This window comes from Myodes glareolus, chromosome X (assembly GCF_982192425.1).
Source record: "Myodes glareolus chromosome X, mMyoGla1.1, whole genome shotgun sequence".
Lineage (NCBI taxonomy): Eukaryota > Metazoa > Chordata > Mammalia > Rodentia > Cricetidae > Myodes > Myodes glareolus.
The window spans coordinates 74,928,705-75,072,883 of record NC_142053.1 but is presented as its reverse complement, the minus strand read 5'-3'; the positions used below and the strand labels follow the sequence as shown (position 1 = coordinate 75,072,883).

General features: G+C 37.5%; 1 protein-coding gene and 1 long non-coding RNA gene across 2 annotated transcripts; one reads left to right on the top strand and one right to left on the bottom strand.

Moving 5' to 3' along the window:
- Positions 1-24,811: 24,811 nt before the first annotated feature.
- On the bottom strand, positions 24,812-128,649 carry Brwd3 (bromodomain and WD repeat domain containing 3). Its single transcript, XM_087903162.1, has 41 exons — positions 128,424-128,649; positions 128,232-128,290; positions 127,999-128,028; positions 127,537-127,596; positions 119,542-119,692; positions 119,055-119,153; positions 92,151-92,311; positions 90,713-90,934; positions 85,644-85,744; positions 85,087-85,157; positions 83,608-83,708; positions 81,200-81,240; positions 76,968-77,072; positions 75,604-75,757; positions 72,302-72,436; positions 70,941-71,069; positions 68,219-68,444; positions 66,407-66,574; positions 63,572-63,755; positions 62,594-62,687; positions 59,581-59,730; positions 58,617-58,693; positions 57,792-57,960; positions 56,542-56,655; positions 51,932-52,039; positions 46,816-46,940; positions 45,978-46,060; positions 45,084-45,195; positions 44,650-44,711; positions 44,386-44,541; positions 43,617-43,737; positions 42,272-42,397; positions 42,104-42,182; positions 39,912-39,968; positions 38,985-39,125; positions 37,964-38,035; positions 36,561-36,713; positions 34,441-34,604; positions 33,965-34,062; positions 32,919-33,077; positions 24,812-29,129 (listed from the first exon to the last, which is right to left on the bottom strand). The coding sequence occupies exons 1-41, from the start codon at positions 128,452-128,454 to the stop codon at positions 28,375-28,377; spliced, it is 5,403 nt and encodes a 1,800-aa protein (XP_087759288.1). The 5' UTR covers positions 128,455-128,649; the 3' UTR covers positions 24,812-28,374.
- Positions 128,650-128,839: 190 nt separating this feature from the next.
- On the top strand, positions 128,840-142,441 carry LOC125389467 (uncharacterized). The gene is made up of 4 exons (XR_015000204.2): positions 128,840-128,989; positions 130,330-130,561; positions 133,476-133,575; positions 142,297-142,441. It is a non-coding gene; the product is annotated as an uncharacterized LOC125389467 (long non-coding RNA).
- The last annotated feature ends 1,738 nt before the right edge of the window (positions 142,442-144,179 follow it).

The following is a 144,179-nucleotide window of genomic DNA, read 5'->3' as shown; positions in this document are numbered from 1 at the left end:
TTCCTCTGCCAGCAGCTAACAATTACCAAGAGCCCCTCAACGAGGGATGGAACTCCATGCCCAACTCTCCTTTTTATTCTGGATTCGGTCTGGCTTGGACTTGCACAGGGATGGTCTGTTGTGCCACCGCCTCTGAGAATTCACATATGCAGCTGTCCTGCTGTGTCCATTGTAGCGTCCTTGTAGCCATTATCACTTCTGGAGCTTTCAGTCCCTCTTCCGCAATGATTCCTGAGCCTTGGGAGGAGCAGGTAGAATATATATGTCCACTTAGGGCTGACCATTCTGTGGAGTCTTGTTCTCTGTGCTTTGGCCAGTTGCGGGTCTCAGAAGCTTCTCTGATTGGGGTTGAGGGAATGCCTTAATCTACAAGGATAAGGATAAGTAATCAGGAGTCGGTTTAATACTGTGTCTACTTAGCAGTGTAACTGCAGTAGATTCTCCCTGACGCCCAGGAGTTGTCTATTCACAGATTCACGATTCAATATCGGTGGCAGGCACGGGGTGGGCCCTAAACACTGTCCGAAAGTTGTTAGTTACTGAGACAACACTCCCTGCTGGTAGGAGTGACAGCTCGTGTAGCCAGGATGGGAATCGGTGTGGAAGATTTTTCAGAAACTGAAAAGAGATCTACCTCATGAACTAGCTACTTTTCGGTTGCTGTGCAGCTCCATGACAAAGCCTGTCCCTAGGAACTTACTTCCGCAAGGCCACGCCTCCGAAGCTTTCTCAGGTGTTTAAAATGGTTGATCACATCCTCTCAATCACTTCATCTCAACCCTGGGACATGCCCTAAGGATAGAAGGTGTGACGCAAAGGCAGAAGCAGGCAAGTGAGAAAAAGGTCTCTAGGTGATTTTAGTGCGCAAGCCCCATCACAATCACTGTTGCAAACAATCAGTTCTTGTTCAAAAATGGCATGGCTTTCAAAGCACGGCAGCTCTGTCTAAAGCAGTTCTGTGCACAGCTCTATCAACTTAGTATCTCAGGGGAGATGAGGTAGATAGGTGCGCCTACCACTACCACTTACTTAGCATTACCTAGCACTAGACAACTTGGGGCCCCAATCCCAGAGTTAAGCCTCTGAATCATTCTCCCCTGTTTGTTTGAGGTCCCTCTATTCCTGATACCACCTCAGACCAGAAATTACAAAAATGCACTGTTCTTGCAAGAGGTGGGAGGCACTGAACCTTAGGTCAGAATTAGAAAATGTAGTCGAAAGCTCTTGGAGCACTTCAAGCACTAAGTACGCAGTTTCTGGAATGGAACTGACCAAATAGCCTTGAGGAAGTAGCAATGGGTTTGGACTGAAGGATTATGTACTTAACATTTATCTGTCTTAAATAACTGACAAAGGTAAAATAACTTAAAGGTTAGCAAAAATCCCTATTTTTCTCAAAGGCATAGAGATTCACAACAGGCAATGTCTTTGAGCGACTCCTGGGCTCTCTGAATATAAGGAGTAGCAGAAACACTACTACCTGACCCTCTAAGGAAGCATGAAGCATCCCAGTTTTCCATATAAGATCTAGATGACTTGGGCCCAGAGAAACAGCCTTCATTTCAATCAATACACCAACATTCAGATAAAATTCCATATGTAGATCATATTTTTTCAGAGAAACAGGATCATAAGGCAACTCTGAAGACTCCATCATATGGTGACCCCTTTACATAAGCTGTGGCCTATGAAAACGCTGCCTCACTGGCGTTTCACCTAAACAGTGCCCTCCTCGGAATTCTATAGTAGTTCTGGTGCTTTTCCTTTGATAAAACACTCTGTGATTCTTCCAGTGTCTGAATCCTTCTCATTTCAATGGGATAGTAAACCTAATTTTCTGAGACTACAGCCTTACAATAGATAGTTTGGGGCTAAAACATCATTCATCGCTATTTTTTTTTTCCATTGAAACGAGCAAATGAATGTTCTTCAACCTCTAAGGACACAAAGTGCATGGTTTCCTAGCTACAAAGTAGCACTAGTTTTCTATTATGGTCTAAATTACTGGAGGTCAAATTTAGCTCAGTCATACAGTGGAAATGCTGTTCACAATAATTAAATAAGAGATGCCGGTCTTCTGCAATCTAAACAGTTTAATAAATGTTAAATGGCTGTGTGTTGACAGAAAAAGCCAACACCTCAGTTACAGAGATTTGGGGACAGATATGAAGAAGAGTCCCAAGGAAAAACTTACTTGTGCTCTTTAACACTTTAGTGTGGAACCACAGGCATTCTAAAATTGTCTAACCCTGGATTCTGATTCTCAAACCCTCACCCTTCTGCCAATACTCAAAACTTCCCTCAAACCCTTCGTCTGTGACCCCTGATGTATTTAGAATGCACCAAAGCATTTACATCACAAATGTAATGTTCAGAACTTCTCCTTAAGAGTATAGGGACTTAAAATCTTGCTTCAAAGATTAGGGTAATAATACACATGGATCAAACAAGGTCCACTCTAAGCCCCCTCCCCCCATCTCTCACCAAACCCTGCTGCATCTCAGAAAACCCACCAAATGATGAGCCCTTCCCAAGAGATGCTCAAGACCACTCCCGCAGGGTATTTAAACTGTCCCCCAGAAAACAGACATCTGGTTTTCCGGTCTTCCTTTCTCATCTCCTATCTGTGGGACTGAAAAATCATCTAGAAGCATGGTATCCATTAAAACTGGGCTTTTTCTAATTCAGTTTAATATAGTCTGATTTGGGTTGTTGTGTCAGTGGAGAAGCCTATTGGGGTACAGAATCTTTTCCTTATGTTACTGAAGTTGTGCTGGTCAGAGCCTGATCCCTGGCAACCCTGACAAGCTAGGCCCCACTACCCTTCCTCAATCAGCCAATTAAAGAAACAAGTCAAACAGAAAATCAGAGCAAGAAGGTGTATTCAATGTGGCCACATCCAGTAATAAATAGACAGACGAAAGATAGATAGATAGATAGATAGATAGATAGATAGATAGATAGATAGACAGACAGACAGACAGATAGACAAATAAGTAAACATGTCCAGTGACCTCTGCCTCCACGTGTTTCTTTGGGATCCTGTTAGGACATTTAGATTTAAATAGAAGGCAAAAGTTATGCATAACTAAGCAGTCCAGACCAAGGTGTGGTCTCATTGTCTAACTAAGTTTCAATCTCTCAGGCAAGGTGATGAGACCAGCCGTCAGAACTATGTGAAATCTCTTTCTCTTTGTTTGGCACCAGGGTTCAGCCCTTTCCTTCTTCCACCATGAGACTTCTGGGAAAGTTCCAATCCCTTAGAATCTATTGTTTCAATAATCTGATAGTCAAAAGGATGGAGCCAAGTCTCTCTTTAGAATATCTTCATTCCTGTCAGATCAGTTAGTTACTTGACGTATCCAAAGATAGAAAGATAGTCTCTTAAACAGAAATGCCTTTGTACTTGCTCTTACCCTTTCTGTAACTCTGCTACTTCTTCAGTGAAATGCTTGTTAACACTCTCCATTTCCCTCTAGCAGAAACTGTACCTATCTTTTGTCATCTTCAGTAAGTGTGCGTGCCTTGAGAACTACTTATGTCATTTTTTATAACAGCATCTCAACATCTAAACACTGAACAAATGCTAGGAAGCATATGAAACAAAGCGAGCCAGCTACCAGAACTTTATTTGAAATAATACTATTACAACCAATACTGAGAGAAAGAAAAATGCTTGTGTGGGCATTTCAAATCCCTCTAGCCAACTACTAATTCAAATTCCAACTTATGTGTGTATTGCCATGGTATATATGCATCTTGGTACACTGATTCTTTATTGTATTATGGAGAGATAATTTATTTTTAAAATGCTAAAAATATTATGGATAACAGATTTTAATCTTATCAAGATGTTATCAATAGTAGGCAAATAGGAAAATCTCAGCAACTGCTCTTCTTAAGGACTGTGGCACTAACTAGATATCTTTTGCCACTAAGTGAAATTTCTATTGCCAGGAAAGGGCTACGTGTAATTGCGTTGTCGGGCAATGGAAGCCCATGGAGACCTCCAAACATTCTGAGCTATTGACAAAGCAATTGGTTGCTTTCCCCAACTTATGGGAAGGCTCTATTGCTTAAGACAACACCTACATAATTCATGGAATATAGGGAAGTCAAGCTGGTCCCTACCTAGTGTCTTCAACTCTACTGACTGGTGTTCATGGAAGGTACTCTGCCTGCTACCAAAGGAGAAAGGTAAACACCAGCCCAGCTAAACTCTTTGATTTATAATGGTGACCTGTAATAGTGGCTCATAAGAGTAACCAACCACTATCTGATTGAATTTAAGCTCCATTCCATGAGATGGACATTATCATCATGGTGGTATACAGACAGACTTGGTGCAGGAGATACAGCTGAGAGTCTTACATTCAGATTAGCAGGCAGCAGACAGAGAGAAAGAGCCAACTGCACTACCTTGAGCTTCTAAGTCCACCCCCAGTGACACACTTCCTCCAAATAACCCCTACTCTTGTCCTAATCCTTTCAAACAATTCCACTCCCTATGAGCCTGTGGAAACCATTTGCATTCAAACCACTACAGAACCCATATCTGACATTGCTTGGGTAAGAACCTGAGTTTAGGTAGGCCATGGACCTAAGAGAAAACCAAATCCTATTGTTCTGTTAAAAAAAAATGGTGCAATAAAATGATTCCAATGACATTTGGGCATACTCAAATCTTGCTCAGCTGTCATTATAGGAGCTTCCTCCCGCAGGATATGCGAGCCAATACAGAGACACACAGCTAGACAATGTGCAGAAAATGAGAGGCTTTGGAAATTCAATCCTAAATGGAACTTCACCATCAAGTCCCTCCCCTCAGGGCTCAGGGAAATCTGAGGAAGATGATCCTTAAGGTTGGAAGATAGCAAGGAAAGTGTCTTTCTGACACAGGAGGACGTATGCACATACGAACTCAGGGACTACGGCAGCATACACAGGGCCTGCACAGGTTTGAGCTAGAAGGATTCCCACATTGAGTGGGTGAAGTGGACACAAGTGATGGACGGGTTCTTAACTAAGAAACTATCTGCAATCGATCCCCACATTCGCTAGGTATACAAACCACATTTAATGGCAGATCCCAGGCCTAGCAGAAGATGGCCAACCCAAAACTAACTCAATGGTATTTTAGGGGATTTTTTTGGTTTCATATTGTTTTGTCGATACATCTATACATTTATCTTATTGGTCTTTTGTTTATATATTATGACTTTTGATTTTGTGTTTTTAATGGGGTTTGCTTTTGTGTCTGCATGTATATTGTTTTTAGTTGTTTTTTATTCTTTTTGTTTGTTTTCTAAAGAGAGAGAAACTAGATGTGGAGTCAGACAGATGGGGAGGTTGGGAGAATCTAGGAGGATATGGGGTATGGGAACCATGTTCAGAATATGTTGTATGAATTTTTCAATTAAAAAAATACAAGAATTGTGGAGCTACATTTCAGTGTCTACTTTCATTTATTTCTTCTAATTATTAAATAGGGAGGGGTTATTAGCACCACGTATGTATGATCTTTTTCAGATCTCAAAATTAAACTAACGAATCTTCTAATAATGAATATGGTTTTGTATGAAAAGAAATTGAGAACTTTGAATGAAGAAAAATGGTAGACAGGGCACCTGGCCCTCTTCTGCTTTTCAATGTGTTTCTACTGCTGCCACCTAGTGTTTAATCGCACTTGTTCATTTTTAGGATTAATTTGTAATACTCTGTAGGCCACTCTTGGAAGGAATTTGGATATTCTATTTTTTCCTGTTCAGTGATCTTCCTATTTCAACTTATTTAGGACCCAAGTGAACATAACCATAATGGCAACTTCCATTTGTGAGGATCTTTGCTGTTTGTTAACTTCTTCCACACATTTGCCATTCCCGAAAATCATTACTGACAGCAATGATCCTGTGACCAAAATTCTCTAAGTCAAATAATCACAGAATGTGAACGCCAGAAAGACCTATTAAAGCACACACAACAAACTACCACAGGTAAATGGAGAGCAATGGAAACAATCATTAGGATGAGGTAATCAGGCCTAGAAAGACAAATGTCTCATGTTTTCTCTGGTTTATTTATGAATGTTCCTTTTGAATCTTCAGGTATATGTGTTCCATTTGGACTAACCATAGAGGTCAGGAGATTAATAAGGAGTAGCGGAGGTGGCCTTCAAGGGAGGAGAAATAGACTGCAGTGCTATAAAGCTTGAAAGGGAATAATGGAATAGGAAGGGTTGAATCAGCTTGGGAATGGGAAAATTGGGTAGAGGAGGGAATATGGGAAAGGAGATCTGCCACTAAAGACCTTTAAAAAATCTTATGTGGAGACCTACTATCATAGAAGCTTTCTAGAATACACACACACACACACACACACACACACACACTGAATTAACCTACAATTGGACAACAATGCCTCTATTAGATACCACAGGCTAATAAACAAAAGGCCCAGAGTTTAAAAAAAAATGGGTTACCTCTTTTACATCTCCCCAAATATTACAAGCTATTGCCAATGTTATTGGTTACCCTACCAAACTTGATGGCAAGATCACTTTTGCCAAAAACATCACATACTTAAGTCAAAGAACATGAAGAAATAAATCTGGTACTCACCTGGAAACTTCTTTATTAATGACTGTGGTGGTTTGAATAGGTATGGCTCCCATGGACTCATGTGTTTCAATGCTTGGCCTATGAGGAGTGGCACTATTAGGAGGTGTGACCATGTTGGAGAAAGTATGTCACTGTGAGGATGGACTTTGAAGTCTCATATGCTCAAGCTATCTATACCAAGTGTGGTAGACTGTTCACTTCCTGTTGTCTAAAGATAAAGAGGTAGAACTCTCAGCTCCCTCCCTAGCACCATGTCTGCCTGTATGCTGTCAAGCTTCTCACCATGATGATAATGAACTAAAGTTCGGAAACTATAAGCCAGCATCAATGAAATGTTTTCCTTTATAAACGTTCCCATGGCCAGGGTATTTTTTCACAACAATAGAAACTCTAACTAAGACAATAGGTAGCTTTCATACAACTGGGAATTGTTAATGCATGCTATCAGAAGAGAAAAGTAATCAGTCTTACAAAGCTGTGAACTCCACAAACAATGGTAATATTCAGCCTGGCAAGATATAGCCACTGGTGCAAACATGACACCAATGTTACAGTAGTAACCAATCATTTTCTAATTGAATTTAAGGCCTGTTATATGAGATGGAACTCAAGCCTGACACCATTAATGGGGCCAAGAACATGAGGCTTGGTAGGTAATAGGCCCCAAGAAAGAACATATTATTCTGTTAAATGCACATAGTATTAATCCAACTCCTAAAAACTTAACTTTGTACCCATCGATAAATGCATTATCTCTGCACTAAGAGAAGCTTCTTTGTGCTGTATATGATGATGAACAAAGAGAGCCTTAACCAGTCAATGTGTAGAGAATAAGAGACTGCAGAGTGCTCATCTCTAATGGGACATGTATAACATATACCCTCTTCCCAAGGTCATTATTGAAAAGGGGGCAGAAAGAGTCTAAGAGCCAGACGTGTTGGATGATTACAAAACACTGTGTTTTTGGATAAAATAAGGCAGTTGCACATATAAACTCACAGCAATTGTGACAGTATGTCTAAGACCTGTGCAAACTCAAGCCCACCATAATTTCAGCATAGAAAGAGGAGTGTACACGAGGTCCCTCTCCTAGTGGAGGAACTATGGGAAATTCATCGCTACTGGAAAAGAGAGAGAGAGAGAGAGAGAGAGTTTTCTATAAGAATATGGCCCTGGTAAGCTGACCACACTCCATCCAGTGGAAGGCCGCACATCCAAGGGTATATTGGTAGTACAAGTTGGACTTGATTTTTTTAAGAGGACACAAATATTGGGTGCTGGAACCCCAAAAGAGCTTTAGATTTTTTTTTTCAGAACCCATGTGACTACTCCTGGAATGGCAGGATGAAAGCCCTCCCCCCACACATGTGCCTTCTTCTACTTCCCTGTGTCCCTGTTCTGAGTGTGAAGCCCTCTGTGGGCCTTGCAAAAAGAAACTGGCTTCTGAAGCTACTCAAGCTCACAAGGGAACAAGGAAGAAAATGAGAAAAATGCTGACTGCGGAGCTGCCGGTGGGGCTCGACAGTAGAGGGGTTGTCCAAACACACAAGGTCCATTCCAAAAGCTGTAACCGCAGCCATTGAGAAACAAATGAAGAGGACACTCTGCCTCTGCATCATCATTTCAAAGATGCTAGACAAGCTGCTTCCACTAGCAGGCAGAAGAAAGGACCGATGAGTCCGCATACGAGGGAGGAGAAGCCTGACAGCTATTCTGAGTCTTATCACCAGGTAATAATGCCTCCCGTTTCTGCCTGGCATCTCTCTCAGGACCTGCTTTCGGGTCCGCTTTTGTTTCTGCCCTAACCAGGCCCTGGGAACCCCTGCTTTTGTTTTCCCTTTCCAGTTAGTATGACAAAAGCAGGTTAAGGGAAAAGAGCATTCCATGTTCGCTAGACTATGGGTGCAAGTGGTAAATTATTTACTCTGAGCGCTTTTTGTGCTTGCTTACAGATTACACATTTGAGAATGAAGGGTCAAAGTTGCTTACTCCAGAGATTTCTTTGAATGGTGGATCTTGTACTGGAAAGATAAGATTAGGAATTCATTAAGGTTACATGGTATTCAAAAGTCACATTGGTAAGAGTAGATACTCCAAACGGGTTATCCCTTCTTATAGGTCCTTATTAGGAAGGAGAGGATACAGGAACCCATACTTATGATGGTAAAGAAGTGACTAAATCTTCAGAGGAAGCTCTGGAGAGGGAGACAAAGAGATCCAGAAGATGCTCCAATGTATCTGCTCTTGTCTTAATATGGGTAGTACAGCACAAAGGCTCCCTCAAGCTGTCCTTTCCCACTGGCATTCCTTTGATTCATGGGCCTTAAGAAGGAAGGCCTGGTATTTGTTTGCACATGTACCTTGCCAAAATATAAGCCGGTGAATAAAAAAAATGGCCATTAGTAGGAAATATATAAAATAATCTGACAGAGTAGAAAGTCTCCGCAGCTGTGAACAGACTCCGGCACGGCTTAAGAGCTAGAAGGACTGCTTTCTTGCTGGGAGAAGCTTATGAGGCCATGGCAGGTCCCTGCATTTTCTAAGCACTTCACAGTTTTTACTAAATGTGTCAATAAAGAAAACACTTCCAGAGTTGGAGAGATGATTCAGTGATTAAAGACTAGGTTCACAACCAAAGCATCAAGAAAACACTTCCAGAGAAGCCCCAGAAGCAACAGAGGGCATATTAGCTGGAGAAGACTGACATGTCCTGAGCATTTGGGGCGTTTCTCCTGCTTATAGATTCTCATTTCCCATTCAAAGGGGAGGTGTAGCATCTAGTTTCACTGCTCCTTGTCATGACACTGTTTTTATTGCCTCACATACCACCCCATTAGCCTGCCTTTCACATAGTTACTATGGCCAGAAAATCCCTGACTTTCAGAATACACTGTTATTCAAGGGGCCGAGAGTGACCTTGCAGATACCCACCAATTGCATGATGGTTCTTGAGATGGTGACCACATTACTGGCTATTGTCATTGCTCTTGGTTGCCATCCAGAACTTGATGGTAAGACACTATTGCCAAAGACACAAAATATTTGCACCATAGAACATAAAGAAAGCTTCATTCCCACTGGCTAGCTTCTGTAATACTGGAAGTTGCTATGCATGCCACCAGGAAAGAAAAGTTATCATCAATCTTACCCTGCAGTGAAGGCGGCAAGCTATGTTCCCTGGTGCAGTAGTGACACCACACCAATATTATGCTACTAACCAATGACTTTTTAATTAAATTTAAAGCCTGTTTTGTTGAGAGCTGTGGACCCCCAGATCCTGAATTTCTTGTAAACAACTTGTTTTCCCCTGATCTGAGCGCCTGCAGCTGCTCTGAGCACGAGATCCTCAGGAGGTCCTGATGGCAGGGGAATGTTTTCTGGTGCATTTGGCTGGGGCGTGGCTATCTCTATATAAGCTGTCCCTGAACACAATAAAGGGGGCATTCCTATTTCAAGGATGACCCGTGTCTCTGTCTGTGTGTCCTTGTGTGTTTAAATCTCCAGCACCTTGCCTGGTTTACGAACGGTATGGTGGCGCATAGAGCACAGATGGGCGTGATGCACAACATTGTTTCATGAGGTGGAACTCATGTCTGGTACCATTCGTGGGGCAAAGAACTGAAGGATATGTGGGTAATAGGCCCTAAGAGAACCCAGTACTATTATTCTGAAAACAACATAGTAGTCCCCTAAGGACTTGTGTTTATATCCATAGATGAATTCATTTCTCAACCTCAATCAGAAAAATCTTATTTTTGCAGTAGATGGCAATTAGCAAAGAGACTCACAATTGGTCAATGTGTAGAGAACAAGAGATGACAGAATGTTGATTACTAAATGGGACACACTCTCTTCCCAAAGCTCAGAGATCAGCTTAGAAGAGGGAACAGAAAAATTTTTTTTTTTCAAGACAGTGTTTCTCTATGTAGCCTTAGCTGTCTAGGAACTTACTCCTTAGACCTGGGTGACCTGAAACTCGGGTTCACTTACTTCTGCCTCCTGAGTGCTGGGATTAAAGGCACACACTACCATCACCTGACTTTGGAACAGAAATTTTCAGAGCCAGTGGCAGTGGATGAACACAGAGAAACACTGGGTTTTTTATCCAAAAAAAGCAGCTGCACACATGCACAAGACCTGCACAAAATCAAGGAAGACGAAATCCTGATATGGAAGGGGTGCTGGTTGGGGCGTCCCAACTCCTGCTATAGAGCTGTTGTCATTGATGGCCCCTGGAAGGGGAGCACCAGTCTTCTACAGAGATGCAGCTCTTGAGAAACTACTCATGCATACTTCAGTAAGTAGTTGGCTATATTGTCATGCACCTCTTGGCAGTAATAGGTAGACTTCATGGACTTGAGAAAAATACAAGAAATTTGGAGAGAATAATTGTGATGAGAATAGAGAAGGAGCTGAAGGGGAGGGATTTGGGGGATGAACTTGATGGAAATGTATTGTATGTATGTATAAGATTCTCAATTATTAAATTTTTAGAAGAGCAATGTTGGATATAGTGGTATATATTGGGGGACACTACCCCATCTAGTCCTCCATAATCTACAATCTACTTTCCATAAGCAACCCTAGTTTCTCACCCTGGACTACTGTGCCCTTGAGACCATAATTCATTTTAGCATCCCTAAGGACTTGCTGGGGATAGCTAGCATTGTTCAGTCATTCTCAGTTCTAAAATGTAGTCAGACCATATGGTAGACTGCTGTGCTCAATTCTGAAGCCAGAACCCTGGTTCCCCCACATTCCCATCCATCTTTGTGATTAATGCCTGTTGCCTGAGATTTCTGTCTTGACCGATTTCACAGCCTTTCAGTCCCAAAGAAACACACAGAGGTGTACATTAATTATAAACTGATTGGTCTAATAGTTCAGGCTTTCTTAATAACTAATTCTTACATCTTAAATTAGCCCATAATTCTTGTCTGTGCTAGCCACGTGGCTTGGGCTTGGTACCCTTTATCAGTGAGGCATTCTCATCTTGCTTCCTCTGTGTCTGAGTGATGCCTGCAGACTGACCCTTTCCTCTTCCTGGAATTCTCTTTTTCTGGTTGCCCCGCCTATATTTCCTGCCTGGTTGCCCTGCCTTTACTTCCTGCCTGGCTACTGATCAATCAGCATTTTCTTAAAATATTCAATTGACAGGGGACAAGACCATTGTCCCACAGCAATTGTCCCTCTGTCTGTCATACCTGGCCACTGAAAGGAGCCCCTGCAGAACAGATAATTTGTTCCCAGTATACTTTTTTTCAAGGTAAAAATGTACCTGGAATACTCTGGAGGATATTGGCCACCCATACAGCAGGTTTTTAAAAACATTTTCATCTGCTCTGTCTTATCATTTATGTCCTCTTTGAACTTTTGGTCTGGCTCCAAATTTCCAGACTCTTGTTAGTACAGCGTTTGCCTTTCTACTAATTTTTTCCCCTTGGAACAGCAGATTGGCATGAATCTTACTACATTTGCCTTTGGATGACCCAGATGCTCTTCCCTTCTTGATCAGTATTACACTTTATGAGCAAAATTTACATGCTGATCTAAACCATTTAGATGCACAAAAGCAACTCTTAAATCATACCCCAGGGTTCAGCAAAGCAACTAACACCAATTTTGAGATTCATACCTAGTTTGTGAATAGAACCCCCCATGTGACCCAAGAAATTGAACATCATAGCCTGTTTATGATCCCAGCCCTCACATGCACCAGTAATTACAATATGTTCTTTTGGCCATCAGCCCTTTGGGAAATATCTACATACTTGCATGGCAGCCCCTGTTCACCAGTGAGGCATTCTGTCCCGTACCACAAGGAATATGGCCACCCTAAGATTCCCTTGAATGACATTGCCATTTTGATAACAATGACATTGCATTTTAAGATGGCATGACCTTTGTTGCATATTTAATCATTCATCACAGGAGGCATTAACAACATCCTTCGGAAGGTTGGTTGCATCCACAGTAACTGTTGTTGAGGAGCTAAGACTCCCCAGTCAGTTGAGCTTCCTGAAAATTGTGCAAGGAGGAATGGTTTTATGGTCCCTGCCATTGATGATGAGACAGGAACTAATTTTGATCTGTGAGAGGTTGGAGTGTCTCTAGAACAATCCTGGTATGTTTCACTCCCTCCCCCCCCCGCCCCGGGGGAGGCAATGGTATTCCTCCTTGTTGTAGTGACACAGTTGGTCTCCCTGTGATGAATGATAAACATGGGACCACTTCTCCCCCCACCCCTGCTATTGACCTTTGGTCCCTGTTCATGTGCTAAATCTTCTGTGTGATTTTTGTCAGAAAGATGTGAACAAATGTGTATTCACCCCAGATAGCACCCCCAACAGACTAAAGGAGAAATTTCATTCAGGTCTAGCTTAGTCACCAGTGTTTTATTGAGGTTGCTTACCAGAGCCTGAGTGATCCAAATGCAGATGCATCCCTGACTAGCCCACCCCAGGGTGGATGTGGACTCATGAGAGCTGCATTCCTGAAGCTTCTTGCACAACTTGCAGGCAGCCCAGCTAATTCGAGTCTTGTCTCCTCACTATGTTGAAGGCTATGTTGGTGCTGACATAGCCTTCTGGATGTCTGTTGTTAATCAGAAGGGTCAGAAGCATCCTGAGCCTTATTTCATTTACTTCCTGAGGCTAATAAACCTCCTTCCTCCCTCCAGGAAGGAAGGTTTCAATTAAGAGGAAAGAGCTACACAACAAAGAACACAAGTTACATAGACAGATGCTTTTTTTTTTCTTTCCACATTGATACATTTTCCTTTTGTAAAACTAATTTTCCATGTTAAAACCTCCGGGACAATGTTTAATGGAGATACTGAGGGTTGAAATTCTACTTTAGGGGTTGCCTCCTTGTCAGAGCAAAGCACTCACAATTTCACAGCTGTATGGTGTTAGCTATGAGGTTTTCAAGTGCCAGCTATCAGCTTGCAGAACTTTCCTTCTAACCACCGTGTGTTGCAAGCTTTTAGCGTCCATGGCATTGCATTTCATCAAAAGCTTTTTTGGATGACTCTAATGACATGAACATGCCATTTTCATTTTACTTTATTAATATATTATATTGAGTTTTAGACTTACATAAACCTTTTGATGAAAATAGAGGAAATTTGTCAGGCAGTTAGACCTCTGTAACCGGCAGCTCTGCTTCTTGTCTTTGACAAGAGGTTCTAATCTAGCCAGAAGGGTCACTGGTCCTGTGTGCAGTTCTGTCCTGGCCAGAAGCCAGAAGTGCATCTGCTAGGTGCACTTATTTTCTTCCTTAGCATAGCAACCCAATGAGCACAGCCGCCTGGAAGCTGTGCATGATCAGATAGTCCACTGGGCCTCCGAGGTGTGCATCAGAGCCCTACTCCAGTCACTGGGATGGAGGGGTTGGTGGATGCTTCGTGGAGACTGGTGTTGGATCACCTGGACTAAGCAGCCCACCTCTCATCATTTCAGCTTAGTCATTTGAAATATCAATTTGCTTTCTTAATAAAAAGCCTTCTGATCCCCCCAGACAAAGCCCCTCAGAGGCAAGGCCTCCTGGGATGCCTCTCCTACAGTAGCTTGCTTGCTTTCCTTCTGCAATTAATCCTTTGTTTAAAAGGCTTTACTCCTTTTAAAACTGCTGTCAAGAATTCATTTCTCAAGTTTCCAAGACAAAGGGCTCAGAGACACTCAGTGGCATTTTGATGAGCACGGACATCTGGCACTTTAGCCTGAGTTTCGGACACCCGAGATGAGAAAATCTCCATTGTTCTCAAAGAAAACAGCTTCACCCCCATCACTCTGAGGACAAGTCTTACTTGTATATGGCTTTTAACATTATTAGATTTGGCTTGTCGGCACTTTGGAGGATTTTTGTATTTATATTTAAGAAGAATTTTATTTTCTAGTTTTCTTGTGATGTTTTATCAGACTCAGTTATCAGTGTAATACAGGTTTCACAGAATTAGTTGAACATTTAAAATCTCCTGCAACATTTTGCCAAAGATTAGTATTCATTTTCCTTTAAATATTCAATAAAATTTACCAGTGAGGATGACATATTGGACTGAGATTTTTGCTTCTGGAAACCAATGAAAGTGTGGATTCAGTCTTTTTTACTTGTATAGATCTATATACTTTGTCTACTTCTAGTTTTGTCAGTTTGAGCCTTCCTATGAACATGTTGTTCGTGAATGTTATCTAAACTAATGGCATACTGATTGCTTTAGCCTCAGTCTTGTCCTCCCCTAAATTTAAAGTCAATGTCTAGCTTCTAGTCTCCTATCTGTATCAGATGCTATAGTCTTTAGGAAACAAATTTTAAGTGATATCAAAAGGGTAGGCGATTAGTGTTGATGTGTCTACAAGAGACATCTGATCTCTGTCTCTGTGTCTCTCTCCAACTAGACATGCACATGTCCAACACAAGATTTCAGAGACAGTCATCTAGTCAGTTATTTTGATCTTTGACATTCAGTCTGTGGACAGTGAGAGAACTTATTTCCGTTGTTCGGGCTACTCAGTCTGTTCCTACTATCCCCTTTTGATTTCTGTGAGGTAGGCAGGTAATGATATTTTATTTTACATTCTTGATTTTAGTTTTCTTCTCTTATTTTTCTCACTGAGGTAGTGAGCGTTGGCTGAATTTTGCTGCTCTTTGTGGACTGTTTCTTATTTCAATGTATCCTCAGCAGTTTCCTGGTCTTCCTTTTATTTTAGCTTGTCTCTTTAACTGTCCTTTTCAGCTTTATCTCTTAATTTTTAGACCTTTTTTCTTCTTATATATTTCCAGTTTTAAAGATCTCTAATAAATAGTTTTGATCTTAAAGCCTCCATTTGCTACTTTGCTATACCCTGTTCGCCTTTGACTGCTGTTTTCATTCTCTTGTCATCTTTTTGCTTATTTATTTGCAGCTTTGGATTAAAAATTATCTTGTGTACATGGCACATAATTGAATTTTAAGTCCTCTTAGATTTATGTATATGAGTGTTTGGCCTGCATGTGTGTATTATGTTACATGTGTCCTTAGTGCCCATGGAAGTGCGAAGAGGGGATCGGATCCCAGAACTGGAGTTCCAGATGGTTGTGATCCCACCACGAGGCTGCTGGGAACCAAACCTCGGTGTCTGAAAGAGCAACAAGTGCTCTTAACTGCTGAGCCAGCTCTCTCGTCCTTGTGTGGTTTTGAAGAATTTGTTTATTGATTGGATTATTCGGTCTATTCACATTTGATATTATTATTTATACGTATTAATTTTCCTCTGCCATATTTGTTTTCATTGTCATAATTTGTATATAGTTTTTTGGAAGGTAACCGGCCTTTTAGAGAATATAGTGCAGCGACTCTAGGCAGTGACATCCCCTTTCTAGCCCTGAGGGCTAGACATTCGATATTGTTATTTACTTGGTTATATATTTAGCAACTAATTGGATTATTTTACTGAATTTTTTTTCTCTCCCGGTTGTTAAAAGAGACTCACTTTCCTCCTGAAGGCAGTTCAGCCTGTGGTATGCCCACAATCACTCCAGTAAATCGGTAGTTTGGGAGAAGTCTCTTTTATACCTCTGGCTACACTTTAAAATCCATTCATTGCAGGAAGAAATTACACTGAAAATGAATCCAATAAAAATTGTTTTCTCTCCCGCCCCCTTTCTCTGCCTAGCAATACATTCCCATTTCTCCACAATCTCTTTGAGAAACCACATATGGGTCAGCCCTTGACCACAGTGCCTAGCTCCAGACATAGGCCCGAGGTTCTGCTGTCCTTTAGACCACTTTTAGAATTCATGAAAGTCCCTACTGCATCCAGGATGAAATTAGAGTCTTTTACAGTTTCTCTCTGTTTTTCCCCCCAACCCCAGGCAAAAAAATCTGTGAGTCAAGGCTCTGGAATGTCAAACTTCTGAGTGAAAGACCCCCCACACACACTTTCTGGGAGCTGAACATTTAGCAGGGGCAGGGCAGTAGCTGAGGTTTTCTCATGGTATTTAAATATTTCATGAGCTAGGGCAAGGGTTATCGGGGTCTGGCATCTGAGCTGCAGCAGGAAGACAGAATTTCAGCTGCTGAGCAGAGCACAAGGCCAGGGATATGGACACATCCCCCAACCAGGAAGAAAGTGTGTGTAGGGGTTTAACTACTGGGTTTTCCTTTAATGAATTGTCATAGGTTTTTCTTGAAGAGTTTTGTCTATTTTCTCTTGCCCTTTGGACCTTTTCCAGCATTTCTTAGTGATTTCAAAAGCATTTCCCACACATTTCACTGAGAATGACGTCACTGGAGTCCATGTTGCTATGCCATTAGTCAATTCCCAACTACCATACATGTCCTAAACTGCATTTGATAAACTTTCCGTTAAGAAATGTGAAGTCTCCCAAACACATCAGGGAGGAGATTTGCCTTCAAACAAGCTACTTTAGCCAGGATATGGGGCTTACCAGACTCCTGAGAATGAGGAACCTTCAACAGCAATTCACTTTAGAGATTAAGAAGATACAAAAAGAACAAGCAAGAAAGTTCAAAGAGCAGAACAATGAGCACCTCAGAAGTTAATGTTCAATTTCAATCTTGCACAGAGAGCAACCAAGGAAAACAAGAGACTTGGCTAAAGTCACTCAGCAAATTTCTGACTAAACAAGTCCACAGCCTTGGTAAGATCCAAGTGGAAATCTTGCTTTTTAACCAGTGAGAACTTTAGAAACTTGGCTTTCCTATACAAATTCTTCATCTGTAAATGGGGCTAATGATAATGACTTCTTAAGTCACTATCACACTTATCACACATAAGTCACTTATGACACTTTGGGAAGCCTATTATAATACAACGATACTGACATTGAAATACTACAGATTGCTAAGAATAAATTTAAATACCCCCATTCCAACCTATTCCACAGCAAAAATACAAAGAAAACCCAGGCGTGTGCGTCCCTGTTCTTTCCAGTGATTTGAATCTCAGGCTGCTGTTTGGGAACACATGACGTCCACGCAACACTGATGTTTTCCACTCTATTATTCCTCCCCCAAACCTGCCAGCCTCTTTTCTGAGATGAAGCTTCAAGAGACCTTTGGGTGTCTCCTTACTTTTCCTACTCCCCTTACCTCTCCTAAGGTCAGGGGCACTCAGGGTTAGAATTTCTCCAAGAAATTCCATATCAGGGCTGAGGGATAGGCCACCCAAGGGAGAGGAACTTGCCACTCAGCCAAATCTACATATTCCTATACCCTAGCTTCATATTGTCTATATCACTAAGGACAAGGCAGAGGGAAATGAGAATTTTTTTTGCCCACTTCTGGTAAAAACTGTAAAATAACTATCTGTTCCCACCAATTTTTATCTCCTAATTGTTGAGAGAAAATCAAGCAAGAACCTTAGAATTTGGTAACATGGGCAGTTCCATCTAAAGACATACAAGGTGGAGCGCAGCATGGTATCTAATTACTGCCCAGAGCAGATTTCTAAACTCTATTCTATTAATGCAAGCAAATTTAAGTATTAGTATAAGTAGGCATAACAGAAATTGCCGTGTTCTACTTTGAGGGTGACAACAGACTGGAAATTACTTTCAGTAAAGGAGGCAGGGAGTCCTGAAAATCAACGTTATTTTCTATTCCCTTTCTGGTTTATTTTTGTTTTCTATTAGGATTTCATAAGCTATCTGTTGGAACCAACATGTATCCTCCTTGGATGGGCATCAGGACAGTAGGTATTTAGAAGGGAAACAATGGCACCATAAAATATGATCTATTATAACCACATGCAACTGAAGCTGCCCTGGAGGAGGGTTTTAAAACTCCATTGCCTTTCATCCTAGTACGGGGAAGGCAGAGGGAGAAGGAGCTCTGTTCAGCCAGCCTGTCTACACAGCAAGCTCCAGGATAGCCAGGGCTATGTAGAGAAATTCTATCTCAAAAATAAATAAATAAATAAAAATACATTGCACAACCTCATTACTTGAGAATGAAGTCAGCGAGCACGAGTCCTTAGCATAATTATTTGAAAATTTCCCATTTAGTTATGGAATTGTTATGGAATTTGGTGGTTCGATTTATCTATCTACAGACCTAATCAAACCCTTACCAGTTACCATCACTGTCCAGCATTAAGTAGAAAAAGAAACCCAAATTATTATAAATATTTCAATGTTAAGTATATAAAAAAGGAATGGTAGTTTTCTTAATGAAATAATCTTATTGTCTTAGACAGTCTGGATTTCACAACACAATTTAAAATATGAGGCTATAAAGAGAGAGGGGCATTAAATAATAAGAAAAAATCTGAGGTGGCCCAAGGGGGAAAATTCTAATTAAGTTCAAGGAGAAGTAAGTCAACCTTTTTTTTTGTATTTTCTAAGAATTTTTATATGAAATTCACATGACCTATTAGAAGAAAAATAAAAATTTTAAGAGTGTACTGGATGTGTAGTTTGGAAGGTAACAAGGACTGATATTTAGTCTAACATACTGGAAAAGCACACTTGTACACATAATCTTCATAATTCAATTAATTTCTCTATAAATTCTTACACTTTCTTATTTATTTTTGTATGAGTGCTCTGTCTGCATGTATACCTGCATGCCAAGAGACATCAGATCCCATTACAGATGAGACACCATGTGGTTGCTGGGAATTGAACTCCGGACCACTGGAAGAGCAGCCAGTGCTCTTAACCACTGAGCCATCTCTCCAGGCTCTAAGCATTTATTTTTATACACATCTGTTTTAATACTGACATTAAAAGTTCACTGATTTTTATACTTTAAATTTACTATCCCATGGACTAGTAAAAACTGTAAACTTTTTCATGATCATTACTTGCTTAGAAGTAAAAATCTCAAAGTGGAGAATTTTTAAAAATATTTTTGCCTTTAATGTGGTCAGCGAGATGGGATTGCGATAGCAAACGTATTTGACAGTCCCACTGACAAATATCCGAAGAAGAAAACTAGCTACAGTAAACTAGAGCCCCACTGTTGTGCATACTGCCAGTCTCGGGCTAGAGATACAGTACAGTGTTAGGATCCAATTTCCACGTTCATTCTTCAGTGTCAAACTCTAAGGCCATGGTTCCTAACCTGTGGGTTGCGACCTCTTTGGAGTTGTAGATCAGATATCCAGCATGTCAGATTTTACATTATGATTCAGTAACAGGAGCAAAATTACAGTTATGGAGTAGCGATGGAATAATTGTATGGCTGGGGGTCACCACAACATGAACTGTATTAAAGGGTCACAGCATTAGGAAGCTTGAGAACCACTGCTCTAAGGAAAAAAATGAAGGTCCTTTACAGGCGATTAATTCAGCTGTCATTTGGGCTGACATCGTATGTCAATTCATTCACCGGTTCTTTTTAAGTTATCCTGATTTCTCCTCATTTCGTGTTCTCTTCCCAAACCTATCTTTTACTAAAATGAATGTGCACTACTGCTGCTTTCAACCTGTCATTTAGAGTCCCACAGCCTTGTCACTGTACTCGACTGCTGTTCTCTCAATGAGCACTCTATTGCCCACAACTTCTTTGAATAAGTATCCAGACTGACCATATCTCCAAATAGGTCAGCCTTACCTATTTAGCTTTTCCCGTTTTACAGGGACTAAAAGCTTCTTCCTGAACCAGGGTGGGTTCTCTCTTTTGTTAGCGTTGTCAGAGCATCTTAGAGCAGAAGGAAATGACACTGGGCCAGGTACACTCCATCTAGTTACTGAGGAATGGAAGAGGAAGGGACCACCACACAGTAGGCCGTCGTGCCTGAGATCTCTCCGGTCACAGTAGTCCTCATCAGCTGGATGAGCAGTGTGGACACATTGGCATCAGAAACAGCAGTAACCATCCCGTGAATCAAATTACACGTGCCATCAGACCCTGTAGCCACCGTGTCCCCAAAGGAGGTAGAAGCTTTGAAGACACAACTCAGAAAACATCTTCAGTAAACATCTTCATGAAAAATCACAACCATATGCTTACTTTTACTTTGGTAGCACATACAGTAAAACTGGGAAGAGCAGCAGAAAGTTCCCATTAGGTTACACTTACATACAAGACATAGGATCTCTGTTTCATAGCAGTTAGGAAGGAAGCCAGTGGAATTTCTCTCTCTCTCTCTCTCTCTCTTTCTTGGGACAGGGTTTCTCTTTGTGACCCTGGGTGTCCTGGAACTTGCTCTGTAGACCAGGCCCATCTCAAACTCATGATTCCCCTGTCCCTGCATCCAGAGTGTTGGGATTAAAGGTGTGTGCCACCACCATCCACCAGGATGAATCAGGATTTTTGATTTACTTTTTGATTACTAGCTACATGGACCTAGGCAAATTACTTGGTTTTACCGAAACTCATTTTTTTTTCCTCCTTGGAAAAATAATGGGAGTCAACAGATGATCTTTCTGGTGATTGAGACTATATTTGAGGGATAAATTTTCTTTTTTTTTTAAATTATTTATTTATTTAATTATTTATTTATTTGTTATGTATACAATATTCTTTCTGTGTGTATGCCTGCAGGCCAGAAGAGGGCACCAGATCTCCTTACAGATGGTTGTGAGCCACCATGTGGTTGCTGGGAATTGAACTCAGGACCTTTGGAAGAGCAGGCAATGCTCTTAACCTCTGAGCCATCTCTCCAGCCCCCGAGGGATAAATTTTCTAAGCTCTAAAACTTTTTTTAAAAAAAAAGTACAGTGCTAAAAGCACAGAAGGCACAGACAAACAACCCTAGGAAAGAACAGCAGTCTTTCTGCCGCCATTTCTTGTCACCAATACAAAGACTAAAGGCTTCAAACTTCTGCTGGTAAATATTATATAGGAAGTAAACCACTATACAACTCCAGAGAAAGAATGTGACTCTGTCCCTGACAATTTTCAGTTGAAGAATTAGAAGTATGTGATAAAAGGGCAAGATACGTTATGAGGTCAGACAAGATCCACTAACAGTTATGCTTTGTATATAAGGGAACCTCCAGTTTATAGATTCAGCTTAACATATGGAAACAACCCAGAACAATCAGCGCTTCATTCCTGGCATTTTAAGTGAACAATACCCAAGGGTAACAAAATGCCCTGTTAAAATGTCTATTGTACAATTTGGGAGGCATATTTCATTCAAAATGACAAACTAGAAACTCTTATGACAAGCTTCTTCTATCCATGAAATACTTGACAGAGTACACAAAATTCCTGGTACAAATGAACTGACGACTATATAAATTCTACTTAGATTTCAACAGGACAAAAATGAATCACATAACACCTCTAAGAATGAATAAAATTCCTTGTCAATTAATATTAGTAACCTGTATTAAATGATTTGAAATGCATTTATTTCTTAAAATGTTTGCAAGAAAATTTATAAAATTGGAGACTTGGAGGGCACTGAGAAGGCAAGTTATTAAGTAGAACTTTACAAATTAATGCAATCATATTAGCATCACAGAGATTTGAAAGTCCTTAGGATATGTGAAAGATTAGTTTGCTAACAATTTTCCTAAAAGTAGCTACTAGATCCTTATGCTCTGCAAGTGAGAAGTAACTTTATTAAGTCAGTTACTACAGATGGCCAAGGAAAGGTCACTAAAAATCACAAAATGAGAAAAAACTGTTACTCCAATTTTTGGGGGGAAATGACACCATAAACATTTAATATTATATTTGGTCCACCAGCATTATGCATCATAAAAATGTCTTAAGTACTTATTATAAAAAAAAACTTGAAATAGTAAAGTACATGAGCTTACATATAGCACCAAATTTCCATTTAGTATTAAATCACAAGCTCAATGTATAAGTTTCAATTTATTTTGTGCATTTTTTGGAATGTAGCTTTAGGTAGGTGGTAAATATTATATAGGAAGGGCAAGGAACACATCTCCGCTTGATCTTCTCAACAAGGCAATCTTCTGAATACTTCAGCAAAGTTTTGTCATAAAAATTCTTTAAATTTTCTATTTAAGAAATCTAGCGAGTGAAGTAAGAAAATGCCAAAGTTTGCTAACAAAAAATGTTTGATGTAACATATTTACATTGTAAAAGAGGACTATTTTTAAGCAGTCAAACAGCTAAACAAAAATAACAAGTATCCCCAGACCTCAATCAGGGTATTGTGAAAACTAGGCTGTCAGTAAATGGATCCTATGCCAGAAAAGAGATGACCTATACCGAGTCATCTCACTTAATTCTAAAAACACAAAAGAGACAGCCTACATATGAAAGATGCAGAGCGGTCTTTAGTCAGCTTACTTATCTTGACCTCAGTAGAATTCTTGACATTGGGAGAAAACTTGTGAAGACAGATCAAAGGCCAAAAATGAGTATTCCTGGTAAAAGATTCAGATCCTGGCTCACCTCATTGCTCTCCCTCCTAGATTTACATCAAATTAAAGCACCATTTATAATGAATTCAAAGTTTATAGGCAAGTTAACCCCAAATAAAGGGTACTAGGTATCCATAGCTCGGTTGTTAAAATTCAACAATAAATATATTAGACATCTATCCATTTCCAGAAGCTCCACAGAACAATCAGCTGACTAGTGCTTTGGAGGCTGCTATTTAAGGCACCGAGCAGCTCACATTTTAAAGTGTTAACAGCATACTGATTCCCTAATGGTGATCCAAAGAATATCAGCAAGAATTAGAATACATCTTTTCTTTCATAGGAAGCAACTCAGTTTCTAAGATTAAAAAATGATAGTAATAAAATATGACAAAGGAGACCCAAGGATTACATGACACAGTCTCGAAAGCTGGGTAGTAGAAAGGTTAACTTCATATTTCTTATATTTCTATGTCTTGTTAATTTATCTCTAGGATGAGTTAAGGCATAAAGCAGCGAGAGTGCAACTGATTCCAAACAACTTGGAATTTTATTGTAAACATCCCATAAAGAATGGCAACAAATTAGTCCAGTATTTTTTTTTTGTCTTTGAAGGTAATTGCTTATAATGACCAACAACTGCCAAACAAAACATCTTTTATAAACCAAGCCAGTTTTGTTTACCTTTTTCCCCACTGAATTTTAGTTTAATGGACATTCTGCCCATATACAGCAACACATCAACTATTAAATGAATGTTTTTTTCCATCTTAAAATTTATGGACACTAAGAACAAACACGAAGTACAGCTTTGTTAATACTGTGTAAAGGATTACAAAAGACAGGGATGATAAGTTACAGAACAAAGAAATAAATTACTGATTGCCATCACCACAGCATTGTTTAAAAAATTAACATTTGTAGTACTGCCTAATGTATATTTGGTGACATATGCAACAAACACATTTTCCAACTGGGTTTCTAGGCATTTCAATATGGGATTTTTAAAAGTAAATTACTAAGGGCGATCTCAATATGTATCAATAATTTTATTTTTTTTAGAAAATAATTACCATGCTTTTATATGTCTATGTCCCATATTCTAGATTTAATTAAGATGGGTATAAGAATAAGAAACGGGCATACATATAAATAAACACACCTTAACTCTAAACCGCAGGGTCTTTCTATTGTACTTCCCTCAGAAATAAATCCGAAATTTCCAGTCTGACTGAAGTATGCTACATTAAGTGCAGTCTTCGTTGTAGAAAGAGAAGTGGAGATAGGAGCAAGTCCACGAGGAAAGGTGAGACAAGGAATACTCAAGGTGATAAGACTATACCAGGGAATAAATAGCAAGAAACCTGAGTGCTATCCATGTTCCACAAAATACAGCACCATGAAATCATTTAATTTTATATTGGATTTTAATCCAAACTTTTTAAATGTGATAAATTAACACTTGGTAAAGAATCTTTGCTAAGAGAGGCAAAATAAAAACAGCATGCAACTATTTTACCATTAATTTTTAAAAACGAGCTTTAAAATGATCTAATAATATTTTAATAAAACACTCATAAAGCCTTTCATACCACAAAGAGGTTGTGGAATGTGGTTAGCATTTAAAATAAAGGCCTTTAAATATCAAGTCTTATTCCTTCCCCCTGGAACTATTAATTTCAGATTATCAAATGTTATTGTAATTGCTTAAAAGGCTGGGCATCAAATAGCAGTGAAAAATCACATGTTTTAGGACCCCTTTTTAAGGGCATGAAAATTCATGAAAATTCAACTTTAAAGATAAGTACCAGTTGGCAAATGTGCATAAAATGGTTCCATATATATATACATATGGTGTATATCACTGCCACAAACTTAGAAAATTTGAAAAATGCTTAAAAAAGTTAGGAGTGCTATTCACCTCTTTCCCTTTTAATCACTGTATTGTCTGATGACAATCTACTTTAAAATATCTGAAATATAATTTAGATGTATGAGAACTCAATTGTGTAGACTGAAACTTGGGAATTTTATTCAGTTGCTTTGCCTCTGGGTGAAACAAAACACTATATGTAAGGAAGAATTATAGAATAAGCCTGATTTCCGGGCAGGGAAAGAGAAAGAGACAAGTAAAATGGCAAATTAAAAGAATAGAGGGCATAGTTATATGACAGAACCAGAACTGGTTATCGAAGAGACACAATGACATGGACGACCAAGCATTAATAAATGCACAAGCTGAGCTCTAAAGAGGCAAATAATTGGTAGACAGTGTCCTCCATATAAAATATTCTCTTTTTTAATGTCTGGGATAAGGTATGTCAAACTGGTAAAAGCTCCATACATACAAGTACACAAACACTTATACAGAAACAAATTTAGTTATTAGGCTAGTAGGTTTGCAAATGTTTCGGAGAGCATCCTATTGCTAGATGAGATACATACAGCAAGCCAGAGAAGAACACACGATTGAGTTTTATAAACATATACACATGCTAAGATCATAAACCTTGGAATCTGAACATTAGCATTTATGAGCGATATTATAGCTTAGTGGCTATTCAGATACAGCATAGGGTTAAGCTTATACATGTGTATGCTCTCATGGGCCTAAATAGAACAGTGGTCTTCATTTGCAGAATTCTTAACTCATTCCCTAATTTCTTTGCTATGGCTGAACCCAGATCTTACTTAGGTTTAAAAGATCTCTAGAAAACTGAAATGATGAAGTATTCAATATGATATAAATTATGACACATTTGTAGGAAGTGGTGTTAAAAAACCCAATATATAAATTTAGGAGAGGGGGAAGTCCAGATTAGAAAAGTAAAAATATTATTTCCCAGACTTTTATTTTCACACTTATGAAAATAATTTGCATGCAAACAGAAATAATCTGTTTGTTTTATAATAAATGATAACTATGTTCACCTAACATACCCTGGTGACTAACTCTTTAAATTCTAATAACTGAAATCAACATCACAGCAAAATGCTGCCCACTAGTATTTCACAGTATTTCACTACATAGAAAATATGCTTAAAAATGTCTTTAGCCTTATTCTTCTAATTCTGTAAGCCTAGAAAATCTTGACATTTGGGGAATAAATGTGGCATTTCATTTTTCAAAATAAATTATAAATAAAGCTCCCGACAGCTAGCATCATACAAATGGCGATTCTTCTACGTTTCAAGAGCTCAGCTCTTCATAGAAGAATTCCAACAAAAATCTCACACTAAAATGGTACACATGATACATATTTGGGTATATCCAGGAATTTAAGCAACTATATTATGTCGGTTGTTGTAGGACAAAACATTACTGACTCCAGGAAAACATAGGCACAATTTAGTCTAAACGCCCTAGAGATGAATAACTGAAATAGTATGTTTTAGTATAAATCAAACGTAGACTCTCAAAATGGGAACATGTTGAATCTATGCTATGGTTAAAATGGCAGCTGAGTTATAACCAGAAATCATTTTGGTATGGTGAAGAAAAACAACAACAACAAAAATATCAGCTTGGTCTGCTCCCTAGCAACAGACATTAGTGCCGTTAACAGTTCATTATACTTTCTTAAAGCCTGAACATCATTTCTACTGCAAGTGAAAATTGCTTAAGGGTATTAGTTCAAGAATAACCCCCCCCCAACCCCACCAAAAAGCAAAGTTATGTGTGCACTCCTTCCTCTGCACTTAACAGATTTTTCAGATGCGTGAAATGATTGAAAGCATGAGACAAACATGTCAGCTTAAGATATCTCCTGGACTACCAGGTGGACATTAAGAAAATGTTTCATCACACAAGTCTGATTTAAGTGCAACAAAATCGCTGTTACAAAAGCAGAGATCAATTATTATCCCTCCCACTTCAAGAATGGAAGTATCTGATGAAGTAGCGCAACTGTGATGTCAAATCTGAGGACCACAATTGATCTTGGAACTGAAGCACACTTATGGAACTCTATGTGCACTCTATTGCTGTAAACAGGACCATAAATGATTTTAAAGATTTTTTTTCTCAACTATAAAATAATGATTCAATATATCTGTTTGCAGTGCAACGAGGCTCTTTTCTGGAAGTTGAGAACAGAAGAACCCTTTGGAATGAGAACAGAAGAACCCATTAAAGTTGATTCCAAATATTAGCTAGCCCAAACAGGCCAGCTCAAGTTAGGTGCTGTGTTACCTTTCCAGATTCAAATGAAAAGCAGTAACTCAGAGCTGTTAAAGAGGAGGTGGTGGCAGAGATAGCCAAGCAGCGGAGTGAGTCTGCTTACATAAATAGGTTCTACAGAAGCCTAGAGCATAGAATACTTAGGAAAATTTGTCACACCTATGAATTTGAGAGCCAATATGATTACTGAAAATTCTCAGCTTATAACTTAGGAGTATTCATCCCTACCGAGCTTGTTCTATTTCTCCTTAGTAATGAGTAACAGCATCTACTTTCCTTAGCATTTCCAGTAGTTGTAGTTAATAGAGGTAGCTGAGCTACTGTTCAAAGAAATATTCTTTGTGGATGAGGATTTCTCAAATGTTTAAGTTACTATTAAGCTACACAAGTTTCTATTAATGCAATAAAATATAACAGGAAAAGAAAAATGGATGCAAGAAACTTTTGCATTTGGCACCTTGTCTAGATTGATACCTCAAGTATTCTCTTTTAATAAAGTTAATGCACACATCAGGACACACCACAAAGATTTGCTACATATTTACAAGGCACCAACCCTTTCTCACCTTAAACGTGAATTAAGCAAATCAATGAAAAGCATATCAAGATACCCCCCACCCACCCCAAAACTGCAGTATAAATATATACTTCAGTTCAGTACAGTTCATGAAAGTTTGGCCTGGGAAGAGTAAAATAATCCAGATCGTTCTTACAATATAGAAACTGTAAACATTTAATAGCTGCCTTTAGGATTGGTGTATTGTGCAAAAGTTATTATTACTGGGTATAGGAATCAAAATGGCAAAAACAAACTATATAAAACTCTGTAAGAAGGTGCTATACTTCTGTGATACAAAAGCAAAGAGGGCTATCTTATTGAGATAAAAATGTCATGCTACTCTCAAGAAGCAGAATGCTTCTTTAATGTAGTAAATCTGTAGTGTGTCTGTGGTGTGTGTGTGTGCATGTGTGTGTGTGTGTGTGTGTATGTATGTGTGTGCGCGCTTGTGTGCGCATGTCCACGCATGTGTATGTGCACACATGTATATGTGTGGGCAGAATTTGTTTTAATTTAAGGCCTAATGAGTAAGGCTTGTTTGAACAAATGAAGTGTGGAGATTAAAAGTCTTGAAACAAATGTATACTGGCATAATGGAAAAGCACCAATGTGAAAGGAAGCAGAAGTCCCCACACAACTTGCTTTGTAGATTTTCTGGTAAATTCCCTGCAGTAGAAGGCCATTGATTTTATTCTTAAAAATTACTCAAAATTCATTAACTGTTAATAATTCCATCCCATGAGATGGCTAACCCTGGCTTTTTCTGTCATTTTACGGACTCTGCCTGATCTGGATGTACCAAGATTCAGAGGATCCTCAGTGGACACAAAATTGTCATTATCCGAATCATCATTATACAAAACAGTCCTCCTGCCTTGGTTTCTCGTTTTGATTCGAGGAAGTCTACTGAAACGTCCTGAAAACATCGTATCAAATTCATCATCGGCAACACGTGCTCGCTTGGCTCTGGTGGCTCCTCTAGACGCACCTCTTCCTCCTCTCCCTCGCCCTCGCCCTCTCCCCCCACCTCCACCTCTCCCTCGCCCCCCTCGGCCCCTGCCACCTCTGCCTCTGCCTCCTCTACTCCATCTACCCCATCTTCCCCATCTGCCTCTTCCTCCTGTGCCTCTCATCTTCCAGTTTCTCTTTCCATTGGCATGTTGTTTTCTGAGTTTTCTTTTAGGTCTGGTTTGTATGAATTTGCTATAGTCATGATCGCCATCTACATAATCTTGGTCTGTTCTGGAAGTAGATTCCGAGTCAGAATCGGAGCCACAGGTGCTTTCTGAACTTAAACTGGAGCCTAACTCTCCACTCTCGGAGGAGGACAAATGCGCTTTCTCTTTTGTTTCTTTCATCTCCTTTTCTTCTCCTGCCATGCTTTCGTCCTCTTCTGATGCACTGAGTAGTTTCCTTTTGGCTCCTGTTCGGGGCTCTCTGCCATCACCATTTGTAAGAGGCCCATCAACGGAGTGATCTAAAGTAAAAATGAATGAGTTTTGAGAAATCAAGTCTTGACACTGTAAGATAGCCATTCAGACTCAAAATCAAAATAATCTACTAAAAATATCTAGTGCCCCAAACTGATTGGACAGAATCATCAAAGGTGTTGGAACAGATATTTAGATCTATCTGAAGGGACAGATAAAATTTTGATCGTTATTCTACACTTCTTTTGAATTAAAAAAAATAGGCTGAGGGATTTTGAGTTTATCTGGGCAGAAATTTTAGTATAAACTTAAGAATTATAAGGGAGCATACAAGTCTCATTTATCCAATTAATAAATCCTTAGCAATTATCTGGTATGAAACAGGTACTTGTAGGAGGTGGGAACTTGCTACCATACATCATAATTCATATACTACTGGGGACAGCTTGGATGACAACAAAGTGAATAAAAAACTAATGCAATTTTAAGTTGAGAAGAATGGTAAAGAATGAAAATAAGAGCACAAAAATATTTGACGGTGTTTGGGGTGCTCTCTAAAGATCTAAATTGATCTAAATCAATGGTATGTTTCTTAGAATCCCATATTTAAAGAAAGAATTAATGAAGTGACATGTGCGGGGAAGTTTGAGCAGCAGGAAAAGAACAAAGAAAACTCAGTCTAGCCAGGATGGAGCAGAAAAATGAAATGGGAGGAGATGATCAGAGAAACACAGCAACTGATTCACATTTAAAAATATTACTGGTGTTATACAGAGAACAGACTGTAGACGGTGGTTAAATAAATAGAACTGGAGAAAAGCCCCCTGAGTCAGTAGTCTAGGTATGGCGTAAGGAGGGGTCAAGAAGTGCCATCTAATCTGGGAGAACATTTCCTCCTCGAAGGCCCACCAGAATGATTTTTTCCAAAGGTGGAAACAATGGGACCTGCTCAAGGGTTTTGATGCCAAATATTGAGAATAAAACAGTGTATCCCCTAGGCTTTATAGGTTAAGAAATGGGTAATGGGCAGAAATACTGGCTAAGTTGGGAAACACTGAAAACTGAACAAGTTTGGGTAGCATGCTGAGAAAAAGTCAAGTTTTCTAGTTTTAGATGCCAGTAGAAATCTAAAAAAGACATGAAAAAACCAACAGGGATTAAGAGGATGGCTCAGCGGTGATCTGCTTAGCATGCATGAAACCCTGGGTTTAGCTTACATATACATGTGCATTTGTACGTACAGAAGCACAGCCAAAAAGAAATGAAATATCATGCATGTATACAAGCTGGATCTCATAAGATTATGAAGCTAGGGAGAAAGTTCCGGACATTTTCAGTCTGTGAAGAGAAATAAAGGAAAAGAAAATCGATGAGGAAAGCAAACTATGTTATCGTAACATTTAAAGGTAGAATTCCTAGGCTGAGGCCCTAACTCCCTAAGTAACTTCATTTGGAGACTGGAGTCTTCTACATAGTAAAGAAAGTAAATCAAGGTCTCAAGTATTATGGAAAAATAAAAAGACTAGGAACTTTCTAAGTTTCCCTCATCTCTCTCTCTCTACCCCCCTCACATACACATGGTTGGGAGTGAGGGCAGAGACAGAGGAACACACAGCAGAACAGAAATATAGAGACAGACAAAAGGCCACAGGGATACAACTTAAATGTGGTCTTCTCCAAGCCTGAGGAAAAGAAAGTTCCTGTCAGATAATAATCTCCATGTACCTTGATTCCTCAGACTTAGAGGCTCCAGAACTGTGGGAAAATGAAAGTCCTTGATTAAGGTCCTCGCTCTGGTATCTTGTTATGGTTGTCTGAAAGTAACTAAGACACTCAGCTAGAGACTAATTTGATGTCACAAAAAACCAGGAGATAAGCTATTTCCGTAGTATTTACTAGTTATAGAGGGGCTGGAGAGACGGTGAAGAGGACTCGCTGTTCTTGCAGAGTTTGGTTTCCATGCGCCCACACGGGCAGCTCGAAACTGCCTCTGTCTCCAGCTCCAGGGCAATCTGATACTGTCTTCTGGCCTCTGTGCACTAATGAGCGCAAACCCACACCCAGACACAAACATTTACACAAAATCACGAGTGCAAATTTAAAAAGATAGAACTAACAAGGCCTTACAACTATGTGGACGCCAGAGGAAAATGGAGAGTTGAAAATTACTGAGTAGGCCATGGTGATATGAGCTTCAAAGTCCCCTACTCTGGAGGCTAAGTTAGAAAGATAGAGAATCTGAGGTGCGCTTAGACTACATAGTGAGGGCAGATTTTTAAAGGGAGATTTAAGTTGAATGAAAAGGATGATCGTGAGACACAAAGGTGATGCACAGGAATGAAGCTTGGTTTTAGGAAGCGCCTAGAAATGAGACTGGTAGAATGAACAGATGTTTGGGTTGGTCCATTACCAGAGGCCCTAGCATTGGGAAGATTAATTTAAACTGGAAATGGTGGCACATGCCGTTAATTCCAGCACTCAGGAGGCAGAGGCAGGCACAACTCTGAGTCTGTGGCCAACCTGGTGTACATCGTGAGTTCCAGGCCATCTAAGAGCTACATAGAACCACTCTGGCCTATAAAAAATATGACGACTGGTTTAGTCAACAGATTTATTAGAGTTCTTTATTTGCAGAAGCCAAAGATCAAGAGAGCTAAAAATAGCAGAAAACTGCCAATAAAGCTCAGCACAAGCAAAGCAAAGACAAAGCACTGTATAGGAATATCAGCAGAGTCTAGAAAGCAGGAAAAACGAGTTTAGAGAAGAGGCGTGAAGCAGTGTCCAGGGACACCGAGATCAGGAAATTATATGCTGAGAAAGGAACGCTGCGTGGGCAGTCTGCATTACTGGTGATTTGGGGAGAAGAGCTTTTTGGAGAGTGCCTGGCACACAAACTAGGCTAGGAAGGATAAAGGGTCCTGGATGAACGAAGAGGCAGGAAATGTAGGCTACTCTGCCTATAAGCTTTCCCATAAAGAACAAGTATGAACAATGCAACAGAATCAGGGTGAAAAAGATTTCAAAATGGGAACTATAAAAATAATAAGTTTCAATTGCTTGTCAGTCTTTTACTGCAGATCAACTACAATGTGTTCCAATACTTTTCATATAACCAAGAATATATTTATAGTCTATTTTAGGTCATCTGGTGATTATAAAACAATGCATAAGAAAAATTAATATCCACTAAAATGCATATAAAGTTAAAATGATATTCCAAGAAACCTATTTGTATAAACCAAATTAAATATTTTTACAAACTTCAAATAATTGAACATGGAAGTATCTTTGAGCATGTTCACGGTGTGTACAGGACCCTTTATAAGAGCTTCTGGGTAGCAGTAAACTTTAAATACTTTTAAAACCAATTCCCTTGGCACACAAGATAGGTAAACACACTCATGAATTAAGACGATGATTTTTGTGATCACTAAATTTTTTCTTCAAATATCAAGTTATTGAACCAGCCTGTAAGAATGAGTGCTTTTGAAATATTTGAAACCTGTTCATTTCTTATTGACATGGTCTAATATATAAAAAAATCCTGAATGTTTCCTGACAGTCTGGTTCTTATGCACTTGGGGAAAGAACTCTTCATCTAGTTTCTTTCTCTTATTCATTTCATTTTACATTCTGTTCAAAAGTAGTTAGTTACCAGACATCTGCTCCTAACTGTGCTTATAAAATCCTTCTGACTTAAATTTGGCTATTCTAATTCTTCTTAGGTACCAAGACATAGTAGTTGTACTACCCTAACCCATCAGCTTTGTAAATGACTCATCAGCCATTATACGAAAACAGAAAGCAAGTTACCTCTGCAATACTCAATTTCCTACCTTGTTTAACGGGTAAAACTCTATTACGAAATGATTTGGCTTTTCCTGGGTCATGGCTGTTTCCACTTCGGCTATACCCACTGAAACTCGATGGAGAAAATGGCCCATCTCCTTCATCATCAAGTAGATACGGTGAAACACCTTCAGCAGCATCTGAAACTTACGTTTCAAGAGATTATAATGTTAACATAATTTCATTTTTCAGAAAATTTTAATACAGGCTGCTTTTAAAACTACCTTCACTACTTCACTTTATGATAAAATTAAGCATTGTTTTACAACTGGTATCCCACATATATTCCCAGCTTTTTGGAAAGTCAGCTAGGAGCTTGAAACAGTGAGTTTGAAATCTATCTTGGGTACTTAGCAAGACCCTAGAGCCCACCCCCCAAAGTAAATATGAGTATGTGACAACAGGAAAACAAACGATTTATCCTCACTAAAAACTTTCAAATACAAAATGTAGAAAAAAATCCAAGGAAAAACCTCCATCACATACTAATCTCCAAGTCTTACACTGACAAATATATTGCACACATTCTTTGAGATATTATAGATAATAAAAATCATACAGCTATAGAACTTTCAAAGGGACATTTAATTTAGATTCATACAGTTAGGTGTTAGAGAGAGATGGCTCAGCATTTAAAAGTATTGGCTGCTCTTCCATAGGATCCAAGGAAGATTCCCAGCACCCACATGGCAGCTCACAACCATCTGTAATTCCAGTTTCAGGGGATCTGACACCCTCTTCTGGCCTCAACGGCAGAATGCACATGGAGTAAAAACGTACATGTAGGCAAAAGATTCATAAATACACAACAATTTTTTAAAAGTGATTTTGAAAAATCACCTAATTAAAGAAACCAAATCACTTTACCTAATGTCTTCCAGGAGGGCCATACAGCTAGCAGGTAGAATAATGATTAAAATGTAATTTTTCTAAATCCAAATCTATTGCTCTTTGTACTATAAACAGTGATACCAATTCTATATCCTTTAATTAGCACCAAAATTATAGAACACAAAACCAAAGCTATATTTACCAGGAGAAGAGAAAGGAGAACTAGTCCTGGCATAAGACACTGAGGTATTCTGGTCATTTTTAGGCTGTAACTTCATTTGCTTCTGCTTCCCTTTCGGACTGTAAATAAATATAAACACACGTATATACACACAATTATGAACATTGTTTTCTGTTAGTAATTCAATATGATGAACAATATGACACAAAATTCTGAAGGTGACCAAAATAGAAACTACCTAGAACTTCAAGTGAAATACCTAAAGTAGGTGAGCTGACAAAGTGAACCTTTGATCACGTAACAAAATAAAAAAATAAAAATTTAAAGGCACAGTAAAATCACCATAATCAATACTTTGGGTTACAAACTCCAGCTTTGCACAGGAACAGGGCTTCTTGAGTCCCTTGAGACGTCCTAAGTTTATTCGCCAACTTTCCAGATGAGCTACCACATACAAAGTGCTTTACCACCTAACCTGCCACATCAGTGTAATGTACCTAGGAGCTCTGCTGCTGGACAACGAGCTGCTGCTGCTTCTCAGGCGTTTCCTGTACCGTGGCCTTCTCCTCTTCTGACTTTGGATTGCTGACTTATATTCAGAGATGATATTTTTAATGTGATTTTCAAATAAGGCAGACAATCTCAGCGTCATGCTATAGATCTGGAAAGGTGGAAAGCACAGCCTTGTTTTAGCAATCACAGAAGACAATGAACATCATCCCTGACGGAAAACACACACTAGCTATTTGAAATTCTGCAGGAATTAAGATGTCATTTTCATTTATTAAAAGTAACAAAAACTTTAAAAGAGAATATTTAGTGCTGTGAATGACAGGAAAATCCTCATATATTATAAGGGAATTTTCACTGAGACAATATTCCAAAAGATAATTTAAAATATGTATCATAAAACATTAAAGGTACACCTATCATTTTGGTTAATAATTTGACCTCTGGGAATCTATTGTAAGGAACAATCAGGAGATTATACACACATGATAAAAATGCTAAATGATATTAAAGACTTTAGCTACAGTCATTATTCGTGTAAAGTGGGAAATTATTTTTTAAAATCACTAAATTTCTAGCAACAGAATACTAGTAAAAAATGAAATAAACAAAACCCCAATAAACCATTAAATAATCAGATAAAAGAGTATCATCAAAAACCTCATTTTAAACAGTCATCATACAGATCAGATCATCTCTTAACCCTCATCAGAGAAACTTGCCCCTTCTGGCAGATGGCACTTAACGTCAAGACCCACAATTGATCAGTGTGCAGAAAGCAAATGTGTAAAGTGCTCAGCCCCAATCAGACTTTCATATTTCACCCCAAGGCTCAGGGATCTTCACAGAAGAGAGGGTAGAAAGGCAGTTAAGAGCCAGAAGTGGGGGATGACTTCAAGAGAGCAGGACAGATAAACATTGGAACCCAGACAGCATATGAAAGCATGTACAAGTCCTGCATAAGGTCCAGACAGACAAAATCCCAACTTAGAGGGCAGGAAGGTTGATCATGTAATCCTATCACTAGATGAGGGGCTATGGCATGTAATGGATGCTGAGAGCAAGAAAGCAATTTACTTTTAATGAGGTGACCCCTCCCACCATGGTTGGCTAACCAGAATAAGAGATTCCAAGACTATCTGGGCAACAAAAATTGGTTTGATGAGAAACGAATTAAAAGAAAAATGTATGCTTGAAGTTGGGTGGGAAGGGATGGGAAGTTTGACAGGGTAATAAGTGATTATGTTCAAAATACATTGCATGAAATGCTCAAATAATTAATAAAAAATTATTTTTAAAGTCAAAATACATATATAACAATGACTTTAAATATAAAATCTTTCATAAGCATCTGAATGTTAAGTATTAATATAGATAGGACTAGAAGTAAGTGCATTAAATATTAACTATAAATAAAAATGTGATAGTTTGATTTTTAAAATATTTTTCCATATCATTCAAACTTTCCAGAGACTCTATTACTCTAAAAGTTATGATGAAAGGGGAAAAGCAAAAGCAAAAAAATTACACCTAGAGAAACTGGTGAAAATTTACTGTATATTAAAGAAGTTGAAGCATTTAGACATATGCCTACCACGTAACTAATTTGACAGCTAGGCACTAGTGGCTCCAAAAGATAAATATTACTGTTTCTATTTCTTGTTCTCAGGATATTTAGCGTGAATATGAATAAAGTTGTAACTTCCCATAGGGATCAATATTTGTGATAGTAATGAGAATATCCATATTGAGAGCTAATTAAAACATTTCATATAAACTAATATTGTCAACTACCTTTATATTTATCAGTTCATTTAATGGAGATTTGAGTATTTAAAAATTATTAACTTTCCTTTCTTTGTCTTTCCTTATTAAAGAATAAAGAAAAGTAAGATAAGAGAAAGAAAAAAACTGCTTAATTTCAGAATTATTCTAAAAGTATATTTACATATGCCTTGAAAAAAATCCAGAATGCAGAAAAGATACTGAGAATGAAACTTCAGTAACTGAGTCAAAATAGTAGAATATACTTGTTTACAAATCTTGAAAACTGTGGAAGGAAAACTGCCTGAAATACATAACTGCCCATTTAATATTTGTTTCATACCCTTGACTTTTTATTAGAAGTATAAGCTTTGGAGTTGCTGAATATTTGGCGAACATCTTTATAAAATTCCAGAGGACTATCATAATTTCCTGATTCCAAAGTTTCTTTCACAGTGCTGAAGTCCATAGGTGTGTCTATACCATCTTGATAATCCTACAAATGATAATGTGTTACATTTAAATACTCAAGTTGCAAAACAATCCTAAATAATATAGCACTGAGAATTACATTACCCACTGGAGCAAGCACAAACGCTACCTTTATTCTACCAACTACTTATTCCTGCTCCCAACCCAAATCCTTTTTAGGTTTCTGAAAATAACATGAGTTTAAAGGCTTAGAAGAGAAAAGCCAAAGTCGCTGGCTTGAGCTGCTGACACCGTGTCAAAGTTATCTAATGACAGATTATGGGATTTTCAGGTAGAATTGCAGAGTTCCACTCCACAAACATATTTCCACGATTCTGAGTTATGACATTTCACATAAGTTGTCACTAGTTGAGTTAGGAGTTTGTACCCACTGCCCCTGTTCTCTGTCTCTATATGCAGTGGAGGCTGGCTTTAAACTCCTGCTTCTCCCATCTCAGCCCCCCAAGGACCACGGTTATAATTCTGCACCCTCACATTTGGCTGCCTTTTGGATCTTTAACCAATGTGATTTGTTATTTCATCTAACGTTCTCAGTCTCACTGATTCAGAACCTAGTTTGATTGCAATTAGAAGAAAGAAAAAAACATTTTAACTTAAATCTTTCAAGTCCACTTAAGTTTTTCCAAGGGCTATCATATAGGATAATATCTGAAACCAACTTATATTTCCCACTACCCTGAATACCTTTCAGTAAAACACATATGTATTCAGTTACTTATACTACTTACAATGTTAAGAAGTAAAACCACCACATTTTTATCTACCAAAGAAGCGAAAAGAGCAAAAAGTGGCAGAGAAAAGGTATTAAAATAGATTTCCTTAAGTTATAAAAACACCAAAAGTATATTCCAACAGCTTATGCCTTCTAAAGCAGTGAAATTTTCATAAGGAATAATGTTGGAACATGTAGAGTAAGACAAGAACTCAAATTCCTCAGCTGACTATTTAGGGAAAGCCGTGCAGGAAACATCATCTGTGACACAGACATAATACAGTCCACTGAATGTTCTCTGCTTTGCTGCATGGCTTTCTAGCCATGTCTCCAAATAAACAACTATATGATGTCATGAAGAACAACTCTGAACACATACTGATTCAAAAACCAAAATTAAAAAATTAAAATGACCAAAAATTTAAACAAAGGTATAAAAAGAAACTAAGTTCAATTGAAAGGCAAATTGAGCAAAGTGCACAAAAAATGTGTTCAGTGTGAAAAGTTTCAAAGGGAACACCACAAAACCAGCCTAAGCCTACCTCAGACTGAGATGGATCCTGACTATCTGGAAGAGCTGAGGCTGAGGGTTCTCCTTCTTGCTGTTGTTGAGCCTGTCAGGATAAAGAACACAGATCATTTTCACATCACCACTCCACAGTATCAAGACTTGCAATGAAGTTGTGACTCTAGGCTAAAAATCTACAAACAAAAATAATATTTTACTTGAAAGAATTCTGTATTCACCATATTCTGCTTTGAAAAATATAAGCCTAATGTGTCCTCCTCAAACTTCCTACAAACAAGTCAAACTTACTTGATTGCAATATTGTTACTATTTTTATTCCAAAACATACACAGGATGTTCCCAACTATCTACAGTATATGGAACTGTCACATATTTATTAAAGAAATCCTAGTCATAGGGCAAAGTAGTGCACGCTTTTAATCCTAGCCGTGGGGCACACAGTGTCAGCTTAGGACACAGTAGTGCCATACCAGCCTGGAGAATACAGTTAGACCCTGTCTTGAAAGTAAAAAAGGAATTCTATAATCTAAATTGTCATAATGTTAGCTTGTTGAAAAGTAATGTTGGTATATGGATAATTATTAAGTAGGCATATTGATAACAAATTTACTAAAAATTAAACAGGTCTGACATATATTGTTATTAAGTCTACAGTGTGTAAAGGTGTCATTAGAAATTAGTAGACTATAACAAACAAATTAAAGCATGAAATAAAAGAAAAGGGCTTTTCACTTTTTTTTTCTTTTAGACAGTATCTCATTGTGCAATCCCGGCTCGCCTGGATCTCTGTGAAGACCAGACTGCCCTAAAACTCCCCGTTCTCCAGCTGCTTCTGCCTGTGATTAAAGGCATGTGCCGCCACATCCAGGTGATTCCAGTCTCTTCTAGCAACTGTATCATTTCCATTCTATATCCATGGCAACTATTTTAAAGAGTTATAACTAAAAGGAAAGAATTGTTCAGACATAGATACTAGCTTGGATAAGTAACGGAAATCATCCTGTCAGCAATTATGTCAACAATGGGATGCTTACTGGGTGAGAAAGAGGATCTGCAGGCTGTCGAAATGGCTCTGAGTCTTCACGTTCATAAATGAGGCTCAGTAGTTCTTTGCATTGTTTTTTCCAAGCATCAGGATTACACTTGAAAGACTGTCTTCTGCCTCGGCATTTGGCCTACAAAGCAAACAGAATTCATCTTTCCAGAACTATTCCTTGATTTTCTCAGAAAAGCCTGGCATTACCCAAGTCCAACTCTAAGCAGCCATGGTAACGCATCCATCATCCCAATGGCAGTCATCTGCATAAGGCGCACCAGCTACTGCTTCTGTGTCTTAGCTTAAAGCGTCATTCTGTTTGGCAAAAAAATAAACCAAAAGCAATGCCAACAATTCTAGTATTTTGCATTTCCTTTTAAGAAAATCTATACTGCAAATAAAGTACAGACAAATATCTCCCCATTCCCCTTGACTTAAAGTGTTGACCTGTGGTCAGTACTTGGGGGCCTGAACTGTCTCTTGAATTGTAAAGACTGTTTATTTAAACAGTGTAAGCAACTTCATCTGTACAGACGGCCTGCTTGTAGGAATCTGGGATGAAGATATGCCTTAGTCAGAAGGTGCCTACATACCCAGTCACTAGTAAAATTCTTGATAACTGAGTCACTGAATCACATATATTTTTCTGTTTTCATCTCTGCAAGAAGAGTGTGCTGTATAGTCCCTCATAAGAGAGAGAAAACCTATGGGAACCTGTATGGTTCCACCCAGCCCTTGCTGTCTTTTTCCTGCATTTGGTCTGTATATTGTGGCCCGCTGATGTAATAAACACAAATCATGTGTAAGCTATATATTTGTTTCCAAGAGTCCCAGCTACTCTCAAAAAATTGGGATAAGATTTTGGGATCTCTTGACTCAGAAAACCTAGAAATGTTTGATGTCAGAAAGTTACTCATTTCCTCACCCTTCTCCCAGATGAAGTTCCAGGACCATCTGAATCTAAATCGACCATTTCAGTATCCTATATTAAAAGTGGAAAGTGAGACACACTAAGTCACATTAGAAGTTTACAGATTAAATGCATATTCACAAGTAAATAGCAAAAATAATGACAGTTAACTTTCCTTCATTGGGGCAGGCAGCAGAGCAAATGTAGGAGGGAAATTCACTTCAAACTGTGATAATACACTGTGTGCAGGTTAGAAAATATACCGGGAGGAAAATGAAAAGGCTTTCTCTTTAAGTTAGAAAAAGAAATGAGGGAAAAGGTAAACTTTGTAGTCTGATGTAGGAGGGTCATCTGTCTATGTGTTACTTTCATTGGCTAATAAAGAAACTGCTTTGGCTTTTGATAGGACAGCAGTTTAGATAGGTGGAGTAGACAGAACAGAATGCTGGGAAGAAGGGAAGTGAGGCAGATGCCATGGAACCAGCTGCCAGGTCAGACATGCTGAATCTTTCCCGGTAAGTCACCTCATGGTGAGATACAGATTATTAGAAATGGGTTGAATCAATATGTGAGAGTTAGTCAATAAGAGGCTGGAGGTAATGGGCCAGGCAGTGTTTAAAAGAATACAGTTTCCATGTAATTATTTTGGGTAAAGCTAGCCAGGAACTAGGCAGGACAAAAAGCAGCCCGCCGCTCCTTTTACAGTAGTCAAGTAAGTATGAGTATAGAAAAATCTTATTCTATGTGACTGAGTCATCTGATATACCATAATCATGAATTATTCCCAATCAAACATTGCTAGTTCAATAATTAGTATATTTTCCCTAGGGAAATACAAATTTGTCCTAATTCAGTTAAGTATGTCTCAGAGTGATAAGTTTATCAATATAAAGTTCAGACCTAGGCACCACTGATGAAGGGCACAACAACTCCATAATGCATAGGAGAAATGAGATCAGGCCTTACTGATATTCCTTCCCAATAAAATCAAGTTGTTAAAACTTTACATTTCTTTTCTATTCTAAGCAAAACAGTGTGAGTTTGTGGAGGAAGTCTTATTACATCAAAATCCTAAATTGAAATATATTAATGTTAAGGGCTAGGAAAAATATAAGAAAAAATGAACAATTTTGATGGATTTTTAATTGGTTAGCATCTAACTGCTGTATTACATTTTCTATATTACTTGACTAAATAGCATTTAGGTATATTAAAATACATTATTTGATAGTCACATAAACTTATACCAGGAAAGTGTCACTTGAGATCACAATTTTAAAGATTAAAGATGCATACAAAATGTTGTGGGATAATCTTTTTTTGTATACCGTAAAGATGTGCCTAAGGCTCCTTCTGATTGGTTTAATAAAGAACTGAATGGCCAATAGCTAGGCAGGAGAAAATATGTGGGACTTCTGGGCAGAGAGAGGAACTCAGGGTTAGAAACAGGTTAAGTTATAAGAGCTAGTTAGAAACTAGTCTAAAATTAGCATCAACTAAACAGTTTTTTTCTTTTTGATTTTTCAAGACAGCATTTCTCTGTGTATCCCTGGCTGTCCTGGACCTCACTCTGTAAATCAGGCTGGCCATGGACCTCAGAGATCCTTTTGCCTCTGCCTCCTAAGTGCTGGGATCATAGGCATGCACTACTGCTGCCTAGTTTGAACTAAACATTCCTTTAAAATACTGACTGCAAAGAAAAAGACAAAAAACACACAAGAAACTAACCAAATAAAAGAAAATGATGAGTGTTTTGTCTTATTTTTTCAGGGCAAGAAATCAGTTGTTCATTATATGAATATATCAGGTTTCAAGGGGTGACCAGTTGCCTGTCTCTGACAACACCTGCTATATAGCACATCATTCCATTTTTCATACACACCACTGCAATACAGGTCAATAGAGCTGGGCCATGGTGGCGCACGCCATTAATCCCAGCACTTGGGAGGCAGAGGCAGGTGGATCTCTGTGAGTTCGAGGCCAGCCTGGTCTACAAGAGTTAATTCCAGGATAGCTCCAAAGCTACAGAGAAACCCTGTCCTGAACAACCCCCCCCACACACACACAAGAAGAAGTTAATAGAAAAGATTCAGATCTTCAGCTACCTTCCTAAAATGTTCACCATTCATAACCAATTATAGTACACATTAACACTGCACCCCAAAGCAGAAAAGAGATAGTCATAATCATTAAGCTGCAATCCTTACCTCCTCTGCATCACTGCTATTCAGTTCTTCTGCTTTAACTTTATTGTAAGTATCCAAAATATCAGTACAGCTTTGATCCCTAAGAAACAAGATAAGTAAGGCTAAATATATTCCAATACTTAAAAACAGTAGAATTTAGTCTCTGTGCGCAATAACACGACTTCTTACCCAATAAATCGAAGTAAGACATCAGTCACAATCTTCGCCGCTTTAACTATAGGACTATCTGGCTCATTGAAAGTCCTAGCATTATGCTCAATATAGCGTACCTCCCACATTAATGCTGATATTCTCCTATGAAATTAAAAAATTTCTGTTATTTTTGGTCTTATATATTTGAATTATATGCCTAGAACATGCATTGTTAGGCACTCTATCATGGTATGTCAAAGGTACTTCAATACATGTATCTGACACATATATATTGTGTGACTTATGGATTTGCGACATACGTTAGCACGGACCAGTGGATAACTTAACATCCTGAGCCATACACTCAGAATTCCACAGTAGAAGGAGAGAACCAACTCCTGAAAGTTGTCCTTTGACCTCTGTATGTGTGCAGTGCTACAGGCATGACCCCCTACCCACCCACACGCACATAAAAATAAACAAAAACTAACCAAAAAGTATATTTGGTAAATCAAACATCATGTTTAGTTTAAGGAAAAAAACAAAGGAACGAGGAAAGGAAAGGAGGGAGGGAGGGAGGGAAGGAGGGAGGGAGGGAAAAGAGACTATAGTATGGAAAATAACACATTTTCATCTAGTTCTGTTTGACACATGTGATCAAATGAAATGATACCTATTTTATAAAATATACCCATTTCTCAAGTACCAGAGGCAGACTAGCTCTCAGAATACTGCAATTAGTGTAAAGTGGGCATGGCTGAACAAAGCACTAAGAACTGACTTCCAAAACCCTTCTATAATAATTTCTCTCATAAGATAAACAACAAATACCTTGGTCTATTTATACATCTAGCAATTAAATTTAGCTGTTGTTTAATTCCCCAAGGAGAATTTTAAATATACTGCTTTATCTTTGTAGCATCGTTTTAAAAATATTTATTTATTTATTATGTATACCGTGTTCTGCCTGCATGTATGCCTGCAGGCCAGAAGAGGGCACCAGACCTCATTACAGATGGTTGTGAGGCACCATGTGGTTGCTGGGAATTGAACTCAGGACCTTTGGAAGAGCAGGCAATGCTCTTAACCTCTGAGCCATCTCTCCAGCCCCTCTTTGTAGCATCTTGATCCTGATACATTGGATTACTACTTAATCTGCCTTAGTGAACAAGATTTACAGTAGTTTGTGTTTCACACAATTGCGCTACTCATGTTCTCCACTCTGCCTTTTTTCCAATATCGATATTTATCTGAAAGAGTAATAAAATGGAAGGGAGTTTGGAGCATGGTTTTGGATAACTATATCAGACATCAAAAAACAGATCTTAAGAAAGCACAGGAAACATAACACTACAATTTCTGTAATAAATTATAAACAAACCTGTAAAAGCGATTTTCAAGTCTTTGTCTGATGGTATTGAGGTCGGTTGGATAAGCAACTACAGTACAATACAAGGGGTAGGCACTGAGATCCACTGGAACAGCAAAAGGGCTGGCAAAATCTACAAAAATCACCCAAAATTTAAAAAAAAACCCAGCTATTAAGAGATTAATATATTTTGTTAGTGAATATTCACATATAAACAAGGAGGGACAATATACCTAATTTTTAAGATAATAATGTTTCAGTTATATAAATTAATGTCACCTTTTCTTTGGACATAGTATCTTTGAATCATGCATGACATTTTGGTGCAAATTAGATAAAATGGAACAAAATTAAATGAGGAATATGCCAAATTTCAGGCTCTTATGTCTTTCCTGAATAAAGGCCAAGTTTCTCACTGAAATATTTTAGAAAATACAGCTACATATGTGGGTAAAATCCATTCCTCACCCACTGTCTTTACCAAGGAACCCCTCCAAAGTCAGGCTGAGGAAATAGCTCCGAGCCAGAATGACTCAAGAAAGAAACAGAGACTTATGCTTGTCGTCACTATTATCCCCAGAGCAATGAAAAGTTGATTAGTAATTACTTTAGGCAAACATATAAAAATATTAACATTAAACTAAAATCATTCTGCCTGTTGAATTACATGTCACGTATGCTTTGATAAACTATATTTCTTTGTTCAGAACTTTCTGAACAAATTCCACTGGCTTTGCAAATTCCTCATTCTTTTCCTAGTTTTTTTGCACATTCACCATACCCAGGGAAAGAAGGTGGTTGATGCCCTGAATAACTCGTTCACATTCCTCATCTCTGGAATGAGCCCCCCACTCTCCTTCCTGGGGTTTGTACAGCAAAGCAGTCAGTTCTTCCTGGGACACGGGAACACCAGCACCAACTTCATCTGGAAAAGCAGCTGGACACAAAATTTTAAAAAAAAAATCAAAACCAATTATTTTTCCAGCATCAGACCACTATCCTTTTGCTTTCACAAGAAGTAGAATTAATTTTGAAAGGTATTTACTTCCTTCTGGAATTGGCTCCATATCCCAGGGGCTCATCTTTTCTCTTTCATTATTGTCCCAGCTATCAAGAAAAGAAGAAGATGCAAATCAGATTCCCAAGCATTTCTTTGCGTGTGCTAACATCATTTGCATGATTTGAGGGTGAAATTTAGAAAAAAGCAGTGTGGTATTCATGAAAGGATAACTCTGCTCATATAAAGAGAGTAATAAACCACTGATGGAGAATACATGCTGCACCAATATAAAGTTAAGGCAGAAGCACACTCCTTAATAGTTTTATTTCTTTGCTGACGGTGCAATCAAGAATATATCTAAAATTAATCCATAGGAAAGAATACAATGATCTATTTGGAAAACCAAATTTTAGGTGAAAAAAAAGTTAATCTAATAGAGCACTTAGGATTTCTCAGAGTCATAAATGAGCTATACTTACTGAACACTGTAACACTGGAAAGAGCTATCGGGATATTCTGGCTGAAAAGGCTGCTGACTTTCCACAGTTCCAAACCACCAGGCATCATCTATTATACTGCGGAATCTATCACCTATAATGAATTTAAAACATTAAATCAGAATGAGCTCTGTTCCCACTCAAAGCCTTACATAGTTTTGAATACAGAAGTAGCTTGTATTTATCATTATCACACACAACTATGGCAAATTTAATAAATCTGGCATAGTAAGTGATTATAAGTTGTATACTATAATAAAACAAAAATTAGAATGTAATATTACAATATAATAAAAGTTTGTGATATAGCTTCTCTTACAGTATTCTACTGTATTACGTTCATTCTTTCTTTTTGTAATTATGTGAGCTGGTGCCGTGAGATAAAGTGAGGTGAAGAATGGAGGCATTGGCACATATTAGGCTACTACATAATAGGCCCTTGAATTTAAGCACTCTAATACCCCGAGCATTTGGAAGAAACAGCTGAGAATAAAAGGGAGGGTCAGCATGTTTGCTGGAAAAACTGACGTCCCAGGTAAGAAGGAATGTGACTGTGTGAGGATCCATTAAAGTATTCACAAAGAGGAACTTGAAAATTATGAGTTACTATATTTGATATTTTCCATTGTATATGTTCAAACTCCAACTGGACATAAGCAAGTAAGACCATATAACATGAAATGAGGTACAAAGGTGAGCCGCTTGTAAATAGTACACAATGAACATAAAGTTACTTAACATTATGTTTCATTTTTTTGGATGCCTTATAAATTTGACTTCTTTGTTCAGTTCAAACTTCAGCTAATTTCCTGTGGTTAAATCAGGGTTAATGTTGTACTTCAAGGCTAGGAATTAGAAGAAACAACTTCTCCTTACCAATCTGCCAGTTCCTTTCTTTGGCTTCATTATAAAACTGATGTAACACAAGGAAATCAATGACATCTGGCATGTCATGATACCTACACAGAAAACAAAGCACAGTGCCATCTAATGTAATATAATCGTAGTTATCACTTGCTCCATTTCCAAGGATAAATATTTATCATAGAGGTCATCAAGCAAATTTTTGTAAATTCCATGGTCTCCAGACATGCTTTTATTTAAATAATATCAAGATCAATAAAGACTTTAAAAATTTAATCTGAAGATCTTCATCAAAATTTAAAAAAAATGGATCACTAGGTGTGGTGGCACACCCATTGATCTTGGCACTTGGGAAGCAGAGGCAGGTGAATCTCTTTCAAGGCTAGCCAGGGTTACAAAGTGAGATCCTGTCACAAATATATGGATTGATATTTTATGCATTCCCTTCAATTTTAAATTTAAATCCCACAAATAGTCATTTACTTATTGTATCTATTATTATTATTATTAAAAATAACACCAAGCACCATGTTTCAAGCATACTGTATAAATGACCGTCTTTGATTCCTTACAGCTCTCAGGAAAGGAGCAGCATTTAAGAAGGTCCATTTTCTAGGAGCAGATTAAGTAACTAGCTTTGTTCATGGATCAGTTCACTCCTTCCCAACACATATTATACAGAGCAACAGAGCAAACACAAAACAGACCCTTATAATTCTAAAGCAGGGAGAAGTGCTGCAGTATCTCCTCTCCCATTGTTTTTGAGCTCTGAATTGAATATTAAATACATTAGTAACAATGGGCATTAAAATTCATATAAGCAAACAAAGAATCAGAAATAGTTACTTACTTAATAGAAAAAGACTCTCCAGTCATTTTGCCTGAAATGGGGTCCAAAAATGCAAGTTTCAAGCAGCATAGAGTAGGTGGTCCAACCTCATATTTGATTCCTACAATCTTAACAAATTCTTGCTCCTATTCATAGAAACACCAAAACATTATTTTTCTATACATGACTATCTCTTATTAATGTATTTCATTATCATCTGAATAACTTAAGAATTATCTGAATACTAAAGAGTTATTTAGTGTCTAAAATTGCAGTAATCATAAACTTTTATTTTTATTTTTCATTTAAAGATGTTTACTTCTAATTTTCATTTTTAATTACATTTTAATTATACCACTTCCCCACTTCTTCTCCCTCCCTGAGCCTCTCCAAGTCCCTCCCACTCTCAAACTGCTGCCCTTTTTCTTGATTAATGTTAAATATATTCAAGTATATTTATGTATATATATATGCATATATACACACAAATACAAAACTATAACTTGTTGAATCAAAAAACCACGTGACTATTCATCAAATGATGACAACTACATTAAGGTGAAGGTAGTCTCTTGAACCTTAATGGTTAAGGCTAAGGTCAGGGAGACGGCTTAATGGGTAAGACTGCTCGCTGTGCAAGTCTGACAACTTCAGCTAATCCCCAGAAATAATAGTGTGTGTGGAAACCAACTTTCAACAGCAGCCCTGTAACGTCCACGTGTGTACCATAGCAGATGAATATCTGTGTGTGTGCGCGCGCACACGCACGCACGCACACAGGAAACTTCATACAAATAATAACAAAAAAGGCGGGTGATGGTGGTGCACACTTTTAATCCCAGAACTCAGGAGGCAGAGGCAGGCTGATCTCTGAGTTTATGGCCTACCTGGTCTACAGTGCAAGTTCTTGGACAGCCAGGGTTACACAGACAAACCCTGTCTTGACTGAAATAAAACCAAAAAGGATGTTCAACAGGTTGACACTTGAGGCGGGACAGTAAATAAGCCCAATTAGCAAAGTCTCTAAGGACAGATGTGTAAGTTCTGGAAAGCAAACTTCTGACATTTCTAGGAGATGCAATCTCACAGTAAATCCCCTGTTCCTCTGCCTCTTAGACTCTTTCTGCCCTCCTTTTTCTCAATGATTTGATTTGTGCAAGAATTGTGTTACAGATATATCAGTTACAGATATACCAGGCTCCACAACTTTGCATTTTAGACAACAGACATGGTAACTTGGAAAGAGGAAAGCTCAACAGGCCTCAACCCTGGAAAAAGAACTATGGGCAATTAAGAGTTGGAGAAACAGTCTCTTCCAGGGAAGAGTTCACCAATTATGTATACACACAGCCTTGAAATATGCATATAAGTAACATACAAACTAAACAGTTTGTATATACATATATTACATATATACATGTAGATATATTATAAATATATTCACAGAAATTCTACAAATAGGGGTCATGAATTCAGAAGAGAGCAAGGGCCACACAGCAGGGTTTGACAGGAAGAGAAGGGAAAATGATGTAATTCCTTTATAATCTCAAAAATAAAAATTATTAAAATAAAACAAACTTCTAAGGAAATTGTGATACTGTCAAGTTAAAAAACACCCCCCAAACACCCACCCTATTATCAAAATTAATAAATAATCATACAGATTTATATGCACATGTGTTTGAGATGACAGATTTTTTTTTTTTTAGACAGAGTGTTGCGTTACAATCTTACAGTTGATTAATCACATTTAAGAAATAAAAAACCCTACTCTTCCTGGATCCAGTAACTTGATTAAAGTTATTCAACAGTGGTGTGAGAGAATTGTCAATATTCTGTCAATAATGTTTTAAATAAACGCTGATTGGCCAGGCAGGAGGTATAGGTGGGAAAACCAGACAGGAAGTGGAAATGATACAAGGAGAGCAGGAGAACTCTGGGGAGGAGAAAGTTGATTCCTCCCACTCCTTCCCAGACCACGGAAGCAGCAGCATGTGAGTTGCCCCACTGAAAAAGGTACTGAGCCACATGGCTAAAATATATCAGAAAAATGGGTTAATCAGGATGTGAGAGTTAGCCAGTAAGAGGCTAGACCTAATGGGCCAATCAGTATTATAACTTATAGAGATCTCCTGTGTGATTGATTTTTTCTTTGGGGCTAAACAGCTGGGGGAACTGGGCAGAACAAAAACCCCAACAAGCAGGCCCGACCTTTTCATGTTACAGAATGGCATCCATGTGGATAACTGCATCCACAGAAAGCCTGAGAAAACTTGGAAAAGACTAGAGTAAAGCATTTCAGTTTTCAGCTGTAGCAGGAAAAAAGCTGTGCTGTTTTAAAATGCCAGCTTTCTGGGCTGTCCTGCCAGGGAAGACTCTGACTCTTTCAAGCAGGTGGTCCCAATGGATAAAATGTTGCAGCTGGCTTCCTGGAAAGGGCCTTGAAATGCCATAGGAGCTTTTCAGTGTTGTCTTCTCCATATTCCTTAGCAAATTAAAGATCCATGTGGTCACAAAAAGAGAGGTATACAGTAAGGAGAGATTCAAAGAGTAAGAAAACCTCTAAATGGTTTACATTGTGTTAAAAATATATACAGGCTTTAAAAAAAGGTTTAAAGCCTTAAAATAAAGAAAGAGAGTAGTTGGGTGTGGTGGAACACACCTTTAATCCCAGCACTGGGGAGGCAGAGACAGACAGATCTCTGGGAGTTTGAGGATAGCCTGGTCTACAGAGGGAGTTCCAGGACAAAGATATGCAGAGAACCTGTCTCAAAAAGCCAAAAGTTAAAAGTAAAAATTAAAAAAAAAGAGGTTAAAATAAAGCCACATAAAGATGGAAAATACACAGAGAATCTTGATACTGTTTGCTATTGTGCTCTCTTTGAATTGTTTAAATGCTGAGGAAGGAGCAACAGCTGCTAAAAGATATTTGCTTATAAATGCTGCAGAATTAATCCAAGATAGGTATTTTGAATATACCTTGGCTTCAAAATTGAAGTCAAAAGGTATGTTACTTTGGAGAAGAGATTTTGCTTTTGTTTCCACAGAAAATGAGAGGCTCTGGATTTATTCTGAGTTAAGAAAAATTCCATTTGACCAAGGGAGGCCACCTGAAAAATCTCCGACAGGAATAGATGGCCCAGATTTCAGAGTTCTTCATCCAGAACAAGTTCAAGACTGCTGCCTTAGATGATCAAGACTCACAGGATACTTCAGTCAGGACTTGATCATAACTCTAAACTTCCTTTAGGTCCCCATAAGATTATCAGCGCCTCCAACCAGCTGGAAGTAGCCTGGAGTACTATGCCCACATTCCCAAAAAATGGACTATGGATATTTTCCTTTGTTTCTTTTTTTAAAAAAAGAGGGGGAAGTGGTGCACGAGAATTGTCTATATTCTGTCAATCATGTTTTAAATAAACGCTGATTAGCCAGGCAGGAGGTGTAGGTGGGAAAACCAGACAGGAAGTGGAAATGATGCAAGGAGAGCAGGAAAACTCTGGGGAGGAGGAAGTTGATTCCTCTCACTCCTGCCCAGACCACGGAAGCAGCAGCATGTGAGCTGCCCCACTGAAAAAGGTACTGAGCCACATGGCTAAAATAGATCAGAAAAATAGTTTAATCAAGATGTGAGAGTTAGCCAGTAAGAGGCTAGATCCAATGGGCCAATCAGCATTATAACTTATAGAGATTTCTGTGTGATTTTCCTTTGAGACTAAACAGCTGGGGGTCCGGGCGAGACAGAAAACACAAACAAGCCAGCCCCCTCATGTTACACAACACCATATAGAAGACCTAGGGATGAAATCAAGTCTTACTCCAAAGTCCATGCTCTTATATCTGATACATACTACCTATGAATAATTTTCTACACCACAGTGCTGTGACTAGAAATAAGACATTATATTTATACAATTCCTTGGTTCGAGAAGAGTACTCAATTCTCATTTGATTCTAAATAGATGAGCAGGCAGTAGAGATGATCATATGAAGATGACTGGATAAGATATTTTAACACCTTAAAACATTATTTGGTCTGCAAATATTTAAATATCTAGATTTTTCTCCTTTATCTTCAAGATAAAGCAAACAGCAACTCTTCATTTTCCATACAAAATCATCATAAAACTGCCGTTTATTTTTCTCTAAGTCAGGAAAAAAAACAGAAATAAAACTCAAATAGGGATACATTCTTATGCCTGACTATACACATTTCATGTATGAGAAAGAATAAATTCGTATTAACTGACATAAAATTCTTCAACAGAAACAACTGTATCTACTTTACTTGATTTTACAAAGAAATGTGGGTATTACATCTGAAGAGATACAAGTGTCTAAGCTTTATTAACCTATCTCAACACTACCAGAAACTTGAGAATGTCTATAGCACACAGTTTACTCGGGAATGCACACAATTGCTGATAGGGAAAACATTCAAACCAGGGAATGTCTGCTTTTCTGTAGTTGAGGAATGGTAAAAACACAAGGACCCAAAGCTTACAGGAAACTAGGGCAAATAAGATAACGTGAAGGTTAAAAATTGTTTAATGGTTTATTTTATGTATATGACTGCCTTGCTTGCCTGTATGTACATATACCATGTGAGGGCTGGTGTCTACAGAGGCCAGAAGAGAACACCAGATCCCCTGGAACTGTAGTTACAGAAGCCACCATGTGGGTGCTGGGACCCGAATCCAGGTCCTCAGCAAGTGCTCTTAACCACTGAGTCATCTCTCTAGCCCCATTTTTTTTTAACGATTTTAAAGACTTTTTTAAAAAAGATTGTTCCGGTTTGTTTTCTTTGATACTGAGTCTCACACTATGGCCTAGGCGAGTTTGGAATTCACCTGTAGTCCATGCTGGCTTCACTCTCTAGCATTTCTGCTTCAGCTTTCCAGGAACTGGGATTATAGATATGAATCACTATATCCTAGCATCAAAATTTTAAGATATATATATATATATATATATATATATATATATATATATATATATTCCATTCTACAAAATATCATATATCAATTAATTCTGGAAATATAACATCACCAAAATATCCATAAAATCAAGAAAAAAGCTTAAAGCAACTCAGTTCCCCAAACCCATGATTGTATTCATGCCCATCAGGCAAACTCACCCTGAGATCCATTTTGTTCCATGGCTGTTTTTGTAAATTAACACTATATATTTTTGATTTTCTCACAGCTCTCACATATGCTTCATGTCCTTGCCTAAAATAAATAAGCTAAAACAGAAAACAATGTATTACACAGTCATACTTATTTTAACTCTACACTTCCCAGTACATATTGTCTGAACCGTCTCTTCCCCTTACATAAAATGATTACAGTTTTTAAAACCTTTTCCCTGGTCAAAAGATGCTCATTCAACACTCATGTCTCTCTAACGCTGTGCCAAATTTCACAGTGCTTAAATAATGAATGCAGTTGTTGTCTCCCAAGCAGCTGCAAAAGTCAGCTGAAGAAAAGAGAGGTCTAGGAGAGGGGAAAGTCGGCTTCAAGGAAGGGGGAGGGGAGGGCAACAGAACACCTGTGACATTAAAGTAGAAAGGACTAGAAGTGGCAGGCCACAAGGGGACAAGTAGGGCAGGAAGATGTAGGTGATGGGAGCGGGAGAATCAAGCAAAGCAAAGCCTTCATGAAAGGCCATAAGGAAAGCTGCCACTCTCAGCAACAATTTAAACGCACATTTTTAGAATGCTACTTATAAGCTTAAACAATTCTTTGAAATGCAACTGGTTTTGTGTCCATTCACGGAGGGTTTTTTTCCTTCAGTGTGAAGCTGCCCGGGCAAATGACTGCATACAGTATGCAAATGAAGTCGTTTTTTAGACAAATTGAAAACTGTTCTGTCGCTAGAGTTCATGTCAGCACTAGCTGAGCACAGAAGAAAAGGAATTGAAGTGTTTGGTAAGACACTTCGAATTTTGAAAGATAATATTTACTACTATTTTCTATACTTATTGAGGAAAGTTTCTTTTCCTCGGTGGTTTCAGAATGCTGACAGAAATAAGCATAAGCAGACTAAGGTATCATAAAGTACCATATTAGCAGAGTTTATAATACACAATGAGGTATGAGGAAGATTACTCTCCTCCTATACCCCAAGGAATTGAATTTCTCATCTTTAGCTGAGTCCTGTAGATGAGTTCTCATAAAAGCATGAGAGGCTGTGGTTTTGAAAGTTGTGTACCAGTATGCTGTGATTCTAACACCTAATTATATGCAAATTTGGCCAACTTGCTTACCTTTCTAATTCTGTCATCTCATCTGTAAATAGGACACATGGTAACATGACTCAAATACTTCATACCATGTAGCATTGGCCAAAATGTAGTAACAGCTACACTTCCTATTCGTTCTTGTGTGAGAGACTATTCTTCACAGACAATATACTAACCAATGCTCACAGCATTCCTTCCTGTGAGACAGAACTACTACTATAAGTTCAGCTTTATAAATACACATAATGATTGAAGTTTATGGAGAAGACAAAAATGTGTTTCCCAATCACAAATACTATCAGGTATGCACATAAAGGAGGCATCAGGCTGTGGACACAGCATTGTGGATAATTTAGGTACATTGCTGGCGTTACTATTTGAGAATAACAGAGCCCTAAGTCCCCTCTGGGCCCCTTGGTCTTCCTGCCACAGTGGCAGCACTTATGTAAGGCAAATCCCCTTCTCCTTGTCTTCAATGAAATGCTCCTGAGCTTCCAGTGCTCTCTTCTCAAATGCAGGGCTTGGTTTTGCACTAACAGTGTACCCAAAGACACACACACACACACACACACACACACACACACACACACGACTCTGACCTTACTCGGAAAACACTACCTTTGTAGACCTAATCAATTTAAGAGTCCTTGAGCTCATAGCAGATGTATGTACACCCTAAACGGCTGTCCAGATAAGAAGATGGGAAGTGAATACAGAGAGAATGGGAGGGAAGACTGCCACATGAAGGAAGGACAGAAACTGAAGTAATGTTGCCACATGTGATGAACACCACGGATTCTGAGAATGACCAGAAGCTAGGTGAAGTGGGAAGGATTCAGTATTAGAGATTTGGAAGAGAACACAGATCTGCCAGTGCCACATTAAAATACTTTCACCTTTCAAAATGGTTTGAGAGAACAAATTCCTATTATATAAAGCCAAAAAAAAAACACATAAGCATACTCTATGAATAAAAAAACCTACATAAAGACCTGGGTAGTGGTGGCGTACACCTTTAATTCCAGCACTCAGGAGGTAGGTAAATGGATCTCTGTGAGTTCGAGGTCAATCTGGTCTACACAGTTGCGTTCCAGGACAGCCAGGGCTACACAGAGAAACCCTACCTCATAACAAACAACAAACAAAAAAAATAAAAAACAAGGAAATAAAAAACCTACATAGAAAGTGAAAATATTGAAATATTAGTAAATAAAAATTATAGAAGTTAAAATCCAAACTAAGGAAATCGTTATATATTTATTTTAATACTCAATATTAACAAAATGTCTAGATGTAATCATAAGGTATTAAAATGTAGTATTTTCCTTTAAGGGAAAGTAGTATAACACACACACAGTGTGGGTATGAAAATTCATATAGAATTAGTTATGGGCAAAACAGGATTTGGCATTTGAGTTAGACCTTTAAGAAGGAGCATTCTGAGGAGCAATCATTTATTAGTAGGGTTATTCTAAGCAAAACAACAAGGGCTTAATAGCGAGACAAAGTAGTAAGTAATGCTGTAATTAAGAAACTAATTACATGAACAGTACATTTGTTCCTTTATGAGCTCTTAATAAAAACATTCTCAAATTGCTATTCAACTGTTGGATTCACTACAATACTTTCTCTATTCCCCCAAACAACTGCCATAGCCTAATACATAATCTTGAAGCATATGATACAATCAGTTTAATAAAATAAAATCAGTTTAAGTGATTCCATGAAGACATGAACTGACAGAAGTTGTCATGAAGTGTAGAGAAGAGATTCATCAGACTTTAAAAGGAAACAGAGGCTTATTTTGTTTCGTAAAGTCCTCTAAAATTAATTCAACTTTACCACAGATCTCAAATGTCTTAAGAATAGGCATTAAGTAGAATAAATTATAATTTCAGATCTGTCAAAAATTATAAGACTTTTTAAGTTGTCATCAGAAGCTTACTAGCATAGTGATTAATGTAAACAAACACTAACCAAAAGTCCAACATACACCAAAAAGAAACATTTTAATAACTCCTAAACAAAATAAACAAAAGATAGCTTACTCATGTTATTTGACAGCTGAATCTGCTACAAGATCTCTTTAAGAAAAAAATAGGCCACATTTGTACTTGGTCTCATTTCAAACCTATTCACTTGTCCTTTTTAAAACTGTTATTGAGATGACAACTCTACATTTCTACTATTAATTTTGAATTCAAAATGATGTGCAAAGGCTGAGAGTGCAACATAGTGGTACAACTGACTAGCTTGTATCAACCCGGGGTTCAACCCCCAACACACACAAAAGGTTTCAATATTTGACAAAACAGTCTACCTAAAGGAATAATATTCCAAGGTAACCATAATTTCACTAACATATTCAAAGTTTCTACTGGGTAATATTTTATTAGATTTTTTATGCCTAATTATAAATGAGTATCTACATTTATTCAGAGACTCAGTAATTATCCTTTAGCACAGGTGTCGAACTTTTTGACCTTGGAACATAATATAAACAAATGGGTTGGGCCACATTCCTAGGTATTCTGGATGACATACCTGCTTTAGCATATTCTCTAACATACTGAATTTTTAAAACAATATTAGTTATTGATTGAATGAGGACTCAAAGTACCACTCAATTCTACAAGCTCACAATTAAAAACCAACTGTTTTTATAACTTTAGAAATCATAAATAACCTAGCATCTACTATATTGACTACATTATTCCAGACCTCTACAAAGGAAGCAAAATTAATTATATACACAATTGAATAAAGAAACAAAGATAGCACACACATAATTAGTACAGAATTACAATATGAAGGATCGGTCATTAAAGGCAATTGCTGTGCAAGTTTTGTGACCTGAGTTTAGTTCCTGGAACCCATGTACCAGGTAGAAAGAGGCATGATTCCACAGAGCTGCCCTCTGACCTCTACGCGTGCTCTGTAGTATATGTGTTCCCCTCAATTATGCACATATGCTCAATAATAAATAAAGTTATAAAATCAAACCAATATAAAATACCAGGATTGAATAGTGTTAATTGTTCTTTTGTTTGGTTGGTTTGGTTTTTTTGAGACAAGGTTTCAGTATAGTTAGTCCTCGCTGTCCTGGAACTTGCTCTGTAGAACAGGGTTTCCTTGAACTCACAGAGATCCACCTGTTTCTGCTTCCCAAGTGCTGGGATTTAAGATGTGCGCCACCACCGCCCAACAATGCTAATTGATTCTTTTTTATAACAAAGGAAATATTCTGTTACTGTTGATTTATATTACTTTATGTGCCTGAATGAATGTCTGTGCACCATGTGTATGCCTCGTGACCACAAAGGCCAGAAGAGGGCATTAGATACTGTGTAACTGGTGTCACAGACAGTTTGTGAGCTGCCATGTGGTGCTGGGAACTGAACCTAGGTCCTCTGGGAGAACAGTTAGTGCTCTTAACTGCTGAGCCATCTCTCAAGCCCAATGGTGTTCTTGAATCAAAAGGGTTTTTATTGGACAACAAGTACCTCATCTCCCATCTGTGGAACGAATGGAGAACGCCGTGGTATAGTATCCAAGATCCACTGAGGGGCAAACCATTCTTCATTGGGTTCGCCTGCCATAGAAACAAGTCCCCCTTTCTAAAACAAAACAAATCAAATAACAATTACAGTATTTGTAACAATGGTTCATAAGTGCAGACTCATGAATAGTAGTATGAAAAAGACAGGAAAAATTATGTAAAATAGCAGGTTTCATGCACACTGAAAATATTTAAGTTTTAAACATATCCAATAGAAATTATACATTTATTTTATATCAAAATATGAAGCAGTTCAATTTTGGATCACAGATAATAGCTTGACATTATATTATCATCTAATAAAAGCACATTTTTTCTTCATGTTTCTAGACGGTATCAACTCAAATAATAATACAATAGTGACTATTAAGAAAAAAAGGTGGACCAGATGCTGCAGGTCTGTAATCCCAGATATTCAGGAAGTTGGGACAGAAGAATTGAAAGTTCAAGGCCAGTCTGGGGAACTTGAGATTCTGTCTGAAAATGGAAAAGTACATAAAAGAGCTGGTATATAGCTCAGTGGCAGTGTGCGAAGCAGTAGGTTCATCCCCTAGTATTTGTATGTACTAATACAACAGGATTACGGCAATAGTGCATTAATATCTTTTATATTTCGTACAAGAAGAACGTGCAGAGCTCATTTAATGGAATCAGCCATTTTCCATTTAGATACATAGATTCTTTTTTTTTGGTATTTTAGAGAACAGCAATCCTTTTAAAATAGAAAGTATAAAAACAGTATAATGTTATTACAAAATTAACAGGTAAACTATGAAATTCAGAGAAGTATGTAAAGTATTATGTCCCTTAAATTAAATTATACTGGTGGAAAGAATAATGGGGTAAAATAAAATATAAATTCATCAAACTCTTCTATCCTATGAGTAAAATGTTTATAGGAATACAAATTTATAATTAGGTAATGACAAGAATAATTTTATTATATTACAATGGCTTATTCTTGTAGAACTTTGCTACATTTTTACAAGCAATTGTCAATGTTCTGGCTTAATAATATAATGATGGCAATTAACTGTACCTTTGATAACAAGAAATTAGGAATAATTCTTTCAAGTCAATTAAAAATTTTAATTGACATTTTTAGAGGAAAAGCAAATGTCACTATAAAATATTCAAATACTGGAGGCAAAAAAAGAAAACCAAGGCAAAACGAAGCGATTTTCATATACAAACCTTCTTTCTCGTCTGCTTAGGCTTCTTTTTCCTCTCTTCTAAGGGCTTCACCTTTTCATCCTCAGAGCTGCTGGAGATCTTCTGCGCAGCCTGCCTCGTTTGTCTCTTGGGAGGCTGCAAATTTATCCCAGCATCTGCTGTCCAGTCAGAATATTCACTTGATGAATCACTGGCAAGAAATCAAAATTACGACGGAAAAGTCATCATTTTGTTATAAAACAGCACTTACAAGACAAGGACTGAAAAAGTAGTATGATAAATACAAAATTTTTAGCACTATTTAACTTTAATGAAATGCTTCCAGAATAAAAATGCTGAATTTGCTATGACAGGATTTAAAAATCCCTGTTGGAAACACAAAACTGCCTAAAAAGAAACATGAATCTTATCACTGAAGCGGAGATATAGTTTTAAAACTGAAATAAAGTTTTAAATAAGGTGCACACCTTTAATAACAGAGGCCGGCAGATCTGTGAGAGTTTAAACCCAGCTTGGTCTACATAGTGAGTTCTAGGACAGCCAGAGTTACATAATAATCTGCTATATCAAAAGACCAAAACCTGAAATAATTATATAAAATTGCAAAAAAGTAGAATCACAAATTTAAAATGAAGCCTACTTCACAAATTAAAAAAAAACACACCTCTATAGTTACATTCACAGAAAGTATTGGGAGTCATGAATAAATACTTGGTACATGGGCTTCAAACCCAGAATTTTTTGTATTACATGACACTATTTTATCTATGGTTTTATCAAATTCCTACAAAATCATAATTTCATATCAAATTAAATTTTGAATCATTTGGGGTCAGTTAGAACTACCTGGAAGAGCTTTCACTTTGCCACTCAATAACAGGGTCTTCCACAGAAGCATCACTTGTGCCAATAGTTTCATCTTCCTATAGTAAAGAGAGGGAAATTCAAATATATTTAGTATTAGCTAGTCTAATATAGAAAAAACCTAGTTGATGCCCAGCACTTCATTACTTCATCAAACATCCTAGCTAAAATGTACATAATTATTTTTTTACATAGATCTCAAATTTATAAACAAACCTAGTGGGTATTTTATGATGTCTGGTATTATATTGTTTATTGATATAAAACATTTTTGGTTCTTTAGAAAACTGTTTAAATCTCAAAATACTTATAGTCTTCTTATATGCTAAAAATAGCTTTAAAAATATTGTGAGTATTATTTTAAGGTCAAGATATTCATGGAGGAAAAGGGAACTATTACTTTAAAAACCATGAATAGTAGAAGAAAGAAAGTACTCTATAATGTTAATTTCAATAAAACTCTCATTATGAAACTAAAAAAATAGAGTTGTTAAAAGAACAGGAGGATTGGGGAACAGAGGAACAAGAGAAAAAGAGCAGCTATACACTCTGCTCACTGTCATAATGAAGATATGTCTTAGGTAAATCAACACACAGTGACTTCTGGAATAGGTAGTCAGTAATAACATAAACAAAATGGATATGCAAGCTAATTATAGAGGGAATCAGCCCTGGGACTGTTCACCTTATTTCTATTGCATATGTTTCATGTCTAGGAAGATTTCCTGTCACTGTCTTGTCTCACTGTCACAAAGACAAACTTTGGATAGCATATGCTATATATACCCTTGCCAAGCTAGTATCTTAGGTAGAAATCAGGAAAGACAATCTGAAGTGTTAAATGGAACACGCAAATCTGTGTAAGCACTTATTAATGAGTAAACCTCTGAATGAATGGCACAAAACAACAAAAAAGTAACTTTGAATAAATAACAGCAGATCTAACCTCCGAGGAGCTGTCTGAATCTTCTTGTACACCTGAATTTTGAGATGACGCCTGTGAATTATGCTCTATGTTGGACCGTGTTAGATAAGTATGCTGACGCTTGCGCTGTGTCCTCCGTAAAGACCGCCCACAGCTAGGCTGATGATCATTCTGGAAAAGAGAAGGGAAACGTATTTTAAAAGAAGAAATAGTACAAAACTGAACACTGAATACCTAGGCTGCAAGAATTTGCCCATTCAGAGTTTACACATAACACATTATTCACAATTATCATAGCAGGAAGAAACGTCCATATTATATTTAATGTAATCTTTAAATGAACTTTTTTTTTTTCAGAATCTAAGTTTTATTAATATTTTGAGGGGAGATATTACAAAATTGTGTCAGTTATCATAGTTATCATAGTAGACATTCTTAAATGAACTTTTAAAAAGAAATATAAGAAAGTCTGTTAAAGCATTGGCATGACTAATTAGATTTAATCATTTATATTTCTTTCATTCCAGATTAGCAGTCTTAAGATTCTTAAGGTTTATTAAAGATCTTTAGAATCAATCTAGCATGGCTTTACACGCTTGTTCACACGTGTATTTCAAGAACTCGGGAAACTGAAGCAGAAGGACTACAGAAAGTTCAAGGACAGCCTGGGCTACAGAGTGAGACCCTGGCTCAAAACGAACAAACAAAACAAAATGGTTTGAATTATTTTTCTTATTTTATGTCTATGGCTGTTTGGCCTCTGCACATATTTGTATATGACATGCCTGCCTTGTACCAGTGGAGGCCAGAGCGCATCGATTGCCCTCAAACTGGAGTTACAGATGATTGTGAGTCACTGGGATTAGCTACAAGGAATCAAATCTGGGCACTCTGTAAAAGCAGCAGTCAGTGCTCTGAACTATTGAGCCATATCCCTGGCCCCAGAAAAATAATTTTAAGAATCAATTTAACAAAAATGCCAGGAGAGAATCGATAGACATAAATAAACGTTGGATTACATAAGAATAGAAGATTTAAGACTTGAAGTAATACACATATAAAAAGCAACATTCAAATCAGATATTGTGGCACATACTTATAATCCCCAAACCTGTGACTAGAGGCAGGAGTTGGAAGTAAGGAGATGTGGAGTTCAGGAGTACCAGGTCAACTTCAACTACACACTGTGTTCAAGGTAAGCCTGGGCTATATGAGACACAGTCTCAAAAACCGTAACAAGGAAAACCAGGAAGATTCCAGCCAGTTGCAGAGCCCTGCATCGTATGCTGTCATCCTTAACCTTGAGCATAAACCCCCGATAAAGCATTGCCAGGTCTGGCCTGGCAGGATGGCGCACGCCTGTATTTCCAGCATTCAAGAGACAACAGGCAGAAGGAGCACTGTGTGCAAGATTAGCACAGTCTACATAGTAAGTTCCAGGCCAGCAGGGGCTATAGAGAAAGATCCATTCTCAGAAACCAATGCCAAAACTAAAAAATTCAAATTTTCGAGCACAGAAGTGTGCAATCAGATAACAAGCAAGAAACTATGCCGTGCTTAACTTCTGTCTCACTAGAATTCAGTCCCGCTACTTGTGAACAATGGAAACAGACAATTTTAGTAATAACACGGAATTCAACCGATGTCCCATGTTAGTCACGGCTTCCAGGCTAGCTGGAGATACAGCAGGAGACTATTAGGAAAAGATACTTCATTTTAACAAGTAAAATTTAGAGTAATAGCTCCCTTTCTACAATATCTAATATCTATAAGTAAAAATCATTATGGTTGATACTATCACAAGCAAAGCTACAGCCTTAATATGTCATTGGGAGTAATTTTAAAACTCTTATAAACTAGTCTTGAAGGGTCAGTTTCTTTTTCTTATATGTAAATATTACTCTGTTGTCTATAGTGACCTCAAACTTTTATTACCTTTCTACCTCAGTCCCCCAAATTTTGGGATTACATATACACACTACCATGTCTGGCTTCTATGATCTTCAAATGTATATGAAAACATCTAAATTCCAGCCTAAATACCTATTTGCTTATATACCTACTCTAAACCCTAGCATTTCCAGATAAACTAATTATTGGCAAATAAGCAAAACAAAAGAAACCATTAATTAGATTATACTAGAGATGGAATAAGCTTAAAATATTCACAATATAAAAATTTAAAGCAGATATCAGAATCATGTACAAATATTTTGAGGTTATTTATGATAATTACCCCTAATTTTGTTCATTGACAGAAAAAATTAATTAAAATTCAGGATACACTGCTTAGCTTTTCTTTAAACACTGAAAATCATCCAATTACCTATATTCTACAGAGGGGTTATAACTCAGGGAGAAATAGTTTACATCCTGATTCCTTTTGACTGGTGAATGAGAAGAATTCATAAGCTTATTAGTTAGGCCAAAAGCAGTACAGGTATCTCATCCATTGCATAGCATGGTCTACTGGGAAATGAACCTAGTACATCCCAACATATAGTTAGGTTTTGCTTATGTGATTAGATAGGTTATACGAGGGTCGGCAAACTATTTGTAGAGGGTCAGAATGTCTGGCTTTCTAGGTCAGATCATTTTTGTTCCAACTACTCAACTCTCTTTACGTATAACATAAAAATAACTAAAGGCAAGCTATAATTGAGTATTTGTCTGTACTTCAATAAAATATAATTAACTAAAGCAAAGGATTTCATACATAAGCGTGTCAACCTCTCACCTAATGGATCTAGCATTTGTTCCACATTATGATTGATAACCAAATAAAAAGTCACGATTGTATTTAAAAATATGAAAATAATATTTTATACATATACATTAAAACACAACCTTTTATTTAAATTTTTTCTGTTACTAACCATTCACATGCATGTATGGATATAGATTTGAGGTTGAAAAATTAAGATCCCTGTAAGTAGATGCCAACTTATATATCCTCTTGATAGATAACTGTTGTCTTTCAAATAATTATTATTTGCAAACATTGGATTTGAAAGCACTGAAGAAGCAAACTTACTCTTTGGCTAGTAGAAGATGGCTTTTTCTTCTTTTCGACTGTATAAAGACTAATTTCTAGGTCACCTTTCGCAGTGCGACATTCCTCTTGCACCCTAATAAAATAAGAAAAAGAATTCAAGAGTTTAAACATCAACTCTGAAAATTAAACAATTTCAAAATAGAAAATGTAGCTCTGTAATCATGTTAGCGATACACAATATTTGTCCTTTTGTGTTATGTCTTCTTTTACCTGGCAAGACAGCTTCAAATTTTATTCATGTTCAGCAGTTATCAGAATGGTTTCTTTATGGACTAATAAAATACCATTGTATGCTAAATCATATTTGATAATCTATTTACTGATTGATATTTAATTTGTTCACTTGAATAACACTGCAATGAATATTAGCACACAAATATCTAATTCCCTGCTTCCTTGTTTACTTTTGAGTAAGGAATTCTTTGAATTTTCTCTATGCTAGCAGTTGCAACTCATAAAATTAGCTGTCTTTTTTCTTGATTCCTACTTACACTAGAAAGCAGAAGGGGAAAATAGGATTTAATATATTTTGCTACTTTGGGGTTATCTGCTAATAATACTTGGTTAGATGGTATGGTTAAAATATATGCTCTCTGTAATAGTTCATAGATATATTGTACATAATATATACATATATAACCTATCTCTACTTGTGATTATACAGTTGTTATTATAAGAAAGGTAGTTTTACAAGTAAGAATCATGATTCTAGATTTGAAATTATGTCAAGGAAATCCTTTCACCAGTGAAGACTATTTGAATGGCATTTTAAAGCACATTTACACTGCTTATTCATACTGCTCCAATACTTAGCTGGTGACCTTTTTCTTGGATCACTGTTAATACATAGTCAATATACCACTCAGGTTCACATATGCTCTAATATGAATTCTGCCTTAGGATATGTATTCTTACCCTTAGACGATAAGCCCACACACTGGCAAGAACTCAACTCACCTACTGACTCCATTATTTAGTTCGTTTACCACCACTCTTCTGCTCCAGGCCATGAGATCTCGTTCAGTGGCCATCTGGCTCCTAGGAGCATTGTTATGCATCTGCCGAACACCTTCAATTTGACCACTACGCCGAAGCCCAATATTTGGGGAAGAGGGTATGTCCATATTTGGACTACTCAGAGCTAAAGCAAAAGCAAGGAAAACCACAATATTCTGAACAAATTATACCAGTGATGGAGACTAGAGCGCCAAATAAGATCTAAGTGACAAAGACTGGATGTTTGGGGCTGCTACTCTAAACAAATTTCTTGCCTAGGATGAGAAAAGCCCTAGATTTGATCCCTAGCACCAAAAATAACAGAGACTTCTGGAAATATCAAAGTAAATATTACCCCTGTTCTACATTTTTTCTGTGCCATCTTCATGTTTCTATATTATTATAAAGAAATCAAGTACCCCCAAAATGCTGAAATTTTGTATAATTCTTTTTGTTTTTAAAGCACCACTTATCAGACATCTACTAAATACAGAATACACAACCATGTCCAAATATGATCTGAAAGATTCATTCATATATATATTAATAATTCAAGTTACATCCTTGTAAAATCTAAATTCTATCTTTGCTTACTTAAGTAGGACAACTGTCAGTAAACTAAGTGTAGAGATGTACACCTGTAATTCTAAGTCTCGGGAGACTGAAGTGGATTACGAGTTGTAGGCTAGCCTAGGCTACAGAGTATAACACTTGCTAAAAATGTTTCAGAGTAAAACTTACAAAACTTTGAAAACAAAAAATTGAAAAGTATAAGCAGACACTGGGGAGATAGCTGAGTCGGGAAAGTGCTTGTCAGGGAGGCATGAGGACCTGAGTGTGAATTCCTAGCACCCAGCTCCAGTGTCATGTGCTCTGCCTATAATGCCAGCAGCCGAGAAGCAGAGGCTTGGTGAGCAGTAGGTTCAGAGAGAGAGAGAGAGAGAGAGAGAGAGAGAGAGAGAGAGAGAGAGAGAGAGAGAAACCAAAACCAAAACCCACAACAACCAGGGTCTCACTCTGTAACCCAGGCTGTTCAGAAACTCACTATGCATCTCAGGCTGATTAGCTGCCTTTATGACAGAATTTAAAGCATGAGCCATAACATCCAGCTAGCAAAACATTTCTAATTTTAAAATTCACTTTAAAAATTAATAAGCAATGTAAGAAAAATGTTAGTAAGTTTCTTATTTATTTTTTCATATTTGCAAATAAAGCACAAATAGAAAATTGCAAATTACAGCTGTCGAAATCAACACTCAAAAACAATCCAAACAAAATGAGCATTGCAAACAGAAGTGAGTGGGGTTCGCTTAGTTAATGGAATTTCCAGTCCACAACAACTTAGTGTTGGAAGTAGAGCTCAATATTGATTGCACTAATGAAGATCTAAATTGGGGACCTAATAACTCTGCAATACAGGATTGCCACTCTACTTCTAACCGTGTCCAAGACTCAGGAAAACATAACTGAGTTAGATGCCCCAAGGGACCCAAATGAAAAACTGTTTTTATTTTAATTTTGTGAAACAACTCAAGAAATAAGCAAAATACTCTGTATATTGCTTCAATTTTAAATAATGTTTACTTCTGTGCAACCCTACATGTGATTTTACCCAAAAAAGTACAGTAATTATGTAAGTATAAAAAGAAACAAGCAGGCATAGTGTCGATCCTTGGAATCTGGTCCTTGGGAGGGCAAGGCATGATGGCCACAGCTTCAAGGCCACCATGGGCAACACAGCAAGACTTAATCACAAACAAAAATAATGGGCTCAAAGCGTAGCTGAGTGGTGGAGACTTTGCTACATAAGATATTGAGTTCAATCTCTATCACTAAGAAAAAAAAAACTTGCCAGGTAAAGATGGCTCATGTCTTTAATCACAGCACTAAGTAGGCAGAGGTAGGTGGAACTCGGCGAGTTTGAGGCCAGGGTGGTCTACAGAGTGAGTTCTAGGACAGCCCGTCCTACATAGAGAAACCCTGTCTCAAAACACTCACATTTCTTGGAAAATTAGAATTGAGACAATTCAATATATATATATATATATACACGTATATACATACACACACATACACACACACATATATCAGGTACAGAGGTACATTTCATGGTAAGTGAAGGAAGATGTATATTAGATAATAATAATGATAATACTCATGTTAGAGGTAACAAAATAGTTCAGCAGATAAATGTGCTTGTTCTCACGTCTGGTAACCTGAGTTCTAGCCCATGGTCATACCCATACTCACATATACACATACTTACATGCAAAGTAAATAGGGAAAGAATAATTAATTATATAACTTCTACTGGTATTAAGATGAAGCTGTTGTGTAAACCTGGTCAGGAGTCATATCTGTATTATCTAAGAGAAGACCAGACCTTATTCTAATGGACTATTTTGTTCATTCAGGAGCAAAGAGTGATACGCTGCTCTCCTTTCAACAAGTGGCACTTTCCAAACTTAAGGTGGTTTAAGTTTAAAACCTTCATAGGTTGGGCCTCTAATAAAAGGGCCAGACTTATTCCAAGACTTTATTTCCAGAAACAAAAGTAAAAATTTCAAAATAAACTGAGTCAGAAGGAATATTATATTTAAATACACTACCTACATTTGTTAGAGAGTGAACGTTAGTCATGAATGATAATAATTAGACCATGCTACTTTGGAATACCTGCTATTAGAAGTTAGAAATTAATAAAAATGTTTGCATTTATAAACATGAAATGTTTTCACATTATAACTTATACATGGTATACGTTTTTATACTTTCTACAAATATACAATTACTTACCACCATTAACAGAATATGATCTATTAATTGGAAAATGTGGAACATTTCCTTCGTTATTTAGTCGGAGGTCTTGTTCTCTCTGTAACTCCCTGATTATCCCGTCAAGAATGCTTTCTTCTTGGTCATTGGTTTGCTGCCCAATTACCTGTTCTACCACCTCGCCATCACCTTAATGAGACCAAAGATACAAAGTCAGATAAATTTATTACATTTTTAGTATACCTTAATAAGGTAAAAGAAAAGAAAAGTTAGCTTAACTAATAAACTGTGAAAGTAATGAGAAATAATTTAAGATGAAAATAAAGTATACATGAAATAACATTTTATGGGAATTTTAAAAAAATACACTTAATGATTCAACATTTATATTTGATTTAACCAACAGACCTAAATTAGACATTAACAAGGCATTTTAAAGAATAACTATAATGTTAAAGTTAAATAATCCACTTGAAAAACAAGTTTTCTATATGCTATATTCTAAAGCTAAAATCAAGAATTAGAGATGTGAGCAAGATTTTTTTTTACATTGGGTCTTACTCTGTAACCCACCTTGGCATGGAACTCACTATATAGTCCCGCATGGCCTTGAGCTCATGGGAATCCTTCTGCCTCAACCTTCTGAGTGCTGGGATTACAGGTATGAGCCACCATGCCTAGCCTGAGTCATTTATAAACAAGTTTAGTCACAGTTACCTAGAATGTTCTGCACCTTCCTTTCACGAAATTTCATTCTAAAACAAGTTAAAAGTATGCGCTTTTAAATAAATATTTTCTTTTTATAAGACCAGCATTTTAATAAGTAGAAAATTATTTTTATGATAAATTCAAATTCAAAAATTTACTTCTGAATGAACACTTTTATCTTTCTTAAAAGCATCATGCCCTGCTTTTTCATCTTGCCCTGTAATTAGATCAAATGTGATTTGATAAAGTAACAAAGTAATTAATTCTTGTAATAAATTAAGTATGCTAAATGAAGTTTTATTTAGATAGTTTCAATTTGATATTCTATTTATTACTCACATTTTTCTCCCTGGTTCATAAATATTAAATCAGAGTAACCAATACTACTACATTGCTCTACAAATGTTTACTTAATTTTATTCTATGAAGGCCAATCACCAATTTCCTAGTAAAGAAAGAAAATTCCAAAGCCAGATATGGTGGCAAATGCTTGTAATACCAACAGTAAGAAGGCTAATCCCGGAGAAATGAGAATTCTGAGCTAGTTCAGAAAACATAGTGAGATCCTATTTTTTAAAAACAAAATTAAGGAGGAAGGAAATCTATTTGCGAATCCAAAACTTACTCCTCTATAATTTCAATAAAAACTGTGAAAAACCAAACCAATACAAAGGCATCCCATGGATGATGAAGCAGAAAAGACAGGACACACAGCTCGCACATCTACCTAAAGAAACCCAGTCTCATTTTGGGGCGTTCATTAACTAGTAGTTTTCAAAATGAAGTATCCATACTCTAATCAATATAATTTTACCAATTAAGCTTAATATAGTAAAGTTAGTAAGTTTAATCATTACCAGAAGTCACTAAGCAGAACAAGGTCAAACATATGGCAATGGTTTCCACTGTGGTAGGTCAACAAATTACCTCTTGGGCACGTTACTATGTCCTAAACCAGTTACTTTGCACAGCAGAGCTAAACAATAAAAAAACTACCCTGGTAAGCTGAAAGCTACAAGTAAAAATGAATACAAATAGTATATAATGCATGTTATGACCCATTCCAGGGTATAGTAAGAACTATCCATCTGCAACATTTTAAATTTGCTTTAGGAGATAGCATACCATTAGCCACATAGCCCAGCTGAGGAATAAGCTGCTCATCTTTACAATTTTCCCGTCCTGGTACCAGTCGCTGAAATTTTGTAGGATGAGGATTCCCATCGACATCCACCAAGAATGGGGGAGGCATAAGGTGAGGAGCTTGCTGAGTTTGCTCATCTAATACATAGTTATTCGCATCTCGGATAAGTGGTCGATAATCAGTGTGGAAGAACATCTGATCTGGAATCTTTGTGACAGACATTTTGTTAGTGTTGAACATAGCAGAGAATGTATAGTCCAGGCTCTTATTTTCATTCCTATAGCACATATTTTGAATCATACAGCCTTTATATTCTTTCATAGTTCTGTGTTGCCATATGTTCCTCTAGGAAGAAACAAATGACCTAAATAGTTTTCTTATCTCTAATTCCTGATTTGCATTACTTTGGGAACCTCATATTTCCCTAATTAGGATAAGAAGTAAGGCAACAATCTATCAGAAGCTGTGTATTTTGATTTGACTTATAACAAACACACAAACCTATATAACTTGAGTTATTTTTATTCAAGTGAGAATAAATGAAATATAACATTCATGATGAGCACAATAAACCTCAACAAATCAACAACATGAAAAGCTATTGAGCTAACCTAAATGATGATGATGTCTCTTCCCACTAAAGGATTCCACACTGTCCCCAGACTCATAGCTAAGAAAATACAAAGAACCAGCTGGGTGTGGTACAGCACACCTATACTCCTAGCACAGTCTCCCAAGACAGAGGAGAGAGTTGCAGTAAGTTTGATGCCAGCTTTGTAGCAGAAAAACTATGGATGGCTATACATATGATGCAACAAAAGTAGATGGAAATGAGATAAACAATTTACAGATTTATAACAAGAAGCAAGATTAAAACCATCAGAGAAAAAATCTCGCAAATTAAACAAAAAAAAAAACTTCTGAATTCAAGCAGCCCATTAAAGAAGGATGAACACCAAGGCTTCTCATGTAACTACATAAAACAGAAAAGGAAAGAATACTACCAGTTTCTATTTACAAAGACATTATTACCCTGATAAAAAAATATAAAGACAAAACAAAAATAAAATTATACACTAGTATTCCTAATGAACATAAAAGTAAAAATAAGATACTTGCAAACCAAACTCTAGAACACATCAACAATGTCACTCAACATGATCGAGCTGGCTTCAATTCAGAAGAGATAATTTCACATAAATCAATAAATCTATCACATAAATAGACCCAAAGACAGAAAACATACGATCATCCATTTAATTCGGAAAGGCTTCTGACAAATCATAGTTTGACAAAAGTGCTAAAGAAATTGAGAATAGAAGCAACCTATCTTGGGGGCCTAAGAAATAGCACAGCACTTAAGAGCACACTCCTGCTCCGGAGGACTGAAGTCCATTTCCTGGACCGCACGTCAGACAGTTCACAACTGCCAGCAACTTCAACTCCAGGGAGATCCAAAGCCGGGCATTCATGTTAGCATACCCACCCTCCCCCCACCCAAGTATATACATAAAAATAAAACTTTTTTTAAAAGTATGGGCTGGACAGGTAGTTCAGCAGTTAGGAGCACCAACTGCCCTTCAAGAGGACAGCAGTTCAATTACTAGCACCCACAACCATTTGTAACTTCAGTTCCAGGGGATGACACATTTTTCTTGTCTCCACTGGCAACGGGCATGCATGTGACGTAGAAACATACAAAATATCCATACATATAAAACATACAAAAATTCAAAAAGTATAACATATCTAAACATAAGAAAGATAAATATGAAAAAACTACAGTCAGCACCAAACTAAATGGGTAAAACTCCGAGTATTTTCTCCAGCATCCAGAACAAGCAGGCCTATTTTCTTCACTTTCATTCAATACAGTGCCTGAAGTCTTAGAAGACTAAGGCAAGATGAAGGGAATGCAAACAGGAAAGGAAGAAATCAAAGTTCCTTTCTTTTTAGAGAATATGATTCCACACACAAGAGACTCTAAATTCAGCACGCAGGGCTAGAGGGATGGGCCAGTAGTTAATAACCCCTGTTTGCGGAGGACTGGATTCAATTCCCAGCTCCCACAGGCAGCTCACAACCATCTGTAGCTGCAGCTCCTGGGCACCCTCTTCTGACTCCCGAGGCACCAGGCATGCATATGGTGCACATAAATATATGCAAGCAAAACATCCATACACATAAAATAAATCAATCTAAAAAAACCTTTTAAAACTCAAGAGCTGATAAAGCTGACAGAGCAAAGAACGTGGCAGGATTCAAAATTAATGTAAAACAATCTATAGCCTTTTTTTATACTGGTGGCAAACACACTAATAACGAAATCAAGAAAACAACCACACACATATTAGCCTCAGAAAAAAACCTAAAATATCTTTTGATAAACCTAACCAAGGAAGGTAAGAAATTTGTCCACTGAAAATTTTAACGCACTGAAGAAAAAAACCATGATGTTTTCTCTCATACATGGGCCCCAGAATTCACATAAATACAAAAAACAATCTATATATATGACATGAATGAAGAAGTGAAACTATCTGGGGGGACTAACGTGGGGGCAGAGAAAAGGGAAGGACATATGCTCAATATACAATATACACTTGTTATACCATGTTTCATGAATACGTAGAGTGAAAAAAAATCAATTCTGAATGGTACAATCCCAAATTATTCTCTGCAACAAAAATGATATATACTAACCTTTTCATAGTATTTACTGCAGCCAAAGCCAAATAGTAACAAATGACCATGAGAATCTGTGCAGGCAAAATGGTTTCCATCTGGTGAAAATTTACAATCGAACACTGCCCCATGACCTTGGCCTTCAATCTGAAATTCAGAGGAATCTTGTAAGTCATTTTAAGAGTCCTTCTCAAACATTAAGTAAGCAATAGCTTCTCCTGGCTACTTTTCTCTTGAATTCTGTGATGAATCAACATTCCAATGTACTCTCTGGCATCTGTAGCCAGAGTCCTAGAGTAAACAGTAAATCTCTGAAACATAATTATAGAGGATAAAATTGAGTTGGATGCGATGAACAGCTGCACCTCACATAGTAACTCATGAAATAATGAATGGATGAAAGAGCAAAGTTAAAAGGATCTATATGCAAGCAAATTAACATAGGTGTTATTCAACAAGGTGAAGATATTTTTATATCTTAAGCTCTAAGACATGCCTTTAAATAACTATCTTAAAATTAAACCATGTAAATAAACTAACCAAAGACATACTATTATTAATGATCTGGGATCTACATAAAGTCTTTAGAAGTGAACTCAAAGGTCCATGCACAGTTTACTGTTGTTTAGTCCTAACTATTCTTAGAAAAAGGACCCTAAACGTGCAAGATATGAGTATGTACATCGTGAAAGAATGGGGTTTTACTGAGAGACCTGATGACTAATCAATGTTTTACATAACTTGTATGAGATTCTTATTATAATCATCTATATCAGTACAAAAGATCGTGTTTCAAATAAATAAGTCACAGCCAGGTATGGCAGTGCATACCTGTAATTCAAGCGCTCAGGAGGTAGTGCAGGGGGATCACGAGTTAAAGGTCATTTCTGGTTTACTGACAATTTCAGGCACACTTGGGCTATATGAGACACTGTTTCCTCCAACAATAACAGAACATGCATACATATTAATATATATATTTCCAAATCAGTTTCGAACAATGAAACTCATATATCAGAGGTTTATATCAGAGATAGAGTCATGATTTAGGATTTTCTTTGTATTCATAAGTTGAAATTATAGTTTACAACTTGGCCTTTAGGTATTTTAGCTTACATTTTAAATACAATTGTAAAAAATCAGATTGAATGATTCAGTTTAGATGTACATATCAAAATTTGAAAACTGCTAACCCCAAGATAAATAGCCATGCTGAAAGATCTAACCCTAATCCCTTGAATCATTTTCTAAATGATTTCACTGATTTAAACATAGAAGACAAGCTGTTCCTTTTGCTTGGCAACTGGGTTATCAAAACAAAAAACAAAAAAAAAGCAAAGTGAGATTTAATACTAACTTTATAAACAGAGATTTCTTACCATATTAAAATAATTTCGAATTTTGGTCCCTCGGTCAAGGTCCCAAATAAAAATGTTCCCATCATGACCCGCTGAAAGTATTATTCTTTGATCAAATGGATGTGCTTCTAGAACAAACACTTCATCATCGTGCCCCTACAATGAAAATCAATGTTAGAAATGAAGAGCAACACCAGATGTCTGGTCTATTTGTCCAAAGGATCTTGAGCACTCGAAGTCCAATTGAGATGAATTAATACATACCAACTGAATAGCATCTATGCATGGGTACTTCATAAATAAATATTTTAGAGGTTCTAAGTGCACAACTGCTGGTTTTTATAAACCTGATGTCTTAGATAAAAGACACAGAAAGATAATTAATGCTCATTGACCACTGAAATGTAATTTGGAGATGTAGAACTTGGATAATTTTTTAAAAGCCACAGAAAATACAACAAGCAGGATGTGATGGCATATGTACTTCCAGTAGGCAAGGCATGGGTGGGGGCAATCAAAGGTCACCCTTGACTACAAAGTGAGTTTGCCACACTCAGAACTACACAAGATAGGATCGCAAAGTAAAATAAGGCTTGGAGAACAAAGAAAGGAATAAAGAAAATTCACCAGAATCTTTCACTACCACCACAATAAAAGGCCTGGACTGGTTTTTACCTAACATTCTCATCACGGTGCCTAAAGTCTCAGAACTCACAGGTTCAATCTAAACTATATAGTGAAATGCAAGGTCATCAATGGCTAAATAGAAAATTTAAGGCTAGCCTGGGCTACATAAAACAAAGAAAAGACAAAGAAAATTAAGTAGCTTTGTCTGTTACCAAGACGAATTCAGTCAGTAAAATCCAGTGAAAACAGATGATCTATGAGTGAGTCCATACTAAGAGTGTCACTGAACAAGACTTTAACGTAACTATGAAGATGGAATTCTACATAGATTTAGTAAATTAACAGCTTTACTTCCTAAAGCTGGGAATGTAGAGATATGTATGTTCCATATCTGACTCAGTAACTCCCAGCCATCTGCGGCTATTAAGCATTTGGAATATGGGTACTAGAAATTGAGATGTTTTACATGAAGATTTTGCATGAAAAAGTGATGTTTCATTAGCAATTCCTGTATTAGTTCCATGTTGAAATGATAGTATTTTGGATATATTCAGTGTATTACTGAAATTAGTTGGTTCTTTTAAATTTTAGCTGCTAGAAAAATGATTATATATATTGTAATCTGCATAACTTATAAAGATATAGCTTATATTTTTTGTTTGGAGTATTGATCCAAACCAACACTTTCAGTTTAAGAGTCAAGGAAAGAATAGGTTAGCATTTTTGCTTGCTTTTATTTATTAACTAGTTGACTGGTGTTGCGGCATGATTTTCCTATGCAGCCCAGGTTGTCATAATATTCAATATGTAGCCCAGGCTAGACTCAAACCTGTGGCATTTCTCACCTCAGTATGTTACATGCTGTAATTACAGAGGTTGAAAATTACCAGAATTAGTAGTTAGCAAGGTAAAGGAGTAAGATAGTGAATTGAGTTTCTTGTCTAAACCCTGCCATTTAATACTATATTATATCCAAAAGACATTCACTTGGATTTGCCGCAGTAAAATGCTTATGAATTGGTAACTAAAGCAGAGAAGGGAAACAGGCATCCACTCATAACACGATGAACCAACCAAGAACCCCACCCACATGATATTCCGCTTAATTCTACAGACCTAAGAGCCTTTTACTATGAGAAATATATTTGAAATCAAAAAGCACTAGATTTTCTTCTCCTTCTTCCTCTTCTACTTCTTATATAAACTGATCATTGAAGATAGAAAATGAAGGATATACCTGCAACATATAATAAAAAAATCCAGGGGCTGGAGAGATGGCTCAGTAATTAAGAGCACTGGCTGTTCTCCCAAAGGACCCAGGATCAATTACCAGCACCCACATGGCAGCTTGGAACTGTATAATGCTAGTCCCATGGATTTGGACACTCTCACACAGCCATATATGCAAGCAAAACACCAATAAAATAAATATTTTAAAAAAAGAAAAAAATATAAAAAAGGAAAAATAATAATAATAAATCCTAGTCCTTGCCACAAACCAATTCCTGGATACTTGAAGATATATTAACATTCAGAAATAGATAAATACTAGACTTAGAAATAATCTTTAAAAAATAATTCCTAGCTGTGGGTCCGGTGTATGTGAGATCCTATAAGCGCAGGTTAGTTGCTTTTGTGGGTTCCCCTGTCATGACCTTAACCCCCTGGCTTGTAAAATCCTTCCTTCCTCTCTTCAGTGAGATTCTGGGTGCTCAGCCCAGTGCTTGGCTACGGGTCTCTGCATCTGCTTCCGTCAGTTACTGGATAAAGGCCCTCTGATGAAAATTAGGGTGGTCATCAATCTGATTCCAGGAGATGGCCAGTTCGGGCTACCTGTCCACTGTTGATAGGAGTCTTCTCTGGGGTCATCCTTGTGACTTTCTGGGAGTTTTCCTGGCACCAGGTTTCTACCTGACCCCCAAATGCACGCCGCCCCCATCCCACGCCAATCAAGACATCTCTTTCAATACTCTCCCCTCCATCCACTCCCCTAAGCCAATTCCTCATGTTCCCATCCCCAGCGGCCCCCAGTCTACCCAGGAGATCTCTTATATTTCCCCTTCCGAGAGCAATCCATGTGTCTCTGTCCCACTTTGCACCCTCCTTGTTACCTAGCCTCTCTGGGGCTATGCATTGTAGCGTGGCTATCCTTAACATATGTGTGACAGTTGTGCGGCTTGACCTACTCATGGGACTCCTACCTATTCCCCATGCGGGGTTACCTAGCCCAGCTTAATACAAAGGCAAGTGCTTAGTGCTTTGTTGACACCCATGGGAGACCTGCCCTTTCGGAACAGAAACTGAGGAGGTGTTGGGGGAGGGGAGAGATTAAGATGTGAAATGAAGGAATAAATGTAATTAATAACAAAAAATCATTCCTGTTTTCAGTGGATCATGATAGGACTATCATGTATTAGTCCTATCTGGCAGATGTACCAAAAGATCCCCCAAATAGTCTCCAAAAGCTAATAAGTCACATAAAGGAAAGTAAAACTTAAATGTCTTATTCTAGAATAATGCACTTTGACCTTTTTCATTCTTTTTGGGGATAAGGTCTCATTACACGGCTCACACTGGTCTCAAACTCCTCGGTTCAAGTATTCTTCATAGCTCCGTCTTCTAAGTGTTGGACCTACAACGCGCCAGTGCATTAGGCTTAAATAGTTTCTTCTCCTACAGAAAAGTATAATACTTACAGACAAAGTATGAAGAAGTTGCCCTGTGACAGAATTCCAAACTTTCAAGAGGAAATTGTTCACTGCAGTAATAACCGTGGTGTCATAACGATCCCAAGCCACCATCGTCACCTTCAGCTTAGTGACTTTGTCTTCTGCGGAGGTCAAATTATTCCTGAAACAGAAATTTGAAGTATGTGGATCTTGCATATTTTAACAAAGGTAAACACAAAGCAGCAAACTATGACAAAACTTTCTAGAAGATGCAAATGATTAGATAAAATAATCTAAAGAGTATTCATGAAAGAACCTGTACCCCATCATAGAATACTACCCATCAACTGACGGCAGTGAGGGCTAATAACTATTGTAGGTTAACAGCAGCGGTTAGCTTTCTGTCAACTGGACACAAGCTTGAGTCACATGGGAAAATGAAATCTCAATTAGGAAAATGCCTCCATTAGGTCTTTAGGTAAGATTGTAGGGCATTTTCTTGACTAACCATTGACATGGGAGGCCCCAACCTCCCATGCACAAGTGCGGCCCTGAGTAAGAAAGCAGGCTGAGCAAGCTATGGAGAGCAAGTCTAAGTAAGTAGTGTTTGACATGGCTTCTGCTTCAGTTCCTGCCTTCAGGTATCTTGCCTTGAGTTCTTCAGTGATGGAGTATGACTTGGCAGTTATAGGAAGAAATAAGGCACTTTCCTCCCCAAGTTCCTTTTGGCTATGATGTTTAATCACAGCAATAAAAACCAAATGAATGTAATAGTTACTTGGAAGCGCACAAAATTAAGAACAGAAAGAACTCTATATCTTAAAATGTAAAATTCACAATATGATCGTGTTGGCTGCCAGAAAATAAAAATGTACAATGATTATATTAGCCCTTTAAATATTACTTTTAAAAATAAAAGGCTTTGCAAATAAGTATCAGGAAATTTGTTTACTTAAATGACCATGACATTAATACCTGTCTGTGACTATAAAGTCAATTTAGTTTAATAAGGTAGTCAATGTAAAGGTCAAACATGAATAAATCAAATTATTTTAAAGAGAGTGGCATATCTTCTAATAAGCAGTAAGCTGATGAAAGCAGATACTGATTAATTGCATATAAAATGCTGAGTATAAATGCTAACAATATAAGGGAGTCCTTAGTAATTAGAGTAAAAGGTAAACTTATTATATAGTATTCTGCAAAGTTCTAGCCAATCAACAGCAAAGGAACAGTTGCTAAGAGACTGAATCGAGGTATAAATTTCATACCTAGTGATTAATTTCAAACTATTTACAAACACGAAAATTATATTCATTATTAACTATAGGGCAATGCAAAAGATGGTATGCCATGGGAGACCCCCTGAAATATCTAATATCCATTCTTACCCACTCATTTTAGTAGCCATATCTAGCACTATACTCTTCCATTCCTGTTGTTGATATTGCCATATTCTTGCTGTTCCGTCTCTACTTCCACTAACAAATCTTAAACTGGAAAAAAAGAAGTTAAAATAGCTTTGTTATTTTTCTGAAACTCGTCACATTTTCCTAATTATAAAATGAATAACCTTCATACACTGCTGGAATATGTAAAACAGTACACTGATTTTAGAAAACAGTTTGGCAATTCCTAAAATGCTAAACATAAAGTTACCTTTCCACCTAGCATTCCTATTCCAGGTACATATCCACCAAAATAAATAAAAACAATAGTCCATATAAAACCTAGATATGAAGACTCAGAAAGCACTCAGTAATTCCAAAACCAGAAACAAAGGAAATGTTTACCAGTGGATAAAGAAAATATGACATTCATATAACAGACTATTGCTCAATAATGAAAACCGATGCATTTTGTAATGTGGGTGAATACTGAATATACAAGTTTGTTTACTAACAAAGAGAAGAACAGTTGCCCAGTGCTGGGGAAGAGTGATGATGGGCTTGAGGATTCACAGCTAATGGGAAGGAGCATCTATAAGGATAAAGAACATGCTTGTTCGAAGATTAGCACTGAAGGTTGTACAACACTATAAATATACAATAAGTTTCATTATGAGCTACCTTTAACAGTATATGCGTTCACCCACAAGTTTGATACTGTATTTGTTCTAATCTTTCAGAGACGCATTTAAACCAAACATGTTTGCATGCCTGTCGCACTCAAGATGAGGAAGGAAGATCACATGTTCAAGGCCAGCATGAGCTACATACAAAGAGACTGTATAAAAAAATAAAAACCCATTGAAACATATATATTGACCCATTTCCCCCTTAGGAAACAGAATACTACCATATATAATATTGTTCTCATAGCTATATTTTGTAGATCTTAACCTATATTTACAAGTATAAAATATATCAATTTCAATAAGTATTCAACTACATGGATGATATCAAAATTTACTTAATGAAGCTCATAACGATAATTACATTATGTGGTAGTTGAAAGAAAATGGCCCTCAAAGGGAATGGCAATATTAGGAGATGTGGCTTTGTTAGAGTAGGTGTCTTGCTGGAGGAAGGGCGTCACTGTGGAGGTGAGTTTGAGGTCTTATATATGCTCAAGATACTGCCCAGTGGCACAGACTACTTCCTGCTGCCTGCAAGATGCAGGACTCTCAGTCTACTTCTTGTTGCCTGCATGTCAGTATGCAGCAGCTCTTTCTGCAGCCTGTACACTTCCATGTCTGTCCACACCACCATGTTGCCTGCCATGATGGTAAAGGACTGCAGCTATGGAACTGTAAGCTGCCAGCTCAATTCAAAGTTTCTAAGAGTTGCCAAGGTCAGCGTGTTTCTTCACAGGAATAGAAACCCTAACTAAGGCATATTATTTTTATAGTACAGCTCTAAACTTAATGCTATGAAGAACATCTCTAACGATCTTTGTACAATCTTATATATTGTACTGAGTTAAAACAGGTGCATTTTTAAGAGCTCTTAATGTGTACTGCCAAATTGTTTCCCAGTTTGAAAAAAAAATAGTTGCAAGAATCAATTTATAATCCTCAACATATTGAATATAAAATTTTTAATTATCTTGTAACTTTTAAAGAAAATTTTGTGAGTGTTTTTAATTTATATTTTCTTATTGGTGAAATTGGATATTTTAAATAAGAGCTGTTTATTTTTATATAATTAAGAAAATGAGTACCAAGAATTTCAAGAATGAGCAAAGATTCACCTATGATCCTTCCTTAGAAAAAGCAAATGTCAGTATTTTGATATTTCAGACATTCATCCATTCATATTTTACATGTTCTGTATACTTTTACATTTTTAGATTTATAAAAGATTTTTTATGTATTGACTGCATTTATTTTTTAAGACTTAGTAACAATGTATTTGAAATACACATTTACAAATAGACAGGAATTAACATTGCAGGTTCTTTCAGAAGGAAAAAATAGTAATATGGGTTCTGGAGAGATGGCTCAGTGGTTAAGAAGGCCTATAACTCCAAATGCACGAGATCTGATGAGATCTGATCCTCTATGTGGACACTGTACTCAGATCCGCATACCCTCATTTAGAACACACAAACAGAGAGAGGGGGAGGGGGAGGGAGGGAGTGGGGGAGGGAGGATTAAAAGTAAAAATAAGTGCTAGAGAGATGTCTCAGTAGTTAAGAGCATACATTGCTCTTCTAGAAGACCCAAGTTCAAGCATCATGTCAGGAGGCTCACAACTTCCAGTTAACTCCAGCTCCAGAGGACCTGATCTCTGTAGCCTCCTCAGGCACCCACACAAATATGGATACTGATTCATGCATGCATAAACCCACACACACAATTAAAAATAAAACTAAATCTTAAAATATCACTAACTTATAGGAGCCTGAAGAGGAGGCTCAGCAGTTAAGAGTAATGCTGCTCTTCTAGAGGACCCGGAATTGGCTCTCAGTACCCATGTCATATGACCTACGTCTGCTTAGAACTCCAGCTCTGGGATCCAAGCTCTCTTCTGGTCTATGCAGGCACCCACATATGTGAACACACACACACACACACACACACACACACACACAGACAGAGAGAGAGAGAGAGAGAGAGAAACATATACACACCAATAAATAAAAATAGATTTAAAAGTCATTTAAAAATGGTAATATGGTTAAATGTTATTTTAAGGTTTTGTCATTCTTAATATAGATAAACCGTAGACCATAATTATTTGCTTTTATAGTTCACAAAGACGGTCAAAATTCATCTTTGTAACTACTCATTGTTCCAAAGTACTTAGAAATATAATAGACACCCACAGAGTTGTCATGTGGGCATATAAATCCAAATGTATGCTAACTTGTGATCTATTTTCTATCAAATTTTAGACCAGAATAGACTATTACATTTAGGGGTCAGATATTTTAGAGGGTTCACAACTATTTGTGTATAAGGTCTAATATTACAGAGATATGAAATGTATCTTCTAATTAGTAGAGATCAGTGATAAAAACGTTGAGAGGATGTCAAAATAAATATAAAATCTGGAGTCCTTAGGAAAGGCTCCAAGTAAGACATGTACCTTCAAGGCCGGATGAAGCACAGATAAAACAGAATCGGGAGGGAAAGAAAGGAAACAAAGAGAGAAAAGAAAGGAAAGAAGAGACAAGAAGAAGGGAGATAGGACGTGAAGGAGGGAAAAGAAGATAAGGTAGAAAGTAGGGAACGGCATTTCCCACTAGGAATTATGTGAGGAAAAGCATAAGAAAAGTAACGGGTGAGATAATAGGAAAACATGGAACACAAGCAATACACAAAGCAACGAGAGAACATACACTTACAGGTTCACATGAGAAGAAATGTAGTTGTCTAAGTCAGCTGTACAGAATTTGGAAATGTCATGTTGACATTTAAATTTGATTTCAGAGCAATAGAAGAGAAAATGCTTTACAATTTCTGAACAGAACAAATATTTACTCGTCAGGGATATAGTAATCAAATGCCAGAATCCTTCCCAAAGTTAGGTGGTGAAGAAAACAGAAAACACCAAGTAAACACAGAAGAACTCGGGAAGATGAGGAGCCGACAGTCTATGGTCACTCCTGGGTTCAAAACTTCAATGAGAGATGAAGATATCAAGGAAGACAGACATGGACTTTGAGCCTAAGTGACTGAGCAAAATAGTTGTTTTCTGCCTCCTGCGTGTGTCTGTAAAGTGAGAAGGAACTGTGAGTTACGGTGTCTAAAGTTATCTCCCAAACAGCAGACGGCATCAGTACTGCCTGCTTCTGTTGCCAAGGACGATACAAAAGAATCTCACTGCCCACAAATACATCTTTTAGGTTTTATCTTTAAAACTAGCAAAACAATTCAAGTCACCAAGATTATCTAAACAAACCTTTAGCCCTTAGTGAAACCGGGGTACAATAAGGAATCCCCAGAACTGCAGAAGTTGGATTAGGATACAAACTCATTTCTAGGAACGAGTGCAGTGACTGCAAACCGTAGCTTAAGTCTGAGGAAGGTGACGTGAAGACAGATGCTTAGCCTAGAAAAGGGTTTCTAAGGGAGTTTCCTGAGAAGCGAATGTTTGCATAGCAACCATATTGCTTTGGATCGAATAATAAAAAAACATCAAATATTTCTTTATAGAAATAAGTACTCCATATTTACCTGTCTCCGTTGTTACAGAACTGAACAGCAACAACTTTGTCCTAAAACACAGAACAGACTTTTGATTAAAATGAACTTACATGAAAAATAGTGTCCTTCCCTTAAATTTATACCCAACAGCTTAGCATCATAAACTCTATTTAAATGATTTTCAATTCTAAAAAAAAAATCATTTTTCTTAAAAAGATAAATTGCCAAAGCCTCTACCAAAGTTCAAACTAAGTAGGTTGGTGGTATTCTGAAACCAACTACATATAAACAAATCTGCCTGTAAACCATATCAAGATGCACAGCTCTGAATATGACATCCTCCCTAAGACAACACAGTAATAGAAGTCACCTTAAGACAACTGAGCTCAATGAAAGTTCCCAATTTTATTTGTATTTACTTCTGTTTGGCCATGTGTCCTTTTAAACATTAAGCTGAAACTGTAACTCTTCACACTTTGACAACAAAGCTTAAAGCATCCTTCTCACACTGAGTAATCTTTTCACTATCTCCAGCTGTCAAACTGCACTTGAACCTAACTTTTAAGAAAACAATAGCAAATCCTTCATACTTTATTATTCTCATTTTTATAAATTATTAAGCTATCTGTATATCCACACATTTCTAGTTTATATTGTTTTGTGCTGTCAATGCTGCTATTTACTGATAGATCCGAATCCTCACTAACAGTCGACATCTCTGATTTTAGATGTCCTGAAGAAATAATATAACCGTAACAACTAACATGAGTGCTAAATCACTCCTTCCAATAGGGATTTTTTTTTTTACTTGCTAATACTACTTTGGTGTTACAAATCAAATTTTCTTCATTCCCCCCTTAATTTTCTCCTGCACATGCGTTCTTTCCTCTCCCACTGCTCTGTGAACTAGACCATACTTGTACACACAGTGCAGAGGAATTGCCTCGTCGTGCTTAGCTCAAATGGATTCCTTACACTTAGTGCTCTCAGAATAAGATCTTTGAATATTTCTAAGATTTTCTCAGGCAAAATTGAAATACAGTTCCAACAGTTAGCATCTGGAATATGAAGCAGAAAGGCGAGAGCAAGCAGCATTTGGTATGTCTAAAACTGTACAGTTCTCAAAGGAAGAAATGCAAATGATCGATAAATATTTGAAAAGGTACTCGACATTCTTATCCATCAGGGACATGCAGACTCAAACTGCATTAGGATTCTGTCTCACTTCAGAATAGTCAGGATGACTAAGACAGAGAAAACAAACAAACTACAAAAATGAAAGCCAGGATATGAAGAAAAAGGAACCCCTATGCTGCCAATGGGAATGTATAGTGTTATAGGCACTGTGAAAACAAGTATAGATGTTTCTCAAAAATTTAAAAAGTAATACTATAATATGACCCATGTATACTACTCTTGCACATTCATAGAAATGATTCTAAATCCACCTATCACAGACACACTTGGATGTTCATATCCATTGTGATATTACTCATGCAAACTAGTAAGTGGAACTATCCTACATGTCCACCAGCAGATAAATGGATAAAAAATGTAATACACATATATAATGTGATTCTGTCTATACATAAAACAGAGTTAAATCTTGACATTTGCAGGAAATTGAATGTAACTGAGATCACTAACCAGGCATAGACTGTCAAATGTATTTTCTCTGATACATGAAATCTAAACACACATATGTATGGATGTGTATGATATGAAGTAGAAAGAAGATCGTGAGAGAGGAGAAAGAGATTTAAGTAGATGAGAGGAAGGAGAGAGGGTAATGGAAGATATGTAAAATTAAATGAAAAGAGAGGAAGGAAGGTATAGAAATGAGTTTTAACAAGAACAAAGTACAAGATCTGTGTATGAAAATGACATTGAAGCTGATTTCTTTGTATGCTAAATAAAACATTAATAACAAAAATAAATGAAGACTGCTATTGCTAAGGAAGATTAGATTCAATTGAGCCTTTGATGACACTGTGAAAAACATACAGACATCAACAAGCTCAATTCATGAAAGTATTTTTCATATGAATATACTTAAAATGTCTTTTTTAAGTATATGAATCTTTTATGTACAGTCGAATAGGGCTCATCTTATGGATAAAATTATTAATTCCAAAACTCACATTTATTCTTATTACTAAAGAGACATCTTGGCTGGGTGGTGGAGGTGCACAACCTTAATCCCAGCACTTGGGAGGCAGAGGCAGGCAGATCTCTGAGTTTTAGGCCAGCCTGGTCTACAGATCAAGTTCCAGGACAACAAGGACTGTTACACAGAGAAATCCTGTTGTGAAAAACCATAAAGAAAAAAGAGATATCTTAAGTTAAAGGTTTTAATATTCATCTACACTAAAGTATGGTACAGATCAGAAAAGACAAGGGAGAGAGATTAAAGAATAAGTTTCTTATTTTGCTCTTACCGTATGTGATTCTAATTCCGCAATTTTCTCTGGTATCTCAGAACCCAAATAGTATATTCTAATAACATGGTCAGTGCTACCTGTTGTAATGAACATACCACCTGGAAGATTCAAAACAAAACACATAGTACCAAGAAGCTTCTTTTAGTTCCATTAAATTCTTCACCTTGTATTAGTAACAAGCATTCAAGAAACACAAAACTGTCTTACAAATACTGATGTCATGCTAATATTTCAAAGAAAAGAAAATTCAAGAAAAACAGGAGAATTATATCAATTAACACAACTGTAATTCTAGCTACTAGGGAGGCTAAGGCCGAAAGACCATAAGCTAAAAGTTGGCCAGAACTTCAGCATAACATTAAGGCCAGCCTCAGCAATTGAGTGAGGTCTTGCATCCAAATAAGAAAGTAAGAGCCAATAAGACAGCTCAGTGCATTAAGGTGCTTGCTGCCAAGCCCCATGGATCAAGCAAAGTTCAGTCATCCAAACCCACATGGTAGAGGGAGAAAACTAACTCACAAATGCTGTACTCAAACCTACCCAAATGTTCCATGGCACACACACACCCTCACATGCACACACACACACACACACACACACCCTCACACACACACACACCCTCACACACACACACCCTCACACACACACACACACATACAATAAAAAGAATAAATGGTAAAAATTAAAGATCTCTGGCTGAATGTGGTGGCATATGCCTTTAATTCTAGCACTTAGGAGACAGAAGCAGGCAGATCTCTGTGAGTTCAAGGCCAGCCTGGTCTACAAAGGGAGTTCTAGGACAGCCAGGGCTGTTACACAGTGAAACCCTGTCTCAGGGAAGAAACAAAGACCTCAAAGTTTAAAAAGTTAAAAATGAACAAGTGAAAAAGTAGACAATTGTGGATATAGTTCAGTGTTTGAGGGCTTGCCTAGCACGTTCAAGGCTGTAGGTCCAATTCTCATTGCCATAAGAGACAAAGACAGAGAAAATGAAAAAAAGAGAGACTAAGACAAATAAATCTTTCACCTAAGAAAATGTACCAATTATACAGTAAACATAGGCTTATTGATTAAAAACAATAAGTCAACGCTTTTTAAGAATAACTATGTTTTATACAGAAATACTATGCCAAAACTCTAAGAATATTTCTTACAATTATCTTACATCTTATATATGAAGCCACAATTATGTACACATTCTGTAAAGTTAGGAACTTTGGTTAATGGATATTTGACCTGGTGACTTTATTCTTTGCCAAATAAAACAAGCATTATATAAAAATGTATTAAATTAAATTAAGAAAAGCTGTTACTAGGTGCTAATTAATCAAACAGGTTCATGTAGCATATAACAGATGGTTTACAACATTGGTACAGTTAATTTGCAAGCACGCATTTTTTTTCACAAAAAAATTTAAATCAATCTATTATACATAGACGATTTTGAGTACTCAAAGCTTAAATTTTGATACATACCAGAACTGAAAGATGAACAAGATATCTGAACTCCAGGTCTGGATCTCTCAGTAAATTTTACTGGGCGATCCCTAAAGAATAAAGGAAATGTTTTTAATCCTATCAGGCTCATCTAATGGGCAAAAATCTTAGCGCCCTGATGAATATTGATCTACCCAATATCAGTATTACTTTTAAAAGCTAAAGGAAAGAAGCCAATAACGACTAGAATGATAGTTTCAGCTAAAAGTTTTAAACCTTATAAATATAATTTATAATGCCAGATGTTGACAATTAGTTTTGCAAACATATTGCTTTTATTTAATGCTATTATCACCAAATGTTCAAATACATCTTACCACACTTTTTCATATGAATTTCATAGCCTCAATACTGAGACTTTATAAAAATATTTATTCTAAAATCTCTAAACATAAAAATAAACATGGATATAAATACATACTGGAAGCATATTTGCATGTGCAGACTTCAACACTTGAACTATTATTGTATCATCAAGGTAATGAAGATATACAAATCGATTTTTCAAAAATTTCCTAAAATGTATTTCAACTTACCTAAACTTCATTGTTTTTACATGCCATTGCCAGAAACATATTGTTCCATCAGCACCAGTAGAAGTGAGGTATCTAGTTGTGCCTTTAGTTGATGGACAAAACTGAAAAAGAATTCAGATCAAATATAAAGTTTCCCTGCTCAGACTATTTTTGTACAAATATAACATATAAATAAAACATTTAAGAATTTCAGCATCAGTCCAGTGAGATGGCTGGGTGAGTAAATGTGTTTGCCAAAATGCCCGAGGTTCTGAGATTGAGTCACAGGGTCCGGACAGTAGATGGAGAGAACCAACACCTGCAAGTTTCTCTGCCTTTCACACATGTGCTATACCACATGTGTGCCTGAAGCCTATATGCACACGCAAATAACACACACAAAACGAAAAGAATTTCTGTATCAGGATTTTTGTTGCTTACATTCCCTAGATAAATGGACACTTATCAAAGAATTTTAAATACCCAAGCCCACAGAAAACAGTAACTGAGGGGCTGGAGAGATAATGGCTTAGCAGTTAATGCTTGCTGCTCTAGTTTTGGTTCTCAGCACCCACACTGGGTGCTTCACAACCTCTTAAAACTCCAGCTCCGGAGGATCCAATGCCTCCTTTTGGAAGCCACAGGCACTCTACACATATACACAGCACCCTTCCTCCTGCTCATATACACATAATAAAACTAAAACTAAACTCTTAAAAGTGAAAGTCAAAATTGAAACTGATATAAAATATTTCAGTACTTACTACTGTTCTAAATAATTTAAAATAATGCTTTAAGATATTTTAATGGAGAATTCATTCAGAAACATGTTACTAAGTTAAATCACAAGTGTAGAAAATATACATTCCTAAGAACTATGGATTTTTTTTTTAGATAAAATTTTGCTATGTGACCCTAGCTGTTTTCCATCTCACTATGTAGATTGATTAACTGGCCCTACCTCTGCCTACAGAATGCTGAGATTATCACCATACCCAGTTGGTTTTATCTTTTGAAAATTTAAATCATTCGTGCTGGGCAGTGGGGCGCACATTTTCATTACCAGCACTCAGGAGGGCAGTCTTTATAAAAGTATACTTCTCAGACTCTGACTCTTGGTATTCTATATCTCCTCAAAAGAGAATCATAGAGAAGGGAAGAACCATCAGTCTCCAAGATGGCTGAGACATAGGAAAAAGTTTAAAAGCAGATCATATTTTCCAGTATGGGTACAAATTTTAAAATCGAAACTCAGTGGGAGAACACTTGCCTAACATGCACAAGGCTCTGCGTTCAATCCCTAATACCAGAATTAACATCTCAAATGGAGAAAATAATTTCCACTGAAATAATAATTAAGGATGAATATATCTGAGATTGATAAATATTTTGAACTCAAATCAAAATAAATCAATCATTATACATATTAAAATTAATTAGTTCAATCTAAAGACTTAAATTTGAAATAAATATTGTCTACTAATATCATCTATTAGTACCCAATAGATAAGCTAGAGAAAACCAGGATTCAGGTAGCATGCTTTTTACACTATTTCAATCCTCAGATAAATAAACTGTTATTACAAAGCTTAATTGACAGTTTAAAGCAAGAGTCAGCAAATTATGGCCCACATATGATAGCCAGCTTGCTGACTATCTGTACAAATAAGATTTCAGGAACCACAGTAACTTTATACTGTCTACAGCTATTTTATCAATTGTAAGAAAAAAGTGAGTGATTTGACAAAGACTGCATACTCTGCAAAATCTAAAATATTTACCAACTAACTAGTCTGTGAATTTGCTGCTGATCTCTGATCCATAGGAATGAAAACATAACCAAGGAGAATTTCATTGTCAAGAAATTCTGAAATCTTTATTATGCCCATTAAATTTAAATTGCCTTATCACATGTTGAAATGTTGTTATATATAAATTATATTATTCTATTTGGTAAATAATGGTAGATATTGTTGAAAGAAAACACATGTATTTCTTTTTTTTTTTTTTTTGAGACACGATCTCCCTATTTAGTTCTGGCTGTCCTGGAATTCACTATGTAGACCAGGCTGGCCTCAAACTTGCTGAGATTCTCTGGCCTCTACTCCCTAGGAATAAAGGCATGTGCCACCGTGACTGGCATGAAAGACAATCCATGTATTTCAAACATATAAACTGATACACAACTCTTATTAAAAATTGAGCAAAAGTAAATTGCATAAAAGGAACCTGAAATTCTATCATTCAGTAGGAACTATTATTAATATATCATTTTATCTTGATGTTATTTATAAGAGAATTAAATTGGAAGGATAATATATTGTGAATGAAAGGAATTAGTAAATTGTAGTAAATAATATAGAATGCAAAGTGAAATTTTTGCTGTGGACAAAATGACATGCCAATATGAATGGATAAAATTTCACAAGTCCTCACCCTTAGATGAAGAGCTATTGAGAGGGGAAGAATCAATTTTCTCTAAGGATAAGTATCCTGTTATTTTTAGCCAATACTAAGTGGTTAGGCTTAAATACATAAGCAACACTAAGAATATTCAGCAGGTTTTTCACATGCGCGCGCGCATACACACACACACACACACACACACAGAGAGAGAGAGAGAGAGAGAGACAGAGAGAGAGAGACAGGGGGAGAGAGAGAGAGAGAGAACAATAATTAAAGAAGAGGTCTGATAATCAAACAATAATTAAAGAGAGGGTGGCACAAGAAGGGGTTGGAGGGAAGGGTGAAAACGATGTAAATACAGTATTCCTGTGTGAGATTTTTTTTTATTGATTTTTATCGAGTTCTACATCCTGTGCGAAATTCTAAAAAAGTGAATTAAATTAAAAAAATACAGCAAGAAGACACAGACTGTTAGACTGATAAAATGGTAAAGTCAGAGATGGTCTTCTAGAGAAGATCTGCATAGAGTACTTACAAAGTGGAGGGAGAAATTATGTGAGTCTTTAGGGAAGACTGCTTCAGGGATACAAAAGAGTAGGAAAATATCAGGGATTTCAGTCTGGCATAAGTATGTGGGAGGCTGAGATAGGAGGAGGGGATAAGGAATAAGAAGAGGAAAAGAAGAAGAATGAAGTGGAGGAGGAGACGGAACAAAGGGAATAAAAGGAGAAGAAAGGAATTTACCAGCAGCTAAAACAGAGTGAAAATGCAAAGCAGGTAATGGTAGATGAGGGCAGAAAAGCCTAGAGGCTGAGGCTACCTAAGCCTAGCGCTGATACAGTCCTGCTGCCTCTCACCTGCACAACAGAAGCCAGCCAACTGCTGAGTACTAGTGACGTGACATAACCTCTAGTTTACAATCATCTAGTTACCAGGGAGAGTCGAAACTAGGAAAAGGGAGACTTCAGAGCAGGAAGATCAATGAGAAGCCTGTTTCAATAATCTAGGGCCACAGATGTTAGTGGCTTCAAGCAGCATATTCAGATGTAATTCAAAAGAATGTTCCAGACTCTGAGTATATTTTGAAGAGCAGAACAAAATGATTGGGTGACAGATTCGATAAAGGGAACAGGAAGAAGATAAACATTAATTAAGATCATGAAATCACCATGTTTGGATGATACTATAAGGATGCTGTACGTCACCACAAAGGCCCACATATGAAAGGGTTGCTCTACAAAGTAGGTTATTAAAGATGATGGGACCTTTCTGAGGAGGGACATCAGGGGAAATCTAGAGATTATTGAGGGTATGCTTTCAAGAGATCGTATCTACCTCAATGTGTTTATGGGACTTCCTGCAGAGTGATTTAAGCTTTTATGCCCACATGCCTCCACAATGATTCATTGTTTTTATTCCAAAGCATATTTCTGCCTTTATTATTTAGAGCACGAATTCATATAGACAAGAGGTAGTCGCAGAGCTTGTATTTAGTCATTCCAATTTGTATCTGATACTGGGAGCTAAATAAACCCTCCTTACTTTGCAAAAAAATGCTTCAGGTATTTTATTTGTGGAAAAAAATTTACTTAAACAGACGAGGGAAGAAGCTTCAGTGGGATTAAATTTAAGGGAGGAAAACAATTCAATTTTGAGTTTGAAACTTTCATTCAATGATGCTAAGAACACAGTTGAAAGGCAAAGCCATAGCTATGAGTTGGGGCCAAGATGAGGATATTTGAGTTATTAGTTCAATCAATGTACAGACAAAATGCAAACCCACAAGATCAAATATATCAAGGGTAGGTGTGAGAAATTTCAAAGTCAAAGGATAGATAGATAGATAGACAGACAGACATAGATATATAGATATATAAAACAATCCACATAATAATCCCAACTAATCAGAATACAGAAATGCACTTTCTGTTAGATCCCTACAAATAAGTGACGTGTTATTTAAAAAGCACACAAGAAATGTAAGTAAAGGCCTCGTACAAAACTATTATCTTCATGTAAAAGTTTAAATTCTTTGGTTTCTCTTGACAAAAACAGAATGGAAAAACTTCAGCTTAGTGTTGTTAAGCACACCAGCTTTTGAGATATCAAGGACTCACACTAACAACATCTGGTCAAAGGATTGCATGAACAACCTATTTTATATCAAGTAACACATGGAAGCAAAAAAAATCACTGGAACTAAAAATAAAAAGGTTTCTTCCTAATATTAAAACTTTATAATATAAAACTACACATATTAAATCTGGCACACATCTTGAACTAAATACTAAGAGAGTATGACATACTCGTGTTGGATCCTGCTTAGATCCTGATGAACAGGTATTCACTAGAGGGCAGGCAGGCAGGCATTTGCAAGTATATTCCCCTCTTCACAGAGACACATAAGATAATAAACATGTTGTCTCATGCTGGATTTGAAGAACCGGCTCAATTTTGCTTTTTTAAATTTATTTCTGAAGGCACAGGTTTATATAATAAGGAAAACTAATAAAAATAAAAATATTTCTCTGCAGATGAGAAGCAAATCTCTATGAGCATTTTTCTGTTGCTCTTTGTGCTATTATCCATATAATATATATCATGTAATACATAGTATATTCATAATACAAATGAGAAAATCCTCGGATTTATGAACATGTGAAAGATCATATCATTGTTCTCACCTGTATGGAAGTAATAGAAGCTGAATGTCCCTGAAGGACAGCAACTGGTGCGCAAGTTCGAAGACACCATACTCTCACAACTTTATCACAGCTGCCTGCAGCAATGAGAGTATTTTCGTAGTTAACGGCCATGTCAGAGATTTCAGCAGAGTGCCCGCGCAGTGTAGCAAGGAGGCGTCCATCATCTGTAGCCCAGATTTTCACCAAGCAGTCATCTGAACCCTACAGTAACACAAAAGACACAAGATTTATAATGAAACAGAAACTTGACATTAAGAGCCAGAAGGAAAGCAACATAACAAAGCAAAGACTTTACTAAGGGAAAATATGTGGACCCAGTAGCAAATATAAACATTGTTTAAATGATAGAACTAAGTATTGTTCAAACTAACAGTGCATTTGTGACAAAGTCTTCAAAACTAATAACCCTAAAAGCATTTTAAATATTTTAAGCATATACTTAAGTGATTAGTTATTAAGCATTTCTGCCATTGCTTCTTTCTACGTGCCTAGCAGTCTTTGGCTTAATTGCCTTAATAATTTTTTCTGCAAATATTTCAAAATTTATGTTCATAATCTACATTGATTTCTCTGGAAAGCCAAGGGCATTAATAATCCCTAGTAAAAATCTTTATGTTGCACTTTCCTTTAAAAATTCCAAATGAGTTTTAAATATAGTAAAATGAATTCCATTCTAATACAGGAAAGTAATTACCTATTTATTAAAAAATGACATGCACCATTATTATATCATCATAGTTAGAGGCATAAGTCATCAGCAGGAGAGTCTGTCCTACAATATACGGAGTTATAATTTCCCAAAATCTAAGGCATTTCCTTTGCTGTAGGATATAAATAGAAATCTGAAATCCAGCTACTTCTCTCGGCTCTACGTTAAGTGTAATGAAGCAATTACATCAATGGGTTTAGACATATTATTATGTTATAATTTTTACTCAAAAGCAAAGAACATGACTTAGTAAAACTTTAAATTAAGTTTTTAAAAATAAGCAACACTAAAATCAAAGAAATATATATAATGTAAGTTCAATTCTCATTATAGTTCAACTATTTAATCTTGGAGGTGATATAATTATTAAAACCAAACTTGCAGCGATTACACATTAAAAAGGCCTTTTAATAAATGCCTGTTAAATGAAATTACACAGAGTTTACTTGTTTCACAAAAATTAACCATCTTGATTTATATAGACTTCTGAAGACAATTTTTAAATAAATTTCCCAAAAGATAGTGGATATCATAGCTCACCCTTCATTTATATAAAATAAGAAATTATTTACAATTTCAACACAACTTTTCTTACATTAATAAGTCTAAATAGAATAAATTACTTATACAGTATAATACAATGGATGGCATGGAGTCTTGCTGCAGTTGTAAGTGTATAAAGTTACATATCATAAATTTTTAACTCACTGTAAAGATTCGCCTCCCGCTTCGATCAAATGCTACACAGTAGACAGAAGATAAGTGCCCCAGAATTCTCTTATGCATCTTAATATGCTGGTAAGCAGATGAGGGGAAAACATGGCTGAAGCGACTACATCCGGTTAATTGCCTGGCTGAGGTGATATTCACTGCAAATAAAATGAAATAGGAAAATGTAACTTAAAATCTAAAAGTGAAACTTATTTTATAAAATTATGGTATTAAAAATATGACAAAATAGGGCCCACCTGCCATACCAATTCTACAATGATGAGGTCTAAATTCCCATTATGTATTTCATTATTTCTTAAACTCAATAGTATTAACAATACTGCTCTGTTAGGCCTCGGGAGTCTGATACTCTACTTGGCTTTCTGTAGCTTCTCAATAACCTTATCTTTCTCTTTCTATGATACGACATAAGTGTTAAGCAGCAAAATATATAAATGGATAAATGAAGAAATAAATAAATAAGATATAAAGAAAAGAAAATCTCTTTTAGGATGGTCTATCAGTTCTCACCTTTTGGATTCTAACTATAGAGTTTCTTCCACTAGTTTATTATCAATGAACTTTTGAAGCTTTCTCTCTCACAACACATATACACACATACACAAAATAATAATAAAAAACAAATATGTGTAATTTAAAATATTTCCAAGACTCTAACATAACCTGAACAATTCAACAAATACCACCTAGATTCTGCTCACTTCTAAAACAGAGATCTTGCTTTTAATGTAAGGATTTACAACCTATTTTTCTTGTGAAATCTTTCCAATCTTGTCTTACACACTGAAAATATTAAGTAACCCACATGTATTTTAATCATGACATAGACTCTCTGATATATTCAAAGTCATCCTGAGGCAAAAGGGCATCTATTTTTAAGCACAGCAAACTTAAGTCAAGAGTTCAATTCTTCCTAGACAACAATGAGGACCCTAAGAGAGACATACATGGGAAGTAGAGAAAGACAAGATCTCCTGAGTAAATTGAGAGCATGGGGACCATGGGAATAAGTTTAAGGGGAGGGGAGAGGTAGGGAGGGGAGCAGAGAAAAATGTATAGCTAATTCACAATCCCAGAGAACCTAGACAACAATGAGGACCCTAAGAGAGACATACATGGATCTAATTTACAATAGAAGTAGAAAAAGACAAGATCTTGGGAGCATGGGGACCATGGCAGAGGGTTAAAGGGGTAGGAAGAGGCAGGGAGGGGAGCAGAGAAAAATATATAGCTCAATAAAATCAATTAAAAATTAAAATAACAGCATTACCAGCACTGAGCACGACAAGCAAACATAGCTCCCAACAGTGCTTCATACGATTTGGGGGTGGGCAATCGTATTGACTGCAAAATCACTTCTTGCAGGATAAAAATAAGTAACAAAACACTAAGAACAGGAAGATATCTTTTCAGTTATTTATTCAGTCTTTAGTTAGAGCATCAGTATCGCAGCTTTGTTTTTGATTTTTTTGTTTTGCGGGGGTTAGAACGGGGTTTTTCTGTTTTGGAGCCTGTCCTGGAGCTCGTTTTGTAGCTCAAGCTGGTCTCAAACTCACAGAGCTTCGCCTGCCTCTGTCCCCAGAGTGCTAGGGTTGAAGGCTTGCGCCACCACTGCCTGGCAAGTGGCGCACTTTTTAATCATAGAGACCTCTCATTTTCTTAGTTAAGTTTATATATATTCTATTACTTAATACTGTAAATGGGAATGTATTCACATTTTCTCTTTCAACTAGTTCATCATTAGGGCACAGAAACCCCACAGATTTTCATGTGGTGCTTTTCTAGCTTGAAAGCTTGACTGAAATTCCACTCAGTTTCAAATGCTTTTCAGTGCAGTCTTTTGGGTTTTTCCTGTATAACATTATGTCATCAACAACTACATCATTTTTCTTTCATAATCAGATGTGTTATATCCTTTTTTCCTTTTCCAATTGATTTGGCAAGAATACCCAGTAGATCGGAAAGGCATCCTTGGTTAGTTCCTGACCCTAGATGAAAAACCACACTTATCACTGAAAAGTATGTTAACTGTGGGCTTACAGTATACTACACTGTGGTATATATTTTTTCATACTTATTAGTTATCTTATCACCATTGAATGGTAAATTTTGTCAAATGCTTTTCTGTATTGTTAGAAAAGAACGTGTCCAATATTTTCTCCTTCATTTTATCAATTGCTGTATGGTCATTAATTAGCCTGTAATGATACATTCTTGAATTATGGAAATAACTTAGACTTGATAATGTTTTATGATATTTCAGCGTGCTGGATTAGTAGCTAACATTTTGTGTGAGTTTGTTGCCTATGTCCATCAGGGATACTGACAATGATTTTGATATTATCATCAAGATAATGGTGGACTAATAAGGTGATTGGTAGCATTACCTCCTTCGATTTTGAGAGGTTCGAAGAGGAATTAAATTAGTCCCTCTCTAGCCGTCTGATAGAACTAAGCAATGAAGTTATTAGGAGGTTTTTAGATATTAATTAGGTCTCTTGGTATAATTTTGCTTAGATATGCTATTCCTTCATGTTTAATTTTGTTTGTTTTTTGATGTTGTTGTTTTTCAAGACAGGGTTTTGCTGTGTAGCCCTGGCTGTCCTGGAACTTGCTCTGTAGACCAAGTCAGAGCCACTGCCTCTTGAGTGCTGGGATTAAAGGCATGCAGCACCAACCAGACTCTTGATAGATTTTTAATAGGTTGTATTTTTTTGAGAAATTTTTGTTTCTTTCAGGCCTATCTAATTTTTGCTACGTAGTTGTTCGCTGGAGTGTAGACTATCCAATTTGTTGATGTATCTTATGAATTTTGTACTTCTACGTTACAAGGTTTAATTACTCTCATCTCCGTTTTGATTATTTCCCTTTTTAAAAAAGTCCAACTAAGGCTTTGGCCATATCTTTTCAAACATTAACTTTTAACTTGCCTAAGTTAACATTAACATTCTATCACAGATGGAGAGGGACTCATGAGATCCCACCCCTCCCTGAGGAGCTACTGGCACTTAAAGGTTACAAGGGGAAAGGCAGTGGTCTAGGCATAACACATTTTTCATGCTCATGCAAGTAACCCTAATTAGCCTCAGCACATGACAAACAAAATAGAAGTCAAAATGCAGCGCAAAGCATGAAAATAGCAGAGGGATTTGGGAGGGCAGACAGCCAAAATTGCATTATTTCATATACTATACATGGATGAATCATCAAGGAGTAGAAAACTTACAGGCATGAGCCACCACTACTAACTTGATCTTTTCTATTGTTTTTTGTAGTCATTATTTGCGTTTTTCTATTCTTCATTATTTCCTTTCTTCTAACAAATTTAGGGTTACTTTAGTCTTAGTTTTTCAGTTCACTGATGTGTAATAGGTTGTTGTGTATACACATGTATTGCCACAATCTGTTCTCTGGACCTCATTTGTAGCATATGGCAAGGTTGGTATGATTCCTCCATGTACAGATGGAATATTTCTTATACAAAAATGCTTAGAAAAATAAATGTTTACAATCGCAGATTTGGGGGTTGAATTACTTGCATATAAATTATGAGATATTCTGGGGATGAGACACAAGCTTAACAAAAAAAATTAATTTGTTTTGGATACACTTTACATCTATACACTGAATACTTTATACAATATTTTTAGTGGGACTGCATTCCTCTTTCTCTTCCTGGAACTTGCAATTTAAATTGTTTTGTTGAACATATGCACTTACTCCTATTTCTATTTAGATTTCCATTTGAACATAATATATGTTTGACTACATATCTCATTAGAGGTAGAGTGATTCATCTGTATGCAGTATAAAGTTGAATCCTGTTTATGCAGTCATCCACTTGATGACAAAAATGACCAGAAAATCCAAAGTAGTTTATAGAATCAAGTCAATCACTATCAATATTCCAATGATACTTTTCATAAAAGTAGAAAATAATCCTAAATACAAAAGGAACTAGAAAATTTCTGAGCAGTCAAAGGACTTTAGAGCATTTAAAGGAACATTTAAATTTAATAAATGTTAAACATTTTTGTTTAATGTTAAACAAAATTTAAATGTTTAAATTTAAATGTAAAATTTAATAAATTTAAACATTTTTGTTTAAAGGAACAAAGCATAAAGTATCATATTATCTGATTATAAAATACATTATAAAGTTACTATAAACAAAACAGCATGGTTCTAGCAGACAAATAATATAATGATCAACGCAAAAGGATAGAATGCCCAATAATAAAGATTTAAAATAAATTGACACGCAATAATTATTCAAAGCACAAACAGGGAGAGGACAAAAACATCACTAAATGCTATTGAGAACACAGGATATTCACATGTAAAAGAATGACATCAGACATATTGCATACAAAAATTAACTCAACATGGGTCAAAGACCCCCCCATGTAAGCCCCCAAACTATAAAGCTACTAAAAAGTACTTTGCACAGCATTCCAGATACATACAACAAAAATTAAGAACAAATGAGATTTCATCAAACTAAAAACTTCCGTAGCACAGAAAACAAAAGAATGAAGACATCACCCACAGATTAAGAGAAAGAATGTTCAAATCACATGTCTGATAAAATGCTAGTATCCAAATTACACAGAATTATAAGGAATTCAAAGAACTTAAAAACAAAACTCTAAAAATGGGCAATGAACCTGAAAAGACATTTCTCAAATGAAGACATAAAAAAGTAGCAATGAGAAAACAAGTTCGGGGCTGTAGTTAAAGGTGCTCACTGCCAAGCTTGAGGATCGGAATTCAACTCCCAAAATCCACACATTAAAAAGAAAGCACTGATTCCAGAATATTATCCCTTGACTGATACACCTCATGAAAACACACGCGGGATAAAGAAGTGTTGAGAGTACATGCTAAGAGTAAATATGTAAATTATAATCACTTTCCAGAATAGCACAGAGGTTGGGCAAAAAAGAAATGAAGTGACATATAATCCAACAATCTTATTTCTAGTAATTAATTTGAAAGAAATAATGTAATGATGAAGAAATCTCGGGACTACCATGTTAACTTCAGTATCACTCACACGAGCCAAGGTCTGGAAGATGCCTAGGCATCAGCAGACGAACAGACAAAGAAAATGTATGAATATACAATGAAATGTCATGTATGGGTGGAGTTGAAAGACACTGTGGTAAATGAAGTCACACACAAAACAACAATGCAGGACCACATTTGTGTGTGAAATCTAAAGAATTTGATATAATAGGAACAGGGGGTAGGATATGGGAAATACTCAAGTATATATTTATATGAAAATGTCTTTATAAAACCATGTACTATAGGCAATAAATAGATGCCAATAGAAATAAGAATAAATACTACGTAACCTAATAACAAAAAGGGAAATAAAACTAGTGTTTTATGAAAATTTCTAATAATCTCCACTTTTGTTTCTAAAAATACAAAATTACTTGTTAGATAGACTTGTTTAAAATTTTGTCTGGAGTAATGTTGTTAGAGACAGCCCATTCATTTAACAAGACACCCAAATACGAATAATAACACAGAAACTATATTAATTACAACACTGTTTGGCCAATAGCTTAAGCATATTTCTAACTAACTCTTACATCTTAAATTAACCTATTTCTATTATTCTGTGTATCACCACGAAGTTGTGGCCTAACTGTAAGGTTCTGACTAGCAGCTGCATGGTGGCCCCTTGACTCCGCCTACTCTATATATCTCCTCCAGCCTGGCTATATTCTGCCCTGCTATAGACCGAAGCAGCCTCTTTATTAACCAACAGTAATAAAAGATATTCAGAGCAGACAGGAGAATCTCACATCAGAGTAAATTTAAAGTCACCACTATATACTTTCTGAAACTTTGTCTTCCCTTTGCAAGCTTGCCCATGAGCTCATTTCCATTTGTCCTGTCTAAATCGGCTTCATAAAGATTATCTGCCATTGAAAACAACCTTAGACTCATTTGTGCTTTTTAAAACAGCTAGTCATATATCATTTCTTGTTGACTGAGAAAATAATAATGCTTATATCTTTTTCTTACATTTAGACGTATTAATCTATTTCCTGCTAAATAATCTATAGGTTATAAGTACTGTTGATCATGGTGGATGATTTTCTGATGTGTTCTTGCATTCAGTGTGCCAATATTTTATTGAGCATTTTGGCATCCATGTTCATGAGTGAGATTGGCCTGTAATTCTCTTTCTTGGTTGAGTCTTTGTATGGTTTTGGTATCAGGGTAACTGCAGCCTAATAAAGAGTTTGGCAACGTTCCTTCTGTTTCTATTATGTGGAACACTTTGAGGAGTGTAGGTATTAGCTTCTCTTGGAAGTTCTGGTAGAATTCTGTACTAGAACCATCCAGCCCTGGACTTTTTTTTTGGTGCAGTTTATAGGTCTATTTAAATTGCTCACCTGGTCTTGATTTAATTTTGGTACATGGTATCTATCTAGAAAATTGTCCATTTCTTTTACATTTTTTAATTTTGTGGAGTACAAGTTTTTTATAGTATGACCTAATGATTCTATGAATTTCCTCAGTGTCTGTTGTTATGTCCCCCTTTTCATTTCTGATTTTTTTAATTTGGATGTTCTCTTTCCACTAATGCTTAATAGTATACTGTCAGGTATGAATGGGTAATAAGGGAATCTTAAAAGCGGAAGCACGATAACAACAAATCAAATTTAAAGTCTTATTGTAAGGTTGTTACTCTAAGAATACCTTCGTAGTGCCCCAGCTTATTCCCACAACAGTGTAAGACCAGTCCGCTCTCCTAAATCAGTCAATCACATCAAAACACCTAGGTCAGTAAGCAAGAGGAAATAGAAGGATCACTGAAGATGCACTTTATCGGCCACAAACGCCTCCAAGCACATTTTCACTATTATCCTCACAGACGAAAGCTAGAACACTATTATAGTCCCCAAGTGTCAGGAGGCCTATGCTGAAACACACTGAAAATTATAGGACAGGTAAAAAGGCCACAATGATTAAAGCTGAAAAGCAGCAGTCAACTATAAAATGTCAGTCACTCTACACAAAATTTAACTTTTTTTGGTTGCTTGGCTTTTGAGGTATTTCATTTCATATCTCAGATTGAACTCAAACTTTCAACGATCCTACTGTCTAAGCCTCTTGAGTACAGGGATTACAGTGTATGCTTCACACTTGACTAGCATAATTTATATATTAATAAAAACCGGAATTAAAAGTTTTAGATATATATATATATATATATATATTCTTATGCTACTTCTTAATCTACCGAAAAACAGTTCTTTTCCTGGACAGTTAAATTTAAAGCACACTAAAAAGGTCATTTTTACAGCAAGCACAGACTCAATACAATTCAACCACATGAAGAAATACTTGCCTACAGGTACAATTAGAAGTTCAGTATTTTTTCTCACTTACTATGGCCTTATGAAATTTTCAGTGAGATCTGTATTTAAATGTAACTTGAATTTGAGACCTTTAAGGCTAACGATAGGAAATAAGGACTAAAAATACAACTGATTCACACTGTAAGAAAGTGCAAACCAACATTAGTGTAGATTCTAAGGTGCTTATCACAATTTCTGAGACTCGCGACAGTAGTTTAAAAGAAGGCATGTTTTGACTTTCTATGTGAATTAATACAGATTATAGAAGTCTCCTACAGTATGTAAGAACTTTACAGATTAATTTTCAGTTCAAGCTCTCATTTTAAATGTAACAAAAAGCAAGATTAAGGTTAGCATAACAGATTTTCCTAAAATCCAGTATGCCAAGTGACAATGAGTAGGGCATGAACATGGACCTTCTCCTATAGTATAAATGTCTCTCGTTACTATCAGCCCATACCAAATAAAAGATCAAAAGTAGTAAACTTCTGCCCATATTTCTGACTATCAAAGTTTCATTAATAAGAAGAGAGAACTGATCGGAATGTGTATGTATGGATAAAGAATATACAGTGGCCACACAGTCAAGTAGGAAAGTCACAGAACCTAGCAAGTAGATTTACTGTTGTCAGAAACGGGTCTGGCATTACCAATTCAACTCTTTTGGTAGAAGTATGAAGTAAAAAGCGCAACAAAGTGGAAAACAATTAAGTCTTCTTCACCTAAGAAATGAAACAATAGCCACTGTACTGCCAATCTCCGAACTGAGAGAGTCTGTGGGTTGCCTAGCACAATAGGCACGCACAGTGCAGTTCAGCTCCTTCTCTGGAGCTGGGATAAAATACTCAGACAAAAGCAGCTTAAGGTGGAACCCACAGGGCTTATTTCAGCTCACAGTTCAACCATACAGACCGTCATTGAGGAAGAAGAGAGAAGCAAAGAACAAAGGAAAAATGCAAGCCAGGATCCCCACCCAAGGAATGCTGCCACCTGCAATTAACACAAAACTTCTACCTCATTTACTATAGCCAATATAATCTCCTACAAACATGCCTGGGGCCCATCTCCCAGGTGGCTCACAATTTTCTGAATCTGACAATTAACACTGATTCTCACATAGTGTAGGGAATGACCCCTTTCCTCTTCCCTTTGCCTCCATGGACTCTCAGCTCTCCAAGACTCCAGATGCAGTAGGATGAAAAGGACAAATTAATACTACACATAGATATACAGTAAAGGTTACTCATATTTCAATGGGGGGGGCTGTTCCAGGAAGCATTGAAGACACCAAATCTGTGGGTGTTCAAATTCCTTATATAAAAATAGCATAACAACCTCTGTAATGCTTAGGGGGTAATAATAACAAAAGAGTATACAAAACCAGTAGAGATGTTCTTTTTTCGAATGCTTTCAATCTCTTTGGGGTAAATCTAAAATAACATGCATGCGACAAATAAACATAAAATAAAACATTCAGATCAGTAGCAGTAACAGCTAATTAGATGTCTGCTTGACTGGAACACCAGCTTTGAAAGCACAGGGCTGGCTGAATCAAAAAATAGAAATAGGAGTTGTACCATCTACTATTCTGACAATCGCTCAAAAGCTGTCTTTGTTGGAAAGGGAAAAATGCTTCCACTAGGAAACAATGATTTCTTGGGACTTCAAGTCAAGACTGCTACACAGAAACTTTGTGATCACACTTCCTATAAGCAAACAGACAAAAGAGAGTAACTGATTGACTTTTCAAGTTAACCAGAAGAAACTGGACTCCCGCTGTGGAAAGGAAGCAACTGAACATGTGTGGAATATAGGAATGCCTGTAAGATGTTTTATTGAACATTCATTATTCAAAACACAAACTTTCAGGCACCAGATCTCTACATGGTGCACAGACACACATAAAACATCCATACACATAAAAATAAAGAAATCTTTAGAAGAAACAAAACAAAATAAAACGGATCAATAATCAGAGAAACTTAATGAGACAGAACCAACAAAAGAAAATCAAATACAAATTAGTTATCTAAAATAATATGTTCAAAAAATTAAAAATAAAAGTTATCAATATTAAGATAGATCAAAAATAGTAAAAACTTATAATGCTTGAAGGCAGGCTATTTTAAAATACGGAGTTGGAGGGGGCTAGAAAGATGGCTCAGCAGTTAAGAGCACTGGCTACTTTTTCAGATGAGCCAGGTTTGATTCCCGGCACACACAATTCCAGTTCTAGGGACTCTATAAACACCCTCTTCTGACTAATCTAGTCACCAGGCATATATATGGTAGGCATACAATAAGTAAAAACCAAAATATAAGCTAAGCACAGCAACCTGCGACTCCTGTATTTCTAATTTCTGTGTCTATTAAAATAGACATAATTTTATATTTTGTGAAATTCAATATTCCTCCAAGATAAATCCTGAAGGAATTATAGAAGGAAGAACCCTTAATTAATAAAAGCTGTCTAGAATACACAAAGCAGTAACATGGAATACTAAAATTGGAATCGCCAAAAGCTTTCACTCTAAAATTTGTAATTCCTTTTATTGTCTTTGTTTGGTTGTTTGTTTGTTTGTTGAGACAGGGTGTCTCTGTAACTTTGGAGCCTGTCCTGGAACTCGCTCTGTAGACCAGGCAGGCCTTACAGAGATCTTCCTGCCTCTGCCTCCCAAGTTCTGGGATTAAAGGCTTGTGCCACCACCGCCCAGCAGCTCCTTTTATTATCTTAACCAGAACAACCAAGCAAGAGGAAGAAATATGTCAGATACAGTGGCTCACAAAAGATGTTGAGAAAGGAACTGTATATTTTGAGGCCAGCATGAGCTATAGAGCACATTACAGGTTAGCCTGGGCTCCCGAGTGAGAATTTATCTCAAACATTTAAAAAAATGAAATCGGGGCTGGAGAGATGGTTAAGAGCACTGGCTGATCTTCCAGAGGCCCTGAGTTCAATTCCCAGCAACCACATGGTGACTCACAACCATCTACAATGAGATCTGGCACCCTCTTCTGGCCTGCAGGTACACAAGCAGTCAGAACACTGTATACATAATAAATAAATAAATCTTTAAAAAATAAAAAAAAAATAAAATTCAAGAAAACTCTACCAAAAACTGTCAGAATAAATAAATGAGTTAAACAAAGTAGCAGGGTGCAAAATAAACTTATAAAAATAAATACATTGTAATGCCAAATTATCTTGGAGTACAACTACCAAAATAGCCATTAGGTTTCTGAGAGCTTTGCTTTTTTAAGTCCTAATACTTAAAGAACTCTTTAAAAAGGTGAAGGGGGATAAAAATCAAGAAAGCAATCCTATCTGCAAGATAACAAGTGCTGATGAGTCTATGGAGACGAGGGAACTAGTCTACACCGCTGGTGGAGGTGTCAGCTCTAACCAGTACAGAAAGCAGGATAGAAAGCTTCTCAAAAAATTAAAAAGAAAATCGGCATTTATATGCTTTAGCAATCTTATTACATAACATACAGCCAATGAAAACCAAGTCAGTATACAGAAGGAATATCTATACCACATATTTAGTGTCCTATTTACAAAAGACAAGACGCAGAAGCTAACTGTCCATCAGCTGATGAATAGATAAGAAAAATGTGGTACTTATGCACAACTACAATACTATTTAAACCATAAAATGAATGAAATCCTGTCATCCAAGCAAACACAGAATTAAAATTCATATGATTATGCTAACCGAAATAAAATAAGCACAGACATACAACTCTTGCAAAACATCATTCATATAGAATATAAAAACTATGAAAGAAGCCAGGAGTGGTGGCATGAACCTTTCATCCCGACACTCAGGAGAAGAGGCAGGCAGATCTCTGAGTTTGAGGCCAGTCTGGTCTACATAGTAAGTCCCACTCCAGACAAGGGCTACACAGTGAGAAGCTACATTTAAAGAAGAAAATAATTTGAAGATTTGAGAGATAGCTTCATCCGGTGTAAGCACTTACTGTTCTGGCCTGGTAACCTCAGTTGAGTCCTCAGAACCTAAGGGGCACCATATGCAAAGAATCACAGCTGTACTCTCAAGCATTTCTGGGGCAAGATAAAAGGCACAGACCGGAGAATGTTGGAAAAACCAGCAGTAGTACAGATGTCCCGCTAACCTGGAGTCCGCAAAGAAACAGAATCCTTGAGACTCTAGATCAATCCCTAGATCCCACAGAGTGGGAGGAGAACTGACTCCTCCAAGTCATCCTCTTCCCTTGACAGGTACATCATGGCACGTGAGTGTGTACACACCCCAAACAAACGGAAAATCAATGGGCTGGGGGTAGAACCTGGGAAGGAGATACTTATCTAGCATGTAAGAATCCCTGAGTTTAAAAACAGTCAGAAAAATAAAACTGCATCTGGATCAAATACATACAAATGATTTTCCTGTTGCCATTCCCTAATAATAATTATACAGTATTTGAATTGTTGCAAGAATTTGTAATAATCTAAAGGCAATTTTAAATATATGGAACAAAGTATAAAAGCAATGTTAAAAACTATATGTGTTTATTTATTTTATTTTACTTTTTGCAGTGCTGGCAATTAAATCCAGGGCCTTATACACAGTAATAAAGCTCTATATCACTAAATTATAACCATAGCACCTCTGTGTCATGCAAGGACCTTGAGCACTCATTAATTCAAGCACCAGAGGAGGATGGTCCTAGAACCAATCTTCCATGACACTAAGTGACTGCTGTATAAGATTAGCAATTGACACAGCTTGGGGTTAGGGTTAGGTAGAAGAGGTAGGCCTATTATAAAAAGACAACATAATGAGCCCTTATGGAGATGAACATTCTCCACCAATAGTAGAGGAAAATACACAAGTGATAAAACTATATAGAACTTTAATGTGCTTACACAGACTTAACAACTCCAATTACACAAGTACAAAGGAAGCCATCTGACATTATCGTAGGCAATCTCTTCAGTTTTCAACTAACCTCTCAGATTAGGACATTGATGTCCTTTGCCTCTAGCTACTCCATTCACAATAGCCTCAAAAAATAAAAGTTAGAGCCGGGTGGTGGTGGTGCATACCTTTAATCCCAGCACTCCTGGAGGCAGAGGCAAGCGGATCTGAGTTCAAGGCCAGCCTGAGCTACAAGAGCTAGTTCCAGGACAGGCTCCAAAGCTACAGAGAAACCCTGTCTCGAAAAACCAAAAAATAAAAAATAAATAAAACTTAGAATAAATCTAATCAAAGAACTTTAAGTCACTGAAACAATAAACTGAAGATGATACCCAAAGATGAAAAGACTTCCTATGTTCATAGACTGGTATTGTGACGATGCCCATCTTAACAAAGGCAACCTACAGATTCAAAGCAATTCCCCTCAAAATTCCAACACAGTTCTGTATTAAAATTGAAACGATAATTGTAAATTTCAGAAAAAAAATATAAATACCCAGCACAGTCAAAAGAATCATGAAAGAAACTGCTGGCAGATTTCAAGTTATACTACATAGCTATAGCAACACAGCAGCATGATACGCAAACCAAACACATACTGATCAGTAGACTAGACCAGGATCCAGCTAGAATCCTACACTCATACAGCTGCCTGACTTTACAACCACCTCATTTTAAGAAATAGGTAAAAAGTTTACACTGGCCAAAGGACAGCATCTTTAATAAATGATGGTGGTGAAACTGGATAGCTCCATAGAGAAAAATGAAAGTCGATTTCCTCTCTGAACCTACACAAAACTAACCTCAACATAGCCCCTGATACCATGAATGGGAGGGAATAGGACAGAACTCATCCACCGTTCACTTCCAGCAGTATCATTAGGATCTATGATTCAAATCAGTTGTGAGTTAAATGAGAAATGTCCTCATCAGTTCCCATCTGGTGGCTGATGAAGAGACTCTGAAACCTTCAGGATGTTGAGCCTCACTGGAGAAAGGGGGTCACTGTGGTAGGTAGGCTTCTGCAGTTTTATATCCCCCTCCGCTCTCTGTCCATTCTCTGCTTCTTGATTCACAGGGATGTGGGAAGTCTCAGACATATGCTTCCATGCCTTTATCTCCATGAAGGACTGAAATCCAGGAGGCAAACTAAAACTCTCTTCCCTTACGTTACTTTTTCTCAGGGTACTTGGTCACAACAATGAGGAAAAATGACTTAATACAATATAATTATAAATTATACTTGCAGAATATTCGAAAGTTCAAAATGTAACTTCAGCACATCTCATTTGAGTATGCAGTAATCCTGATAGTTCTGAAAGCGAGTATTTTCTTCCTTTTTATATGAGGAAATTAAGAAATACGGAATGCTACCTAGCACCAGAGTGAATAAAGGGTGAAGTCTGTTCTGAACCCAGGTTCCCAGATTTCAGGGTCTGTTTAATAACATTACAGACTATACAACTACTGTGACCATAAAAATACATAATGCTCACACTCCAGTCAGGGTGTAAAAAACATACATAATGCTAACAATAAAAAATCTATACTATATGCATGTATGTACATACATAAATACATACACACACACATCTGCCAGACACTTAACACAATCGGCAGAACTTCTGGCTTCTACTAGAGAGCTCAACAAGACTCAACAATATCAAAGAATATTCCACAAAGATCACTTCAGGGCTGCTACACCACTAACTAGTTTATTCATCTATCATAGTAAAAGAAGTTAATGTTAAAACTTTTTTTCTACAAGTGAGGAAGCTTGAATTGTCAACTACAAAATTGTCAACTACAAAAAAAGCCCTCTCCCCAAAAGATTTAACTCAACAGATTAAGAACACCCCCCCCCAAAGGGTCCCCAAGTCACATTAACAACAAATCACAACCAGCAGGTCATATTCTTTACAAGATTTATAAGACTCTGTTTTAAAATAGTCCAAAAGTATCCGGGACTGAAATAGTCAATCAGTGAGGACTGAAAAAGAAAAGCCCTAAAATTAATGAAACTTGGGAGGAGAGACACAGATAAAGCCAGCTGCAAAGTTAATAGGAAACATTGCTTTACCCAAGGTTACACAGCAATTTTAAAATACCAGTAATAAATTTCCCGTTCACTCCTAAACTACTACTGTTTTCTTACCAATGATAAGCCGAGACTCATTTGCTATTTTCATTTACTCCGAGACGTATCTAACTCCTAAACTAGCTTTGCTTAATAATAGCACCCAATTTCCAGATAATTCTCCCTTTCCCTAATCTGCCTCCGAAACAGCCACCAATCTAGAACTGATCTGGCTTCCTTTAATCCATCCTAAGAATTCTTTAGTTTAAGCCAAATGTTATAAAGCTGTTCCCAACCCGCAGAGACCTTCCGTGGTTCCATGGGCTTACTCCCTCACTCTGTAAAGGTTAAATCAGATTTTGTCAGATTACAGGCTATCACGTGGTTGTCTTTACTGAGTGCACTTTAAATAGAAAACTTAATTGAATTACCCTATATAATGCACAATTTAGTACTGGCAAAGCTCCTATCCTGAGTAGACTTTCTGAGCCTAAAACAAAACTCTAAGAAAGAACTCAATTTTGATACATATTATTTTGATAAATATGATAATATGATAAATATTGTGATCAATAACTGTAAGAAATATGGGACTTAAGCAGAGCCAGGTAAGTTTTATATCAGCTGTGAGAAAGTTATTATCAAACTAGCACCAAAAATCACATAAAATCAGAAGTGTACAAAATGGTGATAATCTGATTTTTTTCACGTAACTCAGATAACTCTCAAGCAATTTCATCTGCCCTTGATAATCTGATAATAGGTTCTATATACTATCCATAAAATCTTCCGTAGTTTTCTAATTTTTAAATGCTTTAAAATTATATAAAAATAGAATGCTTCTAATTTTCTTAAATGATATTGAAAGACAAACCAATTTTTTTCTCTTTTATAAAAATGTCACTTGGCTAATGTTCATTTTACTTTTATTTTCATTAGAATGGAGTACATATTTGCAACCTTAAGCACAACAGTGACTATAAATACAGTAACAGACTATCAAAGCCCTGGGAAGGCTGGTGAGACATTGCCTAACTCAGTGAATCCAATGCCAAGGACCCATATGGTGGGAGTAAATCTCTGACCTCCTCCACATGTGCCCCATGGTGTGTATGTGTGTAGGCATTGGTGGGTGCACACACACACACACAAGAATCATCACAACCTCTGAGCTACAAAGTGAGTCTCTTTCAAAAAGTTTCAAAACCAAAAAGAAAACAACGCAAAAGGTCATTCTGGAAACAGTAAGCTGGTGCTATCGTTCAGTGGTAAAAAAGGGTGTAACATGCAAAAAGCCCAAGGTCCCATCTGAAGCACTGTAGGAAGTCAACCAACCAACCAAAGAAAACATCAAATTCAGCATCAGCTCTACAGCTGCAAAAGAAAGTAGGAAGCCTGAGTAAAGCTTTCTTTTTTTCTTTTTTTTTTTTGAGAAATGCTTTAATAACAAGACAAATTAACATCCACTAAATTTGAAGGTGCTACGAAAGGAATAAAAAGAAATTTGAATGAAAGCTGAAAAGTCTAATAAATACACGCAAACTTCAGAATAATTCTCTCGTCAACTTAATGTTACTATGGATCAAATTATGTCTGTAAAACCTTTATCACTCGTACTAAAATTCTCTAGTTTTCAAAGAGGATGCGAAATCCATCCCATAGTTTTCATCTCCAGCACAAATTAGATCACTCTAGTTAGTACAGTAGGCTTACTAGGTAATGGCCACACATTTGATTATTGCATAGGTAATACTGAGTTACAGAAAACAAAAGAACCAACAAACAAGAAACACCTAATCACTTTCTCCAGTTGTGCTCAGCCTTTCTGTCAGACTCTCTGTAGTCACTTAAATGTAATATAAGTGGAACTGTAAATATTGTAGTTTTGTTTTGAGACAGGGTCTCTATGTAGCCCTGGGTGTCCTAGAACTCTCTATATAGACCAAGCTGGCCTTGAATTCAGAAATCATCCTGCCTCTGCCTCCCCAGTGCCCAAATTAAAGGCCTGCCCCACCGCAACCAGATTGCATTTGCATTTTCTTTTTAATCTTTTAATCCTCCTCTAAATCTTTAAACCTCATTTAGTTACTAAACCCAGAAGTTTTGTATACACTTTTCTCCAATTTAACAAATTTAACACTTTTTTTACAACTTGCTTTGTTAAACTATAAAGTTATATTTCTGTAAAGTATTTGGCTAAATGTATAGTGCAAAAATAAAGGGACTAAAATATTTTGTAAATATATAAGAAAATTTGTTCAGAACAGACTTAAGCAAAGAAAATATTTTCATTATATTTTATATGATGAAAAGAGCATAAAATCTGTTTTAAATATACTAAAAATTTCAGTTTGTATATATATATATATAGAAATCTACATGTATGTACATATATATTTATATATATGATATTTAACAACAATTAATGAATAAAAGAGGGCATGAACTTGAAAGAGAAGGAGGGGTAAATTAAAGGGTTGAAAGAAAAAAGAAGAAAATGGTGTAATAATATCTCAAAATATAAAATTAATAAGATACTAAAATTACTAAACCTAATATTTCGACAATACTGAGTCCAGAAATGCATGTAAAGGACTAGAAACTCAGCTGTACAAACAATGCATTTAAAGCGGGTGATTCAGTTTCCATGTGGCAGTAATTACAGCGCTTGCATCCATTTAATATTTAGGAAGCACTCAAGGTAGCACATACAAAAGACTGAGTTTATATTTCAGTTGGAATTACTTGCAGGTGTGACAAACAGCTCTCCCTCCTCTCCAGATACGCAAAAGCAAGGACTTGAGAAGCAACTCACTACATGCACAGTTATCCAAGTACAAATAGGAGGAAAAGTAAATGGAGGGAGGCAACCAACTAAGAACAAAGTCTGGCGAAAAAAACATGACAAGGATAAGACACAGGAACTACAGACAATTAGGGAGGAAGAATAATAAATATTTCTGACATAACCACAGTCATCTACTCAAGATAAAAAACTGTCTAGCTTAAGTAAAGTACTTTCTTCAAATTTACATGTATATATTAAAAAGAGGCAGATTTCCCACCTGGAAGTAAATTCTGGCATTAACTATGACACATGCAATGGCCAGTAAGTCAAGGGACAGTCAATGAATGCTAAATGGAAGTCTATGTCAACTTGTAAATAATAATTTGACTTTAGAATTAATATAAGCCTCCTAAGGTGTACACAATGTAAATTAAAGGCATGCTATGTAAATTACAGCATCTAGTTATAAGTTAATTGGACTGGAGATAAAAGTGAAAAAGTTTAAAAATAGAATCTTAATACATCACACCTTTGACTCAGCCTAGACATACAAAAGCATGCATATTTCTTGGGGGGGGGTAACAGAGTCAGTATCTAACTAGATGAGTTAAGTCACACTGTTGCCCTTCTAAGAGAAACTATATGACAACTGTTTTCATATGAAAATAGGAGAAATTCTAAACATTTGCCATGACGGATAATAATTACTAGTTCTCAAAAGCCACGCTGAACTTTTAATATTACTTCCCTACTAACAAACTAGCTTAGCAGTTTGCATAAAATTTTAGTCTTAACTACCAGTTCCCATTAACAAACATTAATCTTTAAAAGGATGAAGAAATAATAAACATTTAGTGGTAATAGGGTAAGACCCCAAGCACTACCACAAATATTATATATGCCCCAGTATTTAAGTTATGTTCAGTATTTATAATGTTTGAGGTTGGTTCGAGTTTCTTCCTAACGTAATCTTGGCACAATGAAAACCCAACTGGATTAGACAAGCATCCAGGTAATGAACTAGCACAGCTGGAGTATATATAAAAGTGTAAATCTTATAGTCATCTCTTCTTTTAAGATTTCTTTCCATTTGCATGAGAGTTTTTTGATATGTATGTCTGTGCAACATGTGCATACCTGGTACCCGTGGCGATCAGAAGGCTATTGGATACCCTGAAACTGGAGTAAAATGACTGCGAACAGCAATGTGGGCAGTGGAAACCAAACTCGGGTCCTCTGCAAGAGCAGCAGGTCCTCTGAGCCACTGAGCTCCCTCTCCCACCCTGACAGTCATAGTTTAGAAATTTAGAAATTCACCCTTGATCAAGGAAACCATACATATATTTAAAGTGGTATATTAGCTATTATTGAGAATGGCGTCTGGGAATTAACTCCTAAATTCCTTCAATCTGCTCCCTCACCTCCATTTCATTAGATTGCTAAGCATCATTACTGAATTACTGCACAGAGGACAGGAACATTGGAATAAACAAGGCATCACGGTGTGGAGTACAGGTGAGATAAGACATTTTATTTTCTAATTCATTGAGCATGGCTGTTTCTCCGCATGCACTCTCAACCACTGAGACATCTCCAGTACTCAAACATTGTGCCTCCCGAGTGCTGGGACTAAAGGCCTGTGTCACCACCGCCCAGCAAGGTCTGTAATTTTTATGCAGAAAAAAAAATGTTCAACTTTTCATGGTTTGATTTCTAAGATCATATCATACCAAATCTTTTTAAATTCTTGGATAATGTCATAAAGCATATTATCACATTCTTCTTTTTTTTACGTGAAAGTTTTACAGCAATGATTTGACAAATCAATGCAATTCTGACCTGGGGGGCTGGAGCGATATCTCAATGGCTAGAATTGTACTTGGCAAAATACTGCTGTAAAACTTTCATTATTAAAAGAGTATGATAAAAGTAAACTTTTTGAAATTCTCAAGGAATTAAAAAAAAGTAAAAGAACTAGCAAGCACAAAGCCCTGGATTCAGTCTGAAGCACCGCATAAAAGCAGTCATAGTGGGGCATAGCTATGATTCCAGTTCCTAGGATGGAAACAGGAGACTCATGCCAGGGGCAGAGGTCATCATCTGTTCTGCAGGGAGTACATGCCTAGTCTGGAGTACATGAGACCCTACATCAAAAAATATATATTCATGGGAATTTGGCTTAGTGACAAATAAGTACTTGCTCAAGATATATGTACATAAATTACTGGTGAAATTCCAAACATAAAATGAAAAGAAGGATATATCCATCTTTGATACGTAAAAACCCTCTTTAAAGTAGGAATAGAAGGTAATATCTTAAAATTGGTTCAATAAAAACATCTATGATGGCCGGGAGTGGTGGCGCACACCTTTAGTCCCAGCACTCGGGAGGCAGAGGCAGGTGGATCTCAGTGAGTTAGAGGCCAGCCTGGTCTACAGAGCGAGTTCCAGAATAGCCAGGGCTACACTGAGAAACCCTGTCTTGAAAAAACAAAGAAAAGAAAACATTTATGATGAACTTAGTGATGGAAATTGCCTAGGTTTAATCTTAAAACAAGGAACAAAATAAGGGCATCCTTTCTGACTACTTCAACCAACTACTATATAAGGTAAGAAAGAAAATTTAAAAAGATGAATAAAGTAAACCTATGCTTCTGTGCTGACATCATCATCATCCACATAAACAATTTCAAGGTATCTTTTTAAGTCACAGAATGTAGTAAATGAATATCAAAGGGCTATATAAAAATAACTAAAAATGTATATCTATCACCTAGCAATAAATATCTGAAATCATCCAAAAACTGAGCCATGTATTCAATGGTATTTGAAGGGAAAGCTCCAAAGCTTATTTGTAGTAATTGAACAATGGATTGTAAAGTTTATGAGGGATAAGGATGAGAAATGTTGAAACAATTTTGAAAATCTTTTGACCTTATGTTAGGCAACAATTTCTTAGATATGACACAAAAAAACATATACTTTAAAAAAAAACTGACAAGCTTCTGCCAAGATATCAAAAGCTTCTGTCCTTTTAAAGACTTAAAAAATGCAAAAATAACCAGAGACTGACCCAAAATATGAAAAAATTGTAACCAAAATATATTATTGACCCATTAAGAAAAAAAACAAATCATTTTGAAAATAAACACAAGATAAATACTTTCATGAAGAAACAGGCAAATATACACATAAAAATCAGATAATTGGGAGGCAGAGACAGGCGGATCTCTGTGAATTCAAGGCCAGTCTGGTCTGCAAGAGCTAGCTCCAGGATAGACACCAAAGCTACAGAGAAACCCTGTCTTGAAAAACCAAAAAAAGAAAATCAAACAACCATACAAAAATTGGTGAGGATATGAAGCAACTGCAATCTCTATCACTGGTAGAAATGAAGACGGGACTACCACTTTTTAAAAATGTACTAGTGTTTCTTTTGGGGGTGGGGGTTAGTTTTTTGAGAAAGGGCTTCTCTGTGTAGTCCTGGCTGTCCTGGAACTCGCTTTGTAGATCAGGTTGGCCTCAAACTCACAGAGATCTGCCCGCCTTTGCCACCTGAGTGCTAGGATTAAAGGCCTGTGCCATCAGGCCTGGTGGTTCCATGGTTTCTTATAAAATATTCTTGTACTTGGCATCTGATCCACTAATTCTACTATGTATTTACCTCTCCAAATGAAACCATGTGTGTGAATATACCTATACATGGAGATTTAAAGTAGCTTTATTCATAATAGTCAAAATCTGAAAATAATCTAAATGTCCAATAATAGATTGAACTAAACAAATAGAACGTAATGTATCAATACAATGCAATACTACTGGGTAATAAAAAGGAATGCTGGGCAGTGGTGGCGCACGCCTTCAATCCCAGCACTCGGGAGGCAGAAGCAGGTGGATCTCTGTGAGTTTGAGGCCAGCCTGGTCTACAGGAGTTAGTTCCAGGACAGGCTCCAAATCTACAGAGAAACCCTGTCTCGAGAGAAAAAAAGAAGGAAGGAAGGAAGGAAGGAAGGAAGGAAGGAAGGAAGGAAGGAAGGAAGGAAGGAAGGAAGGGCTTAAATCTCATAAACCGCTCATCTAAAAGAAACCTGATAAACCCCAGAATTCAGGAGCTACTCAGGAGAATGACTGTACTTCAAAGCCAGCCTGTTCTCCATAGCAATTTCTAGGTGAGTCTGAGCTACATAGCAAGATCTTGCCTGAAAAAATTATCTATAGGCTCAGTGTGGTGGTGGTGCACACCTTTAGCCCTGAAAGGCAGAAGCAGGTTAATCTTTGTGTGTTCAAGGTCAAGAACGTGATAGGGGAATAAAAACATGATAAGAAGATGAACCTGGTCTACAGGGCGAATTCAGGGTCAGCCAGACCCGTGGAATTCTAAATAAAGCAAATATAACCACAGAAGAAAAAAAAATAGTCATTTTCAGGGGTTGAGACAGGACTTCAGAAAATGATAGAAACATTATAGTCTTTAGTATTCTGGAAGTTACATTAATGGATACATTTGTCAAAATCCAGTAAACTAGACAGTTTAAAAGGGAGAATTTTATTCTATCATTGTACCATAATGTTCATTCCTTTATAAAAATATCTAGGCCTGCCAGGCAATGGTGCCACACACCTTTAATCCCAGCACTCGGGAGGCAGAAGCAGGCAGATCTCTGAGAGTTAGAGTTCAGTCTGGTCTACAGAGCAGGTTCCAAGACAGGCTCCAACGCTACAGAGAACCCCTGTCTCAAAAAAAAAATAGCTTGGCCTTGTACAAAAGGCCTATGATCTTAGCTATATGGAACACTGAGGCAGGAAGAGCCAGCAAACTGAAGGTCATCCTAGCCTGGAGCAAAACACTGTCTCAAAATAAAAATATTAAAAAGATAGCTTTCAGACATGGCTCAGTGGTAGAGAGTTTACCTAATATGTATGAGACCCTAGCTTCAACCCTGGCATCAAAAACAAAAACAAAAATAAATTATTGATTGATTGATTGATTGATAGATATACAGATTCTAAAAAGTAATATAGTTGGGTGGTGGTGGTACACACCTTTAATGCCAGCACTTGAGAGGCAGAGGACAGGTGGATCTATGAGTTCTATGCCAGCTTGGCATACATAGTGAGGAGTTCCAAGACATAGCAAGACCCTGTCTTAAAACAATGCAATATAGCTAATTACCTACTTTTGCAGCTCAGTAAGTGTATTTGAAGTATGATAACATCTGACAACAAACATGATACAGTAAGAAAAACAAGAAGAAAAGCAAATTACCTTTGGCCAATTAAATGACTTCCCTGGATTTTGTTCAGGTTTCTATGTTGCAAACAGGAGAGCTATAATCTAGTTTCCCAGATATACTCCCTAGAAATATGAAGAATCTTTATCTCCTTCTTGTTTTGGGACAGTAACTCCCTGAGAAGACCAATCTAGCCTTGAATTTAAGACACAGAAATACAACTATCACTTGTACTCACTCATAGGTGGTTTTTAAACATAAAGCAAAGAAAGCCAGTCTACAAACCACAATCCCAGAGAACTTAGACAACAATGAGGACCCTAAGAGAGACATACATGGATCTAATCTACATGGGAAGTTAAAAAAAGACGAGATCTCCTGAGTAAATTGGGAGCATGGGGACCATGAGAGAGGGTTGAAGGGGAGGGGGGAGGTAGGAAGGGGAGCAGAGAAAAATGTAGAGCTCAATAAAAATCAATAAAAAAAAATCCAGGAAGGAAAAAAGAGACTGGCCTGACTCTGTTTGAAGAGTGCTATGATTAAAGGCTACACCACCACATCCTGCCTATTTCCTTTCTTTAGTCTCTTCCTTCGACGTCTAATTACATGAGAAATACCCATCATTAGGTAAAGCACAACACACTTTACATATGAAAGGCACCCTACACTTTACAGTTTTTTTTGTATTGTTTGGACACAAGTGCTTTCCATATTCACTAGACTAATGTTGAAGTTTTCTCTAGTTGTTAGATTCATCTGTAAAACCTTCATTTCAAACTAGCTGTGGTGATACAAGCCTGGAATCTCAACGCTTTGGGAGGTGGAGGAGGAAACATGGAAGGAAGATTATGACTTAAAGGTCAGCCTTGGCTACAAAGCCTGTCTCAAGGAACCAAAAATTGAATTAATGAATGAAGTAACTACAGAGCAATGTTCCCCACAATGAGAAAACTTCCTGAAATTAAAAACATTTTAAAATATGGTCTGTCTCTGTAGTCTTGGAACTTGCTATGTAGACCAGGCTGGCCTTGAACTCACAGAGATCCACTTGTCTCTGCCTCCTAAGTGGTGAAAAATCTTTGTGTTATTTTATTGTCTCACAGTGCCCAGGCCAGCCTCAAACTTGCTAAGAAACCAAAGACAACCTGGACTCAGATCCTCCTCCTGTAACTTCCTAAATCCCGGAGATTACAAGATTTGGATTACAGGAATGTATTAGCACAACTGGTTTTGACATCACAAATTTTAAAGATTTGATATTCATATTCTTTGTTTTCTTATTTAAATAAAACTTTTTACCATGGTCTAAATTCTAAATCTTTTAAACTTAATCTTAACTAATTTAACTAAATCTCTTAAACTTGACCAGTATAAGTACTATGTGGAAACTGAGTGAATTATATCAAAGATCCTCTCCAAATACAAGGCAGATTTTAAGATTTGAAAAAGAATACTAGCAAATCCTTAATTATTAAGCAATTACTTTTTTCTTTTTTTAAGAAATTATTTATTATGTATACAGTATTCTGCCTGCATGTTTACCTGCAGGCCAGAAGAGGAAGCCTGATCTCACGGCAGATGGTTGTGAACCCATCATGTGACTGCTGGGAATTGCATTCAAGTCTGGAAGAGCAGTCAGTACTCTTAGCTGCTGAGTCATCTCTCCAGCCCCTAAGCAATTATTAAAAGAATCCACACTACATAGCAGAAGGTTGAAAGACTATGCTTAGTTCAAACAGGAGATGCAAAGCATTTACATCACATCTGTAAACTCAGTACTCAGGGTGAAGAAGGATCTGAGATCACTTCTCAAAAAAAAAATGAAGCAACAAAGCAAAAACAAGGAGCAGGAGCGTGGGGTCTGTGGCTCGGTGGTAGAACAGCTAATAGTGCATGAAGCACTATGTTCCACCCCAATTCCACAGAAAGAAAGAAAGATAAGAGCCAATCAGGACACATGCCAGTGGCTGAGGGCTCCCCTGGGCTAGACAATAAGATCTCGTCTTTTAAAAAGTAAGTAAATAAAGACCTAGGAGTGGTGATGCCTGCCTTTAATCCCAGCACCTGAGAAGCTGAGGCTGGTGGGATCTCTGAGTTTCACAGCATACATCAGAGCTATAAAGTGAGAACCTACCTCAAAATAAATAAATAAACAGACAGATAGATAATAAATAAACAAAAACACAAATAAGATAAACATGACTTTTTAAGAGGAGGGTGCCAGCAAGAGTAGGGGATGGCGAATAGAAGAACAGGGGAAGAGGGGAACGAATTAGAACAAAGTATAATAATGCCATGTGTGTAGGAAAATGACAAAATGAAATTCATTACTTGGTGATGTTAATTTTTAATTCAAGAATTTAAAGTAAGGCTCAACGATGGTGGTGCACGCCTTTAATCCCAGTACTTGGGACGTAGAGGCAGGCAGATCTCTGTGAGTTTGGGGCCAACCTGGTCTACAGAGTGAGTTCCAGGACAGCCAGGGACACATGGCATTGTGCCATTAGTCCTAGCACTCAGAACAAAGAGGCAGGTACATATATGTCTTTGAACACAAATAAGTTCATGAAGGGAAAAAAAGCTTTCTTCAATTCAATAAATTATAAATAAAAATATTGGTATATAAACTATCCCTGACAAAGTGAAAAAAATATTATCAGCAACACAAACCGGTTAAGACCTAACCCAGTTGTCTATTTTTCCAGTAACATTTAGGCTATGAATGTTAGCAATGCACTCCTAAGTAACCAATTTCTCTTATGAAGTTTTATGTTTCATCAATGATTTTGACTAATTATCTTTTAAAATAATCTCTACTCTCAATTTATTTAAACCCTAGGGGTTAATACATTCTGTTAACTTACTGTATATAATAGTAGAATAGTATTTCCTTTGAAAAACTGTTCATAAACAGGGATACATAGTATACATAGTAAGACCTTGTCTAATTTTTTTTTAAAAGCCAACAACAAAAAGTATTCTAATCTTTTTATTTGAAAATTATCCACTCAAATTTTAAGGCACAGTGTGTAAACACTACGAACTATAGAAAAATATATAATTTTTATGGAAGCAGAATGATATTCCAGCACCTTTGTTTTACAAGCACTTTGTAAATCCTAGTTCTAATCACAATATATTTAGACTGAGATCTACCATCTTGGTAGACTAGCAACAAGTAATTCTTTGAAGCGATTTGGCTAAAGATGTCCCAAAAACAACTAGGGATGTGAATTTCTGTAAACTAGAACTAAAAACGCGGAAATTTTGTCTTATAATAGAGCAAGGTGTAGTGAATGGTTCACGCCTCTAATTCTAAGACTCAAGAGACAAGTTAGAGCACTGCCTGCTTACACAGCAAATTCCAATCCAGTATCGGAAACAGCAAGACCATGTCACAAAACAACAAGAAATAAATAGAAAGATGACTGATAGAAAATGCATAACATCATTATAAACTTGGCAAAGAAATATAAACAGAACATACATTTGGTTCCTTCTGAAAGCTATCTTTAAACAGTTCCCTGTAAAATTTTGTGGAAACTCAATAAAGAGACATAGAAATAGAAAACCATATGGCTAGAACCACCCATACTATATGTTCAAAACTGTTTCAGAGGCAGGGAACCACTATAATCTCAACATTTGTGAAGTAGAAGCAGAAGTGATCAGGAACTCAAGGTCACCCTCTGCTACCATGAACTGTAGGTTAACCTCAACTACAGAAGATGCTGTCTCAAAAATAAACCAAGTCTCTGCGAAGAAGGAAATGAAATGCAAAAAATAGATCACCTTTTACAAAATGGCATTTGCTTTAGGTAGAAAATCACTTTAAAAATATAGCCCTGGGTGGCCATGAGATGGCTCACTGTGTAAAGGTACCTGCAGCAAAGCCTGCTGACCTTCATTTAACACAAGACCCAGATGGTAGAAATCCAAAATTTCCAAGTTTTCTGACCTGCATGCACACATGCGTGCATGCACACACACACACACAATTTATACACACAAATAAATAATAAATATTATTTTTTAATTATATGCTCCCATTAAGAAATTTTGTAGGGCTAGATAGAAAAGAAAACTTAGTGGCTAGGAGTGCTTGCTCTTCCAGAGGACCCGAGTTTAGTTCCCAGCTACTGGGTGGCTTACAACTGCATGTAGCTCCACCTTAGCAGGATCCAACACCCTCTTCAGGCCTCCTTGGGTACCTTCAGGTCTATGGTATTCACATGCACATAAATGAAAATCAATCTTCAAAATATTAACTCTAATAATATAAACAGCTTGTTTATACTTTAAATTCAATCGTGGTGTCTACTTTTTGCGATCAAAAGAGTTCAAGAATGAATCAAGATCCAGGACAGCCAGAGTTGTTACAGAGAAACAACTTGTCTTGAAAACAACAAGTAAAAAGAATCAAGAATATGTTCATAACATGCATGCTATTACTTACCCACATTTGGAGGTTTCACATAATTTACAGGTAGTTCTGGAGGTCTGCCTCTGTGTAGAGCTGCAAAGGCAGACCCATTCCATAGTGTACTCTTACAGTCTATATGAATGAAAAGACCAAAAGTAGTTAAGGAAAAAACAAACAAACAAACAAAAACACATTTTTCCACTACTCGACACAAAAGGACCTGATTTTACACCTTTAGAAATTCAATTGTAACCAGGTGTTGAGAGAGCCAGCTAGATCTCTGTGAGCCTGGTCTACAAAGTAAGTTTCAGGACAGCCAGGGTTGTTACACAGAGAAACCGTATCTCAAAAAAAAAACAAAAACAAAAATAAAGGAAAGTTCACTTGTACATTTAGAAAATCCAGCAAGTTCACAGAAACTAAAGGAAAGTATTTTAAAACATATGAATATTCATTTGAAACTGCATTGATCTCTGAATCTTCCTCTATAGCAGTGTTAAATATCTAAAAGAGTCCTTACCTTTGGCATCCCGTAACAGAGACTGCCGACCAACACCTAGTAATGTCTGTACCCCAGGGACACTCTGAGGGATCTCCTTATCTAACAAGGGACCAATCCTCTCACAAATTTTAAGGAGGTAGTCTGGAGGAATGTGTGCATTGGCTGCCACCTAAAAACCATAAAAAGAGCATAGGGAAAAAACACTTAGTTCTAAGGTATCAACTCATTCCATAGTAGAGCAAAGTATTTTCAAATATGAAATCAAGAAAATTAAAATTAATTATCTAATATTTGAATGAATTTTAAGAAACAGGCACACACAACGGGGCTGGACAGATGGCTCAGCGGCGAAGAGCACGTACGACCTTGCAGACAGTTTGGTGCCCATACTGTAATGCCAGGAAACCTAACACACACACACACACACACACACACACACCACTTAAAATAATTAAAAATACATATTTAAAAAAGAAAGACACAAAATAAGCAGGGAGTATTTAAATGATGCCATAGCACAATGTTACAAAGCACAAGCCTCTATTCAACAGATTAAATCACTTTAACCTAACGCTGTATAAAATGTGCTACAAAATAGCAAACACGATCACGTCAAGAATAAAAAACATAAAAATTGATGAGTAAACTCTCTGGCTTCATTTATTCAGTACTGAGAAGTAACTGGCTAAGAAAAGAATCTGGGCCAGGCGGTAGTGGTGCATACCTTTAATCCCAGCACTCGGGAGGCAGAGGCAGGAGGATCTCTGTGAGTTCGAGGCCTGTCTGGTCTACAGAGTGAGTTCCAGGACAGGCTCCAAAGCTACCTGTCTCGAAAAACAAAACAAAACAAAAAACAAAACAAAAAAAAAAGAAAAGAAAAGAAAGAAAGAGAAAAGAAAAAGAAAAGAATTTGAGGCAAAAATCAGGCAGATAACGTTCTGTGAGTTCAAGGCCGGCCTTGCAGTTCAAGGCCCCCTAAGGAGACTTAGTAAGATCTTGTGTCAAAGAGAAAAGCAGAAAGGACTACTAGTGCATAGCAAAGTTGTACATACTTAAAATTCTAGCACTTGGGGGTTGAAGCCTGTCACAAAAAATTACAAAACTTACAAAAAGTTTAAAGCTAGCATGCATTAAGTACTGACTGTGTCACAGGTCAGCCCTGAGCAACGTAGCAAGACTCTTTCTCAAAAGTACTAACAGGTATGTATCACCACACCCAGCATTTCGGGTCAATTGTTTTCATAAACTTTTGCCAAAATTAACTGTAATCTACTAAACTAGGTAGAACCTAGGCAATGGTCATGATATTCAGATATAACAGCAACCATGTTGCTTCAGGTTTGTACTTAGAAAGTTCAGCTTTAGGTTTGGATCAAAGGTCAAGGAAATACTTTGCTTTATTGTTCACATCTTCAGTTTGCTTTAACAGCCAAATACTTATAAAGAACTCTACTTCGTTATAACATGCAAATAATAGTAAAATCAAAGCACCTGGTGATTCGATCTAAAAATATGATCTATAGAAACTGATATCCTAATGTCTCAGTACATGATAACTACTGTTCACATTAGCTTATTTAATAAGTATGCCTCATGTACATATACAGTATATAAAAAAAGCCTTATGGCAGTATATATATATATACACCCCATGCAAATTTTCCAACACTCTTGGACATACTGAGCTCCTTATAGCAAGTAAGTGTTATATGGGAGACTCTACATGGATGTCTTTCTTGGCAAATATTTTCTGCCCTCGACCAACTTAACAATTATTTGCACTTGTTATAAAACCTTAAATAAGGCCAGGCAGTGGTGGCGCATGCCTTTAATCCCAGCACTCAGGAGGCAGAGGAAGACGGATCTTTGAGAGTTCGAGGCCAGCCTGGTCTACAAGAGCTAGTTCCAGGACAGGCTCCAAAGATACGGAGAAAGCCTGTCTTGAGGGAAAAAAAAATCTACCCTAGAGGTAGAGTATACCTAGTAATACATGATGCCCTTCCCCAAGTCCCTCAAAAAAATTTCACTGCCCGAAGAGAAATGGCAGTCTCTGTGGAGAAAACAAACTAGAAAATAGAAATAAATCAAAACTCAAAGTGCCAGAGGTTAGTATAGAGACCTAAAGAAGCAAAAAGAGCCGGGCAGTGGTATACACACCTTTAATCCCAGCACTCAGGTTGCAAGGGCAGGCAGATCTCTGAGTTCCAGGCCAGCCTAGTCTACAGAGTAAGTTCTAAGGTGGGCCAGGGCGACACTGAGGAACCATGTCTGGAAAAACTCAAAACAAACTAAAAGAACCCAACAAAAATAAAGTATCCGTTTTTTTTTTCCTTAGAGGTAAGAGGAGCTGTGTTTCTTAAGTGTTCTCTAATTAATATTTTAGGTTTACTTAAAAGTCAGGATTGAATCATAAATCCACATCTTAAATCTTTTGACAACTTTATAGAAATAAAAATGTCTCATTTTCAGATGATTATGTAAAAAAGTTACTGCAAAAGGGGATAGGTGTGCAGAAACATAAATAGAAACTGGTTCTTCTCTAAGCAGAACTAATGCGCTCTCTCTCTCTCTCTCTCTCTCTCTCTCTCTCTCTCTCTCTGTGTGTGTGTGTGTGTGTGTGTGTGTGTGTGTGTGTGTGTGTGTCCTTCCCTCCCCACCTCTCTCTTTTTTTCCCCAGACACGGTTTCTCTGAGTAACAGCCCCTGGCTGTCCTGGAATCTGCTTTCCAGACCTGGCCCACCTGCCTCTGCCTCCTAAATGCTGGGATTCCAGGTGAATCACCAGGTCTGGCTCCAGGGAGCTCTGCAGCAGCACACGTTACAAGGAGTTAAAACTCCCTACAACTCTCCTTCGGAATGTTAATCAGTATTAATAGCATTTCTTTTTCTTTCTGCTAGCTTTAAGATTTCCCCAGGAAAAAGAAACCTCAAACAACCCTGGGCCTGGGGCACACTTCTTAAATCCCAGCACTCCAGAGGCAGAGGCAGGCAGATCTTGGTGAGTTCCAGGCAGGTCTGGTTTACACAGCAAGTTCCAGGACAACCAGAGCTAAACTAAGATGTAACATTGTCTAAAAACAAGGAACAAAAGAGGAGGAGGGAAGGGGAGGAAGAGTGCTAAAAAGGGCTCTAAACCTGAATGTAGATAAAAATCAAGAAAAGTACAGAGGCAACATCTATATTCAAGAAGTTGCTCAGTGGTGAAGGAACAATGAAGGGAGTAAACTCAGTCTGTGCTACCAGCTTAAGTTATCTGTGTATGACTGTGTGTGTGTGTGTGTGTGTGTGTGTGTGTGTGTACACAAATACAGCATTTGCAAATGTACATGAAACAGTTAAGTGTCTTTAAATTGCTATTTGTTACCAAACAGTTTCCTAAGTGATCAGTAAACAATAATTGAAAAAAGCGCACACAAATTATACTAGCAGTCATGGGAAAAACATGACAAAGATGATTTCAGGCTGGAAAGAAGGCTCGGTGGGTAATGTGCTCTCCACACCATCAGGAGAACTTTAGTTGGGATCATCAGTCCCCATGTGCACGGCAACACGGGTTTGTAATCCTAGCCTTGAGGAGATGGACACAAGAGAATCCTGGGGTTTCCTGACCAGCTGAATCCAAATCTTAGACTCTGTGAGAAGTACTGCCTCAAAATAAGGTGTATGGACCGAATATTAGGAAGATACTTTGTTTACATGAATGAAATTGTTAAAGAACACATAAAAGATATTCTATTAAAAATAGTAAGGAATGCTGAGAACGGGAGAAATAGTCCTCTCTAGGAAAGAGCATAGCAATTGGTTATCCAATACCAAGTGATCAGCCCTGAAAATATACCTACAATTAACATACCGACTCAGAAGGTTATATTTAGGAATATATATTTATATACAGATACATATATTCATGCAACTACAAATAATGAAAAGGAAATCATGAATTTGAAAGAAAAATAAAGGATATATGGCAGAGGTTGGAGGGAGAAAAGGGAAGGGAAAAATAATGTAGTTATAAACTAAAACTAAAAGAGAACACTAAAAAAAATTACCATGGTGCTTACTTAAAAGTAAAAAAAAAACCCACAGAGCAACTGGAAGAAGATCAACCTCTGGCCTCCACATATACAGAAAACAAACATAAACTCATATGCTCACACACATATTCACACATATCTCCCCCAATTCTCTCTCTCTCACACACACAGGGAGACAGGGATGACTTCCCGGCAAAATTTTGTAAGCAGAATTCATGAAATCTAAATTTTTCCCTCCTTCTCATCTGCTCTCTTCACTTATAATACTACCTCACATGAACCGAGCTTCCAGTTTTTCCAGAATTATCAAATAAATCACCAGAACAATTTTAATCACTAACGTGTGTTCCCTACAGCCAAATCTAGCTTAAGTGCAAAAAAACCTGTTTATGTGAGCACCAATGTGTACAATGACTCTAGTAAGTCAATAGCAACACCAGGTTCCAGAGACCAACGACTCTACCAAATCATTCAGTGTTAGGACACCACACTGCATTGGATTTGAGGAGCAAACGTTTGAGGTTTCACATGCTCCATTCTGTTCTTCGTATCTGTGACTGTGTGTCATAGAGCAGATTTAAACTCACACATGTTTAAATTGCTCCCATGCTTACAGTCAATAACTATGCTACCAGCACTCAAAAATAGTCTTCTATTCTAGTAACCAATTTAAGCTATTGTTAGCAATTAGACAAAAGTTGGGCAAGGTAAGAAAGGAATAGGTATGTCTGGAATGCTAATATGTTGCTTTAAAGTAGTTGTTATGAATCAAATGACAATATGAAAACACTCTTAATAGGGCTAGGGCTGTGGCTCAGTCATAGTGTTTGCCCTGTATGCATGGTTCATTTGGTTTAATCACCAATACTGCCAAAAGAGTTTTAGAGCCTCAATGTTTTATGCAAAGATGCAAATTCTTAGAATGATAACAATTATACTCCTTTTACAGACACTAACGAACATATAATCTTTTTTGAGCATATACCTTTGATAAATTTATTTTAATATTATCATTGCCTTGTGTATTTTGGATATTAAATAAGGGTAATACAACCTATGTCATTCCAATACAATTGCTAACTACTGCTTTCAATTTCATGAATGAAAAATGTGAACAAGGGGGATACAAAAAAAGAACAAGGTACATAATATAAAACATTAAATGAAAAAAAGCAAGGGTGCATGGTGTATATAGTCAAATATAAAAATTCCTCTGCATATCAAACAATTTTTTTTGTTGTTTTTCGAGACAGGGTTTCTCTGTAGCTTTAGAGTCTGTCCTGGAGCTAGCTCTTGTTGACCAGGCAGGCCTCGAACTCACAGAGTGCTGGGATTAAAGGTGTGTGCCACCACCACCTGACTCAAAATTTTAAATACATATAAGAAAGGTCTCGGAATGTAGCTTATGCACAACGCCCTTGTTTCCTTCGTGTGTGTGTGTGTGTGTGTGTGTGTGTGTACACGCGCGTGCGCGCGCGCACACACACATATTCATGAAAATGTAGCCAGGCACATGGTGGGACATGCCTGCTTGGAAAACTGCAGAAGAAGGAACATAAGATTGAAGCCACCGCAGTATCACAAATTCTACACCGAACCTCACAAATCCAAGGAAACCTTGTGTAACAGTACTAAATAAATAAATAAATACTGATTAGAAGGGTTATACCTGTAATCCCAGAATTTCTAAGGCTGAAGCAGGGGGGTTGCTTCAAGCTTGAGGTAAGCCTGGACTACATAATGAGCTCTAGGTTAGCCTACACAGCAGCGTGTGACCCTGTCTCATCAAACAAGCTAACAAAACAGAAATATATGAACGAATGAAATCAAGTCCATAGAAACAGATAGTTGCATTAACAATAACTTTCAAAAGTAACTTTTAAGGGTTAAGCAAGCCTCATACTAATAAAGAAAATTCTATTTAAATAAACTCAGGCCTTCTGGAGAGTGGTCTTCAATACATGATTAAAGCTACAAAGCTGATGAGCTCCTTTGACCTTATTCAGAAATCCACTTTAAAGAGCAAAGTCCAAGGGACTTTTGGGGAGAAGGTAGCAGGAAAAGACCACCTAATTATGCAAAAATATTAGTGAAAAAGTCACTGTATCTTAAATGATCAATTGGAAACTGAGGACAAATCATAGTATCTAAAATACAACTAAATTGTTTTTCTTACCATTACAAGGCTGGCTATACAAATAACACTAACCATGTAAAAGTACTGTCAAAAAGACAAAGCAGAAAATGGATACTGACTGCAATTGTGTAAAAATTTGCTTTTACAGTTTAAAAAAGGACTAGTAAACTGGCCTTAAAATTGGGTGGTAAGGAGAAAATTTTAATTACTTGAATTCCTATCACATTCGTTTTGAAAATGTAGTTTTAAGTTTCCTTTTGCCCTTTGCTCAAAAAAATAATCTACCTGCACGCACATATGTAAACTGGAAAGGGAAAATGTAAAGAAAAGCACTATTCATACACCTAGATATTCAAACTATTTTCAAACGTGGATCAGTAGTTACCTGTTAAAACATATATTAGTGAATACTTTGGTTTTACGTTCTGTAGTACAAGTTGAACTCATATCTAACAACAGCCACAACATAAAACTTCTGGCCAAAAATTAAAAGTAGTAACAGGTATTCAGAAATAATTTCTAGTCATCTGAAAAGTTATAACCATTAACATGGTGGCATTTACTCTTATTACAATTGTACCATTTGTTGATTTGCAAAACATTAATTAAAAGTCAGTAGATTCTGTAATAATTAACATGCTTTACTCTTGTAATACTATACACAAAAATTATCAAAAGGAATACCTCAGCAATTTCAATGTTTTATTACAATATAATTTTAAATAAATTTTCTTTTTATTTATTCTACTACCCTTCCAACTTTCTTCTACTTTGATTTTCCTCATTTGGATCTTATTTGGAGGAAAGAGAGCTGAATTTAGTGAACTTAGATTTCACTCTTTTTATTATCATACAATTCTGTATCTGTGACCAAGAGAACCTCCTTCCCAAAATATAAAGGGTCACCTTTTTGTCTCAGTGCAGAGCAGAAGGTGCACTTACACTATAAATCATAGTTGCAGGAGAAACAGCAGTCCATCCAATCGCTTTGGTTCTTAACTAAAGTATATTCTATTTTTTTAAAATGCCCATTGTTGTCTCCTAATCCCCAAATCATGTTCACCTATTCCTAAAAGGTCATAATTCATAGTTTTGATTTAGTGAAAATGTATTTGTACAAAGGCGATTTACTGATGAATTAACGAGCTATTTTCTAAGATCTGAAATATACAACAATGTTTTTATTCAGTAGTCCATTATCTAAAGACGGCAAACCTTGGAAATCACTCAGTGGTCCCTTAGTATCTTTATTTGTGTCGTTTTTCTCATTTACGAGTCAGTTCCCCCTCTGAGCCCCTTCTCCCTTCCCCTCTAAAAAAAAAAAAAGAAAGAAAGAAAGAAAGAAAGAAAGAAAAAGGAAAAAAGAGAGAGAGCGAGAGAAAAAAAAAAAACACCCAAGCCTGGCCTCAGTTCCCGTATTTCAAGCCAGGACCAACCAGAAACCAGTTTTCTTCCACTAATCCGGAACTCCGGGCTGTTACCAACGCTGTCATTGGCCAGCGTCAGTCCTTGGTACGTGCCCCAAGATAACCCCCTGGTTTCTGTCCCTTCTCCCCCTACAATGGGCCTTCTCCGATGTTCGTAACATAGTCATAATCCGCAACACAGCACCTCAGATAACCAACTCACATTCTTCAAAGTTTTCGGGTGAAAATAAGCAAGGCTGGAGGAGGGCAAGGTACCCTTCCCGACACGCTGGGAGGGGGAAGGGGCAGTCGATTGAACACCAAACAGCAGGCTCGGGGAGCCTAGCGGGCTGAAGGGTCAGGGGCGGGTTGGGGGCACAAGGTGGGGAGGGAGTGGAGAAAGAGTTGGGCTAAGTTGAAATGAAAAGTTTACTAACCAGATCCTCGAAGCTTCTTCGGTGCTCTTTCCCCTCCCAGTCTAAGCGGCGCGGAATCAGCTGGGGGCCAGAGGAAAAGAAAGGGGGGGTGGTGAAGGAAAAGCCTCTGCTCCCCATCAGGAGCACCCAGCCTGGAGCCCAGTCCTAGACCCTCTAGTGTTTTCATATCTCCAGTCCGGACAGCTATTGCCGCCCCGCCGTGCCGGGGTGGGGGGTGGGGGACAGGCCAAAGGGAAGAAAATCCTGAAAAAACGCCTCCCGCAGGAATAAAAGGCAATGAGTTAAGACCCCAACGTTGTCCGCCCCTTCTGAGAAAGAACCCGGCTCACCCCAAGTGACAACAGCCCAGAGTGTCCAGCTCGAAGGCTCCCTCCGGGCCCCTGCCCTCGGCCCCTGACCTACCTTACCCTTCCTCCAGTTTCTCCCCAGCCCTCCCCAGCCCTTCCCAAAGGGGGTCCGTACCTGATGCTCCTCGAGCTCTTGCACTAGCACCTGGGGGAAGAGGGAAACACGGATATGAGAAGCAGATTGGGGCGCCAACCCATTCCTCCCTCCCCACTTCCAACACAGCCGCTGACTGTAGGACTAATCGAGGCCGGCCTTTCCCTCACCCTCCACTGCACTGCTCACCCGGTGCCTCAATTTCCCCTTTGGGACTATTCCCCAACACTCCCAGATATCCTTCTCCCTCTCACCTGAGCGGATTTGTTACAGGGTCCGGACTGCAAGAACCTAGCGATCAGGTAATACAGCTCTAAAGAAGGGGTGGGGGGGTGGGGGGAGATATTGGGGGAGAGGCAAGAAAGAGAGATACAAGCTTTTTAAAAAAATTCTGACAGCCGTCGCGCAAAGCCCCCGTCCCTTTAGCCCCAGGCTCAGCTACCCACCGGCTTCGATCTGGGTAGGTGCCGCCGCCATCCTTTTCCCGAGGGGGTTTGGGGGCTTCGCTCCGGAGGGCTGGCGGGGGCGGGTGGGGGCGCTGCCTCTATTGTGGTGAAGCCCCCATGCTTGGGAGTCCCGCCGCTTCCGCCGCACTCCTCGTCCCAGTTTCGGTCTCTCTCGGATTCATCGCATCACGTTTCGACCCATAGATATTCTAGCCCAAGAGCTGAGGAGGCGGAGGAGGAAGGAGAGCAAGAGAGAAGGAGAGGGAGGAGCCGAAGTCGCTGAGGGGTGGGCGGGGGCAAAAGGGGTGGAGTCATGGAAAGGGGGGGGAAAGGGGAGGGAGCCGCTTGCAGCGGCACAGCTCACCGCCAGAGGCACTGAGGCGGCTGCCTTTGCTCCAGCTGCCTGAGCCGGCCTGGGGTTGCCTAGTTACTGCCCAGGGAAGGAGGAAGAGGTGCTAAATGCAGGCAGACACTCTGGCAACCTCTCTAAAACTCTGTGGTGGCGTTGGCGTCCCGGAGCTCCGGAGTTGCTTACCCTTCCTGTAAGGGCGATTGGACCCTTTCCGGTGAGGGAACCTTTCATGAGAAACTTGTAAGGGACTAACTTGGCCTAACTCCGATAGGTCACCTAAAGGGTTTGGTTTGTTCGTTCTGTCTCTACCCCAAGGAAATGGTGCTAGCCACTTGTGGTCTTGTGTCCAAACGAGGAACAGTGCCCCAGATGAAAGTGCTGTACTTACCTGATGAGTAGAAAGATAATATTCTTATAGAAAACTACTAAAATATCCCCTTGATGCTATAGATATTGCTTAAGAAAATTTACACTTCAACCAGGAAGCCGATTCCAAATTCTGAAGTTTTCAATAATGTATTTTCCCAAATTCTGTAGGTAAAGTTTGAATTCTGTTTTTGAAACACTATCAAAACATTTTAAAAGTTCTTAAATATCCATTGAAATTTGGATAGAAACCATACTTTGTTTTGTTTTGCCCTTTAAACGATATTTTCTGACATGCTCTCATTATATAGCCAAGCCTCGTCAGGAATTAGTTGCAATCCTCCTGCCCTGCTTCCCGGGGTGCTCACATTGCAAGCAGAAGTCAGCCTGCTAGTTTACAAATTGTTTCCTAGAAATTTGAGACTACAATCGTTTTAATATATAGCCTCAACTCTTCACACAGCACTGGCTTTTGGTGGTGAGTAGTTAAGTCTTCAGCGATCTAAGTTACTTGTGTAATGATTGTCACAGATGGAGTAAACTGGTTTACTTGACTTAGTCACTTTCTTTTAACATTCTGTTCTCATTCTCTACTTTGAAATCCTAATTCATTGAAGGTAAACCTGCTGGCAAAAGAGACTGTATACATTGTTTACATTGAAGTACTCAAATTTGAAGGTTCACCTTCTAAATTGATAGTGGGAGTTTGGTTTTCAGATTTACAGAGTTCAGCCAATACCACAGTGAGCCAAGAATTCCATTAAATTAACATAAACAGATTATCCTCACTAACTCTTTTTGTCCGTTTCTTTTGTTCAGAAATTAATAACAATACAAGGTAATTATGAAATTCTATGGTTATCTTTGGCATGATCATTATTTTTAAAAAGTAGATAAAAGAGATATAAAAACCTCTGAAAATCTTTGTAAGGGGTTACTGAAATAGTAATATTTTATGGTTCAATAAATATAATTAGCAGTTAACCTTTACCAAGTCATTATCACATGTTGCCTCCTGTAGCTCATTTAATTCTTACAGTGACCTATGAGATAGGTTATTTTTCTTCATTATACAAAGAAGAAAAATGATTATTATATGACTTTAGAGCACTCACATTTTATTAATTGTATTCCTTATATGTAAAGTATAAGAATAAATAATACTTACCATACTTACTTTACTTACAGAATTTCTGGCCTGGCGGTGGTAGCACACACCTTTAATCCCAGCAAGAGGATTAAAGGGAAGCAGAGGCAGGCAGATCTTTGTGAGTTCGAGGCCAGCCTGGTCTACAAGAGCGAGTTCCAGGACAGGATCCAAAGCTACAGAGAAACCCTGTCTTGAAAAAAACCAAAAAGAAGAAGATGAAGAATGTCTGTAGAAGTCATATGAGAATATATTTGTGTTATGTTTCAAAAGGTATGTGGCATAATTATCCTTGTGCTCATTTAACTATTGATTTCGATGCAATTAAGAGATAAAGCCCCACAAATTTACAGAAGTTTAAGACAAGAAATTACTTTGTATAAAAACTATTCTTAAAATTTTGTTTAGCCGGGGAGTGGTGGTACATGCTTTTAATCTTAGCACTCGGGAGGCAGAGGCAGGTGGATCTCTGTGAGTTTGAGGACAGCCTGGTCAACAGAGCAGGTTTCAGGACAAACAGGACTGTTACATGGAAGAGAACCCCTGTATCAAAAAAATGAGTGTATATGAGGGGGGAAATGTCACCTGCCCTCAAGGCAAATAATTATTTTAACAGGAATTTGAAGTGATAATGGATTAAGAGTAAAGAAAATAAAGATTAGTCTTGTGTTTCAGGTATAAACACTTCAGGAACTCCAAGAAGCAAAATTTCTTAAATTGCTTCTAATGTTCTTTATGGACAAAGTAAAATAACAAAAGGAAAGATATTTAAAGGCCTGAATCCATTTCCACAGAGCAGTCAGTAAGGGTGACTTTTGGAGATGATAATCAAGAAACTGATGAATTAGCACAAATTTTTCTGGACTAAGTAGGTAAGAAGGAAGATTTGAAATGTGTATATTACCACCAAAAGTTTCATTGTTCTGAACTAATGCTAATTCATCAGACACTTTCAAGTATTTTATATCACAGAGCCACCAGTCCTAACTCTCTCTCTCTCTCTCTCTCTCTCTCTCTCTCTCTCTCTCTGTGTGTGTGTGTGTGTGTGTGTGTGTGTGTGTGTGTGTGTGTGTGTAGGTCAGAAAAGAGAATAGTGGAGTTAGTTTTCTCCCTCCATCACGAGGGTCCTAGGACTGAATCCAGATTGTCAGGCTTGATGCTGTCTTTCTTTCAATTTTTTTCAAAGTTTTATTAAGAGAGGAGAAAAAAATTTATCTGTTACAGTAAAAATGAATTTATGTAGAAAACTATGAAATGTTGCCAGGCATTGTGGTATGTTCTTATAATCCTGGCACTTGGGATTAAGAGTTCAGCACCATCTTTGGCTATCCAGTGATTGTGAGACCAACCTGCCTCAAAAATAAAAAGAAAGAAAGAAAAGAAGAAAAGTGAGACAGTCAGCAAATGGCTCCGTGGGTGAAGGTGCTTGCCACCAAGCCTGAGAACCTGAGTTCAATCCCTAGGACCCATATCGTGAAGGAGAGAACAGGCTCACTCGTGTTTTTCTCTGACCTCCACACTTTTGCCCTTGTTAGTATTCAGGCCTGAATAGTAACAGCCCTGGCATGCACCCCCCACCCCCACACAAATACACTAAATAAATGTAATAAAAATGTTTACTTGGTTGGTGCATTAGTTTCCTGGGGCTGCCATAACAACGTCTAATCCAGAGGGTTTAAGAAGGCAGAGGGTTGTTCTCTTACACATGAGAGCCAGAAATGGAAAACCAGCCTGCGGCAGAGGGCATGCTCCCTCTGAATGCCCTGCAAGAGAATTCTCTTTACCTCTCCTAGCTTCTGATGGATCCTTAGCATTCTTTGATGTGTTGACAGCATAATTCAAATGTCTTCCTCCATCTTCACATAACTTCTATCTATTTGTGGCCCAGCGTCAAATCTTACCATAGTGTGTGTGTGTGTGTATGTGTGTGTGTGTGTAGCGATCCACCCAGCCTCCCAAATTCTGGTCATGCACATGCACTCTACCACTTAACATGTTTTTGTTATGAGGACACAAAACACTGAATTTCAGGCCCATCATAACTCTAGAATGATCTCATGTTAATGCTATAATTATACATATAAAGACCCTATTCCCAAGTAAGGTAATATTCACTGGTAGTTAGGTTAGACCATGAATATATTTTTGAGGGGACACATCTGACTAAAGTATCCTTTTGTTTTTTGAGGCAGGGTTTCTCTGTAACTTTGGAGCCTGTCCTGGAACTAGTTCTTGTAGACCAGGCTGGCCTCGAACTCACAGAGATCTGACTACCTCTGCCTCCCGAGTGCTCGTTTTAAAGGCGTGTGCCACCACTGCCTGGCTTGTTTTTTTTTTCTTTTTCTTTTTTTAAGACAGGGTTTCTCTGTGTGTAACCCTGGCTGTCCTGGAACTCACTCTGTATACCAGGCTGTCCTCCAAATCAGAGATCCACCTGCCTCCATCTCTGGAGTACTGGAATTAAAGGTGTGCACAGCTGCTGCCCACAGCTGCCACCCACAGACATCACAGCCACTACCAGCCAGCTATGATCTTTATTTACGTTTTAAAATTATTTATTTATTTATTTATTGTATATACAATAATCTGTCTGTGTGTATGCCTGCAGGCCAGAAGAGGGCACCAGACCTCATTACAGATGGTTGTGAGCCACCATGTGGTTGCTGGGACTTGAACTTGGGACCTTTGGAAGAACAGCTAATGCTCTTAACCACTGAGCCATCTCTCCAGCCCCATGATCTTTATTTTTAAATGACTTTTATTTACCATTATTTTATGCTTGTATGGATGTGTGTGCATGATGTATGTACATGGGCCTGTCTTCATGTGGCTGTCAGAAGACTTTGTGTAGTTGGTTCTCTCCTTACACTTTTTTTTAAAGAAAAAAAAAGTATTTTTGAAAAATTTTATTTATTTTTATTCCATGCATATGAATGTTTTTGCCTGCACATATGCATAGGCATCTGGCAAGTACAGTGTCTATAGAGGCCAGAAGAGGGCATCACATCCCCTGGAACTGGAGTTACAGCTTGTGAGTCACCATGTGGATGCCAGGAATTGAACCCAGACCTTCTGGAAGATCAGTTGGTACTCTTAAGCACTGAGCCATCTCTCCAGCCCATCTCCTTCCACTTTTATGTGGCTTTCAGGAATTGAACCCATTGTCCTCCTTAAAATCCCATTGCAGGATCATGAAGAGCACGAGCTGCCTGAGTTGGATCCTCACATCCACAGAGAAGAATAGAATTGACTCCTGAAAGTTGGCCTCTGACTTCACATGTGCCATGGTATGTTCTTGTAGGAATGCACATACACGGAAAATAAATAGAATGCAAACAGAATTAAAACCACATTTCATGAACCAAGGATATGGCTCAGTTTATAGATATCTTTGGTTAGCATGTAAAATGGTAACTAAAATTTAAAACTCACCGAAAAGAACAATCATAAATTTGAACAAGGAAAGCAAAATATTAATTATTAATCTAAAGCAGTGGTCTCAACCTATGGGGTGTGATCTCTTTGGGGGTTGCATATCATGTATTTACATTACAATTCATAACACTGGCAAAGGTACAGTTATGAAGTAGCAACAAAATAATTTTATGGTTGTGGAGTCACCATGACATGAGGAGCTGGATTAAAATGTTGCAGTGTTAGGAAGGTTGAGAACCACTGATCTAAAGGTTAATAGAGATTACGAACTCTGAAAAACAAAAATAACAATGAAAATTTAGAGAAAAAAATGAAGGGGGATCTCAGAAAAATAATCAGACTTTATACTCACATATATATATACATATATATGTATACATATTAATGAAAATAATCGAGAGTGAGAAGAAACATAGTATTTTAAAGAGACAATACAACATTGTCAGAAGCCTTTGTTTAAAAAATAGATTTATACACACAGGAAGCTCAGTGAACTACAAGTATAAACATTTAATAGTGTCCACTAGCATATTAAAAATATTGAAAATAAAACAGTCTTGAAAACAACTACATCATCACTAATAAGAGAAAATAAAGATACAATTTTTCATTGAAAAACAATGGAGGCCAGAGGCAATAGCATAGCATATATATTGTAACCCTAGAATGAACACATCACACAAGAATCCTGTATTCAGCAAAGCTAACTTTGAACACAAAGGTGAACTGCAGCTGTTTCCTGATAAATCGAGCGGAAGCAGTTTATTGTTACCAGATCCACACTACAAGAGAGACTAAAAGGAGTTCTCTTCCCAGGTGAAAAACAAGAGAATCCAGACAGCCTAATAGTTTCGCCCCTATTGGTGAGGAGTAAATTCCAGCACCTGCATTGGATACCTAAAACCAATTCCTTTGTAGACTATGCGCTTCCTATCCATAGATACACTGTTTAGTTGCCTTTTGATTTTGAGACAAAGTCTTTCTGTGTAGCCAGTTTCAAACACTAAATCGTTTCCGCTCCCACCATTTGAGTTCTAGAATTATAGTCATACTCCACCTTGAGATACAAATTTAATGGCGTCTCATAACAAGGCACTTAACAAACACTGAAACAGTCGGAAATATGGTAGCGAAAGTAGCACAGATTGCTTACAGATGAATATAAGATACTTTGTTTCCTTCTCTTTCTTCTGCCTCTTTAAGTCCTGGGAATTAAGTCTAAATCCAAACTCCTCCAAATACTAGGCAAGCACTGAAATATTGAGCTGCCTCTCTGTGTTCTGTTTTGTTTTTGTTTTGTTGTTGTTGTTTGACACAAGGTCTCACTAAGTTGCCTAGGTAGGCCTTGAACTGCCAGGGTCTTTGCTGTTTTTTTTTTTTTTGTTTGTTTGTTTGTTTTAGAAAAGATCTCTTGGGCCTGGCGGTGCACACCTTTTATCCCAGCACTTGGGAGGCAGAGCAGGCGGATCTCGTGAGTTCTAGGCCAGCCTGGTCTACAAGAGCTAGTTCCAGGACAGACTCCAAAGCTACAGAGAAACCCGGTCTTCAAAAACCAAAAAAAAAAAAAAAAAATCTCAGTCTGGTCTTGAGGTGACCTTAAACTTCTATGTTTTCTGCCTCTACTTGCCAAATGCTGAGCATTTGCAGAGAGGCCTGTGGGGCCCCACCTGACAAGCTTTGGAATTCCAATGCTCTACCTCAGCCTCTGTAGCAGCTGAGATAAGAAGCTTGCACTGACAGGCCCAGCTGCCAGATTCATTCTTTTGTATTACTTTTATGTATTAACAAACAGGGGTCAGAGGTCAACCTTTACAGGGTAGGTTCTCTCCACCTTGCATATTCCGAGAATCAAATTCAGGCCGGGCGAGGGTGGCACACGTCTTTAATCCCACCACTTGGGAAGCAGAGGTAGACGGATCTCTGACTTCGAGGCCAGCCTGGTCTACAGAGTGAGTTCCATCCAGCCAGGGCTACACACAGAGAAACCCTGTTTTGGAAAAAAAGCATGAAAGAATCAAAGTCAGGTGAAGCTTGTCCAGCAAGTGCTTTAACTCGCTGAGCCATCTCATCAGCCGCAGTTAACTGATTTAAGGCATTGTGCTTCCTTTCACAGTGGAGTAGTCAGTCCCTCCCAAAGAAGAACAAAATTATAACACCTTCAAGGAAACCAATGAAACTAGAGAGAGAGAACATTATATTAAGCAAAATGTGTCGGACAAGGACAGACAAATATCACGTTTTCTCTCTTGTGAGGCATCTAGATTGCACACATACATAGGTAGGCAGCTCTCTGTGTGTGTATATGGCATAGAAGGAGAGACAGGACTGGTTGTGGATAATCAGTAAGGCAAAGAATATGAGTCAATTACCTGATATGCATATGTGAAAATATTGCGACGAAAGCCACCATTTTGTGCAGTGGTTATGCACAAATTCGAAGACAAATAAATGGAAGGTGAGGCCAGGTCAGTGAGGGCCTGGTCTTGAAAGGTATCAGAAGTCCAGGCCCTCCCCTTCTTCTCTCTTTGCTTCCTGGTCACATTGAGATGAACGGGTTGCCTTTGTCGGGCACTCTAAAACTGTGATTTACAATGCCACCAGAGGCTCAGATCCGTGGAACAAAGAAATCACACACTAAAATCGCTCAAAGCCTAAGCCAAGATAACCCTCTTCTTCTTGGATTTGGTTTATCTCATACATTGTTCACAGAGACAGAGAACACAGGAACCTAAAACATTTTGTCAAATTCACCACCAAATCTAATAAAATGCAACAAAGAGTTTAAGGAGGGAACTTCATCAAGCTAATCACAGGTGTCTAGGAAAAACCTGTAGCTGGTCTCAGAGTTAATCATGAAAAACTGAGTACCACCTTCTTACAATAAGGAGATCCAATTTAAGTAAAATCCTTTCTTTTCAAAGAGGATCTCACGTAACTCAGACTCTCGTCAGACTCTCTTCAAACTCCCTATGCAGCCAAGGCTGACTTAGACCTTCTCATCCTCCTGCCTCCACTTCCCACGGCCTGGGTGGCATGTGCTACCACACTTGGCTTCTTTGGGGCTGTGTGTGGGGGTCATCCAAGAGTCTTGTGAAAACTAGGGAAGTACTCGCCAAGCTGAGCTATATCCGCAGCCCTTTTCTCGCCATTTCTCTTCACCCTTGTCCCAGAGGTCTTACGTGTTCAACTAGTTAAGAAAAAGGAAGACAAGTCTGGTGTGGGAAAGGAAAAGGATCTCTGTTCTAAACTTTATGATCTTCCGCAGCAAAACCCATAAGGAACGTATGAAACAGGTTATTAGAGCGCATATGAGTGGAGCAAGTCTGTGTGGTACATAACCAAGATAGACCAAGAATCAGCCGTTGTTGGACTCTAGTGTCCAAACTGAGAAGGAGTCCAAACTGAGAAGGTATATGAGACCACCTCATATACCACAGCCGATGCAAAAGCATGAGGATTTTATTAATTCTGTCATGACAGGGTCCCTCAGCATTCGGAAAGCCGAGAAACCCCGACTAGCTGGTACAGTCTACTTTTAAAGGAGAAGGCCCCATAGAAACAAGAGGGGTTGTTCCTTGACCATTATGATTGGCTTGTTCGAGAAGGGCTAATACCAATAATTGACTGGAGAACTATTGTCAGATCAGATGAGGTAAGAGGTCATTTTGACCCCGTTTCCCAGGGGACTGAATCAAAACATACGTGTATGGGTAATTGTTCAGGAACTGAGTATGTGCATGTGTAGCTGTTAGGTCCTTGGTTCCCAGGGGAGGAAGGGAAGCACTAAGGCATGGAGGCTGAGAGGGTTTGGAATTGTCAGAAATGGCTTCAGAATTGTCTAAAATCTTACACTGTGAAGAACTGGGAATGGAAACTGTCCCAATTTACAGTGTCACAAAGAATAAAGTATTTAGAAATGTGTTTAACAAGATAAAGTGCACTGAAAACTGTAGACCAGTACTGAAGGAAATTAAAGGATACCTAAAGAAATAGGAAAAAATTACGTGTCCATGGTTTGGAAGACATAATAGTAAGATGACAATACACCTGGACTGATCTGCATTTCGTGAACTCTGTGACCAAATCTCAGCAGGATTTTGGCAGAAAGCTCATGATTCATACAAGGAGCCCAGACCATCTTGGAAAGGCCAGGCAGTGGTGGCATACGCCTTTAATCCCGGCACTCAGAGGCTGAGGGAGGCAGATCTCTCTGAGTTCAAGGCCAGCCTGGTCTATAAGAGCTAGTTCCAGGACAAATTCAAAGCAACACTGAGAAACCCTGTCTCAAAAAATCCAAAAAAAAAAAACCCAAAAGAATTAGGAAGGCTCACACTTCCCATGCCCAAGCCTTCCTAACTAGAAGCAGTGATCTCGGGAGGAGTCTGTGATACTGACATAGCACATTAATGGAGTAGAATTGAGAAATAAGCCCACAGATCTGTTATCAGTTGTTGACACTGGTATCCAGACAACACAGTGTAGGAAAGAAAGCAAGTGCTGGGTCAAATGGATATTCACATGCAGAAATATCAGGGAACTAATACATATCTAAATTCTAAGGTTAAAACTATACAATTTTGAGAAAAAAATATATAAATATTTGTTATCTTATATTAAGCAAGTGTTTCTTAGTTATGATACCTACAACACAAGCTAACAAAGAGATAAGGTAGACTTTGTCGGAGGGAAACATGTTTGTACAATAAAGAACATTATTAAGAAAATTGTGGCCATTAATCAAGCAGTATTACACTGCCAGCCAGAAAGGACAGTCTGAAATCATGAAGCAAAATACATCCTTCTACCCTTAAAATGATAAATAAAGGGCCCAGTGTAGTGGCACATGTCTTTAAGCCCAGCACTCTGGAGGTCAAGGAGTTTGAGGCCAACCTGGTCTACATTTAAAGTTCCAGGCCAGCCATAACTACATGGTGAGACCCTATCTCAAAAGAAAGAAAGTGTTGGGCAGGGAGGGAGGAAGGGAAGGACAGAAGGAAAGAAAGAGAGATAACCCAATGAAAGAAAGAAGAGAAACCCAATGTAAATTACACTCAATAAGGATCTACTTACCTGACTATATAGAGAGAACACAAACATATCAGTACTCATTAGGAAAACGTAAATTGAATCCATAATATGATAATTTTTCCTTCTATCCGGTAAGATGGATATTAAAAACAGCGGTGAGTGTGTAGAGCAACTGGCTTTCTTACACAGCTCTGTGGAAACAGTTTGCTAGCTCCTCAAAAACATAAACTGTCACTGTATACCCCGAAGAATGGAAAAATCAGTACAATAAAAGTTATACACAAGAGGCAGGTGGATCTCTGAATTCAAGACCAGCTTGGTTTACAGAGAAAGTTTCTGGAAAGCCAGGACTGTTACACAGAGAAACTCTGTCAATAAAAACTGGAAAAAAATTAAAAATTAAATATTAGAGCTGAGCAGTGATGGTGTACACCTGTTGGGAGCAGTGAACCCCCCCCCCATCCTGAATTTCTTGTAAACAATTTGTTTTCCCCTGATCTGAGCGCCTGCAGCTGCTCTGAGCACGAGACCCTCAGGAGTTCCTGATGGCAGGGGAATGGTTTCTGGTGCATTTGACTGGGACGTAGCTATCCCTATATAAGCTGCCCCTGGACACAGTAAAGGGGGCATTCTTGTTTTAAGGATGACCCATGTCTCTGAGTCTCTGTCTGTGAGTCTTTGTGTGTTTCAATCTCCAGTCCCTTGCCCAGTTCACGAACGGTATGCTGGCACATAGAGCACAGATGGGCGTGGTGCACCACACACCCCTTTAATCCCAGCAGAAGGGAGGCAGGGGAATCTCTGAGTTCAAGGCCTGCCTGTTCTACAGAGCGGTTTTATTTTTTTTCCAGGATGGCCAGGGCTACGCAGAGAAACCCAATTTCAAAAAAAATATTCATAGCATCCAAACAACAGAAGAAGCTGTTGGAGTGGCATATGTTTGTAATCTCAACATTTAGGGTGTGGAGGCAAGAGAATCATTTCAAGGTTAAGCTCAGCTACACAGAGAATTCAAGGCTAGTCTGAGTTTCATGAGAAACCCAGTTCACAGTGTTATTTCTAATAGTTCTGTACTGGAAATTTATCAAATTGAGTATTTTAAGACAAACATGAACAAAGTAATAATACAAACACACACACACACATACACACACACACACACATATATATATATATATATGGATGGATTCGAAAAGATTGTATTGAATGAAAGAAACTAATTGGAAAAGAGAACACATGTGGTGTGACTGTATGAAATGTGAAGAACAGCTGAAACTATGAAGGTAACAAGATTATTGGGTCCATTGCTCAGCTGAAGTAGAGCAAGGGAGTGTGCTTGCACATATGAAATTTATTTGGGAGGGAAGGAACTCTAAAGTGTTCTACACCTAGATTGTGGAGATGGTTGAATATATAGAAAACCATCTAAGTGAGCAGTGGCTTATTAGTGTGTGGGTGCTGTGGGTATGCGTGTGTGTGTAGGTGTGGATACCCTGATCTGTGTGCAGAGGTCAGAGGACAACTTTGTGGACTCACTTCTTTTTTTCCACCTTGACGTGGATTGGAGAGATCAAAGGCAGATCTCTCGGCCTGCATGGCAAGCCTTTTTACCTGTTTACTGAACTAGTGTGCTGGCCTTCACTTCACATTTTAGAACAGGGAACTTGAGCTCGAGATGTAGCTCAGTGGTTAAAATATTTACAAAAGGCCATTGATTCATTACCCAAATGGTGAACTTTATGGTATGTAAATTATGTCTCAAGTGGGGTCTTAAAAATATGTGGTGCTTTGAATGAAGATAAACTAATAAAATCAGATTTTCTTTAAAATTAATTAAAAAGGTGTTTGGTTAATAAATTTAATTATGATCGTAGTATGTTCTTAACATTTTTTCCTTGTGGAGTTGTAATTGAATATTTCAAAACCAAATAGTATTCTGATTGTTTGTTTCTTTTAATCTCGGCTTGCATTTTTCTCCTTCATTTCCTTACACATTTTCAAATTGCTACTTGCAAAGGAAACAGTAAGAGGTTCGGATACATGTCAGTGTTAAGGGCCTTGGTTGGCATGTGCTGGACTCTTGATTCGATCATGACACATTAAATTTATTAAGCATCTTAATACTTAGAGAACATGTCAATTCTTGTGCACATTATAATTGCTTTAACTTAATATTCTACATTTGAATTTTCTCCTCTTTGTTTTTATTAGTACAGTGTCATTTATAACATGAGATATTAATATTTTTTAAACTTTATTTAACTTTATTTCATGCACATTGGTATAATGATGTCAGATTCTCTTGAACTGGATTTAAAGACAGCTGCGAGCTGCCATGTGGGTGCTGGGAATTAAACCTGGGTTCTCTGGAGGAGCAGTCAGTGCTCTTAACCACTGAGCCATCTCACCAGCCCCTGAGGTATTAATATTTGTTTGTTTTTCTTTATTTAGAAAAATTCTTTGAGTCAAGTCTCACTGTGCAGGCCTAGCTAGCATGGAACTCTGTGTAAACTTGACGGTTCCCAATTTAGAGAGATCTGCCTGCCTCTACCTTCCAAGTGTGTTATTAGTTTTTCCTCCAACCTGCTTTTGAAAATTCTACTAAGTTTAATATTCCTTTCAGCAATGTATAATATGTCTGTATCATAAACTATCACATATCTATGTCTGTCATCTATCTATTATTTTCAGTTGAAACTATTTGATTGCATGAAAATGTTTAGTACTTTTTTATTAGCCATTTGCTTCATCTGTGAATTGTCAGAATTGCCTACTTCTATCTTATCAATTTGTATTATATATATATATATATATATATATATATATATATGACTATAACCCCATTTTGTGCATGTTTCTGCAAGGGTATTTCCAATTTTATTATTCTCCTTGTTATTTGCTTATTGCTATTTAATGTACTTATTTTTGCTCTTTTTGGTTTTTCAAAACAGGATTTCTCTGTGAAACAATCCAGGCTGTCCTAGAACTCACTCTGTATACTAGACTGGACTCGAACTCAGAGAAATCCACCTGCTTCTGTCTCCTAAGTGCTGGGATTAAAGGTGTGTGCCACCACCACCTGGGTAATATGCTTATTTTTGAGACAGGGTTCTGCAGCTTAAGGGCCAGTCTCTAAGTCACCATTCTTCTGTTTTAGTTCTCAAGTACTGAGGCTACTGACATTAATAATAACGCCTAGCGTGTTTTGAAATTTGGATTTACTTTGTTTATTATGGTGGAGTTTCAAGTCAACCTTCCCCATTTTCCTTCAGATTTCTTTTCCATTTGTGATGTCTAATCTTGATTGTCAGCCTGTCTAAATCTACTGCAGGGCACTACTGGGAGGGATTTTTCTAGATCAGACTATTTGAAGCAGAAAGGCACACCCTGAATCAGGGTGGCAGCCTAGAAAAAAAGGGGGACATTGAAAAAGGAAAGTTTACTTTTGGACTGCTTGCCCTTGCTCTCGCTGGCAAGTCCATCTGCCGTGTCGCTACAGAATTCCTTCACTAGTATTAAAACCCACTTCTTGGGGATTCCAACAGACGGAAGAGCAGCAGCTGTCCAGGACTCTTCCAGTGCCACATTGGGACTGCTGAGATATCCAACCTCGTGTATTGAACAACTACCAGAATCTTGGCCTTTCCAGCATGAGCTTGTCATTGTTGTTGGACTACCCACTTAGACTGCATCCTGTAAGTCAAACTAATATATCAGTTCTATTATTTGTGGCAGCCTTAATACAGCATTTTTCCTAAACTTAGAAAGAAATCTTCATCCTGAGATTTCTTGCATAGTCAATCTTTCTTTCCCAGTAATATTTGTTTGTGTGTTTGTGTGTTTGTTTGTTTGTTTGTTTTGTTTTTTTTAAGACGAGGTTTCTCTGTAGGTTTGGTGCCTGTTCTGGAACTACCTCTTGTAGATCAGGCTGGCCTAGAACTCACAGAGATCCACCTGCCTCTTCCTCCCAAGTGCTGGGATTAAAGGCGTGCACCACCACCACCTGGCTGTCCCAGTAATATTTATTATTTATTTACTTATTTATTTAGAGACAGGATTTTTTGTATACCAGGGTAGCATAGAGCTTCCTAGCATCCAGCTTCTACCTCTTAAGTGATAGCATTACAAATGTTTATGTAGTAAACATGTGTCACCATGCCTGGTACAGGTGGTTCTGTGTTACTCTGGGATTCATGCATGCTAGGAAAAACACTAGTACATTTCCAGCATCCCATTGCCTTTCAAAACTAACTTGAGGACTTGAGAAGATGGCTCAATGCTTAAAGTACTTGCTGTATAAGTATGGAGACCTGAGTTCAGATCCCCAACACTCATGTGAATCCTAAAAGCACACACATGGCCTTAGAATAGTGTGGAGGGGTTGTATTTCAGGGTATTGCTTTAATGACAGACCATATATCAAATAATAATAATAATGCGAAGAGCAATAGAGGAAGGCACTGAACACCAGTGGGACTCCACATGCATACATGGATGCACACATTCCCACCACACACATGCATGAACACACCCAAAGATGGGAAAATAGAAGATATACAACTTGGAAAGAGGACAGTGACCAGCAGTGTCCTAGCCAGTGTTCTGTTTCTGATAAGAGATATCATAACCAAGGCAACTCTTATAAAAGAAAGTTTAATTGGAACTTGCTTACCGTTTCAGAGATTTATTCCATTATGTTCAGGGAGCATAGCAGCATGCAGGCAGACATGGTAGCTGAGAATTCTATATCCAGATCCACAGGCAGAAGGAAGAGCAGAGCCACTGGGCCTGATTTGGGCTTAGGAAAACCTCAAAGTCCATTTTAGTGACATAATTCCTCCAACAAGGCCACACCTCCTAATCTCAAACAGTGCCACCACCTAAGCACTTAAATATATGAGCCTATGGAAGCCATCCTTATTTAAACCACTACAAGCAGGATGATCAAAGGAAGCAATAGGGTATGGATATGATCAAGCTATGGTATATACATACAGAAAATGTCATAATGGGGGCGAGAAAGGTAACTTAGAGGTGAAGAATTCTTGCTCGATATTCATGAGAACTGGATCTCCGCATCCATGTATCAAGCCAGGTATCTCACAAAAGCCTTAACTCCAATTCTGATAGTTCTAACTAATACCCACTTAGGCCCTCTGCAGGTGAGTACACTGAACTTGCACCCCAAAACATGCATATTCTCATGCAAACACAGACATGTGAAAATAAAATACATTTTTACATGTTTTGTATCTAATTTGTGAGAATTTGTTTATATGAAGATGGTACTGCTATACATATGTAGAGGTCAGAGGACAACTTGCCGGAGCTAGCCCTCTCTATCATGCGAGTTCTGGGACTCACATGTCAGAACATGTCTGACATGCCACACATTGTCAGACGTGGCAACAAGTGGCTTTACCCCCCT

Coding starts and splice junctions, on each gene's coding strand:
- Brwd3 (XM_087903162.1), bottom strand. CDS start 128,454: ATGGCGGCGGCACCTACCCAGATCGAAGCCG. Junction 42,398..43,616: donor CTTGAAAATCGCTTTTACAG/GTTTGTTTATAA, acceptor TTAATTTCATAG/GAGAATATCAGCATTAATGT. Junction 36,714..37,963: donor AGGATCCATCTCAGTCTGAG/GTAGGCTTAGGC, acceptor TATCATTTGTAG/GATTATCAAGATGGTATAGA.